At 47.3% G+C, this 107,906-nt stretch overlaps 1 protein-coding gene across 2 annotated transcripts; it reads left to right on the top strand.

Moving 5' to 3' along the window:
* Nucleotides 1-42,283: 42,283 nt before the first annotated feature.
* On the top strand, nucleotides 42,284-101,810 carry NYAP1 (neuronal tyrosine phosphorylated phosphoinositide-3-kinase adaptor 1). Of its 2 annotated transcripts, XM_077470905.1 has the most exons (8): nucleotides 42,285-42,460; nucleotides 53,306-54,207; nucleotides 61,315-61,476; nucleotides 70,581-70,861; nucleotides 74,260-75,348; nucleotides 79,584-79,772; nucleotides 87,249-87,328; nucleotides 96,268-101,810. In XM_077470905.1, exons 3-8 carry the CDS (start codon nucleotides 61,355-61,357, stop codon nucleotides 96,517-96,519), a joined length of 2,013 nt encoding a protein of 670 aa, XP_077327031.1. In that variant the 5' UTR covers nucleotides 42,285-42,460; nucleotides 53,306-54,207; nucleotides 61,315-61,354; the 3' UTR covers nucleotides 96,520-101,810. The 2 variants fall into 2 exon arrangements, with proteins under 2 accessions (XP_077327032.1, XP_077327031.1); XM_077470906.1 differs by lacking the exon at nucleotides 87,249-87,328 and having other exon boundaries at nucleotides 42,284-42,460; nucleotides 96,268-96,454.
* Nucleotides 101,811-107,906: the final 6,096 nt, after the last annotated feature.

Here is a 107,906-nt window from a genome sequence, read left to right as displayed (position 1 = left end):
TGGAATGGTCTTATCAATCACTGACCCTTGCCCCAGGTACTGCGCTCAATATATAGGCGTGACAGTGAGCCATTATATACCACATACAGAGCAGAAGCAGACATTTAACTGTTTGGACATTAAATATCAAATATACTGCGTATACACTATATTACCAAAAGTATTGGACGCCTGCCTTTACACACACATGAACTTTAATGGCATCCCAGTCTTAGTCCGTAGGGATCAGTATTAATTTGGCCCACCCTTTGCAGCTATAACAGCTTCAACTCTTCTGGGAATCAATGGCGGCCCATCCATAGAGGACGCACGGGCGCCGTCCCCCCCATCCATGTCTGCGGCCCCCTGATCTACATATCAGGGCACCGGACCATGGATTCTGATGGTGAGGGGGTGTTTTTTTGAAGCACCTGATTAGAGCCAGAGGCTCTAATAGGCTTCAAAAAAGGGTGGCATCGGGGCGCGGAGCACTGTGCCCGAGCCCACCCACTTGCGTGACGATAGCAAATTAATTTTCGCAATTTTCACACTAAAGTTCCTCCCCGCCAATCAGGAGGCGGGTCTGCGAGATCTGTTTCCCGACTGGCCAAAGCATCAGGCAATCCGCTCCTCCGAAGAGGAGACACGTGGCGGAGGAAGTCGTTGGGGGGGGGATCGGACACCGGAGCCACCGCGGCCCCTGACCGCACTCTAGAAGAAGAGGAGAGGAGAGGACATCACAGCCCCACGGGTAAGTGCGGGGGGTTGCCGTGGTGGGGGGGGGAGTTGCCGTGCCACGCCACCATTGGTGGGGGGAGAGGATTTCTTTGTTTGCCGCCTCCCCAAAAGAAGAACTCACCAGCCGCCACCGATGGGAATGTTTTAACATTCTTCCAGATGCGTATTTGTGAGGTTAGACACTGATGTTGGATGAGAAGGCCTGGCTCGCAGTCTCCGCTCTAATTCATCCCAAAGGTGTTCTATCGGGTTGAGGTCAGGAATCTGTGCAGGCAGTCAAGTTCTTCCACCTAAAACTCGCTCATCCATGTCTTTATGAACCTTGCTTTTTGCACTGGTCCAAATCATTTGGTGGGGGAGGGAAGATGGTGTGGGGTTGTTTTTCAGGGGATGGGATTGGCCCCTTAGTTCCAGTGAAGGGAACTTATAAGGCGTCAGAGTACCAAGACATTTTGGACAATTTCCCACTCCCAACTTTGTGGTAACAGTTTGGGGATGGCCCATTCTTGTTCCAACATGACTGCACACCAGTGCACACAGCAAGGTCCGTGAAGACATGGATGGGTGAGCATGGGGTGGAGGAACTTGTATAGCATGCACAGAGTCCTGACCTTAACCCAATAGAACACCTTTGGGATGAATTATAGCGGAAGCTGCTGCACATTTACAGCGTTTCTGAAGCACATGGCAAAGCACTAGTCATGCTGGAACAGGAAGGAGCCATCCCCAAACTGTTCCCACAAAGTAGGGAGCATGAAATTGTCCAAAATGTCTTGGTGTGCTGACACCTTAAGCGTTCCCTTCACTGGAACTAAGGGGGCCAAGCCCAACCCCTGAAAAACAACCCCACACCATAATCCCCCCTTCACCAAATGATTTTGACCAGTGTACAAAGCAAGGTCCATAAAGACATGGATTTGGGGTGGAGGAACCTGACTGGCCTGCACACGCTGGCAACAAAAGTGAGTACACCCCTAAGTGAAAATGTCCATATTGGGCCAATTAGCCATTTTCCCTCCCCAGTATCATATGACTCGTTAGTGTTACAAGGTCTCAGGTGTGAATGGGGAGCAGGTGTGTTAAATGTGGTGTTATCGCTCTCATTCTCTCATACTGGTCACTGGAAGTTCAACATGGCACCTCATGGCAAAGAACTCTCTGAGGAGCTGAAAAAAAGAATTGTTGCTCCACATAAAGACGGCCTAGGCCAGTGATGGCAAATCCTGGCACCCCAGATGTTTTGGAACTACATTTCCCATGATGCCCCAGCACTCTGCAGTGTAGTGGAGCATCATGGGAAATGTAGCTACAAAACATCTGGGGTGCCAAGGTTCTCCATCACTGGCCTAGGCTATAAGAAGATTGCCAAGGCCCTGAAACTGATCTGCAGCATGGTGGCCAAGACCATACAGCGGTTTAACAGGACAGGTTCCACTCAGAACAGGCCTCGCCATGGTTCACCAAAGAAGTTGAGGTCACGTGTTCAGCGTCATATACAGAGGTTGTCTTTGGGAAATAGATGTATGAGTGCTGCCAGCATTGCTGCAGAGGTTGTAGGGGTGGGGGGTCAGCCTATCAGTGCTCTGACCAGGGTTTCTCAACCAGGGTTCCATGGAACCCTTGGGTTCCTCCAGAGGTTTCTAGGGGTTCCTTGAGCATTGAGCAACTTCTGACTCTCAGATAAGTTCCCTCTGACACCATTGATCTTTTTAGCTCTCTGTAAGGTGCTAATTCATCCCAATGTCCACAAGTGTAAGGAGCATTCTTCCGACTGTCCATCATACTAGTGTATAATGAATTTAGATGTAGTAATTTTTAGCAGGGTTCCCTAAGATCAGAAAGTTATTTCAAGGGTTCCTCTGTCTTCAAAAGGTTGAGAAAGGTTGGCTTAGACCATACGCCTCACACTGCATCAAATTGGTCTGCATGGAGGTCATCCCAGAAGGAAGCCTCTTCTAAAGATGATGCACAAGAAAGCCTGCGAACAGTTTGCTGAAGACAAGCAGACTAAGGATATGGATTACTGGAACCATGTCCTGTGGTCTGATGAGACCAAGATAACTTATTTGGTGTCAGATGGTGACAATCGTGTGTGGGGGCAACCAGGTGAGGAGAACAAAGACAAGTGTGTGTTGCCTACAGTCAAGCATGGTGGTGGGAGTGTCATGGTCTGGGGCTGCATGAGTGCTGCCGGCACTGGGGGGCTACAGATCATTGAGGGAACCATGAATGCCAACATGTACTGTGACATACTGAAGCAGAGCATGATCCCCTCCCTTCAGAGACTGGGCCGCAGGGCAGTATGCCAACATGATAACAACCCCAAACACTCCTCCAAGATGACCACTGCTTTGCTAAAGAAGCTGAGGGTAAAGGTGATGGACTGGCCAAGCATGTCTCCAGACCTAAAACCCTATTGAGCATCTGTGGGGCATCCTCACATGGAAGGTGGAGGAGCGCAAGGTCTCTAACATCCACCAGTTCTGTGATGTCATCATGGAGGAGGGGAAGGGGACTCCAGTAACAACCTGTGAAGCTCTGGTGACCTCCATGCCCAAGAGGGTTAAGGCAGTGCTGGAAAATAATGGTGGCCAAACACAATATTGACACTTTGGGCCCATTTTCGATATTTTCACTTAGGGGTGTACTCACTTTTGTTGCCAGCGGTTTAGACATTAACGGCTGTGTGTTGAGTTATTTTGAGGGGACACAAATTTACACTCTTATACAAGCTGTACACTCACTACTTTACATTGTAGACAAGTGTCATTTCTTCAGTGTTGTCACATGAAAAGATAGAAGAAAAGATTTACAAAAATGTGAGGGGTGTACATACTTTTGTGAGATACTGTATATATATATATTCTTCAATAAAGTCTTCACTTACGATCCTCGCTATGTGGCCCTGCCTGGGGCCAGGCAGACTATCTTCCAGAAACAGACACAGCCCCATTCTTCGTATGGGAGGGTCGAGCTCCCCTGGAGGCGGCCATGAGGGCAGCTCTCATGTAGGGATCAATGGGATCGCACACTGGAGATTGCTGTAGCGGAGAGGAAGGGGGTGTGTAACCAGGTGGACTGCATTCAGAGAGGGGGGTTTATTAAAGGACATCTTATAATATAGGCGTGGGCATAGTTGCCCTTTAAGTGGCCCCCGGTATAAGAGCTGCGGTTTCAAATCAGTAGGGATGATCTCGCGGTTCGGTCCAAATATTGCTTGTTCAGGTGCTTCTAAATGGGGGGGGAGGGGGTTCCGCCAAGCGGACAGTGCCACTTTAATAGCATTATGGGCCCCTGGGCAAGTAAAGCACTGGGACCCCTACCAGTGAGATGGTTTGCCTGCAGCACCCGTAGTGTAACTATATCTGCCGTGGTCTGCACCAATCCCATGTTCATGTAGAAAATGAAGGGGCTGTTAAATGACATATTTACCAGCCCTTCCCCGCTGCGCATCCTAACGATTCCCTATGTGCCTGCAGCTGCTGCCAGCAGGAGAGGAGAGGAGAGGAGGGAAGTCTGCAGCGCAGAGAAGGGAGGCACACAAGGGGGGCCCAGGCAGCAGGAGAATCCGATAGTGGACTGGAGGTGGGAGACAATTGTGGAAGGTGAGGGAAGTAGCTTGAGTCAATCCTTTGTTGCTCAACTTGTAGCAGCTGAAATCTGGCAGGAGAGGAGAGAAGCCTGCAGTTAGGGGAAGGGAGCACACAGGGGGGGCCCAGGCAGTGGGTGGGAGTGTACAGGAGGTGGGTGATCAGTGTGGCAGGTGGGGGGGAAATTACTGTAACCAATCTTTTGTTGCTCACCTTGCAGCAGCTGAAAGCCATTGGGAGAGGAGAGGAGAGGAGGGAAGCCTGCAGCACTGGAGAGGGTGGCACACAGGGGGGCCCAGACAGTGGGGGGGAATCCAATAGTGGACAGGAGGTGGGTGATCAGTGTGGCAGATGGGGGAACTAACTGGAACCAATCCTTTGTTGCTCACCCTGCAGCAGCTGAAATCCGGTGAGAGAGGAGAGGAGGGAAGCCTGAAGCGCTGGGGAGGGGGCACACAGGGGGGCCCCAGGCAGCAGGAGAAACTGATAGTGGACAGGAGGTGGGTGACAAGTGTGGCAGGTGGGGAAAGTAACTTGAGTCAATATTTTGCTGCTCACCTTGCAGCAGCTGAAATCCGGAAGGAGAGGAGAGAAGCCTGAAGTGCTGGGGAGGGGGGCACACAGGGGGACCCAGGCAGTGGGGGGAATCCCATGGTGGACAGGAGGTGGGTGATCAGTGTGGCAGGTGGGGGGGAAATAACTGGAACCAATCTTTTGTTGCTCAGCTTGCAGCAGCTGAAATCCAGTGAGAGAGGAGAGGAGGGAAGCCTGCAGAGCTGGGGAGGGTGGCACACAGGGGGGCCCAGGCAGTGGGGCGGAATCCGATAGTGGACAGGAGGTGGGTGACAAGTGTGGCAGGTGCGGGAACTAACTGGAACCAATCCTTTGTTGCTCACCCTGCAGCAGCTGAAATCCGGTGAGAGAGGAGAGGAGGGAAGCCTAAAGCGCTGGGGAGGTGGGCACACAGGGGGGGCCAGACAGTGGGGGGAATCTGATAGTGGACAGGAGGTGGGTGACAAGTGTGGCAGGTGGGGGATATAACCTAAACCAATCCTTTGTTGCTCACCCTGCAGCAGCTGAAATCCGGCAGGAGAGGAAAGAAGCCTGCGGCGCTGGGAAGGGGGGCACACAGGGGGGCCCAGACAGTGGGGGGAATCCGATAGTGGACCGGAGGTGGGTGATCAATGTGGCAGGTGGGGGAAGTAACTTGACCCAATCTTTTGTTGCTCACCCTGCAGCAGCTGAAAGCCAGCAGGAGAGGAGAGAAGCCTGCAGCACTGGGAAGGGGGGCACACAGGGGGGCCCAGACACCGGGGAAACTGATAGTGGACAGGAGATGGGAGATCAGTGTTTCAGGTGAGGGGGGGAATAACTTGACCCAATCTTTGGTTGCTCACACTGCAGCAGCTGAAATCCGGCAGGAGAGGAGAGAAGCCTGCAGCACTGGGGAGGGGGGGCACACAAGGGACCCAGGCACCAGGGAAACCGATAGTAGACAGGAGGTGGGTGATCAGTGTGGCAGGTGGGGGGGGGGGGGGGGGGGGGGAATAACTTGACCAATGTTTTGTTGCTCACCCTGCAGCAGCTGAAAGTTGGCAGGAGAAGAGAGAAGCCTGCAGCATCCATACCAGACCCTCATCAATGATAAGGATTTTAGGGTGGAACTCTCCTCTAGGATAAGGGTCTGGTATAACTGAATAGAATTCCTGTCCGCTTTGTTTACAAACAGAAGAAAGCGGCCTGGAACTGTCATTTACCAGCAGAGAACTGTCACTTACCAGCAAGTTCTGCAACATTTCTTTCTTTTGTATATGTCCTGCCTTAGAGAATTGTATACATCACACAGATGTGTCATTTCACAGGCAGGGTCCGGGCGGCACCCGCCCCCCCCCCTCCCCCACCCCCCCCAGACCTGTTATTTAACCAGTTCCTGCAAATGATGACATTCTTCTATATGTAAAAATCTGCATTTTTTTTTTTTTTTTTTTTTGCTAGAAAGCAAATTAGAACCCCCAAAACATTATATATTTTTTAAGCAGAGGCCCTAGAGAATGAAATGGTGGGTGTCGCATATTTTTACATCACACAATATTTGCGCAGTCGTTTTCCAAACACAAATTTTTGGGATAAAATACACTTTATTGAAACGTCATACACAAAAACACAATTCAATACCCGGAGCAATGAGATGCCTGACATTGTTTCAAAATTGCGTACACCCGCAGAATGGCGCCAAACGACAGTACCTATAAATCCCCAAAGTTGACGCTTTCAAAACCCTTACAGGTTACCAGTTTAGAGTTACGGGGGAGGTCTATCGCTGGAATTATTGCTCTCGCTCTAACGTTCGTGGCGATACCTCACATGTGTGGTGCGATCGTCGTTTATATATGCGGGACCTACGCGCACATTCACATTTACATTCGCGCTTGAGCAAAATTTACTTAATGTATTTTAAATGCATTTATTTTATTTTTACATTTTACCTTTAATTTTTTTTGGATCAACTTTATTGCTATCACAAGTAGGGTTGCCACCTTTTCTTTAAGCCACACCCGGACACTTTAGCAGCGGCATTTTTTTTGTTGGGGGGGGGGGGGAGGGCATACGCTATAAGATTGTAAAAGACACTTTCGGTGGCCTGAAGGAGAGTAGTAATGTGGCGCATAGCTCACCGCAGCAAACAGTGCACGTGGCTGAATTTTGAGTGTTGTGCACGGAATGCAGGGGTCAGATATGTCCCGGGGAGAGGGCTAGTGCTAGCAGGGGGGTGGGGAGAGTTAGATATGTGCGGCTGGTGCTCAACATTTTTATGGGGTATCGTAAATGCATCAATGCAGCCATTGTGCACCATCAGAGGCAGCCATTGTGCACCATCAAATGCAGCCATTGTGCCCCATCAGAGGCAGCCATTGTGCCCCATCAAATGCAGCCATTGTGCCCCATCAGAGGCAGCCATTGTGCCCCATCAGAGGCAGCCACTGTGCCCATCAAATGCAGCCTCTGTGCCCATCATATGCAGCCTGTGCCCATCATACAGCCTCTGTTTCAATCATATGCAGCCTGTGCCCATCATACAGCCTCTATGTCATTCACACAGCCTCTGTGCCCATCATATGCAGCCTGTGCCCATCATGCAGCCTCTGTGCCCATCATATGCAGCCTGTGCCCATCATACAGCCTCTGTGCCCATCATACAGCCACTGTGCCCATCATATGCAGCCTCTGTGCCAATCATACAGCCTCTGTGCCCATCATATGTAGCCTGTGCCCATCATACAGCCTCTGTTTCAATCATACAGCCTATGTGCTCATGATATGCAGCCTCTGTGCCAATCATACAGCCACTGTGCCCTTCAGATGCAGCCTCTGTGCCAATCATACAACCTCTGTGCCAATCATACAGCCACTGCACCCATCATATGCAGCCTCTGTGCCAATCATACAGCCACTGTGCCCGTCATATGCAGAGTCTGTGCCAATCATACAGCCCATCCTATGCAGCCTGTGCCCATCATACAGCCTCTGTGTCAATCATACAGCCTCTGCGCCCATCATATGCAGCCTGTGCCCATCATACAGCCTCTGTGCCCATCATATGCAGCCTCTGTGCCATTCATACAGCCACTGTGCCCATCATATGCAGCCTGTGCTCATATGTGCTGGGGGTGCTTGGGGGGTCAGATATGTGCTGGGGGGGGGGGGGCACTTTGTGAGAGAAGAGGGCCAGTGCAATGGGGAGGGGTGGGGGGGGGGTAGCATATGTGCTGGAGAGGTCCTTTAGGAAGGGAGAGAGCGTGCAAGGAGAGGTTGTTAGATTTCAAATCCAATCCACACTTCTAGCATATCTTCCTCCTGCCAAAGCCCCAGCACATATCCTCCTAACCCCTCGATCACTCCACATATCTTCTACCATGTCCTCCTTTCCAGCAGCTCTCCCCCCCTCCCTCCTCCATCTAAAGAGCATAATATAAAAACTTTCTACACACCTGATATTAGCTGCTCCCCCCCCCCCCCCTCCTGGTGTGTGTACAGAACTAGGAGGAGGAGGAGGGGAGGAGCTTTGATACACTGACACTCTGCTCTGCTGAACCAAGCTGCTGTCAGGGAGAGGGGGGGAATGATGTCTCCGGGTCTGGGGCAGAAGTAAATAGGGTTACCACCTGTCCAGGATTCACCCGGACAGTTCGGATTTGGAATCTTGTGTACAGGTTTCAGTCTGCCTGAAACCCGGACACATTTAGACTGGGCTGTGGCTCCCCAAGTAACTGAGAGAGTCCTACAAGAATCTGTTGCAATTCGGTAGTTGCCGGCCCCTGTCTGGGGGCAGGTTTGGCATCACTGTGGGGGGGGGGGGGGGGGCATGATGTCAGTAAAAGCAGTTTGGCCACACCGACTATTTGCTGCAGCATGCTGCATTACCACTCTCCTTAGGGCACCTAAAAGGTGTCCCAGGTCTTTTATAATTCTATAGTGTATACTACAGAAAAAAAAGTGTCCTGTGTCGCTAAAGATGTTCGGGTTTGGCTTGAAGAAAAGGTGGCAACCCTAGAAGTAAACCCGAACCGGACTGTCCGGGAGAAAACCATACAGGTGGCAACCCTAATCACAAGGGATGAACAACATGCCTTGTGGCAGTGTGGGCCATGACCGGTCCTCTTTATTGAGAGATCTGGAGTCTATGAGACCCCAAACTTCTCCTATGACCTCCAAAGCATCCGATCAAACCGAGATCGTCTTTCACAAGCCAGTAATGCTTGTTTACATCAGAACAAAATCGGAAGCGACAAGATCCAGGGACGTAACTATAGGGCAGTGATGGCGAACCTTGGCACCCCAGATGTTTTGGAACTACATTTCCCATGATGCTCAACTACACTGCAGAGTGCATGAGCATCATGGGAAATGTAGTTCCAAAACATCAGGGGTGCCAAGGTTCGCCATCACTGCTATAGGGGATGGCAGGGATCACAACTGCGACACGACCCCATGTTTTAGGGGGTCCCTGTGGCTCCCCTGTCAGATTTGTCTGCTCGTGCATAGGAGGGGGTGTCGCGGCGGAGCAGCTTATAGAAGAACCGTACCTCTCCACTATCCTCCTGACTCCTGCACCTGCTGAATTCCTGCATGAAGGAGAGCAGGAGAAGAGGGCTTTCATCGGCCACCCTCTCCGCCGCGCCACCCCCTCCAATCCAGCCTGGTGCCCGGGTCATCGGTCCGCCTCTCAGCTCCTCCCTCTTGACTCCAGTCTCCAGCTCCCACAACTCCAGGCTGCTACTAATGCCAGGAAAGTCTTGCTTCCTGGCGAGTGTACAAATGCATTCTCTGCCCCCTCCTATCAAAGTGCCCCCCTCCTATCTTACTGCGCCCCCCGTGGTCATACCGCCCCCTTGATGTCACATTGCCCCCTCTCCTGACACACTGCCCCCTCCTGTCATACTGTCCCCCTCCTGTCATACTGCCCCCCCTCCTGTCACACTGTCGCCCTCCTGTCACGCTGGCCCCCTCCTATCACACCGTTCCCCCTCCTATCACACCGTCCCCCCTCCAGTCACAATGTTCCCCCTCCTGTCATACTGCTCCCCCTCCTGTCACACTGCACCCCCTCCTGTCACACATTCCACCCTCTTGTCATACTGCCCCCTCCTGTCCTACTGCTCCCCCTCCTGTCACACTGTCCCCCTCCTGTCACACTGCTCCCCTCATGTCACACCGCCCCCCCTCCTGTCACACTGTACCCCTCCTGTCACACTGCCCCCCTCCTGTCATACTACCACTCCTGTCACACTACCCCCTCCTGTCACACTGCCTCCCTCCTGTCATACTACCACTCCTGTCACACTGCCCCCCTCCTATCACACTGCCCCCCTCCTGTTAGCCCTTGTACACATGGTCGGACATTCTGACGAAAAATGTCCGATCGGACCGTGTTGTCGCATAATCCGACCCTGTGTGGGCTTCATCTGACTTTTTCCATCGGAATGTCCGACCAACAAAGTTTGAGAGCTGGATATAAAAATTTTCCGACAACATAATCCGATCGGACTTCGTCCGATCGTTTGTAGAGAATTCCGATCGGACGCAGTCCCGAAAGTGGCACGCATGCTCAGATCAAATTCCTAGACCAAAGCTATTGGCTACTAGTCTGAACGTAGTCCCGTCGTAACGACGTTACGTACGATCGGATTTTCCGACAACTTCGTCCGACCGTGTGTATGCAACACCAGTTTCGGACAAAATACGTCGGACAAAATCCGACGGATTTTGTTGTCGGAATGTCCAACCGTGTGTACAAGGGTTTTACACTTTCCCCCTCCTGTCATCCTGACCCCTCCTGTCACACTGCCCCCCTCCTGTCACACATTCCACCCTCCTGTCATACTGCCTCCCTCCTGTTACACATTTCCCCTCCTATCATACTGCCCCTCATCCTGTCACACATTCCCCTTCCTGTCATACTTCCCCCTCCTGTTACACATTCCCCCTCCTGTCATACTGCCCCTCCTCCTGTCACACTGCCCTCTCCTGTCACATTGCCCCCTTCTGTCACACATTCCCCCCTCCGGTCAAACTGACCTCCTCCTGTCCTACTACCCCCCTCCTGTTACACATTCCCCCTCCTGTCATACTGCCTCCCCTCCTGTTGCAGATTCCCCCCTCCTGTAATACTGCCCCCCCACCTGTCATACTGCCCCCCTCCTGTCACACATTCCCCCTCCTGTCACACTACGCCCCCTCCTATCATACTTCCCCCCTGTCACACATTCCCCCTCCTGTCACACTACCCCCCTCCTATTATACTTCCCCCTCCTGTCACACTGTTCCACCTCCTGTTATACTGCCCCGCCTACTTTCACACAGACCCCGTCCTGTCGGGCCCTTTATAGTTTCTTGTACCGGAGCCCTGAAGGTTCTAGTTATGCCTCTGCTTGTTGCTTAAGGGTTCTTACATCACACAGTGGGAAGCGCTACATCATTTCCTCTGACTGCGTCCCAGGAAGCCGATCCTGCCGGTCGCACCCTTAGGCTCGATTCACACGAATGCGTTTTTTTGATACATTTTGCAGAAATGCAGAGAATTTTTTTTAACATGGGTTCCTATGGAACATGTTAACTTCAATGCATTTTGTGCCTCTTCGTTTTTGGAAAGGGTCGGGGATTTTTTTTCCAATGCAAAATGCAGCGTTTTGCATGTAATAGAATTCAATGGACCCGCATCCAAAACGCAAGTATCGCATTTTTACTGAGATTTTGCCACAATTTGCGTTTTTTTTTTACACTGTGCTGGTTGCTAGCCAACCACAGTAGTAAAAAAACAAAAAAAACAGTGTAAAAAAAAAAAAAGCAAAGCGCAAATAGCAGCAAAATCGTGGGAAAAACGTGTGTACAAAAACGTGACAAGCACCGCAAAAATCGAGCCTTGTTATCCAGTGGCTCGGATCACTTTTACATAAAAGGGGAGCCTCCTGATGCTGTCAGTCGAGGAAGGAGCTGGGGGGGGGGAGGGGGGTAGGCGCACGCGACCGAGCTGGACTGTGTGTGTCTATTGGGAGGGTGTCTGTACTGTGAGAGAGATTCTAAACTGGGAAGAAATATCCTGAGGGGGAAGATCTGTACTGGGGAAGGGGTAATCTGTACTGGGAGAAGCTGCACTGGGGGGGGGGGGGGGAATTGTACAAAGAGGAGCTGTACTCAAAGGAAAGATCTGTATTAGTATGCAACAATACTGGGGGAGATCTGTGCGGGGGGGGCTGTATAGTGGGAGGGATTTATTTTACTTTTTCTTGGTTTGGGATTTTACTTTTTACGTTTATTTTTTTTTTCATTATTTTGCTTTTGATTGTTTTCTGATTTTTTTTTTAATTTGGATTATATTTGTATTTTTTTATTTACTTAAATTTTTTTTCTTTTTACTCTTCACTGCTTTTTTTTTTTTTATTTAGATTGTTTTGGATTTTTTATTTACTTTCATTTTTTTTTCTTTTTACTCTTCAATGCTGTTTTTTTTTTTGTTCATTTAGATTGTTTTGAATTTTTTTATTGACTTTATTTTTTTTTCCACTTTTGATTGGTTTTGGATTTTCCTGTTTACTTGTCATTGGATTTAGATTTTCTTATTTACTTTTATTACTTTGAATTTTTAAATTTGGAGTGTTTTTGGAGCTTTTTTTTCTCTACTTTTCATTGGTTTGGATTTTTTTTTTTTTTTACTTTTGATGACTTTTTGATGGATTTGTTTTCTTTTTTGCTTTTTTTTTCAATTATTTTAATTTTTTTTTTATTTTATCAAAACTTGTGCAATTCCTTTTTTCGTTTGTTCATTTTTGTTTTGATGTCAAATGAAACACTTTTTTGTTTATTTCTCCTGCATTTAAAAAACGTAAAGTTTGAAGTTAAATCTACTTATATTTTACCTTTCCTGGTTCCCTTCCCCCCTCATTAACACGCTAACATTTTTAAATACAATCTTTCTGTTTTTATTATAGAACTTATTTCAGTCTCTGCACTTCTCTATGCAATGCAGGCAGATCATGTCCGGTGGGAGGGTTGTACAAAGCTTCCTGAAAACATCACAGCACTCTGTGGCTACGTGATTGGATGTGTTTTGACAGATTTAGCCATTCATGTATAGCAATTTGAAGCTGGCCACACAAAATAAAATAAAGATAAACAATAAGTGAAAGTAAAAATAAAATCTAACAATAAAAAAGAAAATATGAAAATGAAAACCACACACACACACATATATATATATATATATATATATATATATATATATAAAGAAAAAAGAAAATATATAAAATAAAACAAAATATATGTAAAAAAAATATTAAAATAAAAAATAAAATAAAATTCAATAACGTACATATATATATATATATATATATATATATATATATATATATATATATATATATATATATATATATATATATATATATTATATTTAAAAAATATCATTTGGATTTACCAAAAGAAATTATAAAAAAAATAAAAAAAATAAAGTATAAAATAAGGTATAAAATATAAAAAATTATAACACTAAAATATACAAAGTATAAAAATAAAAGTATTTATTTTGCTTTCGATTGGTCTTGCATTTTTTTTTACTTTTAATGTTTTTATTTTTTTTTTACTTTTGATTGTTTTCCATTTTCTTTTCAATTTTGGATGTTTCTGGATTTTTTTTAGGTACTTTTATTTATTTATTTCACTCCTTGCTTTTTTGTTATTGTTTTTTCATTTATTTATTTTTTTGTTAATTTTGGATTTTTTTTTATTTGGATTGTATTTGGATTTTGTTATTTACTTTAATTTTTTATTCTTTTTACTGCTTTGGGGTTTATTTTTTTCACTTTTGATTGTTTTTGGATTTTCCTGTTTACTCGTTATTGGTTTTAGATTTTGTTATTTACTTTTATTGCTTTAAAAAAAATTTTAGGTTTTTTTTTCTACTTTTTATTGGTTTGGATTACTTTTTTTTTTGATTATTTTTATTTTAAATCAAACTCAACATGCTTGTGCAACCCTTTTTTTAATTTGTTAGTTTTTATTTTAATGTCAAATTTTATTTATTTTTGCTTTTTTTTATTTTATTTCTCTTGTATTTAAAAAGCGTAATGTTTGAAGTTTAATCTGCCTATATTTGACCTTACCTGGTTCCCCTCCCCCTTATTAACATGTTAATAACAATTTTAAATGCAATCTTTTTATTTTTATTATATACCGTACTTTATTTCGGTCTCTGTGCTTCTCTATGCAACGCAGGCAGATCATGGCTGGTGGGAGGGGCCAGCAGTGGGCTGTACATAGCTTCCTGAAAACAGCACAGCACTCCCCTAAAGACCACTCAGCCCCAATGCAAGCAGTGGGAGGAGCTATGCAAATATAAAAATGCCTTGAGATGTTGGTAGTTGTAAATAAAGTATAAAAAATATATAAAAAAAGTATAAAAATTTAAAATGAAATTATAACAATTAAAAAAAAAGTATAAAAAATAAAATAAAAAAAAGTATAAAAATACAAAATATTAAAAATAAAACAGTAAAATAAAGTCTAAAAATAAAATATGAATTAAAAAATAAATAAAAAAAAGTATAGAATAAAATATAAAAACCAAAATAAAATATAAAAAACTATAAAAATTAAAATCATGTATTAAAAATAAAATATAAAAAATAAAATAAAAAAAGTATAAAAAAATATTAAAATAAATTAAAAAATAAATTAAAAAAGTATAAAATAAAATATAAAAACACAAAATAATATATAAAAAGTATAAAAATTAAAATAAAATATTAAAAATAAAATAGAAAAAAATAAAATAAAAAAGTATAAAAATAAAAAATATTAAAAACAAAATATAAACAAATAAAATAAAGTATAAAAATAAAATATGAATGAAAAAAATAAATAAAAATAAACTATGGAATAAAATCTAAAAACACAAAATAATATATAAAAAATAAAGTATAAAAATTGAAATTAAAATTGAATATTAAAAATAAAGTATATATATATATATATATATATATATATATATATATATATATATATATATATTATACCAGAGGGAGATATATAACACCTTTCTTCCTAAAGGGGCACTCAGCCCAACTCTTTTTCCGGGTGTGCTTCCACGAGCACTGCTTCCTAATCTTTGGGGTCCTCCCTTTCTTTTCACCTCCCCTAGACCTACTCTCCCAGGACTGTAGGGGGCCTACTTCTACATCATCCGTCAGGAACTGACTTCTCTGAGTACCTGGCTCAGCTTCAACCAGCACTTTCTGTTTTTCAGGTTCGCTAACACCTGCGCGGTTACCCTTGGCAACCAAGAGACGAAGTGCTGTCTGGACGGTGGGGCTGTGCGGTTACCCTTGGCAACCAAGAGACGACGTGCCTTCTGGACGGTGGGGCTGCTATGAGGAGGTAGCCCACTGTTCCCACAAAGAGGGCTAGGATGACCAAAAATCTGTTGCTTCACCCTGTGATCACATGGGGAAAGGCGCCAGGAAAAGCTTTACAGGGAAAATTGAGTATCCCATAGCAACCGGTAAAAATGTTTGTGGTAAAGTGCCCATCGTTACCATTGGCAACAGGAAACCTGTTTGGCACTGCAATGTTGCCCTGCAACCAGGAGGGGGCATTGGCTTATGAGAGCACAACCAAGGAGGGACGATGCCCTCAATTGAAGTTTCAGACACCTGTTACCGGGATTGGTAAGACTGTTCCTGTTTCTTATGTGAAAGAGACTGATCGTGTGTTTGATGCCGGTGGAGTGATGGCAAGACTGGTAAGGAGATTCGCTTCTGAGAAGTACTTGTTGCTGTGCAGTGCAACAGACAAGTTACTGCAATGTGATGATGAGAAGTTTAAATCTGACAAGTGCGGTGTCTTAGATGCTAGTGAGCCTCTTGGTCTGTCTAGATCTCCTTGGGCGGATGGTAGGGCGACAGAGCAAAACCTATTGGGATGATTAGGCCAAGAGACTGATAGAAATGCTGGAAGAAGCTTCTGTGGCTAAAGGTGTGGTGGACACTATGGCTGTGCGGTGGACACTATGGCTGTGCGGTGGACACTATGGCTGTGCGGTGGACACTATGGCTGTGTAGTGGACAGTGTGGTGGACACTATGGCTGTGTGGTGGACACTATGGCTGTGTGGTGGATAGTGTGAAGGACACTAGGGCTGTGTGGTGGACACTAGGGCTGTGTGGTGGACACTATGGCTGCTGTGCCAAGAGAGGTGTCTGCTGAACAGCCTATAGGCCAGGGTGCGCTGGCTGTTGCAGAGATTAACCCTCTCATGTCTGAAGGTCCGACTGAGCGTAAATGCACAGCAGAAATCTTGCCCGCATCCTCCACTAATTGTAAAGATCCAGGGTGATTATGCTCAAGTGGTGCATGCGATTTCAGTAACACGTTTCAGTCCAGACTGTTTTTTTTAAGGGCATGGCAGCCCAATTTTATTCAAAAGAAACTGAAAGTTCACACAAGCAGTAGTCTTCCCTCAGAGGGGGTTCCACCATCACTGTATAACACAAACTTCAGCCTCCTGGCCCCTCACTGTTACTTAACCAAACTCCCTCCTGGAGCGTATTTGCTCAGCTTCATGCTGCTCGGTCGTGGGGCAACATCGGCCTCCTGCAGACATGCACGCTCAGACTGCCATCTGCAGCCTTAGACTCCTAGAGGCCTTCTTGTCTTTCTCTCTCTCTCTCGAAGAAGCCATCTCCACCTGGAATAGGGATGAGCTTGGTGTTCGAGTCGAACGCATTTTCGAATCAAACACCGGCTGTTCGCCCGTTCGGTGAAGCCAGAACTCTGTGGGCCGTTCGTGCCAAATTCGTGTGGCGCTCACGGCCCACAATGCACTGTGCCATCGCAGTGCATTGCTGGCTCATGATTGGCCAAGCATGCACTGTGATCCCGCATGCTTGGCCAATCACAGCGCCGGCAGCGAGGAGAGCCATGATTGGCCACAGGCAGGATGCCTATGGCCAATCATAGCTCGGGCTGTGTAGTACACGCCCCACACTATATAAGGCCGCCAGCGCGGCGGCCTTGTGTAGTGTGTTGGCGTCTGCAGGAGTTAGTGGGTGTTCTCTGTGTACCTTCAACGCAGTATACACCGTTTGTTATCCACCTATTTAGCATTCTTGCTCTTCTGTAATTGACCAACAGCCATCTGCAGGAGTTTCTGGGTGTTGTCTGTGTGCCCTGAGTGCAGTATACACCATTATCCACCTATATAGCTATATTGCTCTTCTGTAATTGAGCTATCAGCCATCTGCAGGAGTTTCTGTGTGTTGTCTGTGTGCCCTGAGCCCAGTATACACCTTTATCCACCTATTTTGCTCTTCTCTAATTGAGCCATCTGCCATCTGCAGGAGTCAGTTGGTGTTGTGTGCCTCCAGCACAGCACAGTATACACCGGTATCTACCCTTTAATTCCTGTTGTTCTATAATAAAGGCATCTGCAGGATTGGGTGTTGTGTGCCTCCAGCACAATATACACTACCCAATTGCTGGTTTTACCATCTCCCTTCAGGTCATTACCATGTCTGTAAGGCCAAAAAGGAGAGGCAGACAGGCACGAGCCGTTAAAAGAGGGCAAGCAGGCTCTGTGTCTAGAGACAACAGTGCTGGTCGTGGACGCGGTGCATCGTCATCAGCACGTGGCCATGGGACATGCTTGTCCTTATTTTCAGCAGCTGGACATGTTGAGCCGCATCAGGCTCAGGGTACTAACAAAGCAGCTGCCAATGCATCCTCTTCCCTCATCTCAATGTCATCATCGGTGACTCCTTTCCTAGACCCACCACGTCCTCCTGAGGAGTCCCCTGAACTCTTTGAGCACAGTGTTGGGTACATGCTCCAGGAGGATGCCCAGTGTTTTGTAGGCTCTGATGATGACACTCAGCTAGAGGAAGGCAGTAGTGTGAGCACAGAGAGAGGGGATGCTCGAGAAGGACAGCAATCTGGCAGTCATGTTCCACAAGCTGCAGCATACTGCCAGGTGTGCTCCAGCGATGAAGAGGGAGGGGATGATGAGGGCACTGACTCCATGTGGGTGCCTGGTAGGAGAGAGGAGGAGGCACATCACCAAGGAGGAAGGATGCCCTCCGGGGGCCAGCCTAGGGGCAGCACACCGACTGAATCACACCGCAATGCTCCGCCTGTGCAGGGCGCTGCCTCTGCGTGTTATTCTAAAAGTTTTTTGGTGTGGGCCTTTTTTGAGACGAGTGCATCAGATCGCACCACTACTATTTGCAACATATGTCTCAAGCGTATCTCGTGTGGCCAAAACATCAGCCGCTTGGGCACCACATGCTTGACCAGACATATGTTGACTTGCCATGCAGCTCCTTGGCAAGCGTACCTCAAAGACCCACACCAAAGAACAAAGCGGACATCTCCTTGCTCCTCATCAGCTGGGATCTCCAACCCCACTAGACCTTCAGTCCTCTCTGAAACCTGCGCTGAGAGGAATGAAGGTGTAGAATTAGGTGTGTCACAGCCAAGTGCTTCCGGGCAATCTGCTAGCAGTACAGCCACGTCCGATTGTAGCAGGCAAATTTCCCTGCCCCAGCTGCTGGACCGTAGAAAGAAGTTCACTCCCAGTCGTTCACATGCCCAGCGGTTGAATGCTAGCTTGGCTAAATTGCTAGCACTTCAACTGCTACCTTTTCAGTTGGTAGACTCGGCCCCCTTTCGTGAGTTTGTACAATGTGCGGTTCCTCAGTGGCAGGTCCCCAAACGCCACTTTTTCTCACGGAAGGCGATTCCGACTCTCTACCGGCATGTGGAAGGCAATGTCCTTGCCTCGCTGGACAGGGCGGTCAGTGGTAAGGTGCATATTACCGCTGACTCATGGTCCAGCAGGCATGGACAGGGACATTACCTGTCTTTCACGGCCCATTGGGTCACTCTTCTGGCAGCTGGGAAGGATGCAGGACAAGGTGCAGTAGTGTTGGCAGTTGTTCCGCCACCACGCCTCCAAAATGCTACTACTGGTTCTGACACACCTCTCTCCTCCACCCCCTCCTCTTCTTCTTCCTCCATGGCCTCTTCCAGTGCTCTGTCCTCGGAACCAGCGGTGCTCCGTAGGCGTTCCAGGGGCTACGCAAGTACGCAGGCAAAACGATGCCATGCCGTGCTTGCGCTGGTTTGTTTGGGGGACAGGAGCCACACTGGGGCAGATATTTTCTCAGCTCTGCAGGGGCAGGCCGAGAGGTGGTTGACGCCATGCCAGCTTAAGCCAGGATTGGTGGTTTGCGACAATGGCACCAACTTCCTCTCCGCCCTCCTACAGGGACAACTGACCCATGTGCCCTGTGTGGCTCACGTCCTTAACCTGGTGGTGCAGCGGTTCTTGGGCAGGTACCCGGGCTTACAGGATGTCCTGAAGCAGGCCAGGAAAGTCTGTGTGCATTTCCGCCGATCATTTAATGCCAGTGCTCCGCTGGCTGAGCTCCAAAAGGAGTTGAACCTGCTCAAGAACCGCCTTATATGTGACATGCCCACCAGGTGGAACTCAACGTTGGCCATGCTGCAGCGGCTGCACATGCAGCAGAGGGCCATCAATGAGTACCTGTGCGACTTACAGCACCAGGAGAGGGTCAGGGGAGCTCAGTTTTTTCTCACCACACCAGTGGGGCATGATCAAGGATGCATGCACTGTCCTGTCACTGTTTGAGGAGGCCACAAGGATGGTGAGCAGTGACAGTGCATGCATCAGTGACACTGTACCTCTTGTCCACCTCTTGGAGCATACGCTGCGTGGAATAATGGACAGGGAACTTGAGGCAGAACAGAGGCAGGAAGAGGAGGACTTCCTTGCCTCTCAAGGCCCCTTTTATCCAGACAGTGTTCCTGCTGTCCCACCCATCACACAGGAAGAGGAGGAGGAGGAGGATGATTGTGTCAGCATGGAGGTGGAGGCTGGCACTCAGCATCAGCAGCAGCAGTCTTGTAGGGATGATTTACAGTCCCAAGAAACCTATGGACTTGTACGTGGCTGGGAGGAGGTAGCTGCGGATCATGTTGTTCTTAGTGACCCAGAGGACTCCGGACCGAATGCCTCAGCTAACCTACGCTGCATGGCCTCCCTGATCCTGCAAAGCCTGCGGAAGGATCCTCGTATTCTTCGGATCAAGGAGAGGGACCATTACTGGCTGGCCACTCTCCTTGATCTACGGTACAAGGGTAAGGTTGCCGACCTTATCTTGCCATCACAGAGGGAGCAAAGGATGAGACATCTCCGGGAGGCCTTGCAGAAAGGTCTGTGCAACGCGTTCCCAGAGACTGGGAGGTTACAAACTCCTGGTCCTGGACAACGTGTTGCTGAGGCATCGGTCAGAAGGAGCGGTGGAGAAGGTGGCCGTCTGACCGATGCGTTCAGACAATTTTTTAGTCTGCAGCCCCAAGGTATGATCGGTTCCATCAACCATCGCCAGCGTCTGATTTACATGGTGCAGGAATACCTAGGGGCAAGGTCAGACTTGGACACCATTCCCACCAAAAATCCTCTGGCTTACTGGGTCTTGAGGATGGATCACTGGCCAGAGCTTGCACAGTATGCAATTGAGCTACTGGCCTGTCCTGCATCCAGCATTCTTTCGGAACGCACCTTCAGTGCTGCTGTTGGCTTTGTTACCGATCACAGGGTGCGCCTGTCCACCGACTCGGTTGATCAACTGACCTTCATAACGATGAATCAGTCTTGGATCACCCACAGCTACCAAGCACCTGAAGCTGTTGTAACCGAATATTTTTTTTTGAAATATCACAAGACTGCCTATGCTGATGCTGAGTGACTGTCCTGTTATGTTGACTGTCTATCCTCTTCCTCCTCTGCTGATATCTTGGAAGAACATTTTTGGTTCTGGGTGATGCCACCAGCCCAATTTTTCTGCCCCTGTTTAACAGGGGCGTTTAATTAAAATTTTTGATGCAATGCTTTGCAGCAGGGCTCATTCCTGCACTACAACTAGAGTATATGGGAGAAGTTGCAGTGCCTAAAGTCCAATTTTTCAGCCCCTGTTTAACAGGGACATGTAATTACAATTCTTGATATAATATTTCACAGCAGGGCCCGTTCCCGTTCCGTAACTGTGAGGACTTATAGTGTTGTGGCACCAGCACCACAACCACCAAAGGCCCAATTTTTCTACCACTGTTCAACAATGGCATGTAATTACAATTCTTGATATAATCGTTCACAGCAGGGCGCTCTAGCACCCACCAAGAGTCACTTTGAGGGCTTACAGTGTTGTGGCAACACCAACACCTTGTTCTGCCATTTCTACAGAGCATATAGGGCAGGCCCCTACTTTCAAACATTCAACTTACAAACGTCTCCTATTTGAAAACGGAAGGAGACAACAGGAAGTGAGATGAAAAAAGACGGACGGCAAAACAAATTATACAGGGGTGATAACCCTTCCCTATGTTTTCCAAAAAGCTTAAAAATTGATTTTTTTGACTGGAGCGACACTTTAAAAATGTACCAGTTGAAAATTACAAACAGATTCAACTTAACACAACAAACCTACACAGTCCCTGTCTTGTTTGCACCGCCTGTATACTGCTGTTCTGAGTATATAGGGCCTGGGGGCCACACGTATTTCCTTTTTTTTAATATGAGTACGGGGTTCCCCTTAATATCCGTACAAGACCCAAAGGGGCTGGTAATGGGCAGGGGGGGCTACCTATGCCATTTTTCTCAATGATTTTCATCCATATTGCCAGAACCAGATATAACATTAAAACCGCAAGCAGTTTTAAATGACTTTTTTCCGTTTAATGTCATTTTGTGCAGGGACTGTTCTAAACACGGGAAACACGTGGCACTTCACAGGCATACTACAGACACCCCCCAGGCACGATATTTAATGGAATATCGTCACTTTAATCGTCATTAAAATCAGTGCTCCCGAAAAAACAGCCGTTTTTCAAAACATTTTAGGCATTGACCCATGTCACCTGGGGCAGGAGCCAGGTCCCCAAACCCTTTTTAGGACAGTATCTTGCATATTAGCCATTAAAATTAGCACTTTTTATTTCAAACGTTCGAGTCCCATAGACTTCAATGGGGTTCTAAAGTTCGCACAAATTTGCGGTCCATTCGAAAGTTCTGGTGCGAACCAAACTGGGGGGTGTTCGGCTCATCCCTAACCTGGAACCCTTCTGACTCCTAGTCCAGGCCTCCTGCAGACATCCACGCTCAGACTGCAACCTTAGTCTCTCTCGCTCAGGGATCGCTCATACCTAGATTGCTCAGGAATTGCTCGTACGAATCGCTCAGGGATTGCTCATACCTAGATCGCTCAGGAATTGCTCGTACGGATCGCTCAGGGATCGCTCATACCTAGATCGCTCAGGAATTGCTCGTACGGATCGCTCAGGGATCGCTCATACCTAGATCGCTCAGGAATTGCTCGTACGGATCGCTCAGGGATCGCTCATACCTAGATCGCTCAGGAATTGCTCGTACGGATCGCTCAGGGATTGCGTGAACCTGGATCACTCGTACCTAGATCGCTCAGGGATCGTTCGTATCTAGATCGCTCAGGGATCGCTGGTACCTAGATCGCTCAGGGAACGCTTGTACGTGGATCGCTCAGGGATCACTCGTACATGGATCGCTCGTATCTAGATCGCTCAGGTATCGCTCGTACCTGGATCGCTCAGGGATCACTCGTACCTAGATCGCTCAGGGATCGCTTGTACCTGGATCGCTCAGGGATCGCTTGTACCTGGATCGCTCAGGGATCGCTTGTACCTGGATCGCTCAGGGATCGCTTGTACCTGGATCGCTCGTACCTGGATCGCTCAGGGAACGCTTGTACCTGGATCGCTCGTACCTGGATCGCTCAGGGAATGCCTGTACCTGGATCGCTCAGGGAACGCTTGTACCTGGATCGCTCAGGGATCGGTCGTACCTGGATCGCTCAGAGATCGCTCGTACCTGGATCGTTTGTATCTGGATGCTCAAAGATCGCTCAGGGATCGCTCATAACTGGATCGCTCAGAGATCGCTTGTACCTAGATAGTTCAGGGATCACTCGTACCTAGATCGCTCAGGGATCGTTCGTACCCAGATCGCTCAGGGATTGCTCGTACCCGGATCGCTCAGAGATCGCTCGTACCCGGATCGCTGAGGGATCGTTCATATCTGGATCACTCAAGGTTCGCTTGTACAAGGATGGCTCGTATCTGGATCGCTCAGGGATGGCTCGTATCTTGATCGCTCGGGGATCGCTCGTATCTGCATTGCTTAGGGATCGTTTGTACCTAGATCGCTTGTACCTAGATCGCTCAGGGATTGGTCATACTTGGATCGCTCTGGGATCGCAAGGGATTGCTCGTACCTGGATCGCTCAGGAATTGCAGGGATCGCTCGTAGCTGGATCGCTCGTACCGGGATCGCTCAGAGATAGTTCGTACCTGGATCGCTTGTACCTGGATCGCTCAGGGATCGCTTGTACCTGGATCGCTCAGGGATCGCTTGTACCTGGATCGCTCAGGGATCGCTCGTACCTGGATCGCTCAGGGATAGTTCGTACCTGGATCGCTTGTACCTGGATCGCTCAGGGATCGCTCGTACCCGGATCGCTCAGGGATCGCTTGTACCTGGATCGCTCAGGGATCGCTCGTACCTGGATCGCTCAGGGATAGTTCGTACCTGGATCGCTTGTACCTGGATCGCTCAGGGATCGCTCGTACCTGGATCGCTCGTACCTGGATCGCTCAGGGATCGTTCGTACCTGGATCGCTCAGGGATCGTTTGTACCTGGATCGCTCGTATCTAGATCGCTCACGGATCGTTCGTACCTGGATTGCTCAGGGATTGCTCGTACCCGGATCACTCAGGGAACGCTTGTACTCGGATCGCCCAGGGATCGCTCGTAGCTGGATCCGCTCGTACCGGGATCGCTCAGGAATCGCTCGTACCTAGATCGCTCAGGGATCACTCGTACCTGGATCGCTCAGGGATCACTCGTACCTGGATTGCTCAAAGATCACTCGTACCTAGATCGCTCAGAAAACGCTCATACCGAGATCGCTCAGAGATCGCTCGTACCTAGATCGCTCAGGGATCGCTTGTACCTGGATCACTCAGGGATCGCTTGTACCTGGATCGCTCAGGGATCGCTTGTACCTGGATCGCTCGTACATGGATCGCTCAGGGAACGCTTGTACCTGGATCGCTCAGGGAATCGGTCGTACCTGGATCGCTCAGAGATTGCTCGTACCTGGATCGTTTGTATCTGGATGCTCAAAGATCGCTCAGGGATCGCTCATAACTGGATCGCTCAGAGATCGCTTGTACCTAGATAGTTTCAGGGATCGTTCGTACCCAGATCGCTCAGGGATTGCTCGTACCCGGATCGCTCAGGGATAGCTCGTACCCGGATCGCTGAGGAATCGCTCATATCTGGATCACTCAAGGTTCGCTTGTACAAGGATGGCTCGTATCTGGATCGCTCAGGGATGGCTCGTATCTTGATCGCTCGGGGATCGCTCGGGGATCGCTCGTATCTGCATTGCTTAGGGATCGTTTGTACCTAGATTGTTTGTACCTAGATCGCACAGGGATTGCTCGTACCTGAATCGCTCAGGAATTGCAGGGATCGCTCGTAGCTGGATCGCTCGTACCTGGATCGCTCAGGGATAGTTCGTACCTGGATCGCTCGTACCGGGATCGCTCAGGTATAGTTCGTACCTGGATCGCTCATACCTGGATTGCTCAGGGATCGTTCGTACCTGGATCGCTCAGGGATCGTTCGTACCTGGATCGCTCGTATCTAGATCGCTCACGGATCATTCGTACCTGGATCGCTCAGGGATCGCTCATACCTGGATCGCTCAGGAATCGCCTGTACTCGGATCGCCCAGGGATCGCTCGTAGCTGGATCCACTCGTACCAGGATCGCTCAGGAATCGCTCGTACCTGGATCGCTCAGGGATCGCTCGTACCTGGATCGCTCAGGAATCGCTCGTACCTGGATCGCTCAGGGATCGCTCGTACCTGGATCGCTCAGGGATCGCTCGTACCTGGATTGCTCAGGGATCGCTCGTACCTGGATCGCTTGTACCTGAATCTCTCAGGGATCGCTTGTACCTGGATCGCTCAGGGAATAGTTCGTACCTGGATTGCTCATACCTGGATTGCTCAGGGATCGTTCGTACCTGGATCGCTCATATCTAGATCGCTCACGGATCGTTCGTACCTGGATCGCTCAGGGATTGCTCGTACCCAGATCGCTTGTACTCGGATCGCACAGGGATCGCTCATAGCTGGATCGCTAGTACCGGGATCGCTCAGGAATCGCTCGTACCTGGATCGCTCAGGATTCGCTCGTACGTGGATCGCTCAGGAATCGCTCATACCTCGATCGCTCAAGGATCGCTCGCACCTGGATCGCTTGTACCTGAATCTCTCAGGGATCACTTGTACCTAGATCGCTCGTACCCAGATCGCTCGTACCTGGATTGCTCAGGGATCGCTTTTAACCGGATCGCTTGTACCTGGATCGGTATAGGATAGTTCGTGCCTGGATCGCTCTTACCTGGATCGCTCTTACCTGGATCGCTTGTACCTGGATCGCTCAGGGATAGTTCGTAGCTGGATCGCTCAGGGATTACTCGTATCTAGATCGCTCTGAGATCGGTCGTACCCAGATCGCTCAGGGGTCGATCGTACCCGGATCGCTCAGGGATCGCTCGTACCTTGATCGTTCAGGGATTGCTTGTACCTGGATCACTTTTACCTAGATCTCTCAGGGATTGCTTGTACCTGGATCGCTCGTACCCGGATCGCTCATATCTGGATCGCTCGTACCTGGATCGCTCAGGGATCGCTCGTACCTGGATTGCTTGTACCTGAATCTCTCAGGGATCGCTTGTACCTGGATCGCTCAGGGATAGTTCGTACCTGGATTGCTCATACCTGGATTGCTCAGGGATCGTTCGAACCTGGATCGCTCAGGGATTGCATGTACCTGGATCGCTCGTACCTGAATCTCTCAGGGATCGCTTGTACCTGGATCGCTCAGGGATAGTTCATACCTGGATTGCTCATACCTGGATTGCTCAGGGATCGTTTCGAACCTGGATCGCTCAGGGATTGCTCGTACCTGGATCGCTCATATCTAGATCGCTCATGGATTGTTCATACCTGGATTGCTCAGGGATTGCTCGTACTCGGATCGCTCAGGGATCGCTTGTACTCGAATCGCACAGGGATTGCTCATAGCTGGATCGCTAGTACCGGGATCGCTCAGGAATCGCTCGTACCTGGATCGCTCAGGAATCGCTCGTACCTCGATCGCTCAAGGATCGCTCGTACCTGGATTGCTTGTACCTGAATCTCTCAGGGATCGCTTGTACCTAGATCGCTTGTACCCGGATCGCTCATACCTGAATTGCTCAGGGATCGCTTGTACCCGGATCGCTTGTACCTGGATCGGTATAGGATAGTTCGTGCCTGGATCGCTCTTACTTGGATCGCTCTTACCTGGATCACTTGTACCTGGAGCGCTCAGGGATCGCTTGTACCTGGATCACTCAGGGATCGCTCGTTCCCGGTTTGCTCAGGGATCGCTCGTACCTTGATCGCTCAGGGATTGCTTGTACCTGGATCACTTTTACCTAGATCTCTCAGGGATAATTCGTACCTGGATCCCTCATACCTGGATCGCTCGTACCTGGATCGCTCATACCTGGATCGCTCGTACCTGGATCGCTCAAGGATCGCTTGTACCTGGATTGCTTGTACCTGGATCGCTCAGGGATAATTCGTACCTGGATCCCTCATACCTGGATCGCTCAGGAATCGCTCGTACCTGGATTGTTCAGGGATCGTTCGTACCTGGATCGCTCGTATTTAGATCGCTCACGGATCGTTCGTACCTGGATCGCTCAGGGATCGCTCGTACCCGGATCACTCAGGGATCGCTTGTACTCGGATCGCGCATGGATCACTCATAGCTGGATCGCTCGTACCGGGATCGCTCAGGAATCGCTCTACCTGGATCGCTCGTACCTCGATCGCTCAGGGATCGCTCATACCTGGATCGCTTGTACCTGAATCTCTCAGGGATTGCTTGTACCTAGATCGCTCGTACCCGGATCACTCGTACCTGGATTGCTCAGGGATTGCTTGTACCCGGATCGCTTGTACCTGGATCACTATGGGATAGTTCGTACCTGGATCGCTCTTACCTGGATCGCTCAGGGATTGCCTGTACCTGGATCACTTGTACCTGGATCCTTCAGGGATAGTTCGTAGCTGGATCGCTCAGGGATCGCTCGTATCTAGATCGCTCTGGGATAGTTCGTACCCAGATCGCTCAGGGATCGCTTGTACCTGGATCGCTCAGGGATCGCTCGTACCTGTATTGCTCAGGGATTGCTCGTACCTGGATCTTTCAGGGATCTCTCGTACCTGGATCGCTCGTACCCGGATCTCTCGTACCTGGATCGCTCGTACCTGGATCGCTCAGGGATTGCTTGTACCTGGATCGCTCAGTGATCGCTCGTACCCGGATCAGTTGTACCTGGATTGCTCAGGGATCGCTTGTACCCGGATCACTTGTACCTGGATCGCTATGGGATAGTTCGTACCTGGATCACTCTTACCTGGATCGCTCTTACCTGGATCGCTCAGGGATTACTTGTACCTGGATTGCTTATACCTGGATCGCTATGGGATAGCTTGTAGTTGCTCCGCTCAGGGATCGCTCGTATCTAGATCGCTCTGCGATCGTTCGTACCCGGATCGCTCAAGGACCGCTTGTACCCGGATCGCTCAGGGATCGCTTGTACCTGGATCACTTTTACCTAGATCTCTCAGGGATTGCTTGTACCTGGATCGCTCGTACCCGGATCGCTCGTACCTGGATCGCTCATACCTGGATCGCTCATACCTGGATCGCTCGTATCTAGATCGCTCACGGATCATTCGTACCTGGATCGCTCAGGGATCGCTCATACCTGGATCGCTCAGGAATCGCCTGTACTCGGATCGCCCAGGGATCGCTCGTAGCTGGATCCACTCGTACCAGGATCGCTCAGGAATCGCTCGTACCTGGATCGCTCAGGGATCGCTCGTACCTGGATCGCTCAGGAATCGCTCGTACCTGGATCGCTCAGGGATCGCTCGTACCTGGATCGCTCAGGGATCGCTCGTACCTGGATTGCTCAGGGATCGCTCGTACCTGGATCGCTTGTACCTGAATCTCTCAGGGATCGCTTGTACCTGGATCGCTCAGGGAATAGTTCGTACCTGGATTGCTCATACCTGGATTGCTCAGGGATCGTTCGTACCTGGATCGCTCATATCTAGATCGCTCACGGATCGTTCGTACCTGGATCGCTCAGGGATTGCTCGTACCCAGATCGCTTGTACTCGGATCGCACAGGGATCGCTCATAGCTGGATCGCTAGTACCGGGATCGCTCAGGAATCGCTCGTACCTGGATCGCTCAGGATTCGCTCGTACGTGGATCGCTCAGGAATCGCTCATACCTCGATCGCTCAAGGATCGCTCGCACCTGGATCGCTTGTACCTGAATCTCTCAGGGATCACTTGTACCTAGATCGCTCGTACCCAGATCGCTCGTACCTGGATTGCTCAGGGATCGCTTTTAACCGGATCGCTTGTACCTGGATCGGTATAGGATAGTTCGTGCCTGGATCGCTCTTACCTGGATCGCTCTTACCTGGATCGCTTGTACCTGGATCGCTCAGGGATAGTTCGTAGCTGGATCGCTCAGGGATTACTCGTATCTAGATCGCTCTGAGATCGGTCGTACCCAGATCGCTCAGGGGTCGATCGTACCCGGATCGCTCAGGGATCGCTCGTACCTTGATCGTTCAGGGATTGCTTGTACCTGGATCACTTTTACCTAGATCTCTCAGGGATTGCTTGTACCTGGATCGCTCGTACCCGGATCGCTCATATCTGGATCGCTCGTACCTGGATCGCTCAGGGATCGCTCGTACCTGGATTGCTTGTACCTGAATCTCTCAGGGATCGCTTGTACCTGGATCGCTCAGGGATAGTTCGTACCTGGATTGCTCATACCTGGATTGCTCAGGGATCGTTCGAACCTGGATCGCTCAGGGATTGCATGTACCTGGATCGCTCGTACCTGAATCTCTCAGGGATCGCTTGTACCTGGATCGCTCAGGGATAGTTCATACCTGGATTGCTCATACCTGGATTGCTCAGGGATCGTTTCGAACCTGGATCGCTCAGGGATTGCTCGTACCTGGATCGCTCATATCTAGATCGCTCATGGATTGTTCATACCTGGATTGCTCAGGGATTGCTCGTACTCGGATCGCTCAGGGATCGCTTGTACTCGAATCGCACAGGGATTGCTCATAGCTGGATCGCTAGTACCGGGATCGCTCAGGAATCGCTCGTACCTGGATCGCTCAGGAATCGCTCGTACCTCGATCGCTCAAGGATCGCTCGTACCTGGATTGCTTGTACCTGAATCTCTCAGGGATCGCTTGTACCTAGATCGCTTGTACCCGGATCGCTCATACCTGAATTGCTCAGGGATCGCTTGTACCCGGATCGCTTGTACCTGGATCGGTATAGGATAGTTCGTGCCTGGATCGCTCTTACTTGGATCGCTCTTACCTGGATCACTTGTACCTGGAGCGCTCAGGGATCGCTTGTACCTGGATCACTCAGGGATCGCTCGTTCCCGGTTTGCTCAGGGATCGCTCGTACCTTGATCGCTCAGGGATTGCTTGTACCTGGATCACTTTTACCTAGATCTCTCAGGGATAATTCGTACCTGGATCCCTCATACCTGGATCGCTCGTACCTGGATCGCTCATACCTGGATCGCTCGTACCTGGATCGCTCAAGGATCGCTTGTACCTGGATTGCTTGTACCTGGATCGCTCAGGGATAATTCGTACCTGGATCCCTCATACCTGGATCGCTCAGGAATCGCTCGTACCTGGATTGTTCAGGGATCGTTCGTACCTGGATCGCTCGTATTTAGATCGCTCACGGATCGTTCGTACCTGGATCGCTCAGGGATCGCTCGTACCCGGATCACTCAGGGATCGCTTGTACTCGGATCGCGCATGGATCACTCATAGCTGGATCGCTCGTACCGGGATCGCTCAGGAATCGCTCTACCTGGATCGCTCGTACCTCGATCGCTCAGGGATCGCTCATACCTGGATCGCTTGTACCTGAATCTCTCAGGGATTGCTTGTACCTAGATCGCTCGTACCCGGATCACTCGTACCTGGATTGCTCAGGGATTGCTTGTACCCGGATCGCTTGTACCTGGATCACTATGGGATAGTTCGTACCTGGATCGCTCTTACCTGGATCGCTCAGGGATTGCCTGTACCTGGATCACTTGTACCTGGATCCTTCAGGGATAGTTCGTAGCTGGATCGCTCAGGGATCGCTCGTATCTAGATCGCTCTGGGATAGTTCGTACCCAGATCGCTCAGGGATCGCTTGTACCTGGATCGCTCAGGGATCGCTCGTACCTGTATTGCTCAGGGATTGCTCGTACCTGGATCTTTCAGGGATCTCTCGTACCTGGATCGCTCGTACCCGGATCTCTCGTACCTGGATCGCTCGTACCTGGATCGCTCAGGGATTGCTTGTACCTGGATCGCTCAGTGATCGCTCGTACCCGGATCAGTTGTACCTGGATTGCTCAGGGATCGCTTGTACCCGGATCACTTGTACCTGGATCGCTATGGGATAGTTCGTACCTGGATCACTCTTACCTGGATCGCTCTTACCTGGATCGCTCAGGGATTACTTGTACCTGGATTGCTTATACCTGGATCGCTATGGGATAGCTTGTAGTTGCTCCGCTCAGGGATCGCTCGTATCTAGATCGCTCTGCGATCGTTCGTACCCGGATCGCTCAAGGACCGCTTGTACCCGGATCGCTCAGGGATCGCTTGTACCTGGATCACTTTTACCTAGATCTCTCAGGGATTGCTTGTACCTGGATCGCTCGTACCCGGATCGCTCGTACCTGGATCGCTCATACCTGGATCGCTCATACCTGGATCGCTCAGGGATTGCTTGTACCTGAATCGCTCAGGGATCGCTTGTACCTGGATGGCTCGGGGATAGTTTGCACCTGGATTGCTCAGGGATCGTTTGTACCTGGATCGCTTGTACCCAGATCGCTTGTACCTAGATCACACAGGGATCGCTCATACCTGGTTCACTTAGGAATTGTTTGTACCCAGATCGCTCAGGGATCGCTCGTACTGGGATCGCTCAGGGATCGTTTGTACATGGATCGCTCAGGGATCATTCGTACCTGGATCGCTCAGGGATTGCTCGTATCTAGATCGCTCTGGGATCGCTCGTACCTGGATCGCTCAGGGAACGCTCATACCTCAATCGCTCAGGGAATGCTCGTACCTGGATCGCTTTTACCTGGATCTCTCAGGGATCACTTGTACCTGGATCGCTCGTACCTGGATCGCTCAGGGATCATTTGTAGCAGGATCGCTCATATCTAGATCTCTCTGGGATCATTCATACCTGGATCGCTCAGGGATCGCTCGTACCCGGATCGCTCAGGGATCGCTTGTATCTGGATCGCTCAGGGATTGCTTGTACCTGAATCTCTCAGGGATCGCTTGTACCCAGATCGCTTGTACCTAGATCACACAGGGATTGCTTGTACCTGGTTCACTCAGGGATCGTTTGTACCTGGATCGCTCAGGGATTGCTCGTATCTAAATTGCTCTGGGATCGCTCTACCTGGATCGCTCAGGGATCGCTTGTACCTGGATTGCTTTTACCTGGATCTCTCAGGGATAGCTTGTACCTGGATCTCTCGTACCCAAATCGCTCGTACCTGGATCGCTCAGGGATCGCTTGTACCTGGATCGCTCGTACCCGAATCGCTCAGGGATCGCTTGTACCTGGATCGCTCGTACCTGGATTGCTTTTACCTGGATCTCTCAGGGATAGCTTGTACCTGGATCGCTCGTACCCGGATCGCTCCTACCTGGATCGCTCAGGGATCGCTTGTACCTGGATCGCTCAGGGATCGTTCGTAGCTGGATCGCTCATATCTAGATCTCTCTGGGATCGTTCATACCCGGATCGCTCAGGGATCGCTTGCACACGGATCTCTCGGGGATCGATCGTACCTGGATCACTTTTACCCAGATCGCTCAGGGATCGTTCGTTCCTGCATCGCTCAGGAATCGCTTGTACCTGGATCTCTTGTACCTAGATCCCACAGGGATCGCTCATACCTGGATCACTCAGGAATTGTGCGTATTCGGATCGCTCAGGAATCGTTCATCCCTGGATCACTCAGGAATTGTTTGTCCCTGGATTGCTTGTCCCTGGATCGCTCAGGAATTGTTCATCCCTGGATTGCTCAGGAATCGCTCGTACCTGGAATGCTCAGGGATCGCTCGTCCCCGGATCGCTCAGGGATCGCTCATCCCTGGATCGCTCAGGGATCGCTCGTCCCCAGATCGCTCAGGAATCGTTCGTCCCTGGATTGCTCAAGAATCTTTTGTCCCTGGATTGCTCAGGGATCGCTCGTCCCCGTATCGCTCAGGGATCGCTCGTCCCCGTATCGCTCAGGGATCGCTCGTCCCCGTATCGCTCAGGGATCGCTCGTCCCTGGATTGCTCAGGAATTGTTCGTCCCTGGATCTTTTAGGAATTGTTTGTCCCTGGATCTGTCAGGAATCGTTCGTCCCTGGATCTGTCAGGAATCGTTCGTCCCTGGATCTGTCAGGAATCGCTGGTACCGCGATCGCTCAGGAATTGCTCGTCCCTGGATCGATCAGGATTCGCTCGTCCCTGGATCGCTCAGGGATCGCTCTTCCCTGGATCGGTCAGGAATCTTTCGTCCCTGGATCGCTCAGGAATCGCTTGTCCCTGGATCGCTCAGGAATCGCTGGTACCGTGATCGCTCGTCCCCGGATCGCTCAGGAATTGTTCGTCCCTGGATCGCTCAGGGATCGCTCGTCCCCGGATCGCTCAGGAATTGTTCGTCCCTGGATCAGTCAGGAATCGTTTGTCCCTGGACCGGTCAGGAATCGTTTGTCCCTGGATCGCTCAGGAATCGCTTGACCCTGGATCGCTCAGGAATCGCTTGTCCCTGGTTCGCGCAGGAATCGCTGGTACCGCGATCGCTCAGGGATCGCTCGTCCCCGGATCGCTCAGGAATTGTTTGCCCCTGGATCGCTCAGGAATCGCTGGTACCGCGATCGCTCAGGAATCGCTTTTACCGCGATCGCTCAGGAATCGTTCGTCCCTGGATCGCTCAGGAATTTTTTGTCCCTGGATCGCTCAGGAATTGTTCGTCCCTGGATCGGTCAGAAATCGTTCGTCCCTGGATCGGTCAGGAATCGTTCGTCCCTGGATCGCTCAGGAATCGCTGGTACCGCGATCGCTCAGGGATCGATCGTCCCCAGATTGCTCAGGAATTGTTTGTCCCTCGATCGCTCAGGGATCGCTTGCCCCTGGATCGCTCAGGGATCACTTGTACCTGGATCGCTTGTACCTGGATTGCTCAGGGATCGCTTGTACCTGGATCGCTCAGGGATCGCTCGTACCTGGATTTCTTTTACCTGGATCTCTCAGGGATAGCTTGTACCTGGATCGCTCAGGGATCGTTCATAGCTGGATCGCTCATATCTAGATCTCTCTGGGATCATTCATACCCAGATCGCTCAGGGATCGCTCGCACACGGATCTCTCGGGGATCGATCATACCTGGATCACTTTTACCCAGATCGCTCAGGGATCGCTCGCACACGGATCTCTCGGGGATCGATCATACCTGGATCACTTTTACCCAGATCGCTCAGGGATCATTCGTTCCTGCATTACTCAGGAATCGCTTGTACCTGGATCACTCAGGAATTGTGCGTATTCGGATCGCTCAGGAATCATTCATCCCTGGATCGCTCAGGAATTGTTCGTCCCTGGATCGCTCAGGAATCGCTCGTACCTGGATCGCTCAGGGATCGCTCGTCCCCGGATCGCTCAGGGATCGCTCATCCCCGGATCGCTCAGGGATCGCTCGTCCCCAGATCGCTCAGGAATCGTTCGTCCCTGGATTGCTCAAGAATCTTTTGTCCCTGGATTGCTCAGGGATCGCTTGTCCCCGTATCGCTCAGGGATCGCTCGTCCCTGGATTGCTCAGGAATCGTTCGTCCCTGGATCTTTTAGGAATTGTTCGTCCCTGGATCTGTCAGGAATCGTTCGTCCCTGGATCTGTCAGGAATCGTTCGTCCCTGGATCTGTCAGGAATCGCTGGTACCGCGATCGCTCAGGAATTGCTCGTCCCTGGATCGCTCGTCCCTGGATCACTCAGGGATCGCTCTTCCCTGGATCGGTCAGGAATCGTTCGTCCCTGGATCGGTCAGGAATCGTTCGTCCCTGGATCGGTCAGGAATCGTTCGTCCCTGGATCACTCAGGAATCGCTTGTCCCTGGATCGCTCAGGAATCGCTGGTACCGTGATCGCTCGTCCCCGGATCGCTCAGGAATTGTTTGTCCCTGGATCGCTCAGGGATCGTTCGTCCCTGGATCGCTCAGGAATCGCTGGTACCACGATTGGTCAGGAATCGCTGGTACCGCGATCGCTCAGGAATCGTTCGTCCCTGGATCAGTCAGGAATCGTTTGTCCCTGGACCGGTCAGGAATTGTTTGTCCCTGGATCGCTCAGGAATCGCTTGTCCCTGGTTCGCGCAGGAATCGCTGGTACCGCGACCGCTCAGGGATTGTTTGTCCCTGGATCGCTCAGGAATCGCTGGTACCGCGATCGGTCAGGAATCGCTGGTACCGCGATCGTTTAGGAATCGTTCGTCCATGGATCGGTCAGGAATCGTTTGTCCCTGGATCGCTCAGGAATCGCTTGTCCATGGATCGCTCAGGAATCGCTGGTACCGCGATCGCTCAGGGATCGCTCGTCCCCAGATTGCTCAGGAATTGTTTGTCCTTCGATCGCTCAGGGATCGCTCGCCCCTGGATCGCTCAGGAATCGCTCGCCCCTGGATCGCTCAGGAATCGCTTGTCCCTGGATCGCTCAGGAAATGCTTGTCCCTGGATCGCTCAGGAATCGCTGGTACCGCGATCGCTCAGTAATCGTTCGTCCATGGATCGGTCAGGAATCGCTTGTCCCTGGATCGCTCAGGAATCGCTCTTCCCTGGATCGGTCAGGAATCGTTCATCCCTGGATCGGTCAGGAATCGTTCATCTCTGGATCGCTCAGGAATCGCTTGTCCCTGGATCGCTCAGGAATCGCTGGTACCGTGATCGCTCGTCCCCGGATTGCTCAGGAATTGTTTGTCCCTGGATCGCTCGTCCCTGGATCGCTCAGGGATCGCTCGTCCCTGGATCGCTCAGGGATCGCTCGTCCCTGGATCGCTCAGGAATCACTTGTCCCTGGATCGCTCAGGAATCGCTTGTCCCTGGTTCGCGCAGGAATCGCTGGTACTGCGATCGCTCAGGGATCGCTCGTCCCCGGATCGCTCAGGAATTGTTTGTCCCTGGATCGCTCAGGGATCGCTCGTCCCTGGATCGCTCAGGAATCGCTGGTACCACGATCGGTCAGGAATCGCTGGTACCGCGATCGCTCAGGAATCGTTCGTCAATGGATCAGTCAGGAATCGCTTGTCCCTGGATCGCTCAGGAATCGCTCGTCCCTGGATCGGTCAGGAATCACTGGTACCGCGATCGCTCAGGAATCGTTCGTCCCTGGATCAGTCAGGAATCGTTTGTCCCTGGATCGGTCAGAAATCGTTTGTCCCTGGATCGCTCAGGAATCGCTTGTCCCTGGATCGCTCAGGAATCGCTTGTCCCTGGTTCGCGCAGGAAACGCTGGTACCGCGATCGCTCAGGGATCACTCTTCCTCGGATCGCTCAGGAATTGTTTGTCCCTGGATCGCTCAGGGATCGCTCGTCCCTGGATCGCGCAGGAATCGCTGGTACCGCGACCGCTCAGGGATTGTTTGTCCCTGGATCGCGCAGGGATCGCTCGTCCCTGGATCGCTCAGGAATCGCTGGTACCACGATCGGTCAGGAATCGCTGGTACCGCGATCGCTCAGGAATCGTTCGTCAATGGATCAGTCAGGAATCGCTTGTCCCTGGATCGCTTAGGAATCGCTTGTCCCTGGTTCGCGCAGGAATCGCTGGTACCGCGACCGCTCAGGGATTGTTTGTCCCTGGATCGCTCAGGAATCGCTGGTACCGCGATCGGTCAGGAATCGCTGGTACCGCGATCGTTTAGGAATCGTTCGTCAATGGATCGGTCAGGAATCGTTTGTCCCTGGATCGCTCAGGAATCGCTTGTCCATGGATTGCTCAGGAATCGCTGGTACCGCGATCGCTCAGGGATCGCTCGTCCCCAGATTGCTGAGGAATTGTTTGTCCTTCGATCGCTCAGGGATCGCTCGCCCCTGGATCGCTCAGGAATCGCTCGCCCCTGGATCGCTCAGGAATCGCTTGTCCCTGGATCGCTCAGGAAACGCTTGTCCCTGGATCGCTCAGGAATCGCTGGTACCGCGATCGCTCAGTAATCGTTCGTCCATGGATCGGTCAGGAATCGCTTGTCCCTGGATCGCTCAGGAATCGCTCTTCCCTGGATCGGTCAGGAATCGTTCATCCCTGGATCGGTCAGGAATCGTTCATCTCTGGATCGGTCAGGAATCGTTCATCTCTGGATCGGTCAGGAATCGTTCGTCCCTGGATCGCTCAGGAATCGCTTGTCCCTGGATCGCTCAGGAATCGCTGGTACCGTGATCGCTCGTCCCCAGATTGCTCAGGAATTGTTTGTCCCTGGATCGCTCGTCCCTGGATCGCTCAGGGATCGCTCGTCCCCGGATCGCTCAGGAATTGTTTGTCCCTGGATCGCTCAGGGATCGCTCGTCCCTGGATCGCTCAGGAATCGCTGGTACCACGATCGGTCAGGAATCGCTGGTACCGCGATCGCTCAGGAATCGTTCGTCAATGGATCAGTCAGGAATCGCTTGTCCCTGGATCGCTCAGGAATCGCTCGTCCCTGGATCGGTCAGGAATCACTGGTACCGCGATCGCTCAGGAATCGTTCGTCCCTGGATCAGTCAGGAATCGTTTGTCCCTGGATCGGTCAGAAATCGTTTGTCCCTGGATCGCTCAGGAATCGCTTGTCCCTGGATCGCTCAGGAATCGCTTGTCCCTGGTTCGCGCAGGAAACGCTGGTACCGCGATCGCTCAGGGATCGCTCTTCCTCGGATCGCTCAGGAATTGTTTGTCCCTGGATCGCTCAGGGATCGCTCGTCCCTGGATCGCTCAGGAATCGCTGGTACCACGATCGGTCAGGAATCGCTGGTACCGCGATCGCTCAGGAATCGTTCGTCAATGGATCAGTCAGGAATCGCTTGTCCCTGGATCGCTTAGGAATCGCTTGTCCCTGGTTCGCGCAGGAATCGCTGGTACCGCGACCGCTCAGGGATTGTTTGTCCCTGGATCGCTCAGGAATCGCTGGTACCGCGATCGGTCAGGAATCGCTGGTACCGCGATCGTTTAGGAATCGTTCGTCAATGGATCGGTCAGGAATCGTTTGTCCCTGGATCGCTCAGGAATCGCTTGTCCATGGATCGCTCAGGAATCGCTGGTACCGCGATCGCTCAGGGATCGCTCGTCCCCAGATTGCTGAGGAATTGTTTGTCCTTCGATCGCTCAGGGATCGCTCGCCCCTGGATCGCTCAGGAATCGCTTGTCCCTGGATCGCTCAGGAAACGCTTGTCCCTGGATCGCTCAGGAATCGCTGGTACCGCGATCGCTCAGTAATCGTTCGTCCATGGATCGCTCAGGAATCGCTCTTCCCTGGATCGGTCAGGAATCGTTCATCCCTGGATCGGTCAGGAATCGTTCATCTCTGGATCGGTCAGGAATCGTTCGTCCCTGGATCGCTCAGGAATCGCTTGTCCCTGGATCGCTCAGGAATCGCTGGTACCGTGATCGCTCGTCCCCAGATTGCTCAGGAATTGTTTGTCCCTGGATCGCTCGTCCCTGGATCGCTCAGGGATCGCTCGTCCCCGGATCGCTCAGGAATTGTTTGTCCCTGGATCGCTCAGGGATCGCTCGTCCCTGGATCGCTCAGGAATCGCTGGTACCACGATCGGTCAGGAATCGCTGGTACCGCGATCGCTCAGGAATCGTTCGTCAATGGATCAGTCAGGAATCGCTTGTCCCTGGATCGCTCAGGAATCGCTCGTCCCTGGATCGGTCAGGAATCACTGGTACCGCGATCGCTCAGGAATCGTTCGTCCCTGGATCAGTCAGGAATCGTTTGTCCCTGGATCGGTCAGAAATCGTTTGTCCCTGGATCGCTCAGGAATCGCTTGTCCCTGGATCGCTCAGGAATCGCTTGTCCCTGGTTCGCGCAGGAAACGCTGGTACCACGATCGCTCAGGGATCGCTCTTCCTCGGATCGCTCAGGAATTGTTTGTCCCTGGATCGCTCAGGGATCGCTCGTCCCTGGATCGCTCAGGAATCGCTGGTACCACGATCGGTCAGGAATCACTGGTACCGCGATCGCTCAGGAATCGTTCGTCAATGGATCAGTCAGGAATCGCTTGTCCCTGGATCGCTCAGGAATCGCTCGTCCCTGGATCGGTCAGGAATCACTGGTACCGCGATCGCTCAGGAATTGTTCGTCCCTGGATCAGTCAGAAATCGTTTGTCCCTGGATCGGTCAGAAATCGTTTGTCCCTGGATCGCTCAGGAATCGCTTGTCCCTGGATCGCTCAGGAATCGCTTGTCCCTGGTTCGCGCAGGAAACGCTGGTACCGCGATCGCTCAGGGATCGCTCTTCCTCGGATTGCTCAGGAATTGTTTGTCCCTGGATCGCTCAGGGATCGCTCGTCCCTGGATCAGTCAGGAATCGTTTGTCCCTGGACCGGTCAGGAATCGCTTGACCCTGGATCGCTCAGGAATCGCTTGACCCTGGATCGCGCAGGAATCGCTGGTACCGCGATCGCTCAGGAATCGCTCGTCCCTGGATCAGTCAGGAATCGTTTGTCCCTGGATCGCTCAGGGATCGCTTGTCCCTGGATCGCTCAGGAATCGCTGGTACCGCGATCGCTCAGGAATTGTTCGTCCATGGATCGGTCAGGAATCGCTTGTCCCTGGATCGCTCAGGGATCGCTCATCCCTGGATCGCTCAGGAATCGCTGGTACCACGATCGGTCAGGAATCGCTGGTACCGCGATCGCTCAGGAATCGTTCGTCAATGGATCAGTCAGGAATCGCTTGTCCCTGGATCGCTTAGGAATCGCTCGTCCCTGGATCGGTCAGGAATCGCTGGTACCGCGATCGCTCAGGAATCGTTCGTCCCTGGATCAGTCAGGAATCGTTTGTCCCTGGATCGGTCAGAAATCGTTTGTCCCTGGATCGCTCAGGAATCGCTTGTCCCTGGTTCGCGCAGGAATTGTTTGTCCCTGGATCGCTCAGGGATCGCTCGTCCCTGGATCGCTCAGGAATCGCTGGTACCGCGATCGCTCAGGAATCGTTCGTCCATGGATCGGTCAGGAATCCTTTGTCCCTGGATCGCTCAGGAATCGCTTGTCCATGGATCGCTCAGGAATCGCTGGTACCGCGATCGCTCAGGAATCGCTCGTCCCTGGATCGCTCAGGAATCGCTCGTCCCTGGATCAGTCAGGAATCGTTTGTCCCTGGACCGGTCAGGAATCGTTTGTCCCTGGATCACTCAGGAATCGCTTGACCCTGGTTCGCGCAGGAATCGCTGGTACCGCGACCGCTCAGGGATTGTTTGTCCCTGGATCGCTCAGGAATCACTGGTACCGCGATCGGTCAGGAATCGCTGGTACCGCGACCGCTCAGGGATTGTTTGTCCCTGGATCGCTCAGGAATCACTGGTACCGCGATCGGTCAGGAATCGCTGGTACCGCGATCGTTTAGGAATCGTTCGTCAATGGATCATTCAGGAATCGCTTGTCCCTGGATCGCTCAGGAATCGCTTGTCCATGGATCGCTCAGGAATCGCTGGTACCGCGATCGCTCAGGAATCGCTGGTACCGCGATCGCTCAGGAATCGCTCGTCCCTGGATCGCTCAGGAATTTTTTGTCCCTGGATCGCTCAGGAATCGTTCGTCCCTGGATCGGTCAGAAATCGTTCGTCCCTGGATCGGTCAGAAATCGTTCGTCCCTGGATCGCTCAGGAATCGTTCGTCCCTGGATCGCTCAGGAATCGCTGGTACCGCGATCGCTCAGGGATCGCTCGTCCCCGGATTGCTCAGGAATTGTTTGTCCCTGGATCGCTCAGGAATCGCTGGTACCGCGATCGCTCAGGGATCGCTCGTCCCCGGATTGCTCAGGAATTGTTTGTCCCTGGATCGCTCAGGGATCGCTTGTCCCTGGATCGCTCAGGAATCGCTGGTACCGCGATCGCTCAGGAATTGTTCGTCCATGGATCGGTCAGGAATCGCTTGTCCCTGGATCGCTCAGGAATCGCTCGTCCCTGGATCGCTCAGGAATCGCTGGTACCACGATCGGTCAGGAATCGCTGGTACCGCGATCGCTCAGGAATCGTTCGTCAATGGATCAGTCAGGAATCGCTTGTCCCTGGATCGCTTAGGAATCGCTCGTCCCTGGATCGGTCAGGAATCGCTGGTACCGCGATCGCTCAGGAATCGTTCGTCCCTGGATCAGTCAGGAATCGTTTGTCCCTGGATCGGTCAGAAATCGTTTGTCCCTGGATCGCTCAGGAATCGCTTGTCCCTGGTTCGCGCAGGAATTGTTTGTCCCTGGATCGCTCAGGGATCGCTCGTCCCTGGATCGCTCAGGAATCGCTGGTACCGCGATCGCTCAGGAATCGTTCGTCCATGGATCGGTCAGGAATCCTTTGTCCCTGGATCGCTCAGGAATCGCTTGTCCATGGATCGCTCAGGAATCGCTGGTACCGCGATCGCTCAGGAATCGCTCGTCCCTGGATCAGTCAGGAATCGTTTGTCCCTGGACCGGTCAGGAATCGTTTGTCCCTGGATCACTCAGGAATCGCTTGACCCTGGTTCGCGCAGGAATCGCTGGTACCGCGACCGCTCAGGGATTGTTTGTCCCTGGATCGCTCAGGAATCACTGGTACCGCGATCGGTCAGGAATCGCTGGTACCGCGACCGCTCAGGGATTGTTTGTCCCTGGATCGCTCAGGAATCACTGGTACCGCGATCGGTCAGGAATCGCTGGTACCGCGATCGTTTAGGAATCGTTCGTCAATGGATCATTCAGGAATCGCTTGTCCCTGGATCGCTCAGGAATCGCTTGTCCATGGATCGCTCAGGAATCGCTGGTACCGCGATCGCTCAGGAATCGCTGGTACCGCGATCGCTCAGGAATCGCTCGTCCCTGGATCGCTCAGGAATTTTTTGTCCCTGGATCGCTCAGGAATCGTTCGTCCCTGGATCGGTCAGAAATCGTTCGTCCCTGGATCGGTCAGAAATCGTTCGTCCCTGGATCGCTCAGGAATCGTTCGTCCCTGGATCGCTCAGGAATCGCTGGTACCGCGATCGCTCAGGGATCGCTCGTCCCCGGATTGCTCAGGAATTGTTTGTCCCTGGATCGCTCAGGAATCGCTGGTACCGCGATCGCTCAGGGATCGCTCGTCCCCGGATTGCTCAGGAATTGTTTGTCCCTGGATCGCTCAGGGATCGCTTGTCCCTGGATCGCTCAGGAATCGCTGGTACCGCGATCGCTCAGGAATTGTTCGTCCATGGATCGGTCAGGAATCGCTTGTCCCTGGATCGCTCAGGAATCGCTCGTCCCTGGATCGCTCAGGAATCGCTTGTACCGCGATCGCTCAGGGATCGCTCGTACCCGGATCGTTCAGGAATTGTTTGTCCCTGGATCGCTCAGGGATCGCTTGCCCCTGGATCGCTCAGGAATCGGTCATAACTGGATCACTCAGGAATCGTTCGTCGCTGGATCACTCAGGGATTGCTCGTCCCCGGATCGCTCGTACCTGGATCACTCAGGGATTGCTTGTCCCCGGATCGCTTGTACCTGGATCGCTCAGGAATCGCTCGTCCCCGGATCGCTCGTACCTGGATCGCTTGTACCTGGATCGCTCAGGAATCGCTCGTCCCCGGATCGCTTGTACCTGGATCGCTCAGGAATCGCTCGTCCCCGGATCGCTCGTACCTGGATCGCTTGTACCTGGATCGCTCAGGAATCGCTCGTCCCCGGATCGCTTGTACCTGGATCGCTTGTACCTGATCACTCAGGAATCGCTCGTCCCCGCATCGCTTGTACCTGGATCGCTCAGGAATCGCTCGTCCCCGGATCGCTCGTACCTGGATCACTGGTACCAAGATAGGTAAGATGCGATTTGTTGTCACACGCACAGGTAGCCCCCTCCCTCGCCGTCACACACGCAGCGATCGCCGTCCGCCCAGTGAGACAGAAGAAGGTTGGGTGTCACGCTCGCCCATAGAACGCGTTGCTCCCGCACACCCAATAGACGCTTCTGGTGACAAACACAGGCAGAGCGAGATCAGACAGCCGCAGTGTGCTCCCCCCTCCCCCCCTCCCCGCACACAGACCCCCTCCCACCCTCTCCGCTCATCCCAGCTCTCCGCCGCCCGCCCGGTAACCGAGGTAAGAATGGAGGAGGAGGGGGGGAGGGGGGGACACCGAGAGTCGCTCAATGGAGGAACCCAACGCCACCGACATCCCATATCACACACACAATCGCCATCTCCATCCGTAGACAGGCCTGACCTCCCCAACCTGTCCTCCACCGGGGGCCACCGGGGGCCACACCACATTATTATCTCATCAATAATCAGCGTTATTATCATGGGGGGGGGGGGGAGAGAATGACAGCCATCCGTAATACAACAGAGAGAGCGAGGGGGGAGGGGGGATTATTTATCAGAGATTATACCTACAGGAGACAACGCGAGCAACTGGGAGGGGCCTCACCGTACCGTGCTACTGCGTATTATATATCCGTGTGTCCTATACACCCCATTATATATATTATATATATCCGTGTGTGTCCTATACATCCCATTATATATATTATATATATCCGTGTGTCCTATACACCCCATTATATATATTATATATATCCGTGTGTCCTATACATCCCATTATATATATTATATATATCCGTGTGTCCTATACATCCCATTATATATATTATATATATCCGTGTGTCCTATACACCCCATTATATATATTATATATATCCGTGTGTGTCCTATACATCCCATTATATATATTATATATATCCGTGTGTCCTATACACCCCATTATATATATTATATATATCCGTGTGTCCTATACATCCCATTATATATTATAAATCCGTATGTCCTATACACCCCATTATATATATTATATATATCCGTGTGTCCTATATACCCCATTATATATATATTATATATATCAGTGTGTCCTATACACCCCATTATATATATTATATATATCCGTGTGTCCTATACATCCCATTATATATATCCGTGTGTCCTATACACCCCATTATATATATTATATATATCCGTGTGTCCTATACATCCCATTATATATATTATATATATCCGTGTGTCCTATACATCCCATTATATATATTATATATATCCGTGTGTCCTATACACCCCATTATATATATTATATATATCCGTGTGTCCTATACATCCCATTATATATATTATATATATCCGTGTGTCCTATACATCCCATTATATATATTATATATATCCGTGTGTCCTATACATCCCATTATATGTTATAAATCCGTATGTCCTATACACCCCATTATATATATCCGTGTGTCCTATACATCCCATTATATATATTATATATATCCGTGTGTCCTATACACCCCATTATATATATTATATATATCCGTGTGTCCTATACACCCCATTATATATATTATATATATCCGTGTGTCCTATACACCCCATTATATATATTATATATATCCGTGTGTCCTATACATCCCATTATATATATTATATATATCCGTGTGTCCTATACATCCCATTATATATTATAAATCCGTATGTCCTATACACCCCATTATATATATTATATATATCCGTGTGTCCTATATACCCCATTATATATATATATTATATATATCAGTGTGTCCTATACACCCCATTATATATATTATATATATCCGTGTGTCCTATACACCCCATTATATATATTATATATATCCGTGTGTCCTATACATCCCATTATATATATTATATATATCCGTGTGTCCTATACACCCCATTATATATATTATATATATCCGTGTGTCCTATACATCCCATTATATATATTATATATATCCGTGTGTCCTATACATCCCATTATATATATTATATATATCCGTGTGTCCTATACACCCCATTATATATATTATATATATCCGTGTGTCCTATACATCCCATTATATATATTATATATATCCGTGTGTCCTATACATCCCATTATATATATTATATATATCCGTGTGTCCTATACATCCCATTATATGTTATAAATCCGTATGTCCTATACACCCCATTATATATATCCGTGTGTCCTATACATCCCATTATATATATTATATATATCCGTGTGTCCTATACACCCCATTATATATATTATATATATCCGTGTGTCCTATACACCCCATTATATATATTATATATATCCGTGTGTCCTATACACCCCATTATATATATTATATATATCCGTGTGTCCTATACATCCCATTATATATATTATATATATCCGTGTGTCCTATACATCCCATTATATATTATAAATCCGTATGTCCTATACACCCCATTATATATATTATATATATCCGTGTGTCCTATATACCCCATTATATATATATTATATATATCAGTGTGTCCTATACACCCCATTATATATATTATATATATCCGTGTGTCCTATACATCCCATTATATATATTATATATATCCGTGTGTCCTATACACCCCATTATATATATTATATATATCCGTGTGTCCTATACACCCCATTATATATATTATATATATCCGTGTGTCCTATACATCCCATTATATATATTATATATATCCGTGTGTCCTATACATCCCATTATATATATTATATATATCCGTGTGTCCTATACACCCCATTATATATATTATATATATCCGTGTGTCCTATACATCCCATTATATATATTATATATATCCGTGTGTCCTATACATCCCATTATATATATTATATATATCCGTGTGTCCTATACATCCCATTATATGTTATAAATCCGTATGTCCTATACACCCCATTATATATATCCGTGTGTCCTATACATCCCATTATATAATATATATCCGTGTGTACTATACACCCCATTATATATATTATATATATCCGTGTGTCCTATACACCCCATTATATATATTATATATATCCGTGTGTCCTATACACCCCATTATATATATTATATATATCCGTGTGTCCTATACATCCCATTATATATATTATATATATCCGTGTGTCCTATACATCCCATTATATATATTATATATATCCGTGTGTCCTATACATCGCATTATATGTTATAAATCCGTATGTCCTATACACCCCATTATATATATCTGTGTGTCCTATACACCCCATTATATATATTATATATATCCGTGTGTCCTATACATCCCATTATATATATTATATATATCCGTGTGTCCTATACATCCCATTATATATATCCGTGTGTCCTATACATCCCATTATATATTATATATCCGTGTGTCCTATACATCCCATTATATATATATTATATATATCCGTGTGTCCTATACATCCCATTATATATATATTATATATCCGTGTGTCCTATAACACCCCATTATATATATTATATATATCCGTGTGTGTTCTATACACCCCATTATATATATTATATATATCCGTGTGTCTTATACACCCCATTATATATATTATATATATCCGTGTGTCTTATACACCCCATTATATATATTATATATATCCGTGTGTCTTATACACCCCATTATATATATTATATATATCCGTGTGTCTTATACACCCCATTATATATATTATATATATCCATGTGTCCTATACACCCCATTATATATATCCGTGTGTGTTCTATACACCCCATTATATATATTATATATATCCGTGTGTGTTCTATACACCCCATTATATATATTATATATCTGTGTGTTCTATACAGCCCATTATATATATTATATATATCCGTGTGTCCTATACACCCCATTATATATATTATATATCTGTGTGTCCTATACACCCCATTATATATATTATATTATATATCCGTGTGTCCTATACACCCCATTATATATATTATATATCCGTGTGTCCTATACATTCCATTATATATATTATATATATCCGTGTGTCCTATACATCCCATTATATATCTGTGTGTTCTATATACCCCATTATATATATTATATATCTGTATGTGTTCTATACACCCCATTATATATATCCGTGTGTTCTATATACCCCATTACACTATACATCCCATTATATATATTATATATATCCGTGTGTATTCTATACACCCCATTATACTATACACCCCATTATATATCCGTGCGTGTTCTATACACCCCACTATATATATTATATATCTTACATACATTGTATGGTATACAGTATATACAATCCTGATGTATTACTACCATATGGATGATGTGTAAAACTACAACACTGCTACTATAGGTTGGTGTGAATCAATCATCTCATATATCCAGAGATGTTCCATATTTCCTCTTCTTATCACCCCCTTTACTCCTCTATTTCTATTGCAACTTCTCACCTTATTATCCCCCCTTAAACTCCTCTACATCTACCCCAAACTCTCTCCTTATTACTCCCTATTACTTCTTCATATCTGCCCCGACCTCTCTCCATACCCCACCTCAATATTCTGTTACTTCTTCATTACTCTCTTACCGTTGTCCTAGACGACTCTGTATCTACCCCACCTGTCTCCATACTCTGCCGCTTGGCTAAGATCAAGTGTAGTATCTGTTCTTCTCAGTTGCCAGAGGAGGCGCTGTGCTGACTGCCCCGTGGATTAGGGAGGCAGCTATGCCAATCCAATGGTGTAATGGTAAATCAGATGGTTAGGACTGGTGGACCGATCGGCCTAATGCACGTGGAGGCCGGGGGTCCGTCTGGGAAAGCGGGAAGGGGAGAACCTCTGGTGAGGATGGGTGCTGAGCTAGTCTGGCAAGAAGCCTGGGTCTTCCTGACCTTTTGGCTAGGATTGGTGTGGTCTCTGTTCCTGCCAGCGTCCGGTGGAGGAGCTGTCACCCTGACCTTTGGGCGGGTCGGGGTGTTGCCATGGAAATCCACTGGTATGTTGGGGGCCTGGAAGGTTAGTATTGGTGGGAGCCGAATCAGGACGTGGTTTTCCCAGAGAAAACTAGAAGGGCTCGCTATCTGGCAGGGATGGGGGCTGCACTGGTCTGGCTGAAAGCCAGCTCCGAAATAAGCCTGTGGTGAATGTCCCTCTGGAGTGGCAGTCCAGGGGTTCCAGGGGTGCCGTAACTTCACTGTGAGTGAGGGTCACATTGATTTATGGCACCAAGGTCACTGCACTACCACACACTTTTTTCACACCTGCCTCTTGGGCGGAACCTTGTGGCTAGGACCAAATGGATTTTTTATTCCTGGTCAAAGGGCCGGTCATTGTATTGCACAATGGCACTTTCACCTCCTCTCTCCACTTCCTTTCCCCACTTTATAATTTATTGCCTGTTTTGTCTTTTTCTTGTTGTACACGTTTTTGCACGTGTGACTGGTAGGGTGTAGGTCTTCGGGCCTGCGCTGAACATCTTGGGAGGTGGTGGACATGGCCTTCCGGCTTAGTTCACCCTCTCTCATGGGGTCTCCCTTCTGGGGGAGCCCCATCTAGTACTTGGGTGGGTCTGTCTCGGCAGACCTTCCAAAGATTGGGGTCCGTCTGGTTTCGGCCAGATGGATCAAGTGTAAGTACCTCAGTCCTCGTCTGGAGCCTAACGCCCTGATGGATCAGGGTCAAGGTCCTTCTCCTTTGGAGGACTATGTGTACATTTTGTGTATCACGCTTTATGTGTGTGCACTTGTTTTGGCAACAGGTGGAGTTTTTGGAGTGTGTTCACACACCATGGGCTTTAAAAAAAACTGTCTCCATACTTAATTATATACTGCTCTATATCCAAACTGTCCTCATCCTTACTGCCCCCTATTACTTCTCTATATCTACCCTACCTATCTTCCTATTTCACCCCTCTATGTCTTCTGCCTCAACTCCACTCCATAATGCTCCACCTTTTTATCCTTGTTTCATCTCTCTATTTGTCTCCTGTTATTCATAATGCCCCATTTCTACCCCACCCTGTGCCTACCACTCATGTTTATCTGCCTCACCTCTCTTCTTATCTTATCCCTATTGGCCCCACCTCTGTTCTTACTGACTACTATTAACTCTCTTTATCCTTCCCACCTTTCTCCTTACTCTCCCTTTTTTTTACTTCTTCATCTACAGAGGGACTACATTTGCCCCTCTGTATCTATTCCACCCCTCTTCTTACTGACCACTATTGCCCCACTGTATCTATTCTATCCTCTTCTTACTGACTACTATTGCCCCTCTTTTTCTATCCCTCCCTCCTCTTGCTGACTACTATTGCCCGTCTGTATCTATCCCACCCTCTCCTTACTGACTACTATTGCCCCTCTGTATCTATCCCACCCCTCTTCTTACTAAATACTGTTGCCCCTTGTTAGCTATCTCACACCCTCTTCTTACTGACTACTATTGCCCCTCTGTATCTATCCCACCCTTTTCTTACTGACTAATATTGCCCCTCTGTATCTATCCCACCTCTCTTCTTACAAAATACTAATACCCCTTGTTAGCTATCCCACCCCCTCATCTTACTGACTACTATTGCCCCTCTGTATCTATCCCACCCCTATTCTTACTAAATACTGTTGCCCCTCATTAGCTATCCCACACCCTCTTCTTACTGACTACTATTGCCCCTCTGTATCTATCGCACCCCTCTTCTTTTACAGACCACTATTGCTCCTCTTTATCCCATTCCTCTTCTTACTTACTACTATTGCCCCTCTGTATCTATCCCACCCCTCTTCTTATGGACCAATATTGCCCCTCTGTATCAGACTTCTCTTCTTACTGACTACAGTTGCCCCTCTTTATCTATCCCATCCATTTTCTTCTGCCCATTATTAGCAACCCCACCCTCTTCTAACTGACTACTATTACCCCTATATTTCTATCCTACTCCTCTTCCTACTGACAACAAATTACCCCACTTTATCCCACCCCTCTTCTTACTGACTGCTATTACTCCTCTTTATCTATTCCACCCCTCTTCTTACTAACTAATATTGCCCCTCGTTATCCCACTCCTTTTTCTACTGACTACTATTGCCCCACTTTATATATGCCATCACCCGTTTTACTGACTACATTATACTCCTTATCCCACCCCTTTTTTCACGTACTACTATTACCCCTCTTTATCTATCCCAACCCCTTTCTTACTGGGTACTTTTGTTCCTCTTTATCTACCCCACCCTCCTTTTACTGACTACAATTGTTCCTCTCTTTCTATCCCACCCCTTCTTCTTACTGACTTCTATTGCCCCTATGTATCTATCCCATGCTTTTTTCTTACTGACTACTATTGCTCCTCTTTGTCTATCACACTCCTTCTTCTTTCTGACGACTATTTCCCCTCTGTATCTATCTCACCCCTCTTTTTTCTTCCATTGCCCCTTGTTGTCTATTCCACCCCTGTCCTTACTGACTACTATTGCCCCTCTTTATCTATCCCACCCCTCTTCTTGCTGACTACTAGACATGTGCATTCGTTTTTCGTCCCAATGCATTTTCGACCGAATTTCAGTTATTTTCGTTATCGTTTTGACAAACGATAACGAAGGCACAGAGTCCGAAAAACAACATAAATAAATGCTTTATTTTCATTTTCGTTTTGACACAGTTCGATACAGATAGGAGATTCGACGTGACTCTGACAATAACAATCTGTGTCTATTGAATTTGTATCATAACAGTCCATTCATTCACACAGGGGCAACACGACTTCCAGCACGACTTTGGGAGGAAACGTGGACAAGACTTGAGTGTGAATCACAGCGTGACTTACAACACGACTTTAATATAAAAAAAAACGGCATGGGTTCCCCTTCAAGAGCATACCAGGCACTTCAGGTCTGGTATGGATATTAAGGGAAACCCCATGCCAAAAAAAAAAAATGGCGTGGGGGTCCCCCTCAAAATCCATACCAGACCCTTATCTAAGCACGCAACCTGGCAGGCCGCAGGAAAAGAGGGGGGAACGAGAGAGCGCCCCCCCTCCTGAACCGTACCAGGCCACATGCCCTCAACATTGGGAGGGTGCTTTGAGGTAGCCCCTCAAAGCACCTTGTCCCCATGTTGATGAGGAAAAGGGCCTCATCCCCACAACCCTGGCCGGTGGTTGTGGGGGTCTGCGGGTGGGGGGCTTATCGGACTCTGGAAGCCCCCTTTAACAAGGGGACCCCCAGATCCTGGCCTCCCCCCCCCCCGTGTGAAATGGTAAGGGGGTACAAAAGTACCCCTACCATTTCACCAAAAAAGTGACAAAGTGTTAAAAATGACAGGAGACGGTCTTTGACAATTCCTTTATTAAAGTCTTCTTTCATCTTCTTTCCTCATCCTTCGGTTTCTTCCTCCGATCCACTTCTTCCTCCGATCCACTTCTTCCTCCAATCCGCTTCTTCTTGCTCCAGTGTTCTAGTCCGGCATCTTCCTCCACGGCGTCTCTTCTTGGTTCACGGGCCGCTCCGTGCAATGGGAGGCTCCCGCTGTGTGATGCTTCTCTTCTTCTGACAGTTCTTTTATAACGGAGGGTGGGGCCACCCGGGGACTCCGCCCCCCCCAACGCAGGGGCCCGTGCGTCAGAGGGGGCGGGGTCACTGGGTGGTCCGCCCTCTATTATAAAAGAACTGTCAGAAGAAGAGAAGCGTCACACAGCAGGAGCCTCCCATTGCACGGAGCGGCCCGTGAACCAAGAAGAGACGCCATGGAGGACGATGCCGGACAAGAACATCGGAGCAAGAAGAAGTGGATCGGAGGAAGAAGTGGATCGGAGGAAGAAGTGGATCGGAGGAAGAAACCGAAGGATGAAGAAAGAAGATGAAAGAAGACTTTAATAAAGGAATTGTCAAAGACCGTCTCCTGTCATTTTTAATACTTTGTCACTTTTTTGGTGAAATGGTAGGGGTACTTTTGTACCCCCTTACCATTTCACACGGGGGGGAGGCCGGGATCTGGGGGTCCCCTTGTTAAAGGGGGCTTCTAGATTCCGATAAGCCCCCCGCCCGCAGACCCAAACAACCACCGGCCAGGGTTGTGGGGATGAGGCCCTTGTCCTCATCAACATGGGGACAAGGTGCTTTGAGGGGCTACCTCAAAGCACCCTCCCAATGTTGAGGGCAGGTGGCCTGGTACGGTTCAGGAGCGGGGGGCGCTCTCTCGCCCCCCCTCTTTTCCTGTGGCCTGCCAGGTTGTGTGCTCGGATAAGGGTCTGGTATGGATTTTGAGGGGGGCCCCCACGCCATTTTTTTTTTGGCGCGGGGTTCCCCTTAAAATCTATGCCAGACCTGAAGGGCCTGGTATGGATTTTGAGGGGGACCCCCACGACATTTTTTATTTATTTTTTCTTGGCACGGGGTTCCCCTTAACCACTTCAGCCCCGGACCATTTTGCTGGTCAAAGACCAGACCACTTTTTGTGATTTGGCACTGCGTCGCTTTAACTGACAATTGCGCGGTCATGCCACGTGGCTCCCAAACAAAATTGACGTCCTTTTTTTAGCACAAATAGAGCTTTCTTTTGGTGTTATTTGATCACCCCTGCGTTTTTTTTTTTGCGCTATAAACAAAAATAGAGCGACAATTTTGAAAAAAACGCATTATTTTTTAACTTTTTGTTATAATAAATATCCCCCAAAAATATATAAAAAAAAAAATTTTTCCCTCAGTTTAGGCCGATATGTATTCTTCTACATATTTTTGGTAAAAAAAAAATCGCAATAAGCGATTATTGATTGGTTTGCGCAAAAGTTATAGCGTTTACAAAATAGAGGATAGTTTTATGGCATTTTTATTAATAATTTTTTTTTTTACTAGTAATGGCGGCGATCAGCGATTTTTTTTTTATTTTTTTTATTGTGACTGCGACATTATGGCGGACACATCGGACATTTTTGACCATTGTTCTTTATACAGCAATCAGTGCTATACAAATGCAGTGATTCCTGTGTAAATGACACTGGCAGTGAAGGGGTTAACCAGTGGGTGGCAGTGTAAGGGTTAAGTGTTCCTAGGGGCGTGTTATTAACTGTTGGGGGCTGGGCTTTAATTTAGTGAACACTGATCTCTGCTCCAATCACATGGAGCAGAGATCAGCGTCACTAGTTGCTAGGCAGAACTGGGAGATGCTGTTTACAACGGCATTTCCTCGTTCAGCCGCCCCGTGAGACGATCACGGGTATGCCCGTGGCGATCGAGTCCGTGGGACCCGCAACCGGACTCACGGGGGTCCTGACCAGCACGCAAGCGCGCCGGCGGCGGCGCGCTCATGATTGCAGGGCGGCAAATTTAAAGGAACGTACAGGTACGCCCATTTTCCTGCCCGTGCTATTCTGCCGACGTACATCAGCGTGCACTGGTCGGGAACCGGTTAATATCCATACCAGACCCGAAGGGCCTGGTATGGAATTTCGGGGGACCCCCACGCATTTTTTTTTTCTTAATTTATTTTTTTTCTTAATGCTAATGCTAACATGACCTGTGTGCAATGCAAATAGCCTTAAAAAAACCCATAGAAGATGTACAACATTAGAATCCTACTATAGCTTGTAGTCGAAATATTTGACCGGGAATGTATGATTGCAGCATCATAAGTGAGTTTCGCTGCTCCGTCGAATCTTCTTTAAACATTCCGACAGACACCATAAGCCTTCAATGACAGATTCGACCGTAATTCATTTGAATTTTCGGGCGAATGCAATTTTTTTATGAAAAACAAAATAAATAAAAACGAATTTCGGGAGTAACTAAATACATTTATTTTTCGGACGAAAACGAAATTCCGAAACGAAATATTTCAGTGTCCACATGTCTACTGACTACTATTGCTCCTGTTTATCTACCCCACTCCTCTCCTCACTACCCTCTATTACTCATTGTCATCTGCCCCTCCCACTTCTCACTGACTACTAATACTCCTTTTTATCTGCCCCGCCTCCTGTCCTCCTTGTCTACTATATCTACTAGATCTTCTGAATTAAGGTAGCTTAAACTATCACCTATTCACTCAAAACTAAAAAAAAAAAAATGGTTTGGCTTTCCACACCTAAAATATTTGACCAATATTTTTATGTTTTATTCTAGACGTCTTCCATCCTCTATGTCTCAGAATCCCACTCCGATGTGACCGAGACCAGCAAATCAACATGTTGCCATCATTGGGTGAAGATATTAAAATGGGGTACCAAGAGGTTATTTATGGTCTACAAAACGATGACGTGTCCTTATTCCCAATGAAATGGTTTATATGAGCTTTCCATTTTGTGTCCACCAGCTCCTCCTATGGTTGTCGACTTTGGACCAAAACACCACATGCCCCAGCATTATGACACAAGATCTTCCCTCTTCTATGAAACTCAATGGGAGAGTATTCGTGGAGAACAATGACTACCATGTCCAAGATGTGATATCATTCCGTCCCTGCTATAGGAAAAAACTGGCCGGATCAATCGTTCGGTTGGCTTCTTAGAAGCCCCTATTGGTTCCTGGTTAAACAAACATCCTTCGTTGGAAATGTCTTCTCCTTCACAAACCTAAAAGGACTATTTTCCAGGGACACCATAAAGTTCCCTCACTATATTCTTCTTTTGCTAAAAAAACGACCCCAAAGGATTTCCGTGGAACCATGGGTTTCAGATGACTATAACTTAATAATAGCAAACCTACGTTGGCCTAAGGAAGAAAACTGGACTACAAAAACCAAAACTCAACATGTATCCTTAGGTTCTCATGAATTCTTTGGATAGTTGTCCAGTATAGAAAAGGGTTCTAGATCTGTGGACTAAAACCCCATTCATGCAAAAGACCTATGGTCTGATTTGGTCCGTCGCTCTTGGAGGGTTGGGAAAGGGTCTATGTGAATGGAAGAGGATGTGGTTGGTGACCTCCTAGCTACAGCCAGGGTGGTTGGTTGATTCTACGTTAGACCAATGCGGTATCAGGGGATATGGCTGTGGGATGAAGATGCCAGACTGAGGCTCCAAAAGGTGGGTCAGTTTAAATGTTTATCCTTGAGTAATGTATGGATACATTGATACACCTTACATCAACCAACAGAAATGAGCGATAAGAACTATTGTAGCTTAAAAAATAAAATATAAAAAAATTAGAGTAAGGTAAGGGTGAAGCACTTTCAATATGTTGGGCTAAATTTTGACCTTCAGATCACCTCTAACTCCATTGTGAATGTCCTAGGCCCAATTACTCAACAAATAGAGGTTGATTTACTAAAACTGGAAAGTGCAAAATCTGGTGCAGTTCTATATGGAAGCCAAATAGCTTCTAAGGTCAGCTTGTTCAATTAGCTTTGACAAAAAAAAAAACCTGGAAGCTGATTGGTTTCTGTGTAAAACTGCACCAGATTTTGCACCCTCTAGCATTAGTAAATCAACCACACCATGTCCCAGGCACATTCATGGGCTGAACAAAATGCATACTAAATGGATGAATAAATTTTTTCACTTGAATGTTTTACATCAGAGTGACCATTACAGTCCTCCTTGTATCAGGGTACCTATAAGAAATCCCCTTACATCAGAGGCCCCATCAGAGTTCCCCATACATCAGGGTTCCCATCGGAGCCCGTCTTACATCAGAGTCCTCATCAAAGTTCCCCTTGCATCTGGTTCCCCATCAGAGTCCTCCTTACATCAGAGTCCCATCAAAGGCCTCCTTACATCAGGGTCCCCTCAAAGGCCTCCTTACATCAGGGTCCCCTCAAAGGCCTCCTTACATCAGGGTCCCATCAAAAGCCTCCTTACATCAGGGTCCCCTCAAAGGCCTCCTTACATCAGGGTCCCATCAAAAGCCTCCTTACATCAGGGTCCCACCAGAGCCCCCTTACATCAGGGTCCCATCAGAGCCCCCTTACATCAGGGTCCTATCAGACCCCCCCCTTACATTAGATTACCCAACAGAGCCCCCCTTACATCAGTTTCCCATTAGAGCCCCCCTTACATCAGTTTCCCATTAGAGCCCCCCTTACATCAGTTTCCCATTAGAGCCCCCCTTACATCAGGATCCCATTAGAGCCCCCCTTACATCAGGTTACCCATCAGAGCCCCCTTACATCAGGTTCCCATTAGAGCATCCCTGACATCAGGGTACCATTAGAGCACCCCTTAACATCAGGGTCCCATCAGATCCCCCTTACTTCAGGCTCCTATCAGAGCCCCTATACATCAGGGTCCTATTAGAGCCCTCCTTAAATAAGGTTCCCCTATCAGAGCCCCCTTGCATCAGAGTCCCGTTAGAGCCCCCCTTACATCAGGTTACCCATCAGAGCCCCCCTTACATCAGGTTTCCATTAGAGCCCCCTTACATCAGGTTTCCATTAGAGCCCCCCTTACATCGGGGTCCCATTAGAGCCCCCCCTTACATCGGGGTCCCATTAGAGCCCCCCCTTACATCGGGGTCCCATTAGAGCCCCCCTTACATCAGGGTCCCATTAGAGCCCCCTTACATCAGGGTTCCTTCAAGGGCCTCTTTACATCATGTTCCCCTATTAGAGCTCCCCTTACATTAGGGTCCCATTAGAGCCCCCCTTACATCAGGCTCTCATCAGAGCCCCCTTACATCAGGGTCCTCTCAGACCCCCCCACCCTTACATCAGGTTACCCATCAGAGCCCCCTTACATCAGGTTCCCCTATCAGAGCCCCCTTACATCAGGTTCCCCTATCAGAGCCCCCTTACATCAGGGTCCCATCAAAGGCCTCCTTACATCAGGGTCCCATTAGACCCCTATCAGAGCACCCCTTACATCAGGATCCCATCAAAGGCCTCCTTTCAATAGGATCCCATCAAAAGCCTCCTTACATTGGGCTCCCATCAGAGCCCCCTTACATCAGGTTACCCATCAGAGCCCCCTTACATCAGGGTCCCATTAGAGCCCCCCTTACATCAGGCTCCCATCAGAGCCCCCTTACATCAGGGTCCTCTCAGACCCCCCCACCCTTACATCAGGTTACCCATCAGAGCTTCCTTACATCAGGTTCCTATATCAGAGCCCCCTTACATCAGGGTCCCATCAAAGGCCTCCTTACATCAGGGTCCCATTAGAGCCCTATCAGAGCACCCCTTACATCAGGATCCCATCAGAGCCCCCTTACATCAGGTTACCCATCAGAGCCCCCTTACATCAGGGTCCCATTAGAGCCCCCCTTACATCAGGCTCCCATCAGAGCCCCCTTACATCAGGGTCCTATTAGAGCCCTCCTTACATAAGGTTCCCCTATCAGAGCCCCCTTACATCAAGGTCACGTCAGAGTCCTTTACATCAGATTACCCATCAGAGCCCCCCTTACATCAGGCTCCCATCAGAACCCCCTTACATCAGGGTCCTATTAGAGCCCCCCTTACATCAGGTTTCCATTAGAGCCCCCCTTACATCAGGGTCCCATCAAAAGCCTCCTTACATTGGGCTCCCATCAGAGCCCCCTTACATTAGGGTCCCATTAGAGCCCCCCTTACATCAGGCTCCCATCAGAGCTCCCTTACATCAGGGTCCTATTAGAGCCCTCCTTACATAAGGTTCCCCTATCAGAGCCCCCTTGCACCGAGGTCCCGTCAGAGCCCTTTACATCAGGTTACCCATCAGAGCCCCCCTTACATCAGGCTCCCATCAGAGCCCCCTTGCATCAGGGTCCTATTAGAGCCCCCCTTACATCAGGTTTCCATTAGAGCCCCCCTTACATCAGGGTCCCATCAGAGCCTCCTTACATCAGGGTCACCTATCAGAGCCCTCCTTACATCAGGGTTCCATCAAAGGCCTCCTTACATCATGTTCCCCTATCAGAGCTCCCCTTACATTAGGGTCCCATCAGAGCTCCCCTTACATCAGAGTCCCATTAGAGCCCCCCTTACATCAGGGTCCCATTAGAGCCCCCCTTACATCAGGGTCCCATTTGAGACCCTTTACATCAGGGCTGCCCTTACATCATATTCCCCAACAGCGCCCCCCCCCCCCCCCATGCTTACATCAGGTTACCCATCAAAGCCCCCCTTACATCAAAGACAAAGTCCCCATAAGAGAACCCTTACTACAGGGTCCCCTTCAGAGACCCACCTACATTAGAGTCCTCCTTTACATCTGGGTCTTCATCAGAGCCCCCCTTACAATACAGTCCCATCCAGATCTCCTCTTACAACAGAGTTCACCTTAAGCGTCCCCCCTCACATCAGACCCAACCCGAGGCCTGCCTTATATCAGAGTACCCATCAGAGCCCCCCTTACATCCGATTCACCATCAGTAGTCCGCCCTTACATCAGCGTCCCCATCAAAGCCCCCCTTTACATCAGAGCCCTTCTTATATCAGAGTTCACCTTCAGAGTCCCCCCACCCCACCCCTTAGATTTTAGTGGTTCTTTAGAGGTTCTAGTGGTTTCTCAGTCTTAGAATTCCAGGCAGGGGGACATGGAATGTTCCCCTGGGTCCTGTCCAGCTCGGTCACACACCTCCTCCATGTGAGGGTCAACCGCAGGCCCAAATCAGCACTCCTTGGCAGCAAGTCCATTTAGAGGGTCCCTCCGGGAGAGGGAGGATCCTTGCAGCTCTCCAGACTCTTAGGCCCTAATTTCTAGGATAAACAGGTGTTACACTGTCAGCCTTAAAGTGAAGGAGCCTGGGATGGAAGACCATGTAGCAGAAAGTGCCTCAATTCCTAGTGACATGGGCACACCCCCAGAACTACATCTCCCTAGAGCCCTTTCCGTACACACATTGTTGGGACAAGTTTTGAGGAGTCAAAGCAGCAGCATTGTTTTTCTGGGAAAGACATCAACGTGTGTATATGTGGGGGGGACCGAGAAGTGGAGCTTAGCAGGGTCTGACAACAGTAGTTGGAATTTCAGCTCAGTGTTGTCAACTCCAACAGGAGGCTCGCTGGATTTCTGGCAGACCAGCAGGTATTTTCCCACACTTGCAGTGTCTTCAAAGGGGTAAAACTTCAGGAGATCAACATTACATTGGGAAATAGAAATACAAGGGGGCTGTCCAAAAAGGTTTGCGCTTCTGTTCATCCAGTCAGTGTCAGAAACCATGAAATCAGGCAGAGTGCAGTTAAATCGCACTAGTTTAATAATAAAAGTAAAAAAGAACAAACGTAGTCAAAACATAGCCAGAGTTCAGTAACCGGAACGGATAGTCAGCCAAGCCAGAAGTCAGGGATCCATGTAGTGGAACAGCAAGCAGGATCTGGATCCAGAAGGGATGTCACCAAAGCCAGTCTTTAAACAGGAGCGCAGGAGATAGTCTCTGTGATGTTGACCAAGACGAAGGTAGAGAACATCTGGACTGGACGGCTTAAGTAGGCAGGACTGATGAGCAGGATATCATCAACAGCTGAGTAACTGTGGAGAGAGATGGGAACTGGCAATTAGCCGACAGCTGAGCGGCCAGCTCAGAGAAGGAAGGGCTGAGCCCAGCCCTGACAGTCAGGACATTTTTACAGCTCTGCCACATAGCACAGCAATGTCTGACAGGCCAGGAGACTTGCCTTTTTTTCTGTACTACAATTCAGTATTACTTATAAGTCCTGTCTCTCCCCCAGCCTGTGAAAGGAGAGGCAACAGATGATGCGCATCTCTCTGTTACTCTGCTCTTTCTTCCTATCAGCATGCTCCTTGCATAGCAGAACAACTGATTGGCTCCTTGTGCTACTTCCTCTTCTTCTGCCAGTCTGAGCTCTGTTGTACAGGATCAGACACATTGCTTGCATTAGAAAATACATACTGATAATTCTAGTTTTAGGTGCAACACAATCCCTATTTCTCATGACATGTTGCAGTGCCCCCTACCCTGACACCAGGCAGCTCTTCAGATGTCTTTGTTCTCTCTTTCTTCGCCTCTTCTCTGAGCTGGGCGGTCTTTATTAATGCATTATGTCAGCTCCGCTCTCTGCATCATTATATGAATGAAGGGGGCTTCCTCAGGGGCAGGTCCATACTGCCCTGCACTCACAGTATATCCTCGGTCTTCCAGGTTAAATGATGCTGGGCATCATTAAACCTGGAAGACCGAGGACATCTAGAGGAAACAAATGGTACTGCAGAGAGCAGCTCTGGATTGAAGGAGGACATTGAGCATCGTCTATCACTTTCCTCCCCAGACTGACAATACCTGGCCTGCCTCTTTCAATCATGGAGGCTCAGCATCACATGTAGGAATTACCTAGGACAGTCTGAATGCAGTTTGATCCACAAAGAAAAGCCGGCACATTGGTATAAATCAGCAAAGTGGTTGTCTTGTATTTTACAGAGTAAAACACAGACATATCCACTCCAACGCGTTTCGTCTGTTTTGGGCCTTTATCATTAAAGTGTTACTAAACCCACAACAGTAAAAGTAAAGCATGTCTGTTATACTCACTGTGTAACCTAAGCGGATAATCCTCCGCATTGTGTAAAAAATAGGGATGGTCCCAATGTTTGAGTCAAATGTAAGTTTGACGCGAACATCGGGTTTTTGTTTGCTCACAAACTAATAGAACATATGGGGCGTTGTCATTGTTCTCTCTTTCTTTGCCTCTTCTCTGAGCTGGGCAGTATTTATTAATGCATTATGTCAGCTCTGCATCATTATATGAATGAAGGGGGCTTCCTCAGGGGCAGGTCCATACTTCCCTGCACTCACAGTATATCCTCAGTCTTCCAGGTTAAATTATGCTGGGCATCATTAAACCTGAAAGACTGAGGACATCTAGAGGAAGCAAATGGTACTGCAGAGAGCAGCTCTGGAATGATGGAGAACATTTAGCATCGTCTATCACTTTCCTCCCCAGACTGACAATCCCTGGCCTGCCTTTTTCAATCATGGAGGCTCAGCTTCACATGTAGGAATTACTTAGGAAAGTCTGAATGCAGTTTGATCCACAAAGAAAAGCCGGCATATTGGTATATATCAGCAAAGTGATTGTCTTGTATTTTACAGAGTAGAACACACCCACATCCATTTCAACGCGTTTCGTCTGTTTTTGGCCTTTATCATTAAAGTGTTACTAAACCCACAACAGTAAAATCAGTCGGTATATGTAGTAAAGCATGTCTGTTATACTCACTGTGTAACCTAAGCGGCTAATCCTCTGCATTGTGTAAAAAGTAGGGATGATCCTGATGTTCGAGTCAAACGTAAGTTTGACTCAAACATCGGGTGTTCGTTTGCTCACAAATGAACAGAACATATGGGGCGTTCATGACAAATTTGAGTGCCCCATAATGCACTTCGAGATAGGTGCATTGATGACTGCTGATTGGCCAAAGCATTCACCTGACCTGCATGCTTTGGCCAATCACTGCGCAATCTACTGTGAGAGCTATGATTGGCCAAAGGCAGGGTTCAGGGGCTAAGTCCATGCCCCACACTATATAAGGCTGCTTACACGGTGGCTGTGTATAGTATGATGAAAAATTTAGCTAGGTTAGGCAGGTTAGTTAGTGGCGTGCAGTGTGTGTGTGTGTGTGTGTGTGTGTGTATATATATGAAGGAGGCTTCCTCAGGGGCAGGCCCATACTGCTCTGCACTCACAGTATATCCTCGGTCTTCCAGGTTAAATGATGCTGGGCATCATTAAACCTGGAAGACTGAGGACATCTAGAGGAAGCAAATGGTACTGCAGAGAGCAGCTCTGGATTGCAGGAGGACATTGAGCATCGTCTATCACTTTCCTCCCCAGACTGACAATCCCTGGCCTGCCTCTTTCAATCATGGAGGCTCAGCAAGCATCACATGTAGGCTTTACCAGTCTGAATGCAGATAGGAACACCCACTTATCCTGTCTTACACCCACCCAATTAGGTATTTTGATATTTGCATGACTCTTCCCAAGAGGAAGACCACTGCTTACATCAGGACTGAGGGCCCTTGAGAGGAGTGCTGGGGGGCACCATGATGTTTTCAGGAAGCTATGTACACTACACTGCATTGCACAGAGAAACACAGATACCCAGTGGCTTATTTATAAATTTTAAGGGGTGGGGGGGCAGAGAAGGTAAAATATAAGCAGATAAATCATCTAGCTTTAACTACTTTTGTTTCTGCTAGTCAAGTTCTGAGAGCACAATTTTTCAGATTGCACCATGTTTTTTTTTGTCCCACAGTCTCCGTCATCTGGGGGGTCTAGAGGTCAGACTCCAGAAGATGACCCCAAGCTCCCCTGACACTGTGACACACCTTGGGAAAGAAAAGGCTGGAGAAATGAATCTGCTGTACAGGAAGAGCCGGGTGGAGTGGCGACAGAAAGAAGAGGAGCCTAAGAAGAGGTAGGACGGGTCCATACTCGTTTTCATGTGCTAAATGTTTCTCTCTCTGCAAAGTTGAAGTCATGGTCAGGGGGTCAGGCTCGGAGACCAGTAGCTATAGCAGTAAGAGAGGCTCCTACAGACCAGCTAGATAAGTAAACAGGCAGGTCACCCTATCGGATGACGTGGGCTCAACCGAGGTGCGGGGTCTAAGCACTAACCGGTATTTACCAGATCTCCTGATGGTGGAGATGGGTTTTTGCTACATGTTAGCACCAGGTCATGGTCCTCAGGATCGCATCACCAGGAGGTGAGCAAGCCGGGGTCCAGTAGCAGATGTAGCATCAAGCAGAAGCATCGTCAGTAAATGAGCCAAAGGTCAGTAACAAGTGGTTGTAGGTTGGGATCAAGCAGAAGTGTTGTCAAGGGACAAGCCAAAGTTTGGTAATGAGTGGCAGTGGAGAAGGGCAGCTGAAGGGCAGCTGCAGGTACGCAAAGGAGCAAGATATCAATTGGAAGGAGCACAACAATCTGGCAAACAGTGCAGAGACGAAGTTAATTCGAGGAGCAAAGCTCTCAAGGTTCACCAGAAACAAGGTACAAGGCAAGATTGTTCAAGGAATCAGAAAGGGTGCTGCCTAGCAACTCAGGTGGCTCCGCAGTGAAATTCTGATCCTGACAGTTGATTCAGAAAAAGAAAAGGCAGCTCTCTATTTACTGCCCTTGATATGAAGAAAAGCCTTCCTGGTCTGAGCTAATTTCTTGGATTAGTCCAGTCTTTTCAACCATTTTACCATGGAGGAACCCTTGAGGTCCCAGGGAACGCCTCTTACATATCTCCACCTCTTTAGCCTGAGTTAAAGCTGGATTAAGGCCAACATGTCCTAAATGGATCCAGATGGCAATCAGTATTGCTGTTAGGACACCCTAGCCATAATTCAAGTGTATTCCCTACTGGTACTATCAAAAAACTTTGTCTTAACCCTCAAGAAGCAATCCTTTCCCTCTGGAATGCATTGGCTGTATCTAATGCCCAAAAAATGTTTAAAGCCCAACTCCAAAAAAAAAGAAAAAAAAGTTTTATCCACAAAGAAAAGCCGGAACAATGGTATAAATCAGAAAAGTGGTTGTCTTGTATTTTATAGAGTAGAACACAGCCATAACCATTCCAACGTGTTTCGTCTGTTTGGGCCTTTATCATTAAAGTGTTACTAAACCCACAACAGTAAAATCAGTCTGTATACCTGTATGCAGTAAAGCATGTTTGTTATACTCACTGTGTAACCTAAGGGGTTACTCCTCCGCATTGTGTAAAAAGTAGGGATGAACCCGATGTTCGAGTCAAACGTAAGTTCGACTCAAACATCGGGTGTTCGTTTGCTCCCAAACTAACAGAACATATGGGGCGTTCATGGCAAATTTGAGCGCCCCATAATGCACTGCGAAATCGGTGCATTGATGACTGCTGATTGGCCAAAGCATTCAGCTCACCTGCATGCTTTGGCCAATCATCGCGCGATCTACTGGGAGAGCTATGATTGGCCAAAGGCAGGGTTCAGGGGCTAAGTCCACGCCCCAAACTATATAAGGCTGCTTACACGGTGGCTGTGTATAGTATGATGAAAAATGTAGCTAGGTTAGGCAGGTTAGTTAGTGGCGTGCAGTGTGTGTGTGTGTGTGTGTGTGTATATATATATGAAGGGGTCTTCCTCAGGGGAAGGCCCATACTGCCCTGCACTCACAGTATATCCTCGGTCTTCCAGGTTAAATGATGCTCGGCATCATTAAACCTGGAAGACTGAGGACATCTAGAGGAAGCAAATGGTACTGCAGAGAGCAGCTCTGGATTGCAGGAGGACATTGAGCATCGTCTATCACTTTCCTCCCCAGACTGACAATACCTGGCCTGCCTCTTTCAATCATGGAGGCTCAGCACGCCCCACACTATATAAGGCTGCTTACACAGCGGCTGTGTATAGTGTGATAACCTGGAGAGGAAAAATTGAGCTAAATGTGTATATATATATATATATATACATACAGTGCAAAGTATATAATAATGTATTGAAGTAGTTAAGGGGAACCCTATAACAGAATTAAGAAAAAAAACGGCATGGGGTCCCCCACAAAATCCATACCAGACCCCTTGGGTCTGGCATAGATTTTAAGGGGAACATCACGGCAAAATGTAAAAAGAAAAAATGCCGTGAGACCCCCCCCAAAATCCATACCAGACCCTTATCCGAGCAAGCAGCCTGGCAGGCCAGGAAAGGGGGGGACGAGCGAGCACCTCCCCTCCTGAACCATACCAGACCGCTTGCCCTCAACATGGGGAGGGTGCTTTGGGGTCCTGGAATCTGGAAGCCCCTGCTACCAAGAGGGCCCCCAGATCCCATCCCCCCCCCCACATGTGAATGGGTATCGGGTACATTGTACCACTACCCATTCACCCAAAAAAGTGTCAAAAAGTAAAAACCACAATAGACAGTTTTTGACTTTATTAAAAAAAAAAAAAAAAAAGTGTCCCATCACCGGACGGACTCAAAAAATAGAAAAAAAACCTGAAAAAATTCTGCCTCCATGGGAGGCCTCACGGAGACTACTGTCTTTTCGGGTCCTTTCCTGGCCTGCCAGGCTGCTTGGTCGAATAAGGGTCTGGTATGGGTTTTGGGGGGGACCCCACGGCAATTGCTTTTTCAATTTTGGGGTGGAGTTCCCCTTAAAATCTATACCAGATCCGAAGGGCCTGGTATGGACGGGGTGACCCACGCTGATTTTTAATTTTTTTTCCCCTTGATTTTTCATCTATATTGCCGGCAGCCAGCAATACATTACAGCCACGAGCAAGTTTAAATGACATTTTCTTTCTTTAGAAATGTGATTTTGCTGTGGCACTGTTCTACACATCACACAGATGCACCACTTCACAGGCAGACTAAGGGGACCCCCCCCCCCCCGGCACGATATTTTAACCGCTTCCCAACCGCCTCACGAAGATATACTACAGCAGAAGGGCAAGTGCAGGCAGATTAATGTACCTGTACGTTGCCCTTTAAGAGGCAGCTTGCAGGCGCCGGGAGCTCCGTGAGTGTGATCACGAGTCCTGCGGACTCGATGTCCACGAGGATACCCGCAATCGTCTCAGGGTGAGGAAGAATGGGGAAATGCTGATGTATTGTAAACAAGCATCTCCGCGTTCTGCCTAGTGACAGGACAATGGTCACATCTCCCTTTAATCGGGATCAGTGATCAGTGACGTGTCACACGCAGCCCCCTCCCCCCCACAGTTAGAATCACTCCCTAGGGCACACTTAACCCCTACAGCACCCCCTCCTGGTTAACCCCTTCACTGCCAGTCACATTTACACAGTAATCAATGCATTTTTAATCGCACTGATCACTGTATAAATGTGAATGGTCCCAAAATAGCGCCAAAAGTGTCCGATGTGTCTGCCATAATGTCGCAGTCACAATAAAAATCTCTGATCGCCGCCATTACTAGTAAAAAAAAAAAATTTTTTATAAGAATGCCATAATATGATCCCCTATTTTGTAGACGCTATAACTTTTGCACAAACCAATCAATAAACGCTTATTGCGATTTTTATATTTTTTATTTTTTAACCAAAAATATGTAGAAGAATACGTATCGGTCTAAACTGAGGGAAAAAAAAACTTTTTTTAAAGATATATTTTGGGGGATATTTATTATAGCGAAAAGTAAAAAATAATGCGTTTTTTTTTTTTTCAAAATGGTCGCTATTTTTTTATTTATACCACAAAAAATTAAAACCGCAGAGGTGATCAAATACCACCAAAAGAAAGGTCAAGTTTGTTTGGGAGCCACGTCGCACGACCACGCAATTGTCAGTTAAAGCGACACAGTGCCAAATCGCAAAAAGCGTTCCGGTCTTTGGCCAGCCAAATGGTCCGGGGCTTAAGTGGTTAAGGAATATTAGATTTTTACTGTTTCACTTTAAAGCGGTAGTAACCTGCTGACACTTTTTTATTTTTTTTCCTTGCAAGACTGTACGGACAAATATGGCATTATCTGAATGGGCAGCTAAGATCTGAATTAACCCCTACGCGGTTTCCCCGAAAATAAGACCTAGCGTGATTGTCAGTGATGGCTGCAATATAAGCCCCTACCCCCAAATAAGATCTTGTAGGTCTTGTTTTTAGGGTAGGGCTTATTTTCAGGGGAAACAGGGTAAGGCTTATTTGGGGGGTAGGGCTTATATCGCAGCCATCACCGACAATCACGCTAGGTCTTATTTTTCAGGGAAACGGGGTAGCTGCCAAAGAGTCTCCCCTCGCTGGTCCCTAACATGATCCTGTAGGCTTGTGGTTATAGATGCAGATCAGTGGTCCCCAACTTCAGTCCTCAAGTAGCCCCAGTAGGGAATATTTTCCTGATTTCCTTAACCTCGCACAGGTGTTTTACTGTAAATCAATGTCAATGGCTTGGTATTTTATCTAAAGGAAAATTTTCCAAAACATGGCCTGTTGGCGGTACTTGAAGAGGCTGGGAAGCAGTGATATCGAAAATATTACTCAAAGGTGGACAGTCGGCGGCCAAAGTTTCCGGGATTCTGCAGAGAATGGAAAAAGTGATGAAGTTGTAAGGCATTCCAGAATGGTAGGCGGAGGGAACCGAGCGGGTCTGTTAAAGAAGATATGGAGGGCCAATTTCCCGACATCGGGAAGTGTGAAGCCTGAACATAGTTGTTATGTCGTAGAGTGTGAAAATGTGGATTTTCAAGGCCTGGGACGAACCTAGGGTTCCCGAGAATAGGATATAGGGGTGAATTCATCGTTGAAATAGGGGTCTGTGTGAATATTCTTGAGCATGCAGTGACAGTGGGACCCAGTGGCGTAACTAGAACCTTCAGGGCCCCGATGCAAGAAACCATGAAGGGCCCACCTGAACCCCAGCCAGGACCCTTCCCTCCGAGTCCGGCGGTGGAACTCCAGGGCGTGGTCACAGGTATGACCTTTGTGAGCCCTGTAGTTCCACCACTGGTATCAGTATTTTTTAATTTTTAGGTGCCCCATTGGGGGACTGTCCCTAGGCAGGATGGGGTCCCCATCCCCAGAAGAGATGAGGTCCTTTTCTCCAGGGCAGATGAAGTTACTGCCCCCAGGTGAGAAGGGGTCCCTGTCCCCAGGGGAGGTGGGGGTCCCTGTCCCCACGTGAGAAGGGGCCCCTGTCCCCAGGGGGAGATGGAGGGGGTAAGTAATGGTGTGTGGGGGGTGGGATCCTCTCACTCACCATGACCAAGCTGTAGGCCGCGCACTCATCCATGTTGGCTGGACGGGGGATCAGCATATCTCCCAGAAAGACTTTTCATCATCTGTGTATGACGGGGGAGGAGGGGGTCTGCAGACAAGCCTGCAGTGTCCTCCGGGGGGCTCTCATAGGGCTGTGTGCTTAAAGTTTGTTTACCCGGGAGAAGTATGCAGTGCAGTGTGGGCCGGACTCGGGGGGGGGGGGGGGGGCGGACTCTGGCTGGGGAGAACAGACATCGGACTGAGCGGCAATGCATGGAACAGGAGAGGGGTACTCTGAGGAGCCGGCCGAGGACACAGGTCATGCGGGGAATGCACAACTAAAGAGCAGCCAGTGCGATAGTTGAGCATGGAGCTCTGCTAGTCACCCTCCACCTCCACCACCCGTGTGCGTGATTCACTGGTACCCCTAGCTGCCTATGCTGCTGCCGGCCATATGTAGAGGGGGCTGCATGGGCCCCTTGCATCACAGGGCCCGGTTGCGGTCGCAACTGCTGCACCCCCTATATTTACACCCCTGGTGGGACCGATTTAAGGGGTGCGCTTTCAGTGCTGGCGGTAGGTCGGCAAGGTGCTCCCCTTTAGAGGAATATTTGTTTGGGCTTGCTCAATTTGAACCCATAGTTTGGCTGGAGAATGTCAGTTCCAGTCTGAGTCTGCCTAGGTGTATTGCTTGAAAATATTTCAGTATATCTGGAAGAGCGATGCCTCCATACTGTTTAGGTAAAGTTAATTAGCATCAGGGAATGCGAGGTGTGCCCATACAAATTTGATGAAGAGGGAGTGTACTTGTTGAAAATAATTAGCAGGTATCTTGATCGGTAAGGCTTGGAAGAGGTAGAAATATTTGGGTAAGATACACATCTTAAAAAGATTGCATCTACCAAACCATGAGTGTAGTCCTCGATGCCAGGTCTCTAGTAAGATGCGGGATTTAGTGAGGAGAAGGGAGAAGTTACGTTCGAAGATTGGCGACAGGTCTGAGGGGATGTAGGTCCCAAGTGATATCGAAAATAACACCTCGCTGGAGCAAACCATCAAAGAATTCTCTCAGACTTTATGACTGCGGGTCAGAAAAGCAGGAAATAGTCATTCAAAATTGGCACCAAACTGGGATCACCATCGCCGCTCATTCTCTTAGCCCTTGTACACACGGTCGGACATTCCGACGGAAAATGTCCGATCGGACCGTGTTGTTGAATAATCCGACTGTGTGTGGGCTCCATCGGACTGTTTTCGTCTGAATATTCGACCGACAAAGTTTTAGAGCTGGGCTATAAAACTTTCCGACAACATGATCCGATTGGACTTTGTGATGCTCAGATCAAATTCCTACACCAAAGCTATTGGCTACTAGCCTGAACATAGTCCCGTCCTAACGAAATAACGTCATCACGTTCTGAATGATCAGATTTTCCAACAACTTTGTCCGACCGTGTGTATGCAACATGAGTTTTTTCGGACAAAATCCATCGGACAAAATCGGATTTTGTTGTCGGAATGTCTGACCGTGTGTACAAGGGCTTAGATCAGAGGGAATATGTTTCATCTGTTATCAGAGCCAATATATTAGTCATGGGGATATGAGTTATTCCACCTGCTAATAATCTCAAACTCAATCTATCCAAAACCAAGCTCATAATGTTTCCTCCCCCACATGCCCCTTCCCCTGATTTCTCTGCCATGATCGATAGCACAACTATCAGCCCATCCCCCACATGCCAGGGCACTAGGTGCAATCCTGGACTCTAAAGTATCCTTTCGGCCTCACGTCCAATCGCTGTCCAAATCCTGCCGCCGCAACCTCTGCAACATCTCCAAAACATGCCCCTTTCTAACCAATGTCACCACTAAGCTCATAGTTCACTCTCTGGTCATCTCTTGCCAGAAGATGGCAGAAGCTCGGCAAAAAAGTTCTGGAGATGGGCATGGGAGGAGGGGACAAGGGCACTAGAGTGCAGGAGGTCTTGGGAGAAACAAAGAGAACAATTAGGTTGGTATTTTGAGACTAGGTTAGTGACGTAGCTGTGGGCAGAGTTGTGGATGGCTTTGTAAGTTATGGTTAGTATTTTGAATTTAATTTGTTGGATGAGTGGAAGCCGGTGGATGGCAGAGAGGGGACGCAGTCGCAGTCCGGTTGGTACGGTGTATTAGTCTAGCGGCAGCATTCACAATAGACTGAAGGGGCATAACCCGTGTAAAGGTAGGCAAGTGAGGAGAGAGTTGCAGTAGTCAAGGCTGGAAAAAAAAAAGATGTTTTGTGGCGTTGCTAGTCAGGAAGGGGCAAATTCTGTTGCGAAAGTTAAGGTGGCAAGTTGTAGCCGGTGATTGGATGTGGGAGCTGAAGGAGAGGTCAGAGTCTAGGATTGCACCCAGCACCCTGGCATGTGTGGAGGGACCAATGGTTGTGCCATTGATTTCAATGGTGCAGTCATGGGGAGGGGATCAGGGAGGAGGAAAAATTACAAGCTCAGTTTTAAAAAGATTGAGTTTGAGGAAGTGGTGTGACATCCATACTTCTTTGCACTGAAACCAACATTGGGGCACTATTCCTCGTACTGATGGGGCACTATTCCTCGCACTGATGGGGCACTGTTCCTCCCACTGACACCAATGACAAGGCACTATTTCTCCCACTAAAATCAACATTGGGGCACAATTCCTCCTACTGACACCAAAATTGGGGCACTATTCCTCCCACTGAAACCAACATTGGGGCACAATTTCTCCTACTGACACCAACATCGGGGCACAAATCCTCTCACTGACACCAAGATTGGGGCACTATTCCGCCCACTGAAACCAGCATTGGGGCACTATTGCTCCCACTGATGGGGCACCATTCCTCCCACAGACACCAATGATAGGGGCACTATTCCTTCCACTGATACCAATGACAAGACACTACTCCTCCCACTGAAACCAACATCGGGGCACAAATCCTCTCACTGACACCAAGATTGGGGCACTATTCCGCCGACTGACACCAACATTGGGGCACAATTCCTCCCACTGATGGGGCACCATTCCTCCCACAGACACCAATGATGGTGCACTATTCCTTCCACTGATACCAGTGACAAGGCACTATTCCTCCCACTGAAAACAACATCAGGGCACAATTCCTCCAACTGACACCAACAATGGGTCACTATTCCTCCCACTGGCACCAACATTGGGGCACTATTCCTCCCACTGGCACCAACATTGGGGCACTATTCCTCCCACGGATGGGGCACCGTTCCTCCCACAGGCACCAATGATGGGGCACTATTCCTCCCACTGATGGGGCACCATTCCTCCCACAGACACCAATGATGGGGCACTATTGCTTCCACTGATACCAATGACAAGGCACTATTCCTCCCACTGAAACCAACATCAGGGCACAATTCCTCCCACTGGCACCAACATTGGGGCACTATTCCTCCTACCGATGGGGCACCGTTCCTCCCACAGGCACCAATGATGGGGCACTATTCCTTCCACTGTTACCAATAATGGGACACTATTTCTACTCCTACTGACCACAAGCCCTATGTAAGCTTTTTACTACTACTGACACTGGGGTATGTTTGTCTCCCACTGGTCACAGTTTAGGCCCCCTGAAGTCTGAAGTACAGTAAACTGGCCCTTTGTTTAGAAAGTTTGGAGACCCATGGTCTAGGGGAAGAGCCTTATAGTAAAGGCTCAAAAGTTTGACTGCGATTACAGTAAAGTATTAGGGAGCTGCTGGAAAATAAATGTGTTGGATAATTTGTTTTTGTCACCGCATTCCATTGAGACCCCTACTTGGTGAAAATTGTATAAACTCACTTATCCGTATTCTTTCGCAGCTCTGGTAAGGTTCGGGACATGGCTTCCTTCCGCCGCCACTTTCGGATGGGCTTCATGACGATGCCAGCCTCTCAGGAGCGGGCCCCTCTCCCTTGTGCTAGTGCCATGGCCCCTCGATCCCTTTCCTGTCACTCGGTGGGCAGCGCACCAGAGGAGAGCGGAAATGAAGGGGGTCCATCTGGGAGGAGGGCCCCGGCTAAACCCAAGAGGAACCCCAGCACAAAACTCAGCTTTGGTGGAGATGGGAGGACAGCAGAGGAACGTAGGCTCAGAAAAGAAGGTAAGAGCAGGCAATATACATAAAAACCAAGAGTACTTGCAGGTATTCCATCATTTTATCCACATAAAGACTTTTACAGTGACTCCATATATGTTCTAAAGTCTCTTGTCCAGGCTATAAGAGTTATAGTCCAAAGACTAATATTTTAAAACAATTAAAACATTGGTTGTTGAGAGTTAGGCCTGGTAGTGGCTGCTCCAAGTAACAAAAAACCTTTCGAGTATAGTGCTCATTGTTTTATGCAGAGCTCTTCTCTTTTCTAAACAGGGGGAACATACACCTTACCAAGCATGCATCAGGTCCCACGGTCGGGCAAATCGGCATGAAACCACCATCAGACAAGCAGGTCCTTCACCTATAGTAATCTGCCAGTTTAACACCAGCCTAGATTTCTAAGGACACACTTGCTTTGACTGTAACAAACATTAAAGCGCCTACTGCTTCAACATGCTTTTTTGATGTGTTTTTGATGCTTTGTGATGCTTTTTTGAGGCTTTAATGAAGCTTGGCAAAAGTCTTGTGTGTTGATATTCTATTTGTTTTTAAATGGGCCCAGTAAGACCCTGGCTCAGTAGTTTCCCCACTCAGTAGATCCCCATCTGTTCAGCAGATCTCCAGCTTATAAGTACCCTTGTTTAGCAGAAGGGCCATCTTGATGCAAGGGCACACCTGGGCATTTCCCAGGGGCCCCAGGTGCATGGGGCCCCACGATAATCTTGCATTACATCATATTTGCCAACTGCCTGGGACAAATTAATGCTTTTTACTAAACTGTCCCGAGATGGCCGTGTCCCCGAGACGCGTCCCAGAACCTATACTGTGCCCTCCCGATCCTAATATTGTGCCCTCCTGCCCCCTTCTGTACTGTGCCATTCTGCATTCCCCCCCTGTACTGTGCCCTTTGTGTTGATTAGTCTTTGATTTATGGAATGTTTTCCTTTTGTAAAATTGATTTTATTGAAAGTACTAATGAATCTAAGCTTAATTCTATCAACTATTTATACTTTATTTCTTGAAAGTAGGTGCGTAAAATGGGGCAAGCTGGTAGGGGGCCCCAGTGCATTACTTTTCCCAGGGGCCCATGATGCTATTAAGATGGCCCAGTTTAGCAGATACCCTGCTCAGTATTACCACCAGCTCTACTGATACCCCACTCAGTAGTACCCCTGGCTTTGCTGATCCCCATTCAGTAGTAACCCCCAGCTCTGCTCATCCCCCACGCAGTATTAACCTCCAGCTCTGGTGATCCTCTGGTTTGTTGATCCCCGTCTCTCTCTGGTCCCCACTCACCTCCTGCAATATTGCTACCACGCTGCTAGTTTCTCCTGCTCTGGTCCCCCAGCTCTGCTGATCCTCTGCCACTCAGTCCTCCTTTCAGGCCCGTCTTTAATATAGATTGGACCGACCCTGGGCAAAATTTTTCTTGGGACCCCCCAAGCAATTTCCCTCTCCACCTTCTCTGAGGCATACAATAAATAGCAGCTTGACTTAAAATTCGTTTTCCGTATCAGATCAGGCAGTGATTGTGATTGATTGCCAGCAATTAGTTAGAGGTTACAGCACATCACCTCCTCACTGCAGGGGGCATGATATACATAGGAATGCCGCCTTTATTTACATATCAATGCCACCAGTCGCAGCTATTTACTCAGTATTGTCATCACTATTTACATACGAATGCTGGTTATTTACATGTAAACACAGGTCTGCAGGTGAGTCATCTGTACACAACAATAGGGCAGAGCTGGGCAGCATTAGTAGCAGCACTTCACACTGAGATATCGGGACACAGCACAGGAATAAAACTTCCAAGGACAAGGTTATTTAAACCTGGATAGTTGGCAAGTATGAGGCAGCTGTTTTGGGCCCCACAACAATGACAGGGCCCAGGGCAGCTGCCCCTTTTGTCCTGCCTTAAAGACGGCCCTGCCTCCTTTCTCTAGAATTCCCATGTTGCTCACCACGTCTACTGTCTGCTAGTTATCCTGCTCCAGTCCCAACCCTGTTCACCTTCCTGCTGCTCCATGCTGCACGCCAGTTGTGATGTCTGCACCAGGCACTTCCAGAATATATACACATGAACTGGAAGTGACTGCTCATGACGTCTTTCTGGTTCGCTTGTTGATTTCCCAGTGCATCCTGCAATACATCCAAAACAAAGCAAAGCTATCGCTGAATAAAAGACTTTCAAGAGCCAAAGAGCTTTGCCGTAGGCTTCTGTGGAGGCTTTGTAGCACCAAGAAAGCGTCATGGGGCATCATTTTTGAAGCAAAGCAAATGCAGCGTTTGAACAGGACTGTAAGGTAACCATTTTTTTAGTGTAGGGCAGGGATATGCAATTAGTGGACCTCCAGCTGTTGCAAAACTACAAGTCCCATCATGCCTTGGTTGAAATGGATGGACTGGTGTCTTTATTCCACCTTACTAACTATGCCTCTGCCTCTGGATGTCATGCTTGTGGCTGTCAGAGTCTTGCTATGCCTCATGGGAATTGTAGTTCCGTAACAGCTGGAGGTCCGCTAATTGCATATCCCTGGTGTAGGGGCTTTGGTTGGCATTCAAGGTGCTTTAAAAAAAAATGTGTCCAATGCAACAATTTGAAGCACTTGTAAACAAGCCCCTAAGGCTCGGTTCACACAGGGGCAACACGACTTTCAACACGACTTTTGGACGCAACTTGGACGCAACTTGGACGCGACTTGGACATGACTTACAACACTACTTTAAGTCACCCCAGGCCAGACGACTTGCCGTGGCCAATCAGAGAATGAGCTCTCAGGGGGGAACTCCTTTTGAGAGCTGACAATTCTGTCAGAGTCGCCTCCGTATAGATGGAGATCCGACTTGGAGGCGACCTCCATTGAAATCAATGGGTACCGGTCACCTACAAGTTGGATTGAAGTAGTACAGGAACCTTTTCTGAAGTCGGAGCGACTTCAGTAGTGTGCATTAAGACGGCTCTCATTCACTTACATTGATTTCTACATGTTGTGCGACCTGAGGTGACTTGGGGCGACTTGAAGTCGGATCTGAGTCGCCCCTGTGTGAACCGGCTCTAAGGGTTGTTGGGCGTATTCTGCTTAATAACTGGGCAGTGTGGTGGGATCTACTTTGAGTAGGGTCGTTGCTCAAGTTCAGAACAGCTAGTTGAGGTGCTATGGACATTTACTACGCATGCTTTATTAACTATGTCTAACTAGGAGGCCACACAAGAAACCCAGAAAACATTGGAGGGATTTCAACCTTTTGCTGACCAAGGAACACTTTCAGATTGCCCAGATAGAACTTGAGCTGGAAAGGGAAGTCCAGCCTGAAATTAACGTTGGAAAGCAAACTAAGTTAACAATAAAAAATAAATAAAAAATCCTATGAAAATCTCATGTTACTTTCTTTTGTAGGGTCCCTAAAAAGTGCCTCTGACTCTCGCCGGTTGCCACCGCAGAAGCCACAGCGCAGCCCACACACACATCTCTCAGCTTCATTTGATGAGGCCTATGCCAATCGTCCAGCCTCTTCATCCGCCATTCTAAATCCCAACACTCGCGCCTCTTCACCTTCTCCCGAAGAACCTGTCTACATTGAGATGGTCGGCAATGTCTCCCGAAGACCTCCACCCCCTCCCACCCCAGCTCCAACAGAAGAAGAGTCAGATGGTGAAGAAGAGGCTATATATGAAGAAATGAAATACCCAGTCCATGAAGAGCACCCATCCATCCCTCGTCATCCTCAGCGTCGCCGACCACCGCCACCTAGAACTCCTGAGGTTGACATTCCTCCCCCATTTCCAAATCTTCTGCAGCACAGACCTCCTCTTCTGGGTGAGCCATCTGGCAAAGGCCAAAAAGTCACAAAACCGTCACAGCCTGTGTCATCCAAGCTGCCAGTGCCCCACAAAGAGGTGCCTTCCATAGCGTCCTCATCTGTTCACCTGCCGCCATCCGGTCGCGCCCGCAGCCACTCAACCCCACTACCACCTCAAAACTCTGTCCAGCGCAGGCCAGACTCTGAAATCCCACGTGGGTCAGCTTTCTTACAGGAAAAAGGGGGATCCATGTTGCCTATTCCTCATGGACATGCTCGGGACAAAGCTCTTTCCTACACCATGGTATATTCTTCCGTCAAGGTGACACATTCACTCCTACCAGCCTCACAATTAGAGGAAAAGACTGAGAGGGAAATTTCAGTCTTGTCCGGACTCATCTGCCCAGCATCCCGTGCAGGAGCAGGGACGCCAATCCCCAGTCGACCTCCGTCAGCACACCTCCACCAGGTACAAGGGGAGCAGGCTTCTCCTCCTGTCTGGACGTACCCTGCAAGCAAGAGACCACCAGCATATGAGAACAGCATAAAGGGCTCAAGAACACCCATCGTTCAGGCCTCAGAACCTCGTGGAAGTGGAACAGGACAGATGGAAGATAACCGAGCAGGTTCAGTGTGGGAGTTACAAAGAAGGATGTCATGTGGCCGTAGAAGTCAACTTGGAGAACGTAAGTCAATAAATCTAGCTTTGGGGGTATCTGTGGTCTAAGTAGCCATGTCGTCTTTGCCAAGCTAGTGAAATTGTTCTAGGCCAGGGCCTTTTTTTCCCTTGTATGCACCCCGCCAGTTAGCAAATGACCACAAGGAAGGATGCTATACACTATGTTACCAAAAGTATTGGGACACCTGCCTTTCCTGCAGTAGGGTTCAATATTGAGTTGCCCCCTCCCTTGGTGGTGTTTTCCTGTGGCTTCCTAGCACTCCATTCCTCACTTCACTCAGCCAACTTCTCCCCGGCAGCATGTGACCTCAGCCTATATAGGAGGCCCGCCCCCTGCCAACACCAGTTAGCGACTGGTCAGGGCTCTTACATGACACTCCAGCTCTAGGCCCAGCCTCTCTTCCAGAATATTCTCCCTGGAAGCAGGGGAGGCGCCTCAGAACTGAAGTACAGGTGGTCACACTCACTGCTACACTAACCACTCCCAGACCCAAGATCAAAACAGAAAGGCCTAGCTTGCAGCACAGGCCTGCCTAAATTTTCCTGTGCTGAACAACCTAGTAAAATAACCCTTATGCCGCGTACACACGATCAAACTATCCAGCGGAAAAGTCCGAAAACTGTCCACCAGACTGGCATTCCGGCGGACAATGCGGCCGTGTGTGTGCTAGTCTGCCGTACTTTTGAAATGAACGGACTTTCCCGCACGGAGAAAACTCCGTTCATTTTGAGCGTGGCTCCAGGTAGCTGGGACTAGCGAAGGAAGTCAATGTCGCCGCCTTCGGCCCCGTCACCTGGTATGGACTTAAAGGGGAAGCCCTACGCCGACAAAAACGGCGTATGGGCCCCCCCTAGGTCCATATCAGACCCTTATCCGAGCACGCTACCCCGGCCAGGCAGGAAAGGGCGTGGGGACGAACGAGCGCCCCCCGTCCTGAGCTGTACCAGGCTGCGTGCCCTCAACACCCCAAAGCACCTTGTCCCCATGTTGATGAGGACAAGGGCCCCTTCCCGACAACCCTGGCCATTGGTTGTCAGGGTCTGCGGGAGGGGGGCTTATCGGATTCAGGGAGCCCCCTTTAATAAGGGGGCCCCCAGATCCCAGCCCCCCACCCTATGTAAATGAGTATGGGGTACAATGTACCCTTACCCATTCACCTGTGAAAAAAATTAAAATAAAACACACAAGGGTTTAAAATAATTTATTGCACAGCTGCGGGGGTCTTCTTCCGTCTTGGGGGGGTCTTCTCACTGGACTTATTTTATAAGGTAATAATCCGAGGTAGTGCAAGTCCTTTAGAGTCCATGACTGGCATTAATCCATTAAGGCACAAGTCTGTGAGTATCAGCTATAAGTCCATGGGTGTCTCCAAGCTTTCCCACACCAGGAACCCCGACTAGGCTATCACCCCCCCAGAGGGGGTTATCCTTTTCCAGCAGAGTAACCAGCTACATTTTGGCAGTATTTCTCGGGAACCAACATAGGGGCTTAGAGATGACCTCCTTTTATTTTGGTTGACCTGTAGGGGGTGGTAACCTTCCCAAAAATGGCAGCAAAAGCGTTAACCCCTACAACCTGGTTACCCCCTAGCTCTAAGGTAAACCTGAGGAAAACATCAAAACGTTGTACCATTTGGCACCTGGCTGGCTCAACTAACATGAGGAAATGAGCACAGCCAGGGAAAACAAGTGCTTACACAGGCGGACACATTAAGCCCTTGTAGGCACCTATCTTAAATGGAAGAAAAAACTGCGCTAATAATCAAATTCACATAGAAACAGCAGCAGCTCTTCTGTGAAATATGGGCTGAAATATGGGCACAGTACAAAAATGGTTAGCTTTACAAGAGTCGCGCTACTGCGACTTGAGTAAATACACCAAATCAAAAGTGATCCAATAAAGTCCTTAAGTGGTATGATGATAAATATCCTAATGCCGCGTACACACGATTGGAATTTCAGCTAACAAAAGACCGATGAGAGCTTATCATGGGAAAATGCGACCGTGTGTATGCTCCATCGGAATTTAGCTGACCGAATTCCCGACAGCAAAAAATTGAGCATGTTCTCAATTTTCCCGATGGAAAAACTTTCTATTGGAAATTCCAATCGTGTGTATGCAATTCCAACACGCAAAAACTCACGCATGCTCAGATTCAACTACAAGATGGAGGCTATTGGCTACTAGGTATTGAACTTCCCTTCTTTAGTCCCGTTGTACGTGTTGTACGTCACCACGTTCTTGGCGGTCGGAATTTGGTGTGACCGTGTGTAGGCAAGACAGTTTGAGAAGAATTCCGTCTGAATTCCGACGGGAAAACCATAGAAAACCATCAGAGCTTTTTCCAACGAGAATTCCGATCGTGTGTACGCGGTCCATAGTCCATAACACCTCCTTCCACCACCTTGGAGTGTATAGTCTACAGAACAAACCACCACCACAATGGATGAAATGCTTGCTTATCAGCTTTCCTAGACCTCCCATCACAGAAGATCAAAAGCGCTTGTGGCTGCAAACCCAGACAGGGCCTCCAAGCATCATCTTGCAGTCATTCTCCCCCATACAAAACGCGTAGGGAGGAGCGACGTGCTGATGTCACCACAATCGTAGAGTCCAGGACAGATGGGTGCTGTTCCTATTGCCGGCTGGCATACTGATTTGAAACTGCAAGTTTGAATTGCTTTGATGTAAGTAAAATTTTTAACCTAGTTAAAGCGGAAGTTAAACCCATACATGCCAGAAATGTAACACTACCATTGGTCGCGCTCTCAACCAAACTGTTAAGCCATCCAATGGCTGGTGTCTGAACTGACCAGCATCATGACAGTTGTAGATTAAACAGAGGCAAAGATGGCAGCTTCCTTGGCTGAAAACGATAGAGGGGTTTACTTCCACTTTAATGAAAGTTTTATATGGATGCCATGTGGAGCCTTTATATTTTTGGGTACCATCAATGACGATACTATTCAGATGACCGAGTTGCATGTCGGAAGAGGATTGATAGATGATGCGTGGAGGCCCTGGCTGGGTTTGTAGCCACAGGCGCTTTTGACCTTCTGTGATGGGAGGTCTATGAAAGCTGATAAGCAAGCATTTCATCCACTGTGGTGGAGGTTCTTTCTGCATACGATACACTCCAAGGTGGTGGAGGGACAGGGGTGTAACTATAGGGGATGCAGCAGTCGCCACCGCAACTGGGCCCTGTGCTGCAGGGGGCCCATGCAGCCCCCTCTACATATAGTCGGCAGCAGCATAGGCAGCTAGGGGTACCAGTGCACCATGCACACGGGTGGCTGGAGGTGAAGGGTGACTAGCAGAGCTCCATGCTCGACTGTCGCACTGGCTGCTCTTTAGTTGTGCATTCCCTGCATGACCTGTGTCCTCGGCCGGCTCATCAGAGTACCCCTCTCCTACTCCATGCATTGCCGCTCAGTCCGATGTCTGTTCTCCCCAGCCAGAGTGAAAAAAAAAAACTACTGATGCCAGTGGTTGAACTACAGGGCTCACAAAGGTCATACCTGTGACCACGCCCTGGAGTTCCACCGCCGGACTCGGAGGGAAGGGAACGGGCTGGGGTTCAGGGGCGCCCTTCATGGTTTCTTGCATCGGGGCCCTGAAGGTTCTAGTTACGCCACTGTGGAGGGAGGTGTTTTAGACTAAGAATATTTATAATCACACCACTTAGTTATCATACACTGCTGATACCACTATCAAAAGACACCTAAAATAAGAAAATTCATGGCAATTGCACAAGCAACCGTAAGATTAACACCATTTGACTTCCCCACCATAAGGCATGAATGATCACACAAGGACCAAAGTTTGGTAAATTCCCCATCTGATGTCCAGTTAACAGTGGAATGATTCTAAGAAATGGATATTTGATGGATAACCATAACCTTACAACCAAGGATTAAAGACCTGCTTGTCCTACCTCGTATCTCCACACCACTAGGACCCACCACAAGCTTGGCCAACAGTATGTAGATAAAGGTTCCTTCTTTACTTCCATAGAAAGCTTGACCTGCCACACAAATCTTCCCCTTCCATGAAAATGTGGGTGGTTTAGCAAGCAATTCCAACATTTTGATGACTGTTTAATGAACCCCCTACACTTACAAGTTGCCCACAAGCAAAGGACTGGATCTGCTTAATGGCCTTCTTTTATCAGGCGATGCATGGCCACCTAAAGGACAGGACAGCGCGGTCTGTTGATGACAACTAAGACTTTTTCTTTCCAGCAATTACAGACGGCTCCCGCATCTGGAACGGGAACGCTGGGAGGTCGGAGAAGGGGGCCCATACACCTGTAGTGTCCGGGATTCCTGTTCGGAGTCAGCAGAGCCTGGACAGTGCGATGGCCCGAGGGGTAACCAGAACTGGGCTTCCTGTGCCATGCCAGACCTTCCCAGCATGTCATCGGAGTACAGGTATTCCTTATGGATTTTATGGGATAATTGGGATATTGCTAAGCTGACAATTGTATAGCTCATAAAGTGAGTCATAAGCTGTTCCTTTTAGTCAGTCCTTCCAGAGGATTTCTATAGCCTTGGATACTATAGATACTGTACCCTCGGGGGCTCTCAGTTGCTTGGATATAGTGACTTGACAGTGACTCGATAGTGACAGTGACTTGAAAAAGTATTCATACCCCACATTTTGTCATGTTAAACCAAAAACATAAATGGTTTTTATTGGGATTTTATGTGATGCACCAACAGAAAGTGGTACCTAATTGTGAAGTGGAAGGAAAATGATAAATTGATAAAATTTTACAATTTTTTTTACAAATAAATATGTAAAAAGTGTGGGGGGGCATTTGTATTCAGCCCCCTTTGGTCTGATACCCCTAACTAAAATCCAGTGGAACCAATTGCCTTCAGAAATCGCCTTATTAGTAAATAAAGTCCACCTGTGTGTAATTTAATCTCAGTATAAATACAGCTGTTCTGTGAAGCCCTCAAAGTCTGTTAGAGAATCTTTAGTGAACAAACAGAATCATGAAGGCCAAGGGACACACCAGACAGGTCAGGGATAAAGTTGTGGAGAAGTTTAAAGCAGGGTTAGGTTATATAAAAAAAATATCCCAAGCTTTGAACGTCTCACGGAGCTCTGTACAATCCATCATCCGAAAATGGAAAGAGTATGGCACAACTGGAAACCTACCAAGACATGGCCGTCCACCTAAACTGACCGGCCGGGCAAGGAGAGCATTCATCAGAGAAGCAGCCAAGAGGTCCATGGTAACTCTGGAGGAGCTGCAGAGATCCACAGCTCAGGTGGGAGAATCTGTCCACAGGACAACTATTAGGCCGCGTACACACGCGGGGACTGTTCGCTCAACTTTGTCCGTCAAACAGTTTCAGTGAACAGTCCGCTCAAAATTAGCATGGACGGACTTGCCCACACACGACGAACGAACAGTTTGCTGAAACCGTGCGCGATGACGTGAACGGCACGTACGACGGGACGGAAAATACGACGTCCTATACACTGCATTACAACTTTCGGCGTGTAAATCCTTTCTGAGCATGCGCGGAACTTAGTTTGACGAACAAGCCTACACACGAGGGAACTGTTCGCTGAAACCAAGTTTCAGCGGACAGTTTTTCGGAATTTCCGAAAAACTTTGTTCAGCAGACTGTTCGCTGAAACTGTCCGCTGAAAGCCCACACACGGGCGGACTGTCCGCCGAAACACTGTTCAGCGGACAAAGTTGGGCGAACAGTCCCCGCGTGTGTACGCGGCCTTAGTCGTGATCTCCACAAATCTGCCCTTTATGGAAGAGTGGCAAGAAGAAAGCTATTGGTGAAAGAAAGCCATAAGAAGTCAGTTTGCAGTTTGTGAGAAGCCATGTGGGGGACACAGCAAACATGTGGAAGAAGGTGCTCTGGTCAGATGAGACCAAAATGTAACTTTTTGGCCTAAAAGTAAAAGTGTGGTGGAAAACTACCACTGCACATCACCCTGAACACACCAACATGGTGGTGGCAGAATCGTGTTGTGGGGACGCTTTTCTTCAGCAGGGACAGGGAAGCTGGTCAGAGTTGATGGGAAGATGGATGGAGCCAAATACAGGACAATCTCAGAAGAAAACCTGTTAGAGTCTGTAAAAGGCTTGAGACTAGGGGGAGGTTCACCTTCCAGCAGGACAACGACCTGAAACATACAGCCAGAGCTACAAAGGAATGGTTTAGATCAAATCATATTCATGTGTTAGAATGGCCCAGTCAAAGTCCAGACCTAAATCCAATTGAGAATCTGTGGCAAGACTTGAAAATTGCTGTCCACAGACACTCTCCATCCAATCCGACAGAGCTTGAGATGTTTTGAAAAGAAGAATGGGCAAAAATGTCCCTCTCTAGATGGGCAAAGCTGGTAGAGACATCCCCAAAAAGACTTGCAGCTGTAATTGCAGTGAAAGGCGGTTCTACAAAATATTGACTCCGGGGGGCGCCATACAAATGTACCCCCCACACTTTTCGCATATATATTTGTAGACATTTTTGAAAACCATTTATCATTTTCCTTCCACTTCACAATTATGTGCCACTTTGTGTTGGTCTAGCACATAAAATCCCAATAAAAATACATTTATGTTTTTGGTTGTAACATGACATAATGTGCAGAATTTCAAGGGGTATGAATACTTTTTCAAGGCACTGTAAGACAGAGTACTTTTAGATGCTCTCTGCAGTTTTAGACGGACAGCACAGTCCTTTCAGAAGGTCTGTGTAGGCTTAGATGGAGAAAACAGTGTTTTCAGAGGATCTCTATTGGCTAAAATGGACAGAACACCCCTTTCTTCCAAATAGATACAGGGTATGTTTGGTGGGAGATTATTCCATCCATGTTGTATGAAAAAAAAAAAAAAAATCTGAGAGTGTATGGCCAGATTGGCTGTCTGTAGGCTTTGATAGACAACACAACCCTTTCTCAGACTTACTGGATGGAGAGCACAGTCCTTTCAGGGTCTCTCTGTAGGCTTAGATTGAGAGCATAGTCAATTTAGAGGTTCTCTGAAGGCTTAGAAGGAGATCACAGTCCTTTCAGAAGTTCTTTGAGGGCTAAGATGAAAAGTTCAGTCCTTGCAGAAGTTCTTTGTAGGCTTAGATGGAGATGGTCCTTTCACATGTTCTTTGATAACTTAGATGGAGAACACCGTTCTTTCAGTGGTTTTCTGACCTGTTTAGAGACAATCTGTAGTCTTCGATGGAGAGCACAGTCCTTTTGGTGTTACCCCATATGCCTTAGATGGAGAGCACAGTCCTTTCAGTTTTTGCCCTATATGCCTTAGATGGAGAGCACAGTCCTTTCGGTGTTTGCCCTATATGCCTTAGATGGAGAGCACAGTCTTTTCGGTGTTTGCCCTATAGGCCTTAGATGGAGAGCACAGTCTTTTCGGTGTTTGCCCTATAGGCCTTAGATGGAGAGCACAGTCTTTTCGGTGTTTGCCCTATATGCCTTAGATGGAGAGCACAGTCTTTTCAGTGTTTCCCCTATATGCCTTAGATGGAGAGCACAGTCCTTTCGGTGTTTGCCCTATATGCCTTAGATGGAGAGCACAGTCTTTTCGGTGTTTGCCCTATAGGCCTTAGATGGAGAGCACAGTCCTTTCGGTGTTTGCCCCATATGCCTTAGATGGAGAGCACAGTCCTTTCGGTGTTTCCCCTATATGCCTTAGATGGAGAGCACAGTCCTTTCGGTGTTTCCCCTATATGCCTTAGATGGAGAGCACAGTCCTTTCAGTTTTTGTCCTATATGCCTTAGATGGAGAGCACAGTCCTTTCGGTATTTGCCCCATATGCCTTAGATGGAGAGCACAGTCCTTTCGGTGTTTCCCCTATATGCCTTAGATGGAGAGCACAGTCCTTTTGGTGTTTGCCCTATAGGCCTTAGATGGAGAGCACAGTCCTTTCAGTGTTTCCCCTATATGCCTTAGATGGAGAGCACAGTCCTTTCAGTGTTTCCCCTATACGCCTTAGATGGAGAGCACAGTCCTTTCAGTGTTTCCCCTATACGCCTTAGATGGAGAGCACAGTCCTTTCAGTGTTTGTCCTATATGCCTTAGATGGAGAGCACAGTCCTTTCAGTGTTTGTCCTATATGCCTTAGATGGAGAGCACAGTCCTTTCAGTGTTTCCCCTATACGCCTTAGATGGAGAGCACAGTCCTTTCGGTGTTTGCCCTATAGGCCTTAGATGGAGAGCACAGTCCTTTCAGTTTTTGTCCTATATGCCTTAGATGGAGAGCACAGTCCTTTCAGTGTTTCCCCTATACGCCTTAGATGGAGAGCACGGTCCTTTCAGTGTTTCCCCTATATGCCTTAGATGGAGAGCACAGTCCTTTCGGTGTTTGCCCTATAGGCCTTAGATGGAGAGCACAGTCCTTTCAGTTTTTGTCCTATATGCCTTAGATGGAGAGCACAGTCCTTTCGGTATTTGCCCCATATGCCTTAGATGGAGAGCACAGTCCTTTCAGTTTTTGCCCTATATGCCTTAGATGGAGAGCACAGTCCTTTCGGTGTTTGCCCTATATGCCTTAGATGGAGAGCACAGTCTTTTCGGTGTTTGCCCTATAGGCCTTAGATGGAGAGCACAGTCTTTTCGGTGTTTGCCCTATAGGCCTTAGATGGAGAGCACAGTCTTTTCGGTGTTTGCCCTATATGCCTTAGATGGAGAGCACAGTCTTTTCAGTGTTTCCCCTATATGCCTTAGATGGAGAGCACAGTCCTTTCGGTGTTTGCCCTATATGCCTTAGATGGAGAGCACAGTCTTTTCGGTGTTTGCCCTATAGGCCTTAGATGGAGAGCACAGTCCTTTCGGTGTTTGCCCCATATGCCTTAGATGGAGAGCACAGTCCTTTCGGTGTTTCCCCTATATGCCTTAGATGGAGAGCACAGTCCTTTCGGTGTTTCCCCTATATGCCTTAGATGGAGAGCACAGTCCTTTCAGTTTTTGTCCTATATGCCTTAGATGGAGAGCACAGTCCTTTCGGTATTTGCCCCATATGCCTTAGATGGAGAGCACAGTCCTTTCGGTGTTTCCCCTATATGCCTTAGATGGAGAGCACAGTCCTTTTGGTGTTTGCCCTATAGGCCTTAGATGGAGAGCACAGTCCTTTCAGTGTTTCCCCTATATGCCTTAGATGGAGAGCACAGTCCTTTCAGTGTTTCCCCTATACGCCTTAGATGGAGAGCACAGTCCTTTCAGTGTTTCCCCTATACGCCTTAGATGGAGAGCACAGTCCTTTCAGTGTTTGTCCTATATGCCTTAGATGGAGAGCACAGTCCTTTCAGTGTTTGTCCTATATGCCTTAGATGGAGAGCACAGTCCTTTCAGTGTTTCCCCTATACGCCTTAGATGGAGAGCACAGTCCTTTCGGTGTTTGCCCTATAGGCCTTAGATGGAGAGCACAGTCCTTTCAGTTTTTGTCCTATATGCCTTAGATGGAGAGCACAGTCCTTTCAGTGTTTCCCCTATACGCCTTAGATGGAGAGCACGGTCCTTTCAGTGTTTCCCCTATATGCCTTAGATGGAGAGCACAGTCCTTTCGGTGTTTGCCCTATAGGCCTTAGATGGAGAGCACAGTCCTTTCAGTTTTTGTCCTATATGCCTTAGATGGAGAGCACAGTCCTTTCGGTATTTGCCCCATATGCCTTAGATGGAGAGCACAGTCCTTTCGGTGTTTCCCCTATATGCCTTAGATGGAGAGCACAGTCCTTTCAGTGTTTCCCCTATATGCCTTAGATGGAGAGCACAGTCCTTTCGGTATTTGCCCCATATGCCTTAGATGGAGAGCACAGTCCTTTCGGTGTTTCCCCTATATGCCTTAGATGGAGAGCACAGTCCTTTCGGTGTTTGCCCTATAGGCCTTAGATGGAGAGCACAGTCCTTTCAGTGTTTCCCCTATATGCCTTAGATGGAGAGCACAGTCCTTTCAGTGTTTCCCCTATATGCCTTAGATGGAGAGCACAGTCCTTTCGGTGTTTGCCCTATAGGCCTTAGATGGAGAGCACAGTCCTTTCAGTGTTTCCCCTATATGCCTTAGATGGAGAGCACAGTCCTTTCAGTGTTTCCCCTATATGCCTTAGATGGAGAGCACAGTCCTTTCAGTGTTTCCCCTATACGCCTTAGATGGAGAGCACAGTCCTTTCGGTGTTTGCCCTATAGGCCTTAGATGGAGAGCACAGTCCTTTCAGTTTTTGTCCTATATGCCTTAGATGGAGAGCACAGTCCTTTCAGTGTTTCCCCTATACGCCTTAGATGGAGAGCACAGTCCTTTCGGTGTTTGCCCTATATGCCTTAGATGGAGAGCACGGTCCTTTCAGTGTTTCCCCTATATGCCTTAGATGGAGAGCACAGTCCTTTCAGTTTTTGTCCTATATGCCTTAGATGGAGAGCACGGTCCTTTCAGTGTTTCCCCTATATGCCTTAGATGGAGAGCACGGTCCTTTCAGTGTTTCCCCTATACGCCTTAGATGGAGAGCACAGTCCTTTCAGAAGTTCATTAGGCTTAGATGGAGAACTCAGTTCTTTTAGAGGTTTTCTGTCCTGTTTAGAGACATTCTGTAGGCTTTAGATGGAGTGCGCGGCTCTTTCAGAGGTTTCCTGCAGGATTAGACTGAAAGTATGGACCTTCTAGATCTAGAGTCTCTTTGTAGCTTCAAGCCAGCCGTAGACGATTCGAATCTCGGCCAGTTCAGCAGTAACCGGATGAGATTTGAACCGTGTATTGGCAGGCTGAATGTAACCAAGATAATCGATCAATCAACTTGGGGACAACCAGCTTGTCAAATTGTACAAGCGATTATTGCCTTCAGCTGTTAAAGTCACTAGCAACAGTCACTGGAGGGGGATTTCTAAAACGGGTGTACTCAGAATCTGGTGCAGCTGTGCATGGTAGCCAATCAGCTTCTAACTCCAGCTTGTTCAATTAATCTTTGGCAATAAAACCCTTGAAGCAGATTGTTTCTATGTAGAGTTTCACCAGATTTTGCACTCTCCAGTCTCACTAAACCAACCCCAATGTGTTCTCCGGGAAAACACAATGGCTGTGCGGGAGGGCTTTCGCCATCAACCGTGGCCGCAGGAAAGAAAATCTCGCTTTCTATGGCCAGCCTTTGAGCAAAAGCTTTGTACGGACTTGGAGACCTTTTTTCGGTCATGCTACTTCGACAGAAGCCGGCCAAACGGCACACACGGGCCGAATGTTGGCCAGTTTCTATGGAACTGGCCAATAACGCCCCAACATTTTGGCCCGCGTGTACTAGGCTTTAGTTGTTTAGGCTTGGGTGAAGAGAACATCAAACCTTTTACGATCTCAGTAGACTTCGTAAGAAGACAGTACTTTCAAACAAAATTTTCCATACTCGAATAAAAAAAGTAGAGTTTGTCCATCTGGTTTTCTATGGCTTTGATTAGTCCAGCTGATGGCCTATCTCTAGTTCCCGGAAAAGGTCCATCAGCCTCATAGTCTTGGGACAAAGAAAAGGACTATGGATGGTTATTCGTAGTCTTGAATTAGAAGTGAAGACCGTAAGGTTTGGCTGGAATAAGTTGCACAGATCCATTCGCCAAGCCTGCTCGCTATTCTTGGAGGAAAAGCATAGAACGAGTGACATCATTTTATTATTTTCGGGTAAATGACTAAAAAGTATGAACAAAGCCCTTCCATTGTCCTGACTCCTGACCGGGCTTTCTGGGTGAATAACCAACCGTAATGGTAAACTCTTAAATATCTTTTTATAAATGGCTCTGATATCGAATTGTAAATAGACCTCTGAAAAATGACCCATTGGTCCGCTCTCCTGCTCCTGGTCTCTACCGCCCCCTAGTGGTTACACACAGTAATGCTTTTAAAAACTGCCATTTACTTCTTCTCTTTGTCCTCCGTTTGTCCCTGCAGATTTTGGAGGTAGTTATCGCCTTGGCAGATCCGCCTCCACGTCTGGAGTGCGTCAGACCTCCGTTCAGAGGCAGAATCAGGTATTCTATGTCAACTTGCCTCTCTTGTGCTGACAGATCCCTGCAGAACATCACGCTTCGTGTGTCATGCTGTCCCCAGATCATTGCTTCTTCTTTTCCATGCATGTGGCACTTCCACTGCTCTGCTGCAGAGCATTATTGCTTCACTTCATAATGCAGATCATTGCGCCGCCTGCAGGGCATTGCTGCTGCTGTCTTTGCTGCTTTTGTTTCACGCTGCATGCAGATCATTGCTCCGCTTCATTATCCAGATCGCTGCACCACCCCGCAGAGCGTTGCTCCGCTTATTGGCACTTTGGAACCATTGCACCTTGTGTGCAGAGCGTCCCTCTGCTCCCTCGTGCAGGCCACTTCATCTGTCTGCAGGGCATTGCTTCACTTCATTGTACCGAGCAGCGCTTCCTTGGCACGCATTGTAATGCAGATCATTTCTCCTTGCTGCAGAGCAATGCTTTGCTTCATTATGCAGACCATTGCCGCTGTGTGCAGAGCATCGCTTTTCGTCATTATGCAGACCATTGCAGCTGTATGCAGAGCATGGTTTCACATTGTTATGCAGACCATTGCAACTGTGTGCAGAGCATTGCTTCACTCATTATGGAGACTATTGCAGCTGTGCAGAACATTGCCTCACTTCATTGTGCAGACCATTGCAACTGTGTGCAGAACATTGCCTCACTTATTTGTGCAGACCATTGCAACTGTGTGCAGAACATTGCCTCACTTCATTGTGCAGACCATTGCAAATGTGTGCAGAACATTGCTTCACTTTATCATGTGGACCATAGCACCTGTGTGCAGAGCAATGCTTCATGTCATTATGCAGACCATTGCAAATGTGTGCAGAACATTGCTTCACTTTATCATGTGGACCATAGCACCTGTGTGCAGAGCAATGCTTCATGTCATTATGCAGACCATTGCAAATGTGTGCAGAACATTGCTTCACTTTATCATGTGGACCATAGCACCTGTGTGCAGAGCAATGCTTCATGTCATTATGCAGACCATTGCAACGATGTGCAGAACATTACGTCACTTTATTATTCAGACCATTGCAGCTGTATGCAGAATATTGCTCCACTTCATTGTGCAGACCATTGCAACTGTGTGCAGAACATTTCTTCTCTTCATTATGCAGACCATTACAGCTGTGTGCCGAGCATTGCTTCACGTCATTATGCAGATCATTGCAGCTGTGTGCAGAGCATTGCTTCCCTTCATTATGCAGCTGTGTGCAGAGCATTGCTTCACTTCATTATGCAGACCATTGCAGCTGTATGCAGAGTATTTCTTCACTTCTTTATGCAGCCTACTGCATCTGTGTGCAGAGCATTGCTTCACTTCATTATGCAGCTGCGTGCAGAACATTGCTTCATTTCATTTCGCAGACCATTGCGGCTGTCTGCAGAGCATCGCTCCACTTCATTACGCAGACCAGTGCACCTCTACAAAAAGCAGTGCCCTGCAACCTGCCACAGGCCATTGCATCCTCTGCAGAGCATCTCTACACTTCACATTCGTGCCTTTCTATCCATCTGTGGCCACTATAGCTCTCATGCAGAGCATCTCATCCTTCAGCTCAGCATTTCATCTCATTTAGTGTGCTAGGAATTTACTTTTCTGCAGAGCATCAACCTTTTTTTATTTATTTTTTATAAATTTTTTGCATGCCTATAACTGCAGAGCATTGCTGCATCTGTTTACTTTCACCTGAAGAGCATCACACCTGTACAGAGCATCCCCCCCCCCCCCCCTCCTCCTTCTGCTTTTTCTGCCTGCTCTTGCTGTCTGTTCCTCCCTGCAGAACATTACATCCCTCTGCAGAGCATCGTTCAACAGTGGACCGGGGGGGTGGGGGGGAGTTAGAGGTAGAAGAAAACAAGGACTGGCCGCCTTTTACTGTCATGCCGCTATCGATCGTTTCCTGCCTGTTATTGCTTTGTTGACCTCTGTAGTCCCTGTAGTTCCTAATATCTACCTGTTCACAGAGTTCCCACCAGGTCCTCCACATGCCCCTCTGCCGCAGGGCATCACACATAGAATTTATCTATCCCGGGGCTGTTTTTTAAACCAGATGTTAAGGTGGAGCTCCGCCCAAAAAAAAAAAAATTGTCTCTTTGCGCTGATTCTCTCTCCCCTACTTGGAGCTCGGCTGTACAGGGACTGTAAAGAGATGATACCAAGTCACATTGGGGTACCCTACACTTCTTTAAGGGCTCCATCAATGTTTTTTTAGTCGAAAGAAAAGAAATGGGACAGACAGAGATGGGAGGGGAGATGGGAGAGGTGGATAGATAAGAGAAAAGGGCGGTGGACGGGGGAGTTGGGAGAGGTGGGTGGGTACAGGAGGGGGAGAGGGCCTAGGAAGGGCTAAAAGGAAGGAGAGGGGAAGATAGAACTTGGGGGGGGGAGTGGGGGAGATGAGAGAGGTGGGTGGATAGGAGAAGAGGGCCTGGGAAGGGGGTAAGAGAAGGAGAGGTAATAATAGGAGGGGGAGGGGGGTGATTGGTGGAGATGGGAGAGGTCAGTTGGTATAGGAGGGGGAGAGGGCCTGGGAAAGGGGGGAAGGGAAGATAAATGGAAGGGGATTGGGGAGATAGGAGAGGTGGGTGGGTAGGAGAGAAGGGTGGTGGATGAGGGAGTTGGAAGAGGTGGGTGGGTACAGGAGGGGGAGAGAGCCTAGGAAGGGGCTAAAAGGAAGGAGAGGGGAAGATAGAAGTGGGGTGGGAATGGGGGAGGTGGGAGGGTAGGAGAAGAGGGTCTGGGAAGTCAGTAAGAGGGGGGAAGGGAAGATAAATGGAAGGGGAGTGGGAAGATGGGAGAGGTGGGTAGCAGAGAGAAGAGGGGTGGATGGGGGAGTTGGGAGAAATAAGTAGGTAAGAGAGAAGGGCAGTGGGTGGGTAGGAGGAGAGGGCCTAGGAAGGGGTTAAAAGGAAGAAGAGAGAAAGATAGAAGTTGGGGGGGATGGGATAGGTGGGTAGATAAGAGAGAAGGGGGTGGATGGGGGAGATGGGAGAGGTCAATTGATATAGGAGGGGGAGAGGGCCTGGGAAGGGGGTAAGGGGGGAGGGAAGATAAATGGAAGGGGATTGGGGAGATGGGAGAGGTGAATAGATAAGCAAGAAGGGCAGTGGACGGGGGAGTTAGGAGAGGTGGGTGGGTATAGGAGGGGGAGAGGGCCTAGAAAGGGGCTAAAAGGAAGGCGAGGGGAAGATAGAAGTGGGGGGGGGGAGATGGGAGAGGTGGGTGGGTAGGAGAAGAGGGTCTGGGAAGGGGGTAAGAGAAGGGGAAGCAATAATAGGAGGGGGAGGGTGGTGATTGGGGGAGAGGTCAGTTGGTATAGGAGGGGGAGAGGGCCTGGCAAGGCAGTAAGGGGGGGGGGGGGAGATAAATGGAAGGGGATTGGGAAGATGGGAGAGGTGGGTAGATAAGACAGAAGGGGGGTGGATGGGAGAGTTGGGAGAAATGGGTAGGTAAGAGAGAAAAACAGCGGATGGGGGAGTTGGGGGAGGTGGGTAGGTAGGAGGAGAGAGCCTGGGAGGGGGGTAAGAGAAGGGGAGGCAATAATGGGAGAGAGCCGATTTGGGGAGATGGGAGAGGTCGGTTGGTATAGGAGGGGTATAGGGCCTGGGAAGGTGGTAAAGGGGGTGAGGGAAGATAAATGAAGGGTGGGGGGCATTGGGGAGATGGGAGAGGTGGGTAGGTAAGAGAGAAGGGCGGTGGATGGGGGAGTTGGGAGTGGTGAGTGGGTACAGGAGGGGGAGGGAGTCTTCAAAGGAGAGGGGAATAATAGGAAGGGGAGGAATAATAGGCCATTCACGGGATGATCACCTTCTGCTTGGCTCAGTAGATACTGGGGTATCTGGACACCTCAGCCCCCCCCAGGGGCCAAATTTAGTCAAGAATCACTCTGGTGACTAGGTCTGGTTAAAGCACAAAAGTCCCTGGAAATGTTGACAGTGGAGGCAATATTTTTGATTGGACTTCGAAATAGAAACAATAATTTTTAAATGTACCAGATTCCACTTTTTAAGGAATCTCTTCATTATTCATTTCATTGAATTCCTTTTTTTTTAAATTTTTTTTATCTTTATTGGAATTTTTTAAGGTTATTATTCTCCATTACCTTCAAGATTGTGTTTTTATCTTTCACAAGCGTCACCAGTCACGTATGTTCAGGGTCTTCATGTGGGAGATTTCCGATTTGACCGGAAAGCACATGCAGACCAGATAAGAAAATATCACAACTTATGTATTTGTTACTTGCACATTTATGCCGCGTACACGCGATCGGAAATTCGGCCAGCAAAAGACCGATGAGAGCTTTTGGTCTGAAATTCCGACCACGTATATACTCCATTGGACTTTTGCTGGCAGAATTCTTGCCAGCAAAAGATTGAGAGCAGGTTCTCTTATTTTTCGGTCGGTAAAAGTTCCGATCGGAAATTCCGATTGTCTGTATGCAATTCCTACGCATGCTCGGAAACAATTCGACGCATGCTCGGAAGCATTGAAATTCATTTTCTCTGCTCGTCATATTGTTGTACGTCACCGCGTTCTTGACGGTCGAAAGTTCCGAGAACTTTTGTGTGGTGTGTATGCAAGCCAAGCTTGAGCGGAATTCCGTCGGAAAAAACACCCAAGTTTTTTCCGATGGAAATTCCGCTCGTGTGTACGGGGCATAACAGCAGAACCTTGGATTACAAGCATAATCCGCTCCAGGAGAATGCTTGTAAGCCAAAGCACTCGCCTATCAAAGTGAGCTTCCCTATAAAAGTCAATGAAAACAAAGATAATTTGTTCCGCATTGACTTTTATTGCATGCAATATCGCATGTGACCAGAGGTGGAGGGGGGGCGCTGGAGAGCCTCGGGAAATACGCGGGACAGCTCGGCTGAACTCAGGAAAGGCTTCAGCGGAGTGATGACTTTATTGGATGCAGAGGAATACAGCCACAAACATGCCAACGCGTTTCAGCCATTTAGGTCTTCATTCATGAGCGTGGCCTAAATGGCCCGAAATGCGTTGACTTGTTTTGTGGCTGTGTTCCTCTGCATCCAATAAAGTCATCACTCTGCTGATTTTACGTCGCTGTGCCAGCTGATCTTCTGGAATAAATTTCCTGTCTGCACACGCTCACTCCAGCTTCAGCAGCACATCATTGTTCTGGACCAGCTTCCTGATGATGACAATGGTGGACCGTGGCTGGGCAATACTTATTGGGCACAGCCACTTGTGGTCTCCACCAGGGAATGCATACGACAGGGTGACAATGCAAAAGTACAACGGAAAGGCAGCTGTCACCCCATAACAAGAACAAGGACCTCCATAGAAGGATCACCAGGGATTATATTAACCTCTAGACGCCAACTGCACACATTTATATGTGGCCGCTCAGTGGGTGGACCTTGACACAGAGCGGCTGCATATCCGTGGCCCTGTTAAAACGACTTACGGTGCTGAGAACCCGCTCCCTGCGCGCTCCCAGCGCGGTAAGCCGGCTTATACCGGAAAGCTCCTGGATGCATACTAGCCATTGTGAGCTTTCCGATCATGTGACCAGCCAATCACATCGCTCACATGACCCAAATGCATACTTGTGTCTCCTGGCTTTTAGAACCTTTAAAGGGCCATGTGGCGGGAAGGGGTTAATGAAAGCTGCAGATTTGAATAAATTTAAATTAAATTGAATAAATAAAAATGTAATATCTTTTAAATTGATATTAAGGGGGTCTAAATATATATATAAATATATATTTATATATAAATTCCTGTATGAATGTGACAAACATTTGCGCAGAGAGGCGCAACAAAAAAAAATCGCTGCATTTTGTGTAGTATGATTTTTTTTCCCTATGATTGTAAGTGCCATCTAGTGGCCATAATGTGGTATTTTTCCTTAAATACTTCAGTGAGGGTAATACCACATTATGGCCACTAGATAATAAATATTATTTTTCTATATCCTTATTGTTTAGTGTACCGTTAAAGTCCGATCTTGGGTCACCTTTTGGGACCCTTCTTTTTTGTATTCCCGGTATTTTCAGCTGGAACATACGCATTTGATTTTTCCGGGGTGAACAGAAAGATAAGGGGGAGATGGAAGACAAGGCATATTTTATGCATTTTATCAGTGCCATCTAGTGGCCATAATGTGGTATTTTTCCTTAAATACTTCAGTGAGGATAATACCACATTATGGCCATTAAATGGCACTGATAAAATGCATAAAATATGCCTTGTCTTCCATCTCCCCCTTATCTTTCTGTTCACCCCGGAAAAATCAAATGGGTTTGTTCCAGCTGAAAATACCGGGAATACAAAAAAGAAGGGTCCCAAAAGGTGACCCAAGGTCAGACTTTAACGGTACAGTAAACAATAATGATATAGAAAAATAATATTTATTGAAACATATACAGTAGTATATAGCAGTGTTTCTCAACTCCGGTCCTCAAGGCGCCCCAACAGGTCAGGTTTTCAGGCTCTCCAATATTTTGCACAGGTGATTTGATCAGTTTCACTGCCTTAGTAATTACCGCAGCCGTTTCATCTGAAGGGAAATCCTGAAAACATGACCTGTTGGGGCACCTTGAGGACTGGAGTTGAGAAACACTGCTATATAGTATAAAAAGGAACATGAAAAAAGATTAAAAGACCATATACATATAAATAAATAGTATGTAATGTGAGCCCTAGTGCATCAAAGCGTTTCGCCATTAAGCTTCGTCAGGACACATTCGGGATTTGTTGGTTGCAAGAAAAAGGAAAACGGGTCTCACTATATGGCAAGAGAGTCAGTCTTGTTCAACATATAGTTGAAGGAGAATTGTCCAATGTAGGAAAAGAGTTGGCTCAGTGAAAGAGAGCACTCCTCAAGGATTCATAGAAACCAGTGGCTCAGAAATTAAAGTGTCCTTGTATTATAGCCTCAAACAGGGGGTGGTACATACGAGTAACAGCGAGGAGATAACCATATACAGGTTGTCGCAATATAAATGGATACAATCTTCCAATCCAAGATATCCGATAAGCAGACAAGCTCGGCTAAATCCAAACACAAGAGTACGTTGGCCATGCTAGTGTCCTCAAAACAATTGGTGGTATGAAAACATCAACGTAACCCCCTGGGAGAGAGCAAAATGCTCTGTGGGTTAGAGCTTACACGAGGTTAAGGACAAGCCCCATGTTCCACCTTACATCCCTCTAGCCTGGTGGTGGGCTTGTTGGCCAATGAGTTCTAGTTAGGGCCTACTGAAAAGAACAGTGCTGTCAACCCTAATGTTCTTCAGGCACTGGGGGATGGGTTGTTTTAAGGGTGTTTCAGGCACTGGGAGTGAATGAAAGGGGATGTGGGTACTGCCTGCTGGAGGACAAAATGTTTCAGGGGGCTTAAGATATGCGGGGAACGGTGGTGGGGAAACGAGACATGAGGATGCAGGACCTCAACAGTGGTTAAACCCCCTGGGAGAAGTAACATAACAAAATGAGGACTATTTTGGCCGGTACAGCAGTTCCCATATTTGTGTTTTCTCATTCCATGGAATGCACAGAGTTCTACTTTAACCAAAGGATCCTTAAGGCTAATGGTCTTCAAACTGCTTTATCTGGCTCTTGGGGCACTATCTGGCACCACCAATAGTAGGTGGAATAGTGCCCCATGTTGGTGTCAGAGGAAGAAATGGTGACTCTTAACTTTGGTATCAGTAGGAGGAATAGTGCCCCATGTTGGTGTCAGAGGAAGAAATGGTGACCCTTAACGTTGGTATCAGTAGGAGGAATAGTGTCCCATGTTGGTGTCAGAGGAAGAAATGGTGTCTCTAAAGCTGGTATAAGTAGGAGGAATAGTGCCCCATGTTGGTGTCAGAGGAAGAAATGGTGTCTCTAAAGCTGGTATCAGTAGGAGGAATAGTGCCCCATGTTGGTGTCAGAGGAAGAAATGGTGTCTCTAAAGCTGGTATCAGTAGGAGGAATAGTGCCCCATGTTGGTGTCAGAGGAAGAAATGGTGTCTCTAAAGCTGGTATCAGTAGGAGGAATAGTGCCCCATGTTGGTGTCAGAGGAAGAAATGGTGTCTCTAAAGCTGGTATCAGTAGGAGGAATAGTGCCCCATGTTGGTGTCAGAGGAAGAAATGGTGACTCTTAACATTGTTATCAGTAGGAGGAATAGTGCCCCATGTTGGTGTCAGATGAAGAAATGGTGTCTCTAAAGCTGGTATCAGTAGGAGGAACAGTGCCCCATGTTGGTGTCAGAGGAAGAAATGGTGACTCTTAACGTTGGTATCAGAAGGAGGAATAGTGCCCAATGTTGGTGTCAATGGAAGAAATGGCGTCTCTGACACCAACATTGGGGCACTATACCTCCTACTGACACCAACAAAGGGGCACTAATCCTCCTACAGATATAAATGATTGACCACTATTCCAGCCACTGAGACCAACAATGGGCTACTATGTCTCCCACTAATACCAATGACAGTACTATTGGCTGACACCAACGATGGGGCACTATTCCTCCCACGGATATAAATGATTACCCACTATTCCTCCTACTGACACCAATGATAGGGTGCTATTCCTCCCATGGATATAAATGATTGGCCACTATTCCTACTACTGAAACCAACGATGGGCCACTATGCCTCCCACTACTACCAATGATGGGGCACTTATTCTACTCCTATTGACCATAGGCGCTATGTAATTTATTTACTCCTACTGAACACCAAGCCTGAGGCATGGTTTACTTATTCCCATTGATGCTGGGGCATTTTCTACTCCCACTGGGCATAGCCTGGCACTCTTAAGTCTGAAGGAAAGGAAACTGGCCATTAGTTTAGGAAGTTAGAGACCCTTGCTCTAAGCTTGCGTAAACGCCTAACATACATCTAAAAGAAGGTGCATGGGTGGACCCTCATTATGTCTCTTTCCTTCCACCAGGCTGTCCTGTCCCCTACCCCCAATGTGGTCCCCGGGGGCCGTGAACGTGATGGGAAGCTGCAAGAGGTCATCGAGAGGAAAAGGTTCCTGTGTCACGAGATCAAATCTCGCCAGCCGCGGGCTGAGCGGGGCCTCTGCAAGCAGGAAAGCCTGCCCATCCTGCCAAGCTGGCGTCGGGGATCGGAGGGCCGCAAAGGCGGGACCCCGCCGTGCCATCGGCAACAGGCTGTGCTTTGGGACACTGCTATCTGACTGCAGCCACCTCACCCTCTCTTCACCCGGGGGCGCTGGCCGACACCCTGTGGCGAGAGGGCATGAGGAAAAGAGGGTGCAATGGGAGTGATGGTCTACAGGGAATACGATTAAGAGAGGAAAGACGAGGCGTTCTGCAGATGCCAAGGCAGCGTGCGGGGCAGGCAGACAGAACATCCAAAAGATGAGAGTGGAATTTCACATCGGGACAAGAAATGTCTTCTGCAAAAATGGACGATGGGAGTGGTGCAAGTCAATGAGGGGGATTAGGCTCCTTGAGGCGGGTGAGGGTCCAGTCCCAACCAGGTCCTCCAAAGTCATGTCAGATGGACTGTGGAAATCCAAGCCAAGAGGCTCCTCCCAGAGATACACCACACAACCACCGCTCTAGAGTCACTTCGGACAGGAAAGAGACCCTGCAAATCCGGTCAAGGGCTAAACCAGCAGGAGGCACTACCCGGTACAATGCCCTATTCACTCTCCCTCCATAGATAACGGGGTAGTGTGGTCTTTCCGTCCAAAGAGAACATTTAATATTAGAATTGCTACACTAAGCAATCACACTCTGTAACCCTCTTTTAGGATAAAATATCAACTTTAAAGATTAATTAATACCCCCCCCCCCCCCCCCCCCCCGAGACTTATAGGAAACCACCGTGTGTATGTAGGCCACAGGGGTCTGTTTATAAAAATCAGCATTTCATCTTGTAGAATTTTGCCTTATTTTACCTTTGCCTTCTGACCCCTTGCCAAATGAGTGTGTTGCCTTTTGGGTAGGCTGATGGTTGAGGCTTAGATGTAGACGCCTTATGGATGGGGAGGTAGCTCCAGGGACATGGTTTGACCCCAAAGTCAAGTCTTTAGTACCAATGTTAAACATGGGTCAAAGTAAGGGCTCTGCTGGCCCAATTAGTGGATGGGGTGGTAGCTCCAGGGGCAGGTCTTGACACCAAAGTCAAGTCCTTAGTAGCAAAGTGAAACCAGGATCATGGTAGCTCCAGGGACAAGGCTTAATAGCCAAGGTCAAGTCCTTAGTAACAAAATGAAACCAGTGTCAAAGCAAAGGCTCTATTTGTCCCATTATTGGATGGGGTGGTGTGTCCAGGGGCAGGGCTTGACCCCAAAGTCAAGTCCTTGGTAAAAAATGTATACCAGGGTCAAAGTAAAGGCTCTACTGGCCCCATTGTTGGATGGAGTGGTACCTCGAGTGGCTTGACCCCAAAGTCGAGTTCTTAGTAACAAAGTGAAACCAGGGTCAAAGCAAAGGCTCTACTGCCACATTAGTGGATGAGGTGGTGACTCCAGGGGCAGGGCTTGACGCCAACGTCGAGTCCATAGTAACAAAGTGAAACCAGGGTCAATGCAAAGGCTTTACTGCCCCATTAGTGGGTTAGGCGGTGGCTCCAGGGGCAGGGGTTGACCCCCCAATGTCAAGTCCTTAGTAAAAAAGTGAAACCAGGGTCAAGACAAAGGCTTTACTGGCCCCATTATTGGATGGGGTGGTAGCTCTAGTGGCAGGGCTTGACCTCAAAGTCGAGTCAGTAACAAAGTGAAACCAGGGTCAAAGTAAAGGCTCTACTGCCCCATTAGTGGATGAGGTGGTGGCTCCAGGGTCAGGGCTTGACCCCCAAAGTCGAGTCCTTAGTAATAAAGTGAAACCAGGGTAAAGGCTCCGCTGGTCCCATTATTGGATAAAGTGGTGGCTCCAGGGGCAGAGCTTGACCTCAATGTCAAGGCCTTAGTAACGAAGTGAAACCAGGGTCAAAGTAAAGGCTCTACTGGCACCTTATTGGATGGGGTGGTAGCTCCAGGGACAGGGCTTGACTCCAAAGTCAGGGAAGTCAAGGCTCACACTCATTTTACGAGATGCACATGGTCCTTATTCTTTGAGCCTCACCTCCAGCGCTGGGCAGTTCTTTAGGGTCTTCAGATGACAGGGCCCTGGGGGTAAAGTAAGAACTTGCATTGACAGCTGTTTTTTTATATTTACAAATATGCTCTGCAATTTTTATTTTATTTATTTTGAATATTTGCAAGCTTATAGACCAGTGTTTCTCAACCAGGGTTCCGTGGAACTCTAGGGTTCCTCCAGAGGTTGTAGGGGTTCCTTCAGCATTGGGCAATTTCTGCCTCTGTGATAAGTTCCCACTGACACCATTGATCTTTTTAGCTATCTGTAAGGAGGTAATTCTTCCCAATGACCACAAGTGTAAGGACCATTCTTCCCACCGACCATCACACTAATGTATCATTAGTTGTAGATTTCTAATTTTTATCAGGGGTTCCCCAAGACCGGAGAACTATTTCAAGGGTTCGTCTGTGTGGAAAGGGTTGAGAAAGGCTGTTATAGACATTATTTTTTATTTTTTTTGGAATATGGCAATTTTTGACAAGGCAATTTCTTTTCTGCTACAAAAAAAAAAAAATGAAAGTAGAATTTGACTTTAAAGGGAAACAACATTTTTTTTTTTTTTGTATTTTTTTTTTTTTGCATTTTATAAATATTAAATTTTTGCAAGTTTATAAACAGTTCTTTAATTTTAAGGCAATGTTAGGGAAGGCATTTTTTTTCTGCTAACCATTTTTTGAAATTAAATAAGGGAATCTATGTTTTTTTTATTGATTTTGAATGTTTTTTTTTGTGCAAAATTTTTATTTAGAAAAAAAGGCAATTTTAGGCATTTTATTTTTTTGATACAAACAGAATTGCAAGGATCTTCCACTTAATTCAGGGAGTTTCCATGATACGACCTTTGAAGAATGTACTGAGCTATCCAATAGGAATTTTCAGCAGTTGCTGCTTGCTTTCTGACTGTCTCTCTCTCAGTGAAGCTTCATACAAAGTCCTATAAGCAGGGAAAGGGATGATGCATCCCTCCTTTGATCATTCAACAGCTCCAATTAGAGCGTGTTGTTTTATCTATAGAAATTGAGGAAATGTCTCAGCAAGGAAAGGAAAATGGATTGGCACTCATCACATACTGTAAAAATTAAAGTTAAAAGAAAATAAAATAAAAATCCTGGACCCAAAAATATACAACGCACACTTTCCCTTCAAAATGAGTTTTTGCCATTGACCTCCCAATGTATGGCTGCTGCAACCTTAGTTCATATGACCTGCAACCAGAGGGTGAAATGTTAAAGTGTCCAGGAAAAATTTGAGGAAATTTAAAATTTCTGTAAAATTTTGGCAAATCTCTTTTGGAATTGAAATACTGAGTGTTAATATTTTATAAATTGACCCATGTATGTGTGTCTGTGTGAGTGTGTGTGTGTGTACATATGTGCCCATGTGTGGGCGCTATTATCCCATCCAGAAATTTTAGTTTCTGACCCCATCATTTTCTTAAATATCCCATTCCTAATAGACAATATAAGAAAAATAAATAAATCAGACTATCACTATGGATTCAAAAAAACTACAAAAAACAAAACAACAATTCAGTTCTAGGACAAATCCTGCATTTTCAGTAGCATTGTCCACCCAAGGTAAAAACGTACCTAGGAAGACATACGACCTATTAAATCACACTTTATAAAGGAATTCCTTTTTTGAGCTGTAACAAACACACAAACAAAAAAACTAAATAAAAAAAAATCTATTATTTATTCATGTAGATAAACATTTTTGTATATAGGAGGACACTGGAAAGGACTATGAGATTGTAATGATTGTAGCTTCAATGTTATTCTAGTGTTACAATTAGAGGTTACATTTTAATTTAAGTCCATTTTTATATCACCATGTATTTCTTTTTATTTTATTTTTTTGTGAAATTGGTTTTGTGTTTCTGTTTTATATTTATATTTTTATGTTATATTTGTGAATTTGGTTTCATGTTTCCTTTTTATATATACTGTATATTTTTTTATTTTATGTTTCCTTTTTAATATATATATTTATTTATTTTTTTGCTTTATTTTTGTGAAGTCGGTTTCATGCTTCCTTTATTATATATTTATTTATTTGTTTAATTTAAATTTTTTTGTGAAATGGGTTTTGTTTTCCTTTTAGTGTACTTAATTTGTGAAGTTGGTTTAATGTTTGCTTTTCTATTTATTTTTTTATATTATTTTTGTAAAAATGGGTTCATGTTTCTGGAAAAAAAAAACAAAAAAAAAAAACATTGCTCTTGTTTTGGCAGTTTGCTATAAAGGGAATGTATGTTTTTTTTTTACTATGTTGTCATACTATTATTATTATTATTATTATTATTACTCATGCTTTTTAATGAATTTTAGTATATGGTCTTGAACAGGAAAAGGGGTAATTAAAATTCATATATTCATTCACCCCCCCCCCCCCTTTTTTTTTAGAAGGCAGCAACTTTTTTACATTTTTTTTTTTTTTTACATATGTATTAAGTTCTATTAACTATTTATCAATATTTGTTTAACTACAAGTATATATTTCAAGTGCATTATGGAGCCTTTTCATAGCATGGATATTTGCTTAGAGGTAGATACTAGATGGATTTTTCTTCTGAATCTCGTGGCCTGTGCTTTTTTTGCCTAACAATTCAAACCAAATTTTATAAAAATGCTCATGCAATTTTTTTTTCTTTTGAAAGGGTGATTTTATCCCCCCCCCCCCCCCCAACTTCCTTTCTTTCTTCTGGCTTCCCATCCTCCCTATTTATTGCTACCAGCATTTCTTCCTTTTTTCTTCAGAAGTCACTCCTTTAAAAAAAAGTAACTTCCTTAATAATTTTTTTATATATTTCCATTTTTTTTTTCTTTAGAAGTCACTCCTTTAAAAAAAAGCAACTTCCTTAATAAATTTTTTATATATTTCCATTTTTTTTTCTAAATCAATGATTTTATTATTATTATTATTACATTAAAGAATGTATTTATTGTTATTAAGCACCTTGGATAAACATCAGAAAAAAAATCCTTTATTCTGAATGTATTTGAACGATTAATTAATACATTTTATTTGTTTAAAAGAATAAAAATATGGTAAATGACCATTTTTAAGCCCATTTAACTCATCAGAATTAAAGAATGTACCAAATTCAGTTTTTTATTTATTTATTATTTATATTCTTACAGTTAAATATATTTGTGTCTGTGGTAAAGTATTGGGATGTTAAGATGAACAGAAATATTTTTTTTTTTTGAGTTTCTGTTAGTAGAATTATTTTGTTCTATCATATTCTTTTGTTTCTCGAGGACGAATATGAAATGCACCGCGTAGGGCCAAAAACAAACAAACAAAAAAAAAAGAAATGTGGAAGAATGTTGTACCAAGATAAGGAATAAAATAGAGTTTTACAGATATAACCCTGACAAAACGTGTTTGTGTGTTTTTTTTCTTGTTTAGAATGTCACAAATAAATATTGTTTTCCTATATAGGATGTTTTTACTTTTCTAAGTATCGCAACAGTAGACAGCAAACAGAATACAGTCGGTGTTTATCAACTTCAATCCTGACTGCCAGAACCTTTTGTTACCGCATTTACCAAAACAAATTGTTAACAAAGTTCTGGCTGCTATATGTAATCTAAGTTACTACTGACCTCTGTACTCTGCCCTACATCCTACTGACCTCTGTACACTGCCCTACTTCCTACTGACCTCTATACTCTACCCTACATCCTACTGACCTCTGTACACTGCCCCGGCTACTACTGACCTTTGTACTCTGCCCTACATCCTACTGACCTCTGGACACTGCCCTGTATACTACTGACCTGTGTTCACTGCCCTACATACTACTGATCTCTGTACACTGCTCTACATACCTGAAGACCTCTTTACACTGCCCTACATACTACTGACCGCAGTACACTGCTCTACATCTTGCTGACCTCTGTACACTATTCTATATTCTGCTGACCGCTGTACACTGCCCGACATTCTACTGATCTCTGTGCACTGCTCTACATATTTCTGACCTCTGTACACTGTCCTACATCCTGCTGGCCTCTGTAAACTACCATACATACTACTGACCTCTGTACACTGCCCTGCATACTACCTACCCCTGGACATGGCTTTACATGCTACTGACCTCTGTACACTGCCCTACATCCTACTGATCTCTATACACTGCCATATATACCTGCTGGTCTCTGTACACTGCCCTACATACTATTGACCCCTGTACACTGCTCTACTTACTACTGACCTCTGTACACTGCTCTACCTACTACTGACCATGGTACACTCCCCTACCTACTACTGACCTCTGTACACTGCTCTACCTACTACTGACCATGGTACACTCCCCTACCTACTACTGACCTCTATACACTGCCCTACATACTATTCACCCCTGTACACTGCTCTACATACTACTTACCTCTGTACACTGCTCTACCTACTACTGACAATGGTACACTCCCCTACCTACTACTGACCTCTGTACACTGCTCTACCTACTACCGACCTACTACTGACCACGGTACACTGCCCTACATGCTACTGACCTCTGTACATTGCCCTACATACTACTGACCTCTGTACACTCTCTACATCTTGCTGACCTCCATACACTGCCCTACATACTACTGACCTTTGTACACCACCCTGCAGATTACTGACCCCTGTACACTGCCCTACATACTACTGACCTCTGGACACTGCCCCGACTACTACTGACCTCTGTACACTGCCCTACATACTACTGACCCCTGTACATTGGCCTACATACTACTGACCTCTGTACACTTTGCTACATCCCACTGACCTCTGTACAATCCCCTACACCCTAGTGACCTCTGTACACTGCTCTACATACAACTGATCTCTGTACACTGTCCTACATCCTGCTGACCTCTGTACACTGTCCTACTGCCCTACTGTACACTGCCCTACATCCTACTGAGCTCTGTACACTGCTCTACATCTTGCTGACCTCTGTACACTGCCGTACATACTACTTACACTGGCCAGGAATCAGAGGAGATAGCCAGGCCCTACAACTAATTGTGCAAATCAGCCTGCAGTATCAGATGTTCTGCTTTCCTGATAGAATCACCCTTGTGGGGGTAACCAAATACTCCCCAGACATAAAAAAAATTGTGAATGAAAGTGAGTGAGCGAGTTTCTCACTGAAGCTACATTTTAAAAGGTAGGATATGTTTATAATTTTACAGTGACTTTACTTGTATTGCATTTCTCTGAAGCCCCATACACACTATCAGATTTTCCGCTGATTTTTTTCCTTCAGATTTACCAAAACCATATAAGATGAGGTCACACCTTAGGAGTTTAAATTTGTATGTAATCAGGCAGGCCCTTACACTGCATGGTTTTGGTAAATCTGAAGGAAAAACTCAGCAGAAAATCTGATAGCGTGTATGAGGCTTAAGTTTTCTTCAGGCCGTCTTTACTTTTTATTGGGGGCTTTCTAGTTAGTTTCTTAAAAAAAAAAAAAAAGGTTGCCACACCCCGGTGATCTTTGATCTCCTCCATGTTGTCCGGGTAGATCTCCACTTCTCAAAGGTTGCCTACCCCTGTATTCTATAATACATTGTATACATACAGGATCCATTATAGAATACATTGTATGCACACAGGAACCATTATAGAATGCATTGTATACATACAGGATATATTATAGAATGCATTGTATACATACAGGAACCATTATAGAATACATTGTATACATAGAGGATCCATCATAGAATACATTGTATGCATACAGAATCCTTTATAGAATACATTGTATACATACAGGATCCATTATAGAATGCATTGTATACATACAGGATCTATTATAGAATGCATTGTATACATACAGGATCTATTATAGAATACATTGTATACATACAGGATATATTATAGAATGCATTGTATACATACAGGAACCATTATAGAATACATTGTATACATAGAGGATCCATCATAGAATACATTGTATGCATACAGAATCCTTTATAGAATACATTGTATACATACAGGATCCATTATAGAATGCATTGTATACATACAGGATCTATTATAGAATGCATTGTATACATACAGGAACCATTATAGAATACATTGTATACATAGAGGATCCATCATAGAATACATTGTATGCATACAGAATCCTTTATAGAATACATTGTATACATACAGGATCCATTATAGAATGCATTGTATACATACAGGATATATTATAGAATGCATTGTATACATACAGGATCTATTATAGAATACATTGTATAAATACGGGATCCATTATAGAATACATTGTATACATACAGGATATATTATAGAATGCATTGTATACATACAGGATCCATCATAGAATACATTGTATACATACAGAATCCTTTATAGAATACATTGTATACATACAGGATCCATTATAGAATGCATTGTATACATACATGATATATTATAGAATGCATTGTATACATACAGGATCCATTATAGAATACATTGTATGCATACAGGATCCATTATATAATACATTGTATACATACAGGATATATTATAGTATACATTGTATATATACAGAATCCATCATAGAATACATTGTATACATGCAGGATCCATTTTAGAATACATTGTATACATACAGGATCCATTATAGAATACATTGTATACATACAGGATCCATCATAGAATACATTGTTTACATACAGGATCCATTTTAGAATACATTGTATACATACAGGATCCATTATAGAATACATTGTATAAATACAGAATCCATTATAGAATACATTGTATAAATACAGAATCCATTTTAGAATACATTGTATACATACAGAATCCTTTATAGAATACATTGTATACATACAGAATCCTTTATAGAATACATTGTATACATACAGGATCCATTATAGAATGCATTGTATACATACATGATATATTATAGAATGCATTGTATACATACAGGATCCATTATAGAATACATTGTATACATACAGGATCCATCATAGAATACATTGTATGCATACAGGATCCATTATATAATACATTGTATACATACAGGATATATTATTGTATACATTGTATATATACAGAATCCATCATAGAATACATTGTATACATACAGGATCCATCATAGCATACATTGTATACATACAGGATCCATTATATAATACATTGTATACATACAGGATATATTATAGTATACATTGTATATATACAGAATCCATCATAGAATACTTTGTATACATGCAGGATCTATCATAGGATACAAATACAGGATCCATCATAGCATACATTGTATATACATACAGGACCCATTATATAATACATTGTATACATACAGGATCCATTTTAGAATACTTTGTATACATGCAGGATCTATCATAGGATACAAATACAGGATATATTATTGTATACATTGTATATACAGTGGTGTGAAAAAGTGTTTGCCCCCTTCCTCATTTCCTGTTCCTTTGCATGTTTGTCACACTTAAGTGTTTCGGAACATCAAACCAATTTAAACAATAGTCAAGGACAACACAAGTAAACACAAAATGCAATTTGTAAATGAAGGTGTTTATTATTAAAGGTGAAAAAAAATCCAAACCATCATGGCCCTGTGTGAAAAAGTGATTGCCCCCTAAACCTAATAACTGGTTGGGCCACCCTTAGCAGCAACAACTGCAACCAAGCGTTTGCGATAACGTGCAATGAGGCTTTTACAGCGTCCTGGAGGAATTTTGGCCCACTCATCTTTGCAGAATTGTCCTAATTCAGTTACATTAGAGGGTTTTCGAGCATGAACGGCCTTTTTAAGGTCATACCACAACATCTCAATAGGATTCAGGTCAGGACTTTGGCTAGGCCACTCCGAAGTCTTCATTTTGTTTTTCTTCAGCCATTCGGTGGAGGACTTGCTGGTGTGTTTAGGATCATTGTCCTGCTGCAGAACCCAAGTTCGTTTCAGCTTGAGTACACGAACAGATGGTCGGACATTCTCCTTCAGGATCTCTTGGTAGACAGCAGAATTCATAGTTCCTTTTATCACGGCAAGTCTTCCAGGTCCTGAAGCAGCAAAACTGACCATCACACTACCACCACCATATTTTACTGTTGGTATAATGTTCTTTTTATGAAATGCAGTGTTCCTTCTACGCCAGATATACTTGGACACACACCTTCCAAAGAGTTCCACTTTTGTCTCATCGGTCCACAGAATGTTGTCCCAAAAGTCTTGGGGATCATCAAGATGTGTTGTGGAGAAATTGAGACGAGCTTTGATGTTCTTTTTGCTCAGCAGTGGTTTTCTCCTTGGAACTCTGCCATGCAGGCCATTTTTGCCCAGTCTTTTCCTGATGGTGGAGGCATGAACGCTGACCTTAACTGAGGCAAGTGAGGCCTGCAGTTCCTTGGACGTTGTTGTGGGGTCTTTTGTGACCTCTTGGATGAGTGGTCGCTGCGCTCTTGGGGTAATTTTGGGCGGCCGGCCACTCCTGGGAAGGTTCACCACTGTTCCATGTCTTCGCCATTTGTGGATAATGGCTCTCACTGTGGTTCGCTGGATTCCCAAAGCTTTGGAAATGGCTTTATAACCCTTTCCAGACTGATAGATCTCAATTACTTTCTTTCTCAATTGTTCCTGAATTTCTTTGGGTCTCGGCATGATGTGTAGCTTTTAAGGATCTTCTGGTGGACCTTACTGTGTCAAGCAGCTCCTATTTAAGTGATGCCTTGATTGTGAACAGGTGTGGCAATAATCAGGCCTGGGTGTGGCTAGAGAAATTGAACTCAGGTGTGGACAACCACAGTTATAGTATGTATTAACAAGGGGGCAATCACTTTTTCACACAGGGCCATGATGGTTTGGATTTTTTTTCACCTTTAATAATAAACACCTTCATTTACAAATTGCATTTTGTGTTTACTTGTGTTGTCCTTGACTATTGTTTAAATTGGTTTGATGTTCCGAAACACTTAAGTGTGACAAACATGCAAAGGAACAGGAAATGAGGAAGGGGGCAAACACTTTTTCACACCACTGTATACAGGATCCATTATAGAATACATTGTATACATACAGGATATATTATAGTATACATTGTATATATACAGGATCCATTATAGAATACATTGTATACATACAGGATATATTATAGTATACATTGTATATATACAGGATCCATTATAGAATGCATTGTATATGTAGCACTAACCCCCGAAGGAGCGGCTGGTATTGTTGGGCTTACCGTTACCGTCTCCACCTCGTTCTCGTCTAGGGGTTCTCGAGGCCCAATAAACTGTAGAGAGCGACACTTGAATCCCTTTAGGAATTTTTATTTGGAAAAACGAACGTTGAACAGAACACAGTCTCAGGAGGGAATAGAGGGGATGGGTAGGAAAGCTCAGGTACTCTTGGAACTGCTGACACTTGAATGTCTCTCTCTAGATGATCCAGGGAATAGCCATTCGCAACTGGATATCTCATCTATCGGATAAATCCCCTTTTGTGGAT

Source organism: Lithobates pipiens, unplaced genomic scaffold, assembly GCF_037356315.1.
Source record: "Lithobates pipiens isolate NorthernLeopardFrog02 unplaced genomic scaffold, aLitPip1_a1.2 Scaffold_8, whole genome shotgun sequence".
Taxonomy (NCBI): domain Eukaryota; kingdom Metazoa; phylum Chordata; class Amphibia; order Anura; family Ranidae; genus Lithobates; species Lithobates pipiens.
Note: the sequence above shows the minus strand (reverse complement) of the source record. Positions and strands in the feature narration are given on the sequence as shown.

What these genes read in the sequence shown, in the direction of transcription:
- NYAP1 (XM_077470905.1), top strand. Translation starts at nt 61,355, where the DNA reads ATGACCCCAAGCTCCCCTGACACTGTGACACACCTTGGGAAAGAAAAG. An exon ending in GAAGAGGAGCCTAAGAAGAG is followed by an intron (nt 61,477 to 70,580) that starts GTAGGACGGGTC and finishes ATTCTTTCGCAG; the next exon opens with CTCTGGTAAGGTTCGGGACA. An exon ending in CCGTTCAGAGGCAGAATCAG is followed by an intron (nt 87,329 to 96,267) that starts GTATTCTATGTC and finishes TCCTTCCACCAG; the next exon opens with GCTGTCCTGTCCCCTACCCC.